Genomic DNA, 143,297 nt, shown 5'->3' on the forward strand with positions numbered 1-143,297 from the left:
TGGATTATTTGTTTTTCGGCTGTGGAGTTTGGTGAGTTCTTTATAGATTTTGGATACTAGCCCTTTATCTGATATGTCATTTGCAATTATCTTTTCCTCTACTACAAAGCTGTAATCATCAAGACGGCATGGTATTGTCACAAAAACAGACACATAGACCAGTGGAATAGAATAGAGACTCCAGAATTGGACCCACAAAAGTATGGCCAACTAATTTTTGACAAAGCAGGAAAGAATATCCAATGGAAAAAAAGACAGTCTCTTTAACAAATGGTGCTGGGAGAACTGGACAGTAACATGTAGAAGAATGAAACTAGACCACTTTCTTACACCATTCACAAAAATAAACTCAAAACAGATAAAGGACCTGAATGTGAGACAGGAAACCATCAAAACCCTAGAAGAGAAAGCAAGGAAAAACCTCTCTGACCTCAGCCACAGCAATTTCTTACTTGACACATCTCCAAAGGCAAGGGAATTAAAAGCAACAATGAACTATTGGGACCTAATGAAGATAAAAAGCTTCTGCACTGCAAAGGAAACAATCAACAAAACTAAAAGACAACCGACGGAATGGGAAAAGATATTTGCAAATGACATATTAATATTTTTTAATGTTTATTTCTGAGACACAGAGAGAGACAAAGCGTGAGCTGGGAGGGGCAGAGAGAGAGACAGAGACATAGAATCCGAAGCAGGCTCCAGGCTCTGAGCTGTCAGCACAGAGCCCGAAGCGGGGTCTGAACTCATGAACCAAGAGATCATGACCTGAGCTGGAGTCGGATTCTTAACGGACTGAGCCACCCAGGCGCCCCAGATCTTTTTAAATAGTTCCACAGGTCCTTGAGGTTCTTTTTTTTTCTTTTCCCTGTCTATTGTTGAAATTGAGTAATTTCTATTGTTTTATCTTCAAATGTATTGATATGTCCCTCTCTCCTCTCCATTGTTCTATTAAGCCCATTCATTAATTATGTTTTTGGGGTTTTTTTGAATATTGTATTTTCCAAGTCTCAAGTTTCCATTTGGCTCTTCTTTATGTTTCTTATTCTTTGCTGAGCTTATTTTTTTTTAATTTGGTTTACACATGGCAAAAGTTGCTCACTGAAGTATTTTTACTTATAATGGCTTATTTAAACTTCTGATCAGATAATTTTAAAATCAATATCATCAGAGTGTTGCTGTCTGTTGATTATTTTCTTATTCAAATCGGAATGTTCCTGGTTGTTGGTATGATGGATAATTTTTTAATGAAACGTGGATATTTTGAATATTATCATATAAGATTCTCGATCTCATTTAATGTTTTAGCAAGTCTCCTATGATACTGTACTTGCAAGGAAAGAGGCTCATCAGATGGAAGTTGAAATCCAAGTTCTCCACATAGCCCCCAAGTGGGGCATTGTTAAATCTGCATCATTCAGGCTGGGTCGGTGTGAGGGTTCAGGCTCCCCATGGGGCCTCTCATGACACCTATCTGATGGAGGGGTAGAAGTGCCTCCTATGGCTCCCCACTCCACCTCCACTGACATTGCACAAGGTTGCTTCATTGGTGCTTGATGGTTGTGAAAGCCCTGATCTCCTGTGACACCACCCTAGAAGGAACCAGTGGTGTCTCCATATCGTCCAGTGGGGGTGGAAGTTCACGCTTTCCACATGGTTTCCACTGGCGTAGCCAGGGCAGAAGATACATCCCTATGTGGCAGGGGTGAAAGTCCCAGCCCTTTCTCTCACACCGTCTTGTGTGTGGCAAAGGTACCTCACATATCCAGATGGAGTCTGAAGGGCAGACTCATTTGGCATTTGCTAGTGAGGTTAGAGTCAAGGATGCAGTTTTATTCTTTAGTGTTTGACTGGAGTATTGATCAGTTATTGTCTATGAGTTTTCTCTCTTGCTTCACTGCCCTTTTCCTGGTCTTTCATTTAGAGAAAGCAGGCATATCTTGGATTTTTCTTTTGTCTGCACCCGTTGGCCTTCTGGGTTGCAGGTTCTCCCAGTCCAGGACATATGGGTCAAAATGAAAACCCAAGGAATTCACAATTCCTGTTCCCTAGATCCCTGAAGTCTCTAGCAAGTCTGCCTTGTTCTCTCCACATCAGAGATTCTTATGTTTGCTTTCAATATGGCGACAAAAATTCTACTGTTTAGAGGAAGGAAGAGGGACAAGTGTGTGTACTCCATCTTTCTCTAAGTTAAGTCTTATATATATTATTTTATATAGTCCAGAGACTCTTTTTTAGACAGTAAATATATTATTACATAGTGTAATTAATTTCTTTATTTAATACAGATTGGCTTGCTGAGTGGTTATGGCATTAATATGAATCTTCTTTCTCTTAATTTTTAATTTTCTTTTCTCTTAATTTTCAATTTTCTTTTAATTTTTTTTATTCCTCTCCTTCACCTGATTTTAGTTGGCTATGTTTTTGTTCTTAAATCCTCTGTTCCAGAATTTTAAGTTCCAGCATTTACCTTTATACTTTTAAGCATACTTATTGAGTTGTCATATTTAAGTAATACACTTTGACACAGATCCATCCCTCCTATTCTACAACTTTTCATGAAGAAATAAGGTCAGTATACTTATCCCCCTTCATCTTCTCTTTCCTTCCAGTTTATTCCTGTTTTGCTTAACTATCAAAATTGCTATACTGTTAAATATTTATATAGTTATCTTATGTCAAGTGACCATAATTCCCACACTTGTTTTAAACTTAGCCTTAATAAAAATAGATTTAATACTCACTATTAGTCTTTTTAACAGAGATCCTTCATTTATTACTTGGTTGCTCAAATTTATCTTCTACAGTTTCTTCAAAAATATTTTATTGTGACCATATCCCCAACAACTTGTTATTACTAAAAATAGTTGTTCATTTTCAGTCATGCTATCCTTGAATAAAGTTTAACCATGTATAAAATATTTGAGTCATATTTTTTCCCAAGAACTTCACAGGCATTGATTACCCACATGCTAGCAATGGTTGTGATTATTGCCGTGAGGCATGAGGCCAGACTGATTTTTCCCCCTCTCTTCATATGAGATCTCACTTTTTTTCTTATGTCCCCAATGGAGATTCCCCTTGCTTCTGATCAACCTTAAGTCGAGTTTCCAAGGATAGAATGTGTTCAATCTGTAGCAGTGGATCTTTTTTTCATTTCAGGGGAAAAAAATCTTGAATATTATACTTGAATATTTTCTTTTGCACTTATATATATTTCTCCCTCTTTTCCCCATTTCATTGTTTTCACTTTTCTCAAGCATATTCTCCATGTACCTGGCTGTCACATAAGCGAATTCAATCCTCCTATTACCTGTGTTCAATATGGTCTTCATTTCTATGATGTGAGGTTTAATTTTCATTTATACGTCTTTCAGAGCTCTGCCAGCTTACTTTTTCATTTCCCTTTGTTGTCTTTTCATTTATTCCATGAACCCTTGTATCTCTGCGTTGCACTCACGATTTGTAGAGAAAGCTTTTTCATTATGTCCTTCAAATTCTTGGAAGAAATTCTGCTTAATATTTCCATGTGCTTCGTAGCAAAACTTCTGTGCTCGATGTCCATCTGCTTTTTGTTTTCTTATTCCTTTTCTCCTTTACCCTTCTTATAGAATTTTCACTGAAAAAGTAACCAAAGCTTTGAATGGTTTCATATATTGCTTCCAAAAGGGGAGGAGGGTGTTTTTTTTTTTTTTAATGCATCAAGTTTTTGTTTTTGCTTTTAATTTCTTGTATCTGGTTAGTTTTGTGTGCACTAGCTATTTAGGGGAGGTGAGTATGGATCTGGGGCTAGAAAAATCATTTCAGCCAGTTGGAAGCCTCCTGGGCCCAGAGTAAAATTCCATATGACACAAAGTTGTGGTGTGTGTGTGTGTGTGTGTGTGTGTGTGTGTGTGTGTGTGTAGGCTTAGCTCCCCTTAGCTGCAAGGCTGCTTATCACCCATAGATCCCCTCTATCCTAGGGCAGACTTGAAAAGATGCTAGGTCTGTGCACTTCCTGGTTTCATTCCAATTTCCTGCAACTCTGTGATGCACAGTGAGGTTAAAGGAAGCTCCTACAGCATGCTCATGCAGCCAACCCTAGTTTTTTTTAACAAAGGGTCATTGGTTTTGCCCCTCTGTGTATGCCATAGAGAAGTGGCTCTCTGCATATCATTTCACTGAACTTGAGAGTTCTTCTGTTATGACTATTATTGTGATAATAATAATATGATTTAGGACAAGAAGGTTTTGTAGTTTAAAACAATTTTTTTAACTTTTATTTATTTTTGAGAGACAGAGAGAGATCATGAGCAGGGGAGGGGCAGAGAGAGGGGGGGACACAGACTCCAAAGCAGGCTCCAGGCTGTGAGCTGTCAGCACAGAGCCTGACGCAGGGCTCCAACCCACAAGCCGTGACATCATGACCTGAACTGAAGTCGGACACTAAGTCGCCCAGGCGCCCCAAGAAAGTTTTATAGCTTTAAACAAAGACCATATTTTCCTTTTTGTCTCTCAGTTTTCTTCCAGCTTTCAATGGGCTTCTGAAAGTTGGAGAAAATATAAAACTTTTCAGTTCTTATAATTAGACATCCCCAACACACAATTTGGGGTGGTTTTGCAAAAGTTAGCCAAAGTTATTTCAAAATTTGCTCCTCGTCAAGAGTTTGCATCAATAATTCTTTGTTTTTGTTTTCAATTTTTTTTTACCCTTCGGTAGGCTATTTGCTATACAGTTCAACAAGAGTGTGTACTTTCATATTATTAAAGCCGTATTTAAGAAGAAAGTGTTATAAACAATGCCCACTGAATTATATTCCTTGGCACCACATCTGCTTTCATAGTGTAGCTTAGTTAGTGCCTGGACGGACAAGGTGACCCTGCAGCCATTGTTACCTTGCTGACACCTGGCTCTCATTTTGCCAGGTGGACATTGGCACCTTCCAGTCACTGGGTCACACTGTCCTGAGCCACAAGAACACGGTTGGACACAGTTCCGCCCGTGGTGATCCTCAGGACAAGCTGCAGGAAGGAGCAAAACAAAACCAGATTTTTCTTATTAAAACGTTTTGCCAGTCAAGACTTTAAAAAACCTTGTAAATACACGACCCTTTCTTTTAATCAAATGGGCTTCCTTGTCTTGCCTTCGGTTTGGTTTTCAACTTAAAAGGTTACTTTGAAAGAAATAAAACAAAAAAAGGCACTGTTCAAGTGGTTGCTTACTTAGTGCAATTTTGGTTGACATCAGGAATTCCAACCAAATATCTAGTGTCAAACACTTACATATATGATATAAATGACTCTTACAAACTCAGCCTTGCTTTACCACATGGCTGCCTTAGCAAGTGTGTATGTGCGTGTGTGCGCGCGCGCACACACGCACATGCACACATATGCATGCATGCGCCCAATAATCTTGAGTGTTTCCCCTTAATGTCTCCTCTGAATTTTAGTTTACACTTCTATGCATTGACATAGGATCCATCATGTTCACATCTCCAAATATCATTATGTATTTCTAAGTGTATTGTTTACTTGTTAAAATCAACAAATTTGTTAAATTATCTTTTTAAATTAATGATGTTAATTAATATACGTTAAAGTTTAATCTATTAATAAATTAACACATTTATTATTTCATTTTGCTTCAACTTTATGCCACAGATTCACTGAGATGCTTACCAAAATAAAGATAAAATAAGTATCTGTAAGAATCAAGCGAAGGAAAAAATACAGCAACGATATAGACATAAATGAGTATCATAGTTCCCCAGACTGGTAAGAGGTGGACAGCAAATTGGCTCTGACCTACTTAGCTGTCAAAGCAAAGAAGGAAAAGTACTCAGGTACAAGTTCACAGCTTCTGAAGACAAAAAACTACCAATATTCAGGGGAATCAAAACTCTTGAAGATGCATTGGCCTGAGGAAATTAAGAAATTTCCCTCAATGATTTTCTTTGAGGAACAAAGGGGCCAGTCAGAGCCTTCCTTAGGAGATGTTTATGGGTTGGCTTTAACTCAAAGATAACTTGGCTGGTTAGGCCTCCAAGGCAGTATCCACTAGGTTTCAATTTTCCACTACACGGAGCCAGGACTTTGTCTCATTTGTCTCTTATCCTCAGAACATCAGGATTCTGAGGCAGGGTAATTAAAATTACCCTCATACAAAGAAGACAGAGCAACTACCTGTCTGGGGAAGACAAGCATTTTGGGTATCTTTACCACATAACAACTTAATACCCTGCCTGATCACGAAATTTCATTATCATTCTTCCCAGTGACGGAATCTCACGGTTGCAACTACAGCACTTCTATCTTTAATGAAAGATCTACTGATGCTGATTTTACTCTTTGAATTCTGAAGTATAAAATACAGACGAGTGCACAAAAACATAAATGTACAGCTCTGTGAAGCATCCCAAAGTGAACTTCCTCAACAGCACATAGGTTGAAGGACACAAAATTGCCAGAACCACCTCTCTGTCACGCTCTCTCCCACGCATTGCCTCCTCTATCCTCCCTGAAGATCATAAGGATCTTGAAAACTGTCAAAATATATAGGAAATGGCAAATCTGATAAGATCAAAATGTATTTGTTAATAATATCCCTGTAGTGTCTAAGATAGTGCATTTTTAAGAGATCTTTAATTTACATCTGGTCCCTTCAACTTTATGTCAATAGTTGTCTTTGTGATAGGTAGTTAGGTCTTTAAATTTTAGGGAACTGGTTACTTTTGGTAAGTAGGGCAACTGCTTACTTTTGAGCCGGAAATCGCTGAGGATAAATGAAATGGTGGTACTTTAGACAATGGGTTTGACATTATGTACACAGGCATCCCCAGTCTGCTCTTCTCTTATGGAACAGATTTTCTAATCCTGACTGGAATCTAGCTAGCATTTCTGGGATATGAGAGGTTATGACCAAAGGGCTCTCTTTGGCTGCCTTCACTGCTTCAGCTCTCAATCAAACTCCTGACGTAAGCACTCCTCAACCTAGAATGTAGGTCAGTTGGCGTTTGCCATTGCTACAGTAAATTATTAAGTAATGATTGCAACATTTACTCTCTAAGGGCAGGTCTTAAAATTCTACTTTAGCATCTCCACGTCTTAACTGGTAGGCTGACTTACTTTGACTGCAGTCGGCCCCAATGAAGCCAGGAGGGCAATGATAGGTGCCAATCACGGTATCACAGCTGCCGCCATTAAGGTACTTATGCATCCTTGGGCAATTTAGATCATAAGTGCCTTCTGGGCATCCTGTTGAAGGAGAACAAAACCATATGTGATACTGTAACTCAAAGCAATCAGGGTTGAAATTCATGCCCATAGACATGTGGTTAACTCAACATTCCAAATACCGTTCTTGGGTGTTTTCAATCACCTTCAAGCTAATGATTCAAGCCATGTACTTATCTGAGATGAGATGGGAAAGATAGATACCTTAGAAATACAGGTGGGGGCATAAATTTCCTGATGCTGCTCATTAATAAGTTACAGGAAAGTTAACTCTGAGTCTCCTTGGAAATCTGCCCACTCTTAGTGCTCAGAATAGGTGACAATTCACCAAACAGGGCTATTTTGTTCCACTCTAGGCAAATTCATTATTTTATTTAATATTTAAATGTCATAGTTTGTCTTATCTGGAATGATATAGGTTTCACACAAGTATAAATTCAGATTGGCACAAAGCATGGAGAAAGCATTTTCATTTTCTGTTGGTTTCTCACCTTTCTACTTTCACATCCATGGATGTGTGGTCTACTATGATGATACCTGTGTAACAGAAAAATGGCCAGAATTCAAGATAAAGGGAGAGCAAACAGAACAAAGAGTGAGCTGAAGACCACATTATCTGTGCAATGATCGAAAGAGTGGGGATGTTTATTCAGGAGAAAATAGAGCTAAGAAGACAGGAATGTTTTCAAACATGAAAAGGCAGCCTTGTAAGAAAAGAAGAAAGGCAGATTTTATCTCAATAAGGAAATACTTTCTGAAAGAGCTGTCCAAGATTGGAATAAGCTTTTTTCAGGAGGCATGATTACTCATCTCTGTAGGAGTTCAAACAGAGACAGGATAAGTATACAGTAGAGAAAATATAGAGGGTATTCAAGTACTTGATTAACTTTGAAGCACTTCCATCTGTGATATTCTCCTGCCCTATGAAATGTCTGGTACTTTCAAGTCTTCAAATCATAAAAGTTTGAGTTTCAAGAGACCTCATGTCCATCTGGTTCAACTTTAATGTTAAGATGACGAAGCTAAGTCCTATAGAGTAAAGTGACTTAGAATACACATCGCACAAAATTCTGTCACCTGTTAAAGATAACCATCTTTATTCTTGCCACATATTTAAATATGAGGCTGCAGGAAATTCTGAATAGACTGTGATTTGAAACCTATATATTTCACTTACTGACGTTGTGGCTTTAACTCCTTTCTTTGAGCTTCTGGTTCTTTATTCCCAAGGGGGATAATAACAAAATCACAGACCTGCTGTGGTGGCTAGAGTGAACAAGTACAAACTCGGCGCCCATGTCAATGGTGGCCATTATTTTCCTTAATGGTGGCAGTACCATTGGTAGGCATGTAGTAGAACCCTTTCCCTACTGGCTTGACCTGACTCAGAGTGTTTGGTATTTGCCTTAGGTCCTTCCTCTTGAAAAATCTTTTCATTTGGAAGAATATCTCTAAAAGTGACCAAACTAGACTGGATGATACTTGTTTCCTTCATTTAATCTTTTATGTAAGAATCCAACAGGAAGGAACATTTTTTTTAAGTATGTCACATGTAGCATGTTTTAGAGGTAGCAGCAAAGAATGGATTTCATTGAGATTGAGATTGTTTATAATCCCCATATAAGTCCTGTCTTAAAACCCAGGGTCCTCACCTTGAGTCTCAAACCCAAAAAGTGGCTGCTTCTTTCTTCCTTTTTTTCCCCCAGTTTTAAAATAAAATTTTCCATAATGGAGAGGGAAAGAAAAACATGACAATTATTCATACCAAAGGTTATTTCTGTCTTGTAGCTATTGTATTTCTTTATTCCTCCCTATGAAAAGTGATGGCTTCACTCCACAGTCTCTTCTGTCATTCTCTCCTCCCAAAGAATGTCCATTCCCATAGTTAATTGCTCCTTCTTTGGTATACAACGTTCATTAGTTCTCCTAGGAACGTCTTTTCTCCCTCACCAAAAATGTAACAGAGCATATCTAAAAACAAAACTTGTGATTAAAAAAGACCGCACCTCCTCCTCTTCTCCTATTCACCAAGATATATAATACTTCATGCCCATTTGGGTCAGACTTTTAGAATGCAATTTTTTGTAGTATTTTTTATCATTACTATTTGCTAGGCTTAAAAGGAATGATTGCTTGATATTAGAGAACATACACAAAAAGCAAGCTGAAAGCATGGAGTCCGAAACAATGAAGTCTTATGTGTACTGCTGGGATGTTCCTTCCAAAAAGGAGGTTAAATTATAACGAGTGGATTGGTACAGAAAATTCTGCAGTCACATTGCTATGAAGTGAAAGCTGACATGGGTTTCTGTGCAAAGAAGGAAAAGAGAAACACCTGCTAATGTGAAACTCATGTACTTATTAATGGGGAAAATGTCAAGGTATGGATATAGTCATGGATATAAAAAATTAGCATTTCAGTTTAAACGGAAAATCATATGTGTAATTATTTGAAAATATGAATAACTGATATGTGTGTGTGTGTGTGTGTGTGTGTGTGTGTGTGTGTGTGTGCCTATCTTTTGAACTCATTTTCATGTAAGTTGAAGTTATTTGGGAGACATAATTTCCCTATGACATATACTCATCTCGCAAACTATCTTTTTTTATATATTTTTAAATGCTTATTTATTTTTGAGAGAGACAGAGTGCAAGTGGGGGAAAGGCAGAGAGAGGGAGAGGGAGAGGGAGAGAGAGAGAGAGAGAGAGAAAGAGAGAGAAAGAGAGAGAAAGAGTCAGACAGAATCTAAAGAGGCTCCAGGCTCCAAGCTGTCAGCACAGAGCCCAACATGGGGCTCGAACTCACAAACTGTGAGATCATGACCTGAGCTGAAGTCGTCTGCTTAACCAACTGAGTCACCCAGGCGCCCTCATTTTGCAGACTATCTTAATGGTGGTTTCGTGTTTGATAGAACCATCCTCATATTGGTCCTTCTTTGCACACAGAATACAAAAATCACCTGACTGTTAGCCTTCAAGTTAATTATCCTTTGAAATTGGGACACCAAACTTGACGAAATTTACCTACTGAGTATGCCATCTGTTGAAAGACAGTGTATGTATAACCTCTTAGCCTCAAAACTCATTAAATTTATATCAAGAGTACAGTATGCATTTACAAAAGTGCCCATAACGTTTTCCCCAAGAATAAGTTATTTACTGGCAATTCCACTTCCTGTTTGAATTCTGTAGCTATGTGAAAGACTGACTTCTGGAATCAGGGACATCCTTTGCTCAAATGTTCACTAAATTTAACAAGGGAACACATGCATAGGACATAATGATTTCATTTGGCTTAAGTGAAATTTGGTTTCTTCTCCCTCATTTCGTAAAGTTCCATTTTGACCATTAATTGGCGTTTGCCCCATCCGTTACAATTATTTCTCCCAGGAAACTTTGTTTTTCTGGCAAGGGATATTTAGATATTTCCCATTGGGAGACGACTATTTTTTTTCCCATTTTTGCACTATTCCCTCTTGTTGAAGGAGACTTATTGGATGAAGCTGGGCTATGAACACAGACTTCTGATTTAAGTACTAGAGGCTACTGTATACTATAATGACATAAACAACATTTGGTAGTTTCATTAGAAACTTGGAACAAGCAAGGTAGTGACTGTATCCTGAGACACTTAGCTCCCCAAAAATGAAAAGCATGAATTTGTTTTTCAGCCTTTTCTTAGTGTTTGACCAGGTTATTCACACATACACTGTCACACAGTTTTGTTTTATTCTTAAAAAGAGATGCTGGGGCGCCTGGGTGGCTCAGTCGGTTAAGCGTCCGACTTTGGCTCAGGTCACGATCTCGCGGTCCGGGAATTCGAGCCCCGCGTTGGGCTCTGTGCTGACTGCTCAGAGCCTGGAGCCTGCTTCAGATTCTGTGTCTCCCTCTCTCTCTCTGACCCTCCCCCGTTCATGCTCTGTCTCTCTCTGTCTCAAAAATAAATAAATGTTAGGGGCGCCTGGGTGGCGCAGTCGGTTAAGCGTCCGACTTCAGCCAGGTCACGATCTCGCGGTCCGTGAGTTCGAGCCCTGCGTCGGGCTCTGGGCTGATGGCTCAGAGCCTGGAGCCTGTTTCCGATTCCGTGTCTCCCCCTCTCTCTGCCCCTCCCCCGTTCATGCTCTGTCTCTCTCTGTCCCAAAAATAAATAAACGTTAAAAAAAAAATTAAAAAAAAAATAAATGTTAAAAAAAATTAAAAAAAAAAAGATGCTAAAATTTGGTCTGTCTGAATTTGTATTGCTATGAGCAAGAGCGTTAAAAGCAAGCTCCTACTAATGTTTTGATATCTTCCTCCTGGCACAGGTGGGCTCTTCTATGGCCCATGCTTCTCAAAGCATTCTATACCAAGGGTGTTTTTATGAAAACTGTCAAAAGAAATGCCCATGGTTTTAGAGGACCCCAATGCCTTAAATGCTCTCAGAGAATATTATAAATAGTGGGTATCACAGTTTGGAGAAATAAAAGATTTCCAGGGTATGGGGTTACTTTGTAATTTCTCTTTGGTCATAAAATACACAGCATGATAAATTGATATCTATCGAGCAGCTGGTTTGTTTTTTCCCACATGCTATCCACAGACTGAGACCAACCTGCCCATTATAAACCATGGACAAGTGGTGAGATCCTACTACAATTTGTCTGCTTCCTCTGACCTCTGCCGAGAGAAAATTTGGATTCTCCACTCCAAACTCGAGAACATGAAAGCCCAGTTGTTTTTGGCCGCTGAAACTTTTGCTTTTGGGCCAGCTGCACCTTTTATGGATATTTTCTTGAACCCTTTTTCGTAGTTCTGTAATTATAGTGGATGTTGCCAAGGAAACTTTGCAGCAACTCCCAACCACGTGTTGCCTGGCGCTAAGCCAATCTGACTAGTCAGGGAGCGGCATCCCGACTCAGCCTTGATTTTACAAGGTGGAGGTCCCCTCCTTCAACCCAAGGTAGCTTGCCCTCCGACATGGAAGTACTATCAGCCCTATGTAACACTTTATTTTGTTAATATAAAACATTCTTGATATCAAGAAGAAATTCTTCCTGAGAAATGTGACAGAATTAAAAGTGAGGAAATAACGTTCTTCAGTTACCAGGGTGTTTGAAATCTGCCATAACCAAACTAGAATTGAAATTTTACTGATTTTATATTTTAATTCCTCAGTTTGAGTTTGTATAACCACAGTGGTTATGGGTTCCAAACAAAATGCTAACTGAAACCATTTTCACACAGGCTTAACTTGTGTTTGTAGCTGATAATATTTAAAATCAGGACAACGGTGAGAAGTGACATTCAAAAGGTACATTCTATGGCTTGTAGAAAATTAAAATCAATAGCTTGACCATAAATCTGTGTTTTATAGGTGGCATTTTGGGGGGGAGAATCCAAAAATTGTCCATATGTTTGCAGAATTAAGAAAGGAAAGTGGAAGGAATCTGCTACGGGAGCAACTAGGGAGAGAAGAGAACCAGTGGCCAAGTTGGGGGAAAAAATGAAACTGAGGCCAAATCATTTTACTTTTAAACCTATAAAAAGTACATTATAAATAATTACAAGCTTAAAAATTAAGTAGCTGACTGAACATTTTAACATGCTCCTTGGGACATTTTATCGTGCGTTCCCCTAGAACCATTTTAGATGTTAAAATGCCCTAACAAATCAATATAAGGTGTTTGGTCTAGGGACCATCCTGTTTTTACTACACAGCAGTGAGCCAACTGGCATTTTGTCCTTCAAGCAAGTTACGATTTTCATTCCAGAATAACAATTTGTTTAATTTGATTGTTCCTAAGCAGATCCCGGAGCTAACTTACTTTACAAATCACTTTAAATATGTTCCCATCTGCTGTCTATTGATTGATAACAGCCAGTTCCTATTATCTCCATTCTTTCTTTCTCTCTTTTTTTTGGGGGGGGGGACATTTGGAACCCAAAAGGCAACCTAGGAGATTGGGTTGCACAAGAAAGTGCATGATTTCAACCACTTCAATAAACATTCTCACAGGACTTGCTATAAATTAGAAGCTTGAATTAACATTTGCCCTTTGGCATTCTGACTGATGACCCACCCTACTGGTGTCTCTTGGACAAATTACAACAAAAGTGCAAAACACACTTACTGAGATGACAGCGGTTTCCATGGTAGCCAGGAAGACAGGTATATCTCCCTGCGACTGGGTGACACTTTTCATTCTCGGCTGAACACTGACATACCTGTTTACAGTCCTTCCCATATGTGCCTGGTGGACAAACTGAGGGAAAGAGGAAATGTAAACCCAATGAATTAAATTTGTCTGTGTAAATATAGCTCTAAAAGTGAAAGCAGGGAAAAATTTATTAAATAAGACCATTGCCTACAGAAGTGCGCTGCCCTTTGGGATTTAGGTTTCATTAAATTTACTTGGGGATTACTTCACTGTTTGATTTTGTTTTGTTCAGTCAATTTGTGACCGACTGTCAAGGGCCAGCTGCAATTTTCTTGTCACTGAAGAAAATCATAGGGTGATGTCAGGTAAAATCAACTAAAATAATAGTATAATTCATGAGGGACCACATATCTGGATAAAGATATTTTTTCTGGTGCAGCCGGTTTAAATTCTCAAGGTTGTTCCTCTCTGCACATTAGCATGTACTGTATTTGTGTCACTTGTCAGCTACTCTGCTGGGTTGTGCTGTTTTCTTTTTAAGGCCGAGCAGTAAAAGCTTTCCCTCCAACTTCTAAATAATATCAAGCCATTTTGTTAAGAAAATAAAAAAGGTTTCTGGGTGTTTTTCAGCTTATAAAATGGAGTCAAATAGACGCTTGAAGTTTCATGGTTGTGTCTAATGACAATTTAAACAAATTCAGTTAAAAAAAAAAGTCAAACAATTTGGTTATAATATGTCCTGTGAACCTAAAATTGAATAATAATTTCTGGATACACCTTTTAAAAATGTATTGATTTATTCTGAGAGAGACAGAGAGACAGGGAAGGGGAGAGAGAGAGAGAGAGAGAGAGAGAGAGAGAGAGAGAGAGAATCCCAAGCAGGTTCCTCACTGTCAGCACAGAGCCTGATGTGGGGCGTGAACTCAGGAACTGTGAGATCATGACCTGAGCTGAAACCAAGAGTTGGACGCTTAACCAACTAAGCCACCCAGGCGTCCCCCTGGATCAACCTTTCTATTTATCATCTAAAAGATTTGGCATCATGAAAGAATGAACCTGTTTTAATAGAGTCTTCTCACATTGGAGACATTATTGACTATTTTGTTCATGCTGTCCCTGTTTCTTGTTGGCTGTCCTGTGTGCCTATGGTGTCATTTGTTCTCTTAGCACACACTATCTTTAAGAATATTTCATCTTCCATTTCTTTAAGTAAAAATGACAGCAATAGTAGAAATACTAACTTTAAAGGCCTTTGGTTGCTTGCTTAGTATTAAAAATAAAGACTAATGGTGGCTAAATAAAGCCCGGGTGGCTCAGTTGGTTAAGTCTCTGATTCTTATTTTGGCTCAGGTCAGTTCGTGGTTTGTTGGCAGTTTGCGGGTTCGAGTTCCACACAGGGCTCTGCGCTGACAGCGCAGAGCCTGCGTGGTATTATCTCTCCGTCTCTCCCTCTCTCAAACTAATCAATAAACATTAAAAAAAAAAAGACTAATGAAACACAGGCTAATTAATCAAAAAAGAGGATTTTTCCCCCTCCCTTTCTTAACTGGGATGTACACAAACAAGAGAGGTGGAATCGGATTCAGCATCCGAACAGCCATTTAAGCAGTTTGTTGTTGCTCTGTTGTTGTTCTTTTATCTAAGAATCACTGATCAAACACACACCAATAAAGCATTTACCTGGTATGCCAGAAAGCACATCTGGCTTTACTGCCTGAAAAGTTTACTAACTTTGCTTGTTAATAAGTGGCCAAGCAAGACGAACTGATCACGGCATTTCAGACATGGCTGAGAGTGTGGATGTTTATACTCTCACTTCCTTCACCCTGTTCGTCAGTACACACGTGAGGGCGTCACTTACATTCCACCGTGACGTGATGAAAGGAACTCCCTAATGGAAGTTTTCGAATGTGTAAAGGCTAACAAATCATCAGAAAAATCAAAATATGTTTCATTGGAGGCTTCTAATCATTTGAGAACCAAGAGATGCAGTGATTACAAAATCTTCCCATCGCTGAGATGACCTGTTTTGCCACAGGGTCACGTGAGCATAAAGCTTGGTCTCCCTGCGCAAAACCCTATGCTCTGTGGAGACTGATAATACCGCGAAGTCCAAGTGGCTGTGCTGAACACAACAGGATTTGTGTGGTAAGTTCTAGTACCCCAATGTATTTAGCCATTTTCCATCTTGAGGTTTGGGGCCTACTGGCCTAGGGTTCTGAGGAAAGTGACATTCAGACTGGTCTGCTCTGAGAGAGAGCCATTAGGAATATTGTGCTGATCTGCAAGCATCCATCAAAGGTTGGGTGGTCTAGAGGAAATGGCATGAACTTTGAGTCAGGTAGGACCAGCACTGCCAGTGACCTTATCTGTGGCTTTAAACAAGTTGTTAAAACTCAAAGAAGCTTGATTCCCTCTTTTATATGATGGGGTTAACAAAACCTACCTCACAGAGTGTTATGAGTAGTAGTCTAGCGGACATAGTAACACATGGGAATCTCATAGCGCTTCAGTAAAATTTGTTTGGTTTCCATTGAAAACCTTGTACTTAAAATCAGGTTCAACTGTTCAACAGAAGTGCTGTATTTGGGCAAACACTGGATAGATACATTCAGAATAATTATGAAAAAGTTGCCTACTATTTAAAAATCATCTTTACTTGTATCTTTCAGGAAAAATTATTTCTAAAAGGAAAAAAAATAAAAAAATTAGAATTGCATGACATAAACTTTCTGAAAAACATATACGTAAAATTTATCCATAGTCTCACTATTTGTTCAACGTTTTGAGGGTTCATGAAACCATTCACAAATGTGAATCACTTCTCTACCTGAAGAGCTCAGACACATCCTTAACTTTGATTCTTGAACTTCAGAGGAATCAAAATTGCAGAAGATATAAATTATCTACTCATGAGAAACTGACCTCCTGAAGTTCTTAAAGTCAGTCGCAAATGGACGTTTAAATGTCACTGAAGGAATTTACAATTTGTATTGCAAAGCAATAAAATGAAGATGGAAATAAAAGCAAGAAAAAGGATCCTGAATGTTACCCAAAAGATTTTTTTTTTAAAAATATTGCATTTCTTAGATTGCACATGCATAGTGAAAAATATCTATCAGTTGTCACCTGGTGAAAGAATGACTTTGACTAAGACTTCAGAGGAAATCAAAGTTCATGTAAAGCCTGCCTCATATCCTCTGAAAGAGAATGTGGTGTGTTCGTTTATTGCCTTGTGATGCCAGATGGACTGGATTATGGGGCATGCTTTTCACCCATCTTACAAGACAGGCAAAATTCTGGAATATTCTCATTCAGCAAGAAATATTTTCTGGATATCTGCTATGTGTCAGGTTCACAACAGTGAGCAAAACTAAACAGGATCCTTGTACCCAACAAGCTTGCAATAGTGGGGAGATAAATACAATAAAATAACCATCCAAATAACCATATGATTCAAAAATATTATATGAGCTCAGGGTGCTAAGAGAAAGCATAACATCAGGGACTCCACTTTGACTGACAGGCATGGGGGGGGGGGGATAGTGTTTACTTCCAGATATTCTCTTTGAAGAGATCACTAACTGAGACCTGAAACCCTACAGAATATATGTAGTGGGAGAGGGAAGGGGAATGAAGAAAGACTATGGAGGAGAAAAATTTCCAGAGGGAAAGTCCCAGGTACATATGAGTTACTGATACTATTCCTAAATATGATGTTGGCAATGGTATGCATATATGTTAGACATGCGTGTACGTTAGACAATATTAGGCTATGTTATTTTAAGCAATTCTGTATCAGTTCCTTATGGCTGCTGTAACAAATTATCACAAGTTAAGTGGTTCAAAACAATATAAATTTATCATCTCACAGTTCTGGAGGTCAGAAGTCTAAAATCAAGGTGATGACAGGGCTGTGTTCCTTCTGGAGACTTGGGGGGGGGGATCTATTTCCTTTTCCGGCTTCTAGGAGCCACCTCCATTCCTTGTGGCCTCTTTCTCCATCTTCCTAGCCAGCAACTTAGCTTCTTCTTCTTTTTCCTCTGATTTCCTGCCTCCTTCTTAAGAGAACCTTTGTGATTACATTGAACACACCCACGTAATCCATCTCAAAATCCTTAATCATGTCTTCAAAGTCCAATTTGCGATGTAAGATAACATATTCGCAGATTCTAGGAATTAGAACATGGACATTTAAAAAAAATTTTTTTAATGTTTATTTTTGAAAGAGAGAGAGAGAGAAAGCATGAGTGGGAAAGTGGCAGAGGGACAGAGAGAGGGAGAGACAGAATCTGAAACAGGATCCAGGCTCTGAGCTGTCAGCACAGAGCCTGACACAGGGCTTGAACTTGGGAACAGTGACATCATGACCTGAGCTGAAGTCGGATGCTGAACCGACTGAGTCACCCAGGCACCCTGAACATGGACATCTTTGAGGGGTCATTATTCAACCTACCACAATCTCTATATTTCCAAATATTTTAGGTATCTTCTGACTTATTCCTTAGAGACCATGGTATCACAGAAGGTCATGTTTTTAACAATAGCCTAATGCACAACTCTTTATAGAAATTAAATTATCATATTTTAAAAGCAATGTACCATTTATATGGGAAAACTATCACCAATTATTAAATATATATATATATATGTATATATGTGTATATATATATATATATATATATATATATATATATATATAATCACAGTCTCTCCACTGTGACAGTTACAAACTCCAAGGCCATCTATGCCAGCACAGCACTCCTGATAAGCTAAATAAGCACAAGCAGAAAAGTGTTTTATATCGTCGAAACAAGTATCCACCATCCCACTAGTTGAAAAAGAAAGAAAAGCCGATGGCTCTTATGATGGGGAAAGAGGTGTATTCAAATTTCATCGAATACTTCGTTTCTCAAAAATTGGGATTGACCTTCGATGGCTTCTGACAGCATATTTTGCTCAGGTCTTTTATCACATACAGCTTTTAATACAATGTCACATTGAAAGTGACTTGGGATTTTTTGAAGATCAGGACCCAGAAGTAACCTTGGGTGCCAGAGACATCTACAGGGAAACAGAAAGCAGAGACTTCTCAAGGGCTAAAACTCAGAGAAATGATGGACTAACTATAGAATACAGAAGTTTCTAGACCATGAACTGCTTGCTTTTCTTGTGCTTTGTATAAGAACATTGTTTCTCTGCTTAAAAATAAGCCACTTTAGGGGTCTCCCCCACTCATCTAAGGAACAGTATTTGTTTTTATGCTTTTACATATAAATGCTCCTGTAAGCAGATGCTATTATGCCCATAATAAGATAAATAGACATAAGATCATTTTGCCAAATGACATGGCTAATAAGTGGCAAAACCAGGAACAAAACCATGGTGTCCTTAGGATGAGTTCTAAGGTATTTCCTACTCTCTCAGAGCTTCTTCTTAGGAGGTGAAGGCCATGAGGGAAGGAAAGGGGGGGGGGGGAATTACAGAGGGGGTGAGGCAAACCGCAAGAGACTTTGGATACTGAGAGCAAACTGAGGGTTGATGGGGGAGTGGGGTAGAGGAGAAAGTGGGTGATGGGCACTGAGGAGGGCGCTTGTTGGGATGAGCACTGGGTGTTGTAAGGAAACCAATTTGTCAATAAATTATATTAAAAAAAAAAGAGAGAGAGAGAGAGAGGGACCTCAGTACTACACAACACCGAAGAGGTTGCAAAGCTGCTCAACAGGCAAAGTTGTGGTTTAACTTACTAGGTGGGAAAATCAGCCTGGAAAATTTTATGTTGCAAATTTCTTGTTTACCTTATTTACTAATTAGCCATCCAGAACACTGGATGAACTGGTCAAACCAGTCAGAAGTATTTTAGTTCTTCCTAGCTGAAATTATTCTGGGCAATCAAATGACCACAAAACTCTCTGGGGTGATTTTTATGTAGATTTAAGCTGATTCCCATATTAAAGCTACACTCTACTGTTTAAATTAACCAGGAATATACTCAAGAATAAGAATGAATCAACAGTGACTATTTTTTAGTTAGGTGGAATTTATATTACTTTGATCATGAAGATGTAAGCTGAATATAAGATTCTGGAAGGGGAAAAATCATATTTTTGATTTGTTGTATTCCCAAACACTTGATTGATTTTTATTAAAAATTGAGTAGTCAGCTTTGCTAAGATTCTAGTTGAGCAAAGTCAATTACAGAGACAAGTTGGTTAACTCTGACCACCTCATAAACACTACACCTCACATAATTTTACTACACGGTAAACTTTCTAATAGTACTTTTTGCTTCTAAGAAATAACAACTTCTTGGGGCGACTGAGTGGCTCAGTTGGTTAAGCATCCAATTCGGCTCAGGTCACGATCTCACAGTTGGTGGGTTCGAGCCCCATGCTGGGCTGTGTGCTGACCCCTCAGAGCCTGGAGCCTGCTTCAGATTCTGTGTCTCCCTCTCTCTCTGCCCCTCCCCGGGTTGTGCTCTGTCTCTTTCTCAAAAATAAATAAACATTAAAAAACCTTTTTTTTGAAAAGAAATAAGAACTTCTTCAAGGTGACTTCTGAAAGGTGATTCCTATCTTTACTTTTCCCACTAAATTTAAAGATAAATGAGATATCAACTAGAGAATTTAATGAGTTTGTCTTCATTTCATTATCCCATCTACGACCTGATATAAGAACAATGTGTCTGGCTGGCAAACAGTTTATGAGGTGGCATATAAAATTCAAGCATACATATAAGCAAATGCAATGAACTGACTTTTTGTTGGGAAGTTCATGACTGCCTTAGCGTTTGGCATGATGCAGAGTAACTTCTTGTGGGAAGACCCTGCCTAGCCTGGCAAATAGATACGTTGTGCAGTCGCAAGATCACAGTCTCTCCACCGTGAGAGTTACAAACGCCAAGGTCATCTATGCCAGCACAGTGTCCCCGACAAGTTACATAAGCATAAGCAGAAAAGTGTTTTATATCGTCGAAACAAATATCCACCATCCCGCTAGTTGAAAAAGAAAGAACAGCCGACGGCTCTCATGATGGGGAAAGAAGTGTCTTCAAATTTCATCTAATACTTCATTTCTCACAAATTGGGACTGACCTTCAATGGCTTATGACAGCATATTTTGCTCAGGTCTTTATCAAAGGCCTGGTGATAGATCAGCTGTCATGTACCCGTTCCTCAGGATGTCTTTGTATTAAACTAATGGTCCAGCAGAGCAGCCAGTCTGACAGGCAGGTTATTTATTTGCAATCCGGTAAAAGAACTGACAACTTCATTGTTTTAATTGTTCATTTTTCATGGGCTGATGCATTAGCTCACCCGAACCTTTGTGCCTTAGTCAGAGAATAAACATATGGGAGTAAGGGCATCAGAATGACTGGGTCCATCTTAAAGTTCAAGAAGCCAGGGAGAGTCTTGGTGATGGCTGTGATTACCAGGGTCCCACAAGCATTTGGGGATTTTTTTTTTTTTTTGGTCTTATCTCTGTCCTGCATCTCTTTCCTCTCTTTCAGGAAGACCTATGATGTCAGCTACTGATCTGATTGTTTCTTGAAACAATGTTCCTTGTTCTCACAGACTTGTGAGAGGAGAAAGACTGGAGTGGGCCTAGAGTCTCCTGTCTCAGACTGGGGACTGCCAGACAGAGGGCCTCAGACTTCAGCTTATCAAGATATTGAGAGGAGACACAGCTCAGGTCAGAGGCTCTCAGAATCACCAGGAAGGTTTCTGCTAAATAAACATAGACTGGCCTCATTCTGTGAGGTTTGATTCTAGTTCAGTGACTGTTTGGTGAGGACTAGGTATGTATATTTCTAAAATTCTAGGATCCTGGCAAAGAGCCATTGAAGGAGAATTTAGAGCCACACCCTCAATTTACAGATAAGGTATCTAATACATTGAATCATTTGCCCAAGGTCATAGCTGTTTGGCGGCAGGACTAAAACCAGAACTGAGAGGTCCCGACCCTCAGATCAATGCTCTTTTCATTTTCTACATCACGTATCATTCCCCAGGAGCTATTTGAGAGACACTTGGAGGAAGTACCAATAGCTTCTGCACATGCTAATGTGTCAGGGCACAATATGGAGGTGATCATTTTTACTGAAGGCTCATCTCAAATGCTGGTCTTCAGAGAGCAGAGGACATTTCCAGAGCCCAATTACAAGCATGAAGGGGATTCCTATTAAGGTACTTGGTCCCAAATTATATTATTACTTTGCTATTTTTCCTTCACACTAAATTGAGAGTGCCTCTAGGGCGGAGGCAATGTTTTATTATTTTCAATGTGCCTCACATCTCACATAAACCAAGAACCTAGAAGGTACTCAATAAATCCTTGATGAATAAAAGAAAGAAGGAGGAAAGGAAGGAAGGAAGGAAGGAAGGAAGGAAGGAAGGAAGGCAGGCTTCTCTAGCCCAATATATGTAACTGTGTAAAAGGCTGAGCCTACCCAAAAGGAGAACACTGGATCCCCATGTGGCATGTTTATATATTCATTGGCTTATTAAAAAAATATTCAACATTTACAATTATTTACAGGGCCCTGTGCTTGGTAATGATGATATAAAATTAAATAAGACTAGTATCTATTTTCAAGAACCCAACAGACTAATTTAGGAAGATGTGAAAAATTGATACAGAATAATATGGCAAGTGCTCCAAACATGTTTAAAAAAAGCCTAAAGCATCTGAAAGAAAATAGCTTAACCCTATCATGAGGGAATCAGTGTGTCCTCAGAGAGGTGGCGTTAGAATTGGGCCTAAAAGAATGAATAGAAATTTCTTAGAAGAGAATGAATGAATAAAGTCTTTTATTAAAAGTGATTGGTACCTTTGCTTCATGGCTAGAGGGCAGGGTTTAGGAACAAGTATGATGTCAAAGATTTGTGTTGGCCCTTAAAAGTGTTTTTTTTTAATATCACATTGAAGGCTCAATCTGGTGCTCATAGATGACCACAGAAACATCATGATTAGACTGTTGACAGTGTGCATATTGGATTAGAGAATGGGAGCCCAATTGGGGGCCATTGAAGGCATCCTGAGAGCAAGAATATGAGTTAGAGGGGTGCCTGGGTGGCACAGTTGTTTGAATGGCTGACCTCGGCTCACGACATGATCTCACGGTTCATGGGTTTGTGGGTTTGAGCCCCATATCAGGCTTTGCACTGACATTGCAGAGCCTGCTTTGGACTCTCTGTCTCCCTCTCTTGCCCTGCCCCTCCCACCTTTCTCGTGCTCTCTCTCTCTCAAAAATAAATAAAATTAAAAAAAAAAAAAGAATCTGAATTAGAGATCTGAAAAAAGAATGGAGATGAGGGGGAAAAAAGATTTTATTTATTTATTTATTTATTTATTTGAGGAGGAGAGTACTGGATGACAGATTGTTTAAGAGACCAGAGAGAAGGCTCTGTTTGTAAACATTTCTTTTATTGTTTGTTGTTTGTTTGTTTTTGCCATATGGTGTCTCTCTTCCAGAATGGCCTAACATTCTCACATTCCAATTACAAATGGGTTAAAAAATATGAAGACATTGGCTTGAGAAGGCCACAGCAGATAAGCAAATCCGAACCAGCATGCAGCCATTCTTACACCTTTGATAACAGGCCTTTTCAGCTTACCTTGGCAATCACAGTACTGGCTGGAGAGGGCAGGCTGCCAGGGCAGTGGCATTGCAAGAGCTGTAGACTGGATACACCAGGGGCTCCAGACTGGAAAGCAGCATGAGCATGTGGATCAGAAGAGAGAGATGATCGTAAGACAATGGGACTGGGATAGGTCCTGGAAGCAAGTTCCACCCGGTTCATTTCTTTTAGGCTTGCTTTCTGAGTATATGCTCATATGGAGCACACTCCCTAAGGAAACATTCAGAGTATTTCAGTTTGAAGTCAAAGTGATGATGTTCCTTGTTGGAATGGACACCTTATATACCACTGGCAACATGGTATCCCACTAGGGCATTGATGGTGGTTGCCACCCTTTCATGGAACTTGGTGGTTGCCATCTACCAGATGTGTGGATCATATTAATTAATAGCTAGCAACAACATTTCGTCTTCATCAGTGCTCCAGATAAAAGCCAAACAATAAATCACAATTCTAGAACTTCAACATTTCAATTCAATGCTGGTGGATTATGTTAAGACCCACAGAAGAAATAAATCAATTCCAAAAACCATGAGTTAATTTTTTCACGCCTGGTTTTCAATGTTCTCATGTGTTTTCTTCAGCTACTAAAAGGTGAAAATAGGGGCGCCTGGGTGGCGCAGTCGGTAAGCGTCCGACTTCAGCCAGGTCACAATCTCGCGGTCCGGGAGTTCGAGCCCCGCGTCGGGCTCTGGGCTGATGGCTCAGAGCCTGGAGCCTGTTTCCGATTCTGTGTCTCCCTCTCTCTCTGCCCCTCCCCCATTCATGCTCTGTCTCTCTCTGTCCCAAGAATAAATAAACGTTGAAAAAAAAAATTTAAAAAAAAAAAAGGTGAAAATAAATAGCACAGTTACAATTGTGGATTGTTGTTCGGAGACTCTAACCTCCAGTGGAGGTTCGGAATGCAGAAACTCAAGCTGAAAAAGAGAAAGAAGTTTGTAGAAATAGGAGAAGGTAAGAATCACCAGATAGCAAGTATGAGAAATGAGTGTCGTGGAGGGCTGAGGAAAGGGTCATGTTTTTTTTTGTTGTTGTTGTTGTTTTTGTTTTTTTAAAATTTTTTTAATATATGAAATTTATTGTCAAATTGGTTTCCATACAACACCCAGTGCTCATCCCAAAAGGTGCCCTCCTCAATACCCATCACCCACCCTCCCCTCCCTCCCACCCCCCATCAAGCCTCAGTTTGTTCTCAGTTTTTAAGAGTCTCTTATGCTTTGGCTCTCTCCCTCTCTAACCTCTTTTTTTTTTCCTTCCCCTCCCCCATGGGTTTCTGTTAAGTTTCTTAGGATCCACATAAGAGTGAAACCATATGGTATCTGTCTTTCTCTGTATGGCTTATTTCACTTAGCATCACACTCTCCAGTTCCATCCATGTTGCTACAAAAGGCCATATTTCATTCTTTCTCATTGCCACATAGTACTCCATTGTGTATATAAACCACAATTTCTTTATCAATTCATCAGTTGATGGACATTTAGGCTCTTTCCATAATTTGGCTATTGTTGAGAGTGCTGCTATAAACATTGGGGTACAAGTGCCCCTATGCATCAGTAGAAAGGGTCATGTTTAAAGAGCTGACATTTTCTGAGTACCTAAAACGTGCCAGACCTGCTCTAAGCCCTCCACCTGTATCATCTCCTTTAATGACTGAAACAATGTGAGGAAACAACTATTGTTATTTTCATTTTGTCGAGAAAACTAAGGAAGCTAAGGTGAAGTCATTTACTCAAAGCTTGCACAGCTCGAGTCAGCATTGATAATTCAGTATCATTCTCTTAAACATGACATTATTCTTCTTCCCAGGAGTTACTGCATTAACAGGGTAATATGAACATGTACTACCAGTTTATGGGTTCTTACAGAAGGTCCTACAGAAGGACCTCATTTCACAGAATCAGGATAGTATAGTGAGAAAAGTCTGGACTGAGCACTGGGAGTTACCAATTCCTACCCATGTGGCTCTGAGAAAGTCACCTCCTCTCTGAAGTTCATATTGTCTTTTGTCACTTCCATAGCTCTATTCAGTTTTAAATTTCAAGTAATTGTTATTATTAAAGTGGTCAGTAAAACATCTCAAATGATGGAAATCGAGTACATTCTATTTTAGCATGCAGGTATATAAACTGGCTATGCTATATTCAAAACCACAGTAACTTACAAGAAAGATCAGATCCTATAATTTTCTGTTCCTCTGTGAAACAATTAGATATTAAGTTTGAGATGCGATGTCACCAATCATGACTCTTCTCAAGATCCGTGGTATGCATGTCCAATTTACGGAGTTAGTGGATTGTAACAATTATACATGATGTAAGTATTTCCCTTTGTAACTGTAAGGAAAGGTGTTAGTATTAGCCACTTAGAACTCAGTGGATGATGAGCACTATGGTGATTGGACAAAGAGGGGGCACTGACATAGTAAGCAGGAAACCCTGGAATCCAAAATACTTGAGTGTTCATGCTTCCACTCACGTGTGTTAATACCCCCTTAAGTGCATATACAAGAGAAAGTTTGTAGAATCCAGGGGCAGCATAATTAATAGTAATTATTTCCTTTTTTTTTTTTTTCAGATTTGCTACCAGAAGAGAGACAATTCCTTTTTGACTATTATCTTAGAGGGTTAATTTTGGGAATCCGTGTAAAATGAATCCCCAGTGAAAATTCTCTCCATATCATAATTAAGGCCAATGAACAAAAACAAATGATACTCAAATATAGTAATGAAGCTTCTGCATCAGTGATCAGCTCAAACCCTGACCTGACAAACAGACGTCTACGTGGCTTTCCCGAATATTAGTCCCCTTTTATCACTATAGAAAAAATAAATCTTCAAAAACAGAAACATAAGGGAAGCAGTTAATGCTACTTTGGATGATAAAATAAAATGAAATAACTGTAGTAGAGTAACTACATTCTTGTCAGTTCAAATCATAAAATCATTGCTTTTAGGTCATGGCTCGTGAAAACAAATTCCTTTTCTTAACACCAGTATTTTACAGACAGATACCAATAGTCACTCATAAATTTCTACTAACATTTTCATGCACCCAATTTGCAGTATTAATTCAATGCTTACTATGTGGCAGCCACTTAGCTTACTTAGAAAAAACTCAAAGTTGATCAGATCTCAGAGTTTTCTTTATTTCAAAGACATCATTTTGTCTGAATTCCTGATGAATAAGAACAACAAGACGTTTGAAGAAAATTGGCCCCTAACTTTTGTGAATTTTCATCTCAACTTCAACTATGTTAACTGCCAACTCTCCAAAACAAACTCCAATTCAATTAGTAATAAAATATTGCAACTCTCTGTGAAGCTCTTTCTCTTCCTAATGGCAGTTTATTTGATCCAAAGTAAAGGACTGAAATGAACTACTTCCTTGTATCACTCTGTCCTTACATATTGTCCTGAATAAGCCACATTCCTTCTTAATAATTTGAAAGCATTTTCATTCGTGCCCTGGGAATGACTAGAAGAGCTTTTAATATTATTAAGTCTAGATCAAATCAATCCAGTCTAAATAGGGCATGGGACTAATGCTTCTTTAACCACTCCTCCTTCTGACCAATTATTCACAACTATATTGGTGGCCTTGTTAGAAAATCCTTGACATCTATGACCAGAGGTTCCAGGCACAGGCCACTTTCATACATTTTCCTGACAACCTTTGAACCGAGCTGCCAAGCGAAAGCTTACCATAGTCTTAAAATCCAAATGGTGATTCATTGTTTGCAAACAGAGAGACAGATTACCATTGTTAACTTGACCTTAGCCTCTAACTCCAAGTCAAAACTGTTTGAAAACATGGGCATCTTAACTAGAGCAAGACATAAATCAAATTACCCTCAACACCACAAAGAAATAAATGGTTGGCATCTTAGGAACTGTAAAGTGCCGTCGGTTTTCCTTGGAAGGTGAAGTTGGGACCGATGACAAAATACCCCATTACTTAATTGAGTTTAATAAAATATGGAGGAACAAACTTTGCCATGGTTTCAAGTAGTTTGATGGATAAGTAGGGTAATTCCGAGAGCTTGCTAACTGCACGGTTCCTGGGAATGAAGTTTTTCTAAGGTTATGATTGAGACCACAAACGGGGACTATCCAGTAACATGGATAATGTTGTCTTAATTTCCTTGCTGCAGCCAAATCAAATTAATGGATGATATGGTTTTAATGGGTTCACTTGTAGGATTTAGTGCAAGGCAGGAGTAGAGAGAGGGAGTGAAAAGGCTGCCACAGGGAGACAAGGGGGAAAGAATTTGTTCCCGAAAAGACAATTTTGGTAAGTGAAGGAGGTGTAGTGAGGTGAGGCAAGAGCTAAGGCCAGGCCAAACATGACCATCAAGTAAGAATTTTATGAGCATGGTAAATCTCATCATGTCACAAGTCAGACTGCAATTTTAGTAAATGTTGGTCGAACTGAGTTGAGGCAGTGTGTGTCCACAACTGAGGAAAAGGAAGACTTGGAAGTTCAAATAATAACAGATCATTATTGTTTTTGGTATATGACACTAACTCTGCTTTTTCCAGTGAGTTTTAACTAGAAACTAGAGGTCACAAATAACATGAATATATAATTTTTAATGCTTATAGTACCCAGTTTTTAAAGCCAAGCTAAATTAAAACTAAATGTTGAAGATGTCTAATATTAATGAGATAGCGCCAATCCTAATATTTTAGAAGTTCATCTTTATCATTTACTTTCTGCTTTGGATCTGGGAGGGGAGAGAACTCTGTATAACAGTCTAGAAATGTGTGACAATTCAATTGCTTTTGATATCTCTATAAAGGTACCTATTTTGCAAAACAAAATCTTTTCAAAAACTGTTCTAGAAAAAAAAAGCACTTTTCTACACAAACAGCACATAAGTTCTTCAGAGGATTCTACCCAGAATGCTCGGTGATTCAGTGTTGCCAACAAAAGATGATACATCCCAGAAGCGCTAGAGATATTTTTCCTTTTAATAGTTTGCCAAAGTGTAAGCTCTTGTGAAATCTGAAGGTTTTCAACATTGGCACAAGCAGTTATTTAGAAACATATAAGCATATCTTTGGGTCTCTGGAGAATGCAACTTAATAGAAAGTGGCATACATGTGCACCTGTGGATGCTAACAGCATGGGTACGAAGCTAAAATACTGGCAGGACACATACTCACCCAAGGATACAAAATTCCTGTACCTCTTCCTGTCACCTAATCAACCTGCTGTCAAAAGGGCTGGTTGAAACGTGAAACATTCAATAACTCACCTGGTTATTTTGCCTACACTAACTGGTCTGATTTTTTTCCTCTTGAATTAATTGAGTTCATCACCTGTGTTTGTGTTTGGGAATTGAGGTATACCATCTTCAAGGACTGGAAATGTACAACTTCTTTTCCACAATAACAATTTAATGTTTTGAAAGGAGCTACTTTCACGACTCAACACTAAAGTATAAGAAACACATTTGGGTATATGTTCATTAACTAGAATTTTATTCATTTTATTTTTTTATTTTTATTTATTTTTTTTTAAATTTTTTTTTTCAACGTTTATTTATTTTTGGGACAGAGAGAGACAGAGCATGAACGGGGGAGGGGCAGAGAGAGAGGGAGACACAGAATCAGAAACAGGCTCCAGGCTCCGAGCCATCAGCCCAGAGCCCGACGCGGGGCTCGAACTCACGGACCGCGAGATCGTGACCTGGCTGAAGTCTGACGCTTAACCGACTGCGCCACCCAGGCGCCCCTTTTATTTTTATTTTTTAAGTTTACTTATTTATTTTGAGAAAGAGAAAGAGAGAGTGCAAGTAGGGGATGGGCAGAAGAGAAGGAGAGAGAGAATCCCAAGCAGGCTTCATGCTGCCAGCCCCCATGTGGGGCTTGAACCCACAAAACTGCCAGATCATGACCTGAACCAAAACCAAGAATCAGAAGCTTAACTGACTGAGCTAGCCAGGCGCCCAGAATTTTATTCATTTTAAATGGTTGGAATCTATTTGACAAAAAAGAAAAGAAAATAGAAAAAAAAAAAAAAAAGAAAGGTTAAAAGGTCCAAGTGTGATGCTCTAAGGGGTATGGCGTATTTGGTAGAATTGCTCTGTCTACTTCCATAGTTTCCTTTGGCTCCATCCAATCAAAGAGGCATCAGGAGGTCCCTGAGATAGACTGATGTGTAACACATGAGGTGACAATGCAACCCTAAAATGTCCATGTGGACAAGCTGAAAATGACCAATAACAAATCAACTTTACTCTCTCTCTTCTTTCCTTCCCTTCCTTCCTTCCTTCCTTCCTTCCTTCCTTCCTTCCTTCCTTCCTTCCTTCCTTCCTCCCATCCTTCCATCCTTCCTTCCTCTTTCTCTCTACCTCTCTCTCTCACTTTTTATTTTTCTTTCTCTCTTTCCCACATAGCTTCTGTTTCTCTGTACTGCTCCAGTGCCTGGTAAATGAACCAACACTGTTTCTAGGCATCTGGACATAAACTTTTCAACCACTAGAAAACGTCTTCATATTTTAAAAATAGTTTCCCCAATTATATTGAACAGTGTTTGACCCTCTGTCAAATTATTTCTTACCTGTCTAATACAGAGCATGGGAAATTTTATGCACAATGTCTGTTATGGAGAATATACAACAATTTCAAAATATTCATGTCAAAGGTTATTATACACAACTGATAAGAAATTACTACACACCTGGAATTTTATAATCCAAAATCACATTTTCAACACAGAAAGTTACAGCAGAAGGCAGAAATAAATTCAAGTTTATGTATATAATTCCCTTTCCTTTCTGGTTTGTATAAATGTGTTTTTATTAAATTATTATTTCTTAAAATAACATTAACACTCCCATATATTTATGGGAATTCATCCCATATATTTAACTCGTTTCTCTCACACACACAAAGCCATATCCATGCACATAACTAATTCATTTTTCCTGATTCATATGTATTTTTCTTTTCTAACAACACAGTATTTTTTCAAGTTTATAAATTGGCAGCTAACAAAAACAATTCTGCTCCATTTCACCAACTTTATTTCAAATATATTAGTTAATAACTAAAAATGGAATACATAAGACTGTAAAAATTTAGAGACGTCAAAATAAGAAATTATAGAGATACTTAAGTCATCTGATTCTTCTTGGTTGGAGTAGGAAACAGAAGGAGGGAGCTGTTTCCTCAATTAGTACCAGCCAGAGTCCAACAAAATCCCATCCCCAGTAAAGCTGAAATTTGGGTTTAAAAACATTCTATTCTAAAGCTTGAAGACTGGCTAACCAAAACTAAACCAAACCTCATGCATGCGCGCGCGCGCGCACACACACACACACACACACACACACACACACACACACAGAAATAGAGCAAACCACTAAATCCAAAGAAATAGCGATACTCCTAGTGCACCTAATGGTTCCTTGCCATTTTTTTTTCTACATCTGAAATTTCATATTTACACAGAGCCAAAGATGCTCCATATAAGTAGGCCCAGAAACCATGTATAAAGTGTTCTATGCTTGAAAATACATCTCCCGCCCACTATTCCCTAAATTATCCCTTTGAGAGAAACTCTCCTTTGAGTCTCTGAATGTTCTCTATTTATATGCACCCTCCACACCCTGGAAGACATATTCAACTAACATTGAAGTTCAGAATCTCTCCCTTCCTGTGTAGATTACTGGGACAAAGCTAAACACAGCTAGGTGGAGGGTGGAAGACTGAAAGTACTCAGATGGGGAAAATATGGCAGGGGGAGGGGAAGGGAAGTAGACAAGCCTTGCCTGCTTTGCAATTTTCCAAGGTGGGCTTGTCCCTGGAGGGGATATTTTTGGGTCATGGAAGATATATATGGCTATCACCAAAAGAACCAGTTTTCTGTCGGTGGAAAATGAACAAAACTGGTACAACAAACTGGCCAACTTTTGTTGCAATTATTTTCAATCTGATACTTGGGTGTATATTTAACCTAGTAATAAAAATATTTTGTTAGGGCAAAAATACTTGACATTTCAATTCTGGGCATTTTTGTTCTTTGCTAAAAAACAAGAGGAAAGGGAGGTGTTGCAGTTTAAAATGAAAAGAATGGGCAAATTTTGCTAGATAGTCTCTAAGGAACAGGGAGAGAAACAAGCTGAGAAACTTCAAGATTTCTCGCCGAAGTTCTTTAACCTGGAGATCATAACAGTGATAAAGCAGAAAGAACACTGTTCACGAATTCATTCCTATGTATTCATCTCTCCTCTATTCCTTCTCATCTCTCATGCCTGCCTACTTTATTTTACAGAATTTTCTTTGTATTTATTTCCTTAATGTTTATTTATTTATTTTTGAGAGAGAGACAGAGACAGAGACAGAAACAGAGAGAGACAGAGCACAAGCAGGGGAGGGGCAGAGAGAGAGGGAGACACAGAATCCGAAACAGGCTCCAGGCTCCGAGCTGTCAGCACAGAGCCTGACGCAGGGCTCGAACCCACGGACTGTGAGATCATGACCTGAGCCCAAGTCGGACGCTTAACCAACTGAGCCACCCAGGTGCCCCAAATTTTACAGAATTTTCTAACAAGATTTTTCCAAATGATATTGAAGTATTGTGGAAAATGCGAAATATTTATTTAGATACAACAGTAGTGTTATTATCACCAGTTTCTGGTTTATGGAAACCATTTTTTTCTGTAACTGTTAACAACTGGTCATTCTGCTGTCATCTTCCGATAAAAATCTGTGTAACAATTTCCACAGATTTTTTTTTTCAATTGTCAATTTAATTCACTGGTTGAAGTTATCATAAACCTAAACATTTTTAAAACTACTGTCAAGATACTACTTTTCCTTTGACAGACTGGCAAAGGTTATAAGGTTTGACATACCCACCGTTTGCCAGTGGTAGGGCCAAAAGCCATCTTCATACACAGGGTGAATATAAATCAGTGACAGTTTTGTTGTGGTGGTTGTCGGTTTTGGAGATAGACACCACTTGCAACATCTATTAAGGTTTTAACTAAATAATTGGGACGGCTGGGTGGCTCAGTAGGTTAAGCGTCCGACTTGGGCTCAGGTCATGATCTCACAGTTCGTGGGTTCGAGCCCCACGTCAGGCTCAGTGCTGACAGCTCAGAGCTGGAGCCTACTTTGGATTTTGTGTTTCCCTCTCTCTCTGCCTTCCCTGCTCATGTTCTCTCTCTCTCTCTCTCTCTCTCTCTCTCTCTCTCTCTCTCTCTCAAAATAAACACTAAAAGAAATTTTTTAAAAAGGTTTTAAGTAAATAAACCCTGCAATTATGCAGCTAGGAGGTTTAGCTTACAGAGGAACTCCCAGATCTGTGGGTAAAAAAAATAAAAGTAAAAAATAAAAATGCAAGAATGCTCACCACAGCATTTTTTTAAATAGAAAAAAAAAATGAAAACAATCTGAATGTCCATTTTTATGGGATTTAGTAAACAAATCATTTTAGAGGTTTACAAAGGAATATTCTGAAGCCATAGGGAAGAAAAGTCAGATATGTGTCAACTGGTAAGAAAAGATGCCTAAAATATCTAGTTTAATAAATAAACAAGTAAGCAAGACACAAAAATAATGTTTGTCACAAATATACTTGTGTAAAAACAACAACAACAATAACAAAGAAAAAAAAACCCTGAGGGGTGAGTTCAGTGAAGCTTTTCAAACTCTACACACTTCTGCACTGTTATTTAAAAAAATACTTTTAATTTTCATATATTTATCATATACATGATATATAAAACAATGAATTTGAGAGAAAAATAATAACACTGTAACATTCACCTTTTTTTTTTTTCTTTTGAGCCCTGGCCCAAACCCCACACAGGAAAGAGGGAGCCAAGGCCCTCTAGTGGAGAATTGCAACAATGCATCTCTCTTAATCCCATTCTAAAGAAATCTCAACGTCGTAATTCATTTATGGGTAGACTCAACTAAAATTTTGTATCAGGTATTATCACAAAACACATAAAATTCAATACCCTTGAATTCAACTCTCACTTTAGCAATTCTGGAAACATCCTCTGATAAAATTTTAATTTATGATGCATTTTCTGTGTGCAACAGAAACCTGCCTACTTAGTGGCATGTCATGGGAAAAGTCTGAGCGTGTCCGTCTGCTGATAAAATATATTTGCTAGCATAGATGCCTCAGTTACAGGAAAGGCTGACTTCTAATTAACTGCAAAAGCTTGTTACTAATTAAAAACCAATCATTGCGTATGCCAATCTCTAAAGTGGGATCTATGTAGGCAGCTGTCACCTCAAAACTGAATCACGTATGTGAATAATAAAGGGGCTTATTTTCATGGGCTAATCTAAAACATTTCTAACAAGAGGAACTATTTCCAAACTATAGATGGCTGTGTCAACCGCCAAATTCCCTCGGTCCTGTGGAAGGCATGCGGAGTTTCCTGTCAACTTGAGCTCTGAAGCAGAAAAGTCTCCAACCCAACCACTGGGCTTGCTCCGTATTAAGCATTGGCTACCTTGGAAATGTACCGTCTCTCAGTGTAAAACTCCCCAAAGGGCAATTCAAATCACATTTAGAATTTCCTATTTACATTGCAACAGCCATGGCAGAAGTCTGAATGTCACAGTACAAATCTGGCACCGAAGGCAGAGTGTGCTCAGCGGATTCGGTTTCAAAATTCACTTCACATGAGCATGTTTTCATCAAGCAAAGGGGGGAGGGGGTGTCATGGGATAATTTCGTGTTAGGAACTCTGGTCTTAACTCTTTATCATCTTGAACGAGTAAACTAGTGTTTTGCCCTTGCAAGGAAAGCATTTACCAGACTCCTTTGCATAGTAACCTTGTCTTTTAAATGCGTATATGGGGGCGCCTGGGTGGCGCAGTTGGTTAAGCGTCCGACTTCAGCCAGGTCACGATCTCGCGGTCCGGGAGTTCGAGCCCCGCGTCAGGCTCTGGGCTGATGGCTCGGAGCCTGGAGCCTGTTTCCGATTCTGTGTCTCCCTCTCTCTCTGCCCCTCCCCCGTTCATGCTCTGTCTCTCTCTGTCCCAAAAATAAATAAACGTGGAAAAAAAATAAAAAAAAAATGCGTATATGGAAATGCTGTCAAGGGAAGACAGGCCACTATTATTTCCAGTTAAATTTCCTATGTGACAAAGGGAAATTTAGTGAGAACAACCTAGCAAACAGAGGCAACTCCTGAAGAGGCAAATTTTTTTCTTCATTTACTTCTTTTACTTCATTTACTTCATTACTTTATGCAATGAATTTTCAGTCTCTAGGAAGATTTATCCTCGTTCTCTAGACAAGTGCAGTTTCAGTCAAATATGCTAATCCGATATGCTAACATATTATTGAAACCCAGAGCAAGTGACTGGTTCAAAGTGTTCTAACAGATTTAAAATTTTGAAAGAGAAAAAATGTCTACCCCAGTGGACTGTGAATCACAAATTTTCCTCTACCTGAGTGAGAGGAAAAGAAGGAAAAGAAGAAAAGAAGAAGAAAAGAGGAAAAGAAGTAAGAAGTAATGAAGGTCACTATTTTTTTTTTTTTTTCCTCAAGCTGTGTCCATGCCGTGGGGAAATGTACTGGGACACCATTTTTATCTTCTGGTTTCTTTTTTTTTTTTTTTAGTATATGGATTTCTAGGAGTAGATTTTTCAAAATGAACATTCAAATGCAATTTTTAAATTTATTTTGAGAGAGAGAGAGAACGAACAAGTGGGGTAGGGACAGAGAGAGAGGAATAGAGAATCCTAAGCAGGCTCTGCACTGTCAGCACAGAGCCTGATGTGGAGCTCAAACTCACAAACTGTGAGACTGTGACCTGAGCCGAAATCAAGAGCCGGACGTTCAAGTTGAACCGACTGAGCCACCTAGGCACCCCTAATCAAATCTAATTTTATTTAAAAAAAATTTTTTTTTTCAACGTTTATTTATTTTTGGGACAGAGAGAGACAAAGCATGAACGGGGGAGGGGCAGAGAGAGAGGCAGACACAGAATCGGAAACAGGCTCCAGGCTCCGAGCCATCAGCCCAGAGCCTGACGCGGGGCTCGAACTCCCGGACCGCGAGATCGTGACCTGGCTGAAGTCGGACGTTTAACCGACTGTGCCACCCAGGCGCCCCATCAAATCTAATTTTAAACAAACGTTGTTTTGTATACTTTGTTTTGCCTTTTTTTTTTTTTTTGGTTGTTATAGTGATCTATCTGCAAGGAGAAAATGTTTATTTCAACAGAACACCGTCACACGCGTGCATACCGTCTTCGTCTCCAGATTCCAAATCCATCCAGCTGAGGTGAACTTGAAAGAGTTCCTCCAGACAGAGCTGGAAGGTGAACCTGGCGGTGAGTAGTATCACTTCCCATCACCATTTAGCGATGGGGCAGTTGAGTTCACATCCACAAGGTTCCCTAGTTCAGACGTGAACATTTATTTGCAGTAAATGATGATATGCCTAGCAACTTATTACAATCGAACACTGAAATAATTTATTCTGTCCTGTCTATCTTGAAGTTAGTTTAAAAAAATAAAGTGTACTTAAAGGCAACATGCATTACCATAGACTTCTAGGCTCAGAGGAAGAAAAAAAAAGACTCACTATTTGGTCTTTACATAGTTATGTAAAAAATAACATAAGCATCCCTTGGCTAAGGCTGCCTTTGAAAATTCCTGAATTGGAGACATAAGTGCTGCTTTAATTTGCAAACGGATAGAACTCATTTGGGGCTGGGACTGTGTGTGTTACCAGCACATGAAGCACAAGAATTGACAAATATACTTGAAGACAATAGACCCATCACCCTACAGAGTGTTCTCACTCAGGTAGAGGAAAATTTGTGATTCACAGTCCACTGGGGTAGACATTTTTTCTCTTTCAAAATTTTAAATCTGTTAGAACACTTTGAACCAGTCACTTGCTCTGGGTTTCAATAATATGTTAGCATATCGGATTAGCATATTTGACTGAAACTACACTTGTCTAGAGAACGAGGATAAATCTTCCTAGAGACTGAAAATTCATTGCATAAATTGTTTCTTTTCAAGGGCCAAAACGAACAGGAAAAGAGAAAAAAAAACCCAGCTCTTGTTATATGTCAGCTTCAAAGATAGAAGCTGAATACTTCCGAAGTTATGTACATTAGAATAATTTTTTAAATTTTTTTAACATTTATTTATTTTTGAGAGAGAGAGAGACAGTGAGCGGGGGAGGGACAGAGAGAGAGACAGAATCCGAAGCAGGTCCCAGGTTCCGAGCTCTCAGCACAGAGCCTGATGTGGGTCTCAAACTCACGAACTGTGAGATCGTGACCTGAGCCAAAGTCAGACACTTAACTGACTGAGCCATTCGGTGCCCCGGCATTAAAATAATTTTTAAAATCTTATCATGGCTAGGAGCACCTGGGTGGTTCAGTCAGTAAGCGTCTGGCTCTTGATTTCGACTCAGGTCATGATCTCACAGTTCATGAGATCGAGCCACTTTGGGGCTCGGCGCTGACAGTGCAGAGCCTGCTTGCGATTCTCTCTCTCCGTCTCTCTTTGTCCCTTCCTTGCTTGCTCTGTGTCTCTCTCAAAATCAGTAAACTTAAATAAAAAAAAAAATCTTAACGTGGTTTTATGTACTATTCAGTGCCATCTTGTTTTAATCCTCATTGCCATCTATTTAAGAGAAATTCTCCAGCCCTACCGCACATGGTGGACCCAATAGTATCATAAAGCAATTGGGGACTTTCAGTTGGACAGATTTAATTCTATTTTAGCTTCCCCAAATGACGATGACAATACTTTCCACACGTTGTGGTGTCAGGGATTAGAGATAACATTTAAACAACAGCTGGCCCAGGGCCTGGCATAGAGCGGGCAACAGTAGCAATGAGCAGTGGCATTGGGTAAGCTACAGTGGCATTGGGTTACCCACAGTGGCAAGTGGGTAAGCTAAGGGACAGAAGTCAAAGGCAACAGCCCAGGCCTTCCAGAGGAAACATGTAAAACTCATGAAACGCACCCTGCTTATCTGAGTCCCTAAACCTTAGCTGTTCATTTAAGCACAAGAGCAATCCATTTCAACATTTCCCAGTCTTAGCTGATCTATAATCAGAATGTTCCCACAGGAAGGGGAGATTTAGCCAAGTTGCTCTTTATGTAGAAACTATATATAGTATGTTAAGCATTTGAGAATTTATTGTGAATGGTTCCTTTATGACAAGGCTGATCACATCACACTCCTCGGTGCAAAGTCCTTCAGTGGATCCCTGTTTCATTCAGCTAAAAGCCAGGGCTTTACAACGGCTCAGGAGGCCCTGGGTAACAACCCTCTGCTTTTCTGCTTTCAACTCTGTAGCTCTTCCCTTCTGTCTCTTTGCTCCTGACCCACTAGCCTCTCACTGTTCCTGAACTCTCACTTTGATTCAGATCTTGCCTTCTCCAGGAGGTCTACCTTGACCACTCTTTACTGCGATCAACTGTTTTGCCTATCCTGCACTCCTGATTCCATTAACTTTACCTGTTCCACTTTTTTTCCCCCCAAAGCGCTTATCACATATCATGCTACAGAATATACGTGTTTTTCTGCTTATTGTTTATTACCAGTTTTCCTTGAATGTAAGCTCTAACGGAGCAGTGCTCTTGGTTTTGTTCAAGAGTATATCCCAGGGGCCTCAATCAGTGCTTGGCCCACAGAAAGATGGGCATAGGGCATTAATCAGCAATTCATGGAAGAATACACTTGAGGAGACAATGTGTTACAAAAATGCAAAACCTCACTAGTAACCAGAAGGTGCAAATCAAAATAGCATTTCCTTTGCAAGTCTGACACAAGTTGCACAACAAAGTAATACTACAAATCTCACATGATTGGCATACCTACTTTGGATAGCAATTTGGATTCCTAAACAAAGCTTAAGATGCAATATCCTAAGACCCAGCAAATGCACACCCAGCACGAACCCTAAATAAACCCTATCACACGTGCACAAGGAGACAGGCACGGAGATGTCTGTTGAAACACTGCTCGTAATGCTAAACAATTGAAAACAACCTCTGTGGCTCTTTTTAGGAGCGTGGAGAACAAAGGTGTGGCACTTTCACACAACAGTGGGCTTTTAAGCACTCAAAAGTAAAGGAATCTGTCAACATGTATCAACACAAACTAACTTCCAAAACAAGAGTTGAGGAAAAAATCAAGTTACAAGTTGGGAAGCACAGTATGATGTGATTTGTTAATCAAAGGCTAAAAGTTTACAAAGTGTTACTACACGTTGTTAGCTGATACAGGATTAACTCCTTCACTGTGTACAATGCTCTCTCTGCACTTTAGGAAGCACTGTCCTCCCTCGGTGTGGAAGGTTCCCTCTCACCTTATTTCTGACTCTGCTCCAAGTTTGGATAAAGTTCAGTGACTCTGCCCCAAGTACAAAGAATAGCAGGTTGTGTCTCTGAACTCTTTCTACGTTTGGTGTCACATAAACAGGCTTACTTTAGTTGACGATAGGGAGGGCTGCCCTAAATCTCCAAAATTGCACACAATGTTCGCATTAAATAATCTAGGTCATTAGAGTTCAGCCATGACTTTTCTAAAGGGCTGTTTTCATAGACTTTATCTTGTTCCATGTGACATATCTCCAGCAATAGACCGTTTTAGTTGTTATTTGCAGATATGGCTCTCAATTTTAGAGGAAATAGAGCCGTACTGTGGTTCCCAAATGTTACATTATCAGAAAGAGAACAAGATTTTTAGATACGATCTAAATATATGAAGCTTTAAGTATAAAAACAGTTAACTCATACACTTTCTAGAATTCCAACAACTTCTTTTGTCATTTGAAACAGGGCAAAACAACATATCAGTTTTTAAATGCTCATTAGATACCTTTTTTACGCCCCCTCGAAACATTTCAATTTTTTTGTTAAATGCTTTACTTAGGATGGAATGACCAAGAAGCTTCCTGGTTCCCAGCATAAATCTTCTCTTTTAAATGTTGAACATGTCCGTTTTATAAAATGAAATTAGGTTGGGTTGTAGACAAAACAGGAAGAAAGAGTTTGTCTCTATTCTTCAACTTCATCCAAATACCTTTCCTCTCTATAACTCCTGGTAACAATGATTCTCATCTGACTTTCTCTGAATTAGTTGTTGGCTGTGGTTTCAGGAGTTTATAAATATGCATCCATGAGTTAATAGTTCATCTCAGGGGTTTCATGATCTCTCTGGAGTTATCAGTAAAAATGAATGTGTTTTTGTAGGGGGAATTTCCATAGCTTTTGATAGATCCTCTAAGATGTTGAGCACCCCCAAAAGTTAAAGAATAATGTTTTAAGAATTGAGCATTGTTTCCAGCTGTGGTTTTCAGGAGTGCAGAAGATGACGACTCATTGGCTAAGTCTCTGAGAGGATCTGATCCAACAGATCTGTGGTAGGATTCAGGAATCTGCAGTTTTTAGAAGTACTTCAATAGATCTTGATGCAAGTGGATCCTGATTCAAAAGATGACACTAGTCCTCCGAATAAAATTTAGAATAGTGTTGCTTTCATGGTATTTGTCACTAAATAATCTTTCTAGTCTTATCTCATTTCTTCCACTATTTACACTGCCCTACAAAACATAAATCATTCTTCCACTCACTTATTCTTGCATTCAAAGGAGAGCTATTAGATTCATTATAGGGTCCCTGTGTTGCACTTCAAAGATGCAGTTGTTGACAAATACTCTAGTCACAAGAAACGACCAGCTTTTCCTTACACCTTGTCTCCTCCTCCTTCACCAGGTAAGTGCCTATTAATCCTGCGAGATCCAGTTCAAATACTAACGACTTGTGCAACCATTTTAGATTCTTTGAGACAGATTTCTTGTTTGTTTGTTTGTTTGTTTCTCAGTGTATCCCCAGCATTTTTTCAAACATTAATTATACTTTCATGCAATTATTTTTTCTGGTTCCTCGTTTCTGTGCTTCTCCTGGTCAGGAACCATGCAGAAGTCTGACACGTATCCATCTGGCTCTGTTCTGTTCCAATGCCGAAGTCCCAATAATGTTTCTGAGTATATAAGAAAAATATCATGTTTTCTTCCCTACCAAGAGTATATACATTGTAGTGAAATACTCTTGAAACCCAAAAACTCATTAGAAGAAAAAGTAAAGAATTCCTGTGGTCAGAATCCTAAACACAATGGTATGTTTTGGGGCAAGATACTTTGGTTAGGGACTCTTCATTAAATCTGACACTACATCTGAAAATCTAGCCTCCCCCTGCCAACCACAAGAATAGTCTCCTATTTTACAGAAGCGGGGGGAGGATATATCTAGGCATTGGCCCCTGTGACTAAAATGGTCTTCGGCTCAGAATGAACATTGTCATCCACCCCAGACCTAGTTTTACTGTCAGATAATCTCAAAGGTATTGTCACCAGGGGAGACGCTGGAATTTTATTAGATTTGGAAAGAAACCATAAGGAAAAGCCAAGAGTTGGTTTTACCCTTAATGTCTTTGAAGAAAATCTGTAAGTTGCAGGGAAATGAGGCAACATTTTCTAAATCTTGGATGCAGTGACAACAGTGAGGACGAAGCAAGGGAGAGCATGCCTGGTAAAGACGTCACGTGGGTGACGTCTAAAACAATATTTATTCCTCTATTAATACAGCACCTATCTTTAAACACTCCTTTCAGAGCCGGGGATTTAAAAATATATATATATATGTGATTAAAACATGATTTGGGCTCCAAATTCATGCCTAAACATATTTGTGAGCTTGATATTTTTGAAGTATTTTATTTGTTCCTAAGAAAAAGCCACAGGCAAGTAATTTGTATATCCTCAGTACTTTTATTCTATGTATGTTGTGAAATTTGTAAGATTTTGAAATGTTGTGAAAGCATACTTCACATTAGTAAAAATATCTTATGTTCTTAAAGCACGGCATTTTGGTGATGTACTTTTTGAATTTAGGCAACTTTTAAATCCTTGACCTTTATTCGGTTTGAAGCACTTCATTGCTGAGTAGAGTATTCCCCTCATGTGTTGAGATACTGGATTTCCATACTTTGAATATGTGCATTTATGCATAGAGAGATGAAAACACACGGACACAAATTACTTAAGTACAAGACATGTGCGTGGTCATAAATATGTGCTGAGGTTGCCATCAACAATTTTCCTTAACAGGTAGATAGGTTTTCATCTTTTTAAATTAAACATACACTTAAAATGGAACCCCTGCTTAAAAGTTGGAATATTTCATATAAAAACATCTGACTTCTGGCTTTTCTTAAAACTCAGAAATCCTGGCAGCCTGGGGTCAACTTTCTTGCATGGCCACTGTCAGAGGAGTTGGGAAGCACCTTAGTGGCTGACCCCTGGGACAGGGCAGGGAATCTTCATATCATTCCCAGTATTCCTTAGTATTTTTAGACCCTGGAGGACTTCCACATTTTTAGCTTCTTCTCTTAAAACTGTATTTTGAATGTCAGAAAAAGTGGCCTTATATATAATATCTGCTCATATTAGACTGCTGTTCTAGTATGCTCCAGTAATCCCAAAAGGCGGAAAGATTTATTCTTGGTTGACTATAGCATTTCCTTCAGGTGGAGTTAAAGAAAAAGGCATTGACCCAGCAGTTGATGTGGATGGGAACCTTCAGAGTTGTTCTGCTTCTTCCTTCCCAGGGGCCACTTCAGGGTGCTGAGCGACCATATTCATAGGGAGTCCTGGGACCTTTCTCTTGGATCCTTCTTTGGAACTATTTTCAGGGGCTGGGAGCAGCCCCTGAAATTTAGCTCTATTAGGAAAATGTGTTAATGTACCTCAAGACAGGTGTGATCATCTGCAGCAGTGTTTCTCAGGCTTTAGCAAGCATCAAAATCACCTGGAGGGCTTATCAAAACACAGAATTGCGGGCCCCAGAGTTTCCCGCATGTAGCATGTAGCATGCAGAATTTGCATTTCTAACAAGTTCCCCAGGGACGTTGATGCTACTGGTCTGGGGACCCCAGTTTGAGATCCACTTGCCTATAGATACCTACAGGGAATTTTTCAGATTCCTCTGAACACTGTAAATGCCAGATTTATGCAGAATAGGACAGTGAAGGTAGCATCTCCTAGCAAACATTTTGATGACATTCACTAGGTGGAAGCTGCATCCTTCATGAATTATGCAGCGTTATTAGAATCATATCTGTACAACCTACCACCTCTATGTTGTTACCCCCCTGCCCTACCACCTACGGTAATCCATAGACTAGCTGTGGCATAGTAACGGGACAGATGAATGAGAGAAAAACAGAGACAATGCTTAGATTGTTACCATTTTCCTTTTTTAAGAGACTATTTCTTTGGATATATATGTATTTTTTTAATTGAGAGGGATCTTTAAAACCACACGGTGGCAGTGTAATCACATGAGTGACACTTGTCACGGTGCCGGAGCTAGGTTTCTGAACCCATTACACATGAAGAGATAATTCTGAGAGCTAAGCATCTGCGGTTTTGGCTTAACAATTATTGGCCCGTAAAGTGTAAATGACAAGTCGTAGTCAGATACCTCTACAAAAAGCCTCCGTCGGTGCTTTCAATATTGTTACAATGCCTCAGACAGAATACATTTTTCCTCTCTGTCGTTTCATAGTGTGAAAACAACTTCACAAGCACAAGCAACAGATCATTTCATGCATGAGCTATGTAACAAATTCAATCCAAAATAACTCCTGCTTCAGTTTAGCAAATTACTGTGTGATAGCAAATTCGCTTCTAGACTTTAATCATTTTTGAAAAGTGAATTTGTCTTTTCTCTAGCATTGCTTAATTTTAGATATTTGCATGTCTGTATGCTTCTTACAACCAAGTAAAATTGAACTTCCCTGAATTTGTTTACTGAAGTATCTACCCAGACCTTTTCTTTCCATAGTGAGATTTTAAAATAACAGTAAGTCTTTGGTGTATTTTAATTTGGCCTGTTAGCTATTAATCTGTACTTTATAATCTGCATAACCCCAATATAATATAAGGAGTACTGGATTCTTAGAAGAATGGGGTCCTGACAAAGTGAAGGACATTTTCCTTTAGTCTGCTCTCGGTCCTAAAACAAAATATTCTGTACTCAGGAGAAATGGCAGATTCCTGGTGGTGATTGAGGCTGGGGGTGGATTTGACTTAATATTAAATATCAAAAATGCTTCTTATTTGTGTCTTGGTCTGGGGCTTCTGGTCATGTGGGCAATGGAAACAGTCAAGAAAGAGCATTGCAAATGCTGATAGATATAGGTGTCAGCAGAAGGGAACAAAGAACCTAGAAACTGCCCATACAACATGGGGTACAGTTCTAGTTTGCTGACAAAATATGGCTTTGCCAACAGTGACCTAATATCAACAGCGAGCAGACCAAAGTGGGAGAGAAAGAAACATTACTTTTCCTACAAACCATCCTTATCCATCATCCTGACCATGTTCAGACTTCTCACACCACAGATATCCTGATTCTGGCTTTAACTGCTGACATTACATTTTGGATCAAAGAATACCCTCTGGGCATTCTGAATCAGACAAAATACTTTCTGGGAAGTACACTGTGACCGAATGTCCCAAATGCAAGGATCTGAAGGGAAAGGTATATTCACCCAGAGAAAGACAAGATTCAAGATTTAAAACGATCTTCCCAAATGCAGACTAGAGGAGTCATTAAAATGTTATTTTGAGGATGTAACTATTGCTCTAATGTGGGTAACGTGTGCTGCACTTTATTGCCATGTGTGTTAGGTGGAATGGGAGCCCAGAGAGCCCGCTAGCACTGCTGAGCTTCACAGGACAGCAACAGCATCTACAGTTTCAGAGGTTACAACTCCCCGGGTCCTCATTGCAATTGATGGGCTGCACATAGTGTTCAGAATTTCGTACTTGCCCCACATCATTTGAGTTTTTAACCTGCTCTCCTAGTTGAGCTACTCCATATTCAGCCAGCTTCTTTCAGAGAGGTGTCCAAGTTTTAGTGTATTCCAGAATCTGACGATTGAGTTTTTAAAGGACAGATTTTAGTGGGCACGTAGGTGGCTCAGTCGGTTAAGTGTGTGACTCTTGATTTTGGCTCAGGTCATGATCTCAAGGTTTGTGAGTTTGAGCCCCACATGGGGCTCTGCTCTGACGGTGCCGAGAGGGACAGGCTTGGGATTCTCAATCTCTCTCTCTCTCTCTCCCTTCCCTCCCTTCTCTCTCTCAAAATAAATAAATTAAAAAAAAAATAAAGGCCAGATTTTAAGATTTAGAAAAATACAGTATGCAAAAGTCTCATGCATACATTCAACCATATATGGAGCCATGCCTGGATGTATGAGGTAGGTATTATTATAACCACTCTGGATACAAAGAAATTGAAGCCTAAAAGAGGTCAAGTAACTTGTTCACGGATTACAGTCACTAAGTGGTAGTGCTGGGATTCCTACACAGGCTGGTTTGGTAACTCTAAAACCTATGCTCTAAATCATTAACAAGGTTGGAAGGATTCCATGATTATACTTCCTACCTTCAGAACAGTTATTTCTTCTCCCCTACATGTTCCTCCCATACGAGGACTACAAAGGAACCAAGAATCTATTGTTTTGGTCTGAGTATAGATTATAGGCAGTTTATAAAAAGTAGATTCTTTCTCAATGCAAATGCTGCTTATTTTTTAACACTGACACATATGTTAACATTTAAAGAATATTCCATGTAATATTTATATGCATAATATGCATTAGCAATATGATGTTGGACAGTTATAATTTTATCAAAGTGCAATTACGAGGATGACTATATGAGCTATAATTCTTTTTGACAATTCAATCAGGCTTCAAAATTTCAAAAGAAGTTTAACTTGCCTCATTGATTGATTTATTCATTATTTATACCCTGACTATTTAAAAAAAAAGATTTGAAATAACTTACAAAAAGAGAGAGCCATCAAATGGAATCATTAAAGCAAGGATGAAAGAATAATAAGCATGCAAGAAGAGGGACAAGACAGTTGTGCCCAAAACCTTGGATCAAAGAAAATAGCTGTAATCAGACATGCTTTATTCATGAGTTTCCAGATAGCTAAAGCAAACACAATTGAACAATTAAAAATATAGTTCTATAATAAAAATAATAGTAAAACTTTGGTGTATTTTAATTTCGCTTGTTAGCTATTAATCTGTACTTTATAATCTACATAACCCTAATATAATATAAGGAGTACTGGATTCTTAGGAGAACCTGGTCCTGTCAGAGTCAAGGACGTATTCCTATAGTTTGCTCCATGTCCTAAAACAAAATGTTCTGAACTCAGGAGACAAATACTATATTTAAAAAAAAAAAAAGACACTTATCATTGTACTATTAAAGTGTTTTGACTTGTGTGTGTGGTGTGAGGTAGGAGTAAAGCTTCTTTTTTCTTCCCATATGAATATGCAGGAGACCCAGTGCCATTTATTGAAAAGATCACTGCATGTTCACTATGTGGTAGGGTGACTGTTGTCATAAATCAATTGACTGTGTATGAGAGGATCATTTTTCTTAACTTTTACTATGCTCCATTGCACTATTCATCTATATTGAACCAATGCTATATGATCTTAATTACTGCAGTTTTTATCTAGTAATGAAAGTTCTCCAGCTCTATTCTTATTCTTCAAGATTGTCTTGGCCCTTCTTAGATCTTTTTTTTTTTATTTTTTTACTTATTTTTTTATTTTTTATTTTTTTTCAATATATGAAATTCATTGTCAAATTGGTTTCCATACAACACCCAGTGCTCATCCCAAAAGGTGCCCTCCTCAATACCCATCACCCACCCTCCCCTCCCGGCCCTTCTTAGATCTTTACTTCTCCAAATGTATTTTACAGTCAGCTTGCCAATTCAAAAAAAAAAAAAAAGGTGTAGAAATTTTACAACTGATTGTGTTAGTATTGAAAATCTGGCAACCCATGGCCATGGTATATGCTTTCCTTATTTAGCTTTTCAAATTTCTCACAATAATAATTTGTAGTCTTTTTTTATGTTTACTTATTTATTTTTGAGGTGGGGGAGGGGGCAGAAAGCGAGGGAGATAGAAAATCCCAAGCAGGCTCTGCACTGACAGTGCAAAGCCCCACTCAGGGCTTGATCTCATGAATCATGAGATCATGACCTGAGCCAAAATTAAGAGTCGGACTCTTAACTGACTGAGCCAATATTCTGTAGTTTTAAGTTAGGGGCATTATAACTCTTACATATAAATTTTTTTTTTTTTTTGATATTTGACATTCTGTAATGCAATTACACATGGTATCCTTTTAAAGATTTATGTTTGTTTCTGGTATATAGAAATGCAATTAGTCTGTTCATTGATATAATATCCAGTGACCTTGCTAACATTACCTATTTGCTCTAATAGTAGGTAAATTCTTTCATGTTTCCTACACATAATCCAGTCATCTAGGAACAATGGCAGTTTTATATGTTTCCAGTAAGTCTTTTTCTTGACTTGTTACACTGGCTAGGACTTCAACTGCGATATTGTAAAGAAGTGGTGATAGCAGCATCCTTGTCTTGTTTTCTTAATCTCAAGGGGGTAGTTTCAGCATTTTACTACACAATATGTTTGCTGTATTCATTTTCACATATTTTTTAAATCAGATTTAGGTATTTCTTTTCCTCATTTGCTAAGAGTTTATGTGTGTATGTGTATACACATGTATGTGTGTTTTATTATAATCAATGTTGAATTAATTATGTACTTTTCTGCATATATTAACATGATCATATGATTTTGTCCTATTTTCTCCTAGTACTATAATACACTACACTGATTTTCTTTAAGTAGACTTTATGCCCAGCACAGAGCCCAATGTGCAGCTTGAACTCACAACCCTGAGATCAAGGCCCTGAGGTCAAGATCTGAGCTGAGATCAAGGGTTGGATGCTTAACCAAGCAGCCATGCAGGTGCCCTACTGATTTATTTTTAACTGCAAATTTACTTTTGAATTCTTGTTACAAACCTTCTTAAGCAAGATATATTATGCCATATATATATATATATATATATATATATATATATATATTGCTAAACAGATTATAGATTGAAGTGTGTGGATAAGATAATAAAGCTTTCAGGAATAAACAAGCAAATACATACATGAGCTTGAATGAGCAAAGACTTACTAAACAGGGCTCAGAAAAAAAAAAGAATGACAAATTAAATCATATTAAAGTTAAGAACCATGCTCATTGAAAAACATTGTTAAAGGAGTGCAACCGTGTGCCACTATGTGGGAGAAAATATTTATACTACATATAGCCTACCAAGGACCACATCCAGATATAGAAAGAATTTCTATAGACCAATAATAAAAGGCAGGCAACCCACTTAAAAATTGGGCACAAGAGTAAAATAGTGATTCACAAAAGAGAAAATCTAAATGACAGTAAGTATATGAAAAAGGAGAATAAATATCATTAATGATCAGTGGAGCACAAATTAAAATCACGGTAAGATACTATTATAAACAGGCCTGGAATGATGAAAATGGAATACACAGTATCAGGTATTTCAAGGACAGAGTGACTAGAGTATTGCTTACAGAAGTATAAATTATTATAATCACTTTGTAAAACTCTTTGGCACTCTCTTACTAAAGGTAAACGTCTGTATAACGTAAGATGCAAGAATTACACCACTAGGTATTGCCTAACAGAAATGCATAGTACCTTTACAAAATATATAAAGGAATGTTCAAAACACCAGTATTCATATTAGCCACAAATTGGCAACTACTCCAGAAGCGACTAAGGTAGCCAGCCTGTGAGATGGCCTGCTATGATCCCTGTCTCCTGATATTTGTGCCCTCTTGTTGTCTCTTCTCACATTGTATCAGGGCTAGTCTGTGTGACCAATAGAGTATAGCAGAAGTGATGGCTTGTGGCTTCTGAGATTCCTTATGAAAGACTGTATCTTCTCTCTTAGGCTCTTTCCTCCCCTTCTTTCCCCTCCTCTCACCTATTCCTCCTCTCCTTCTTCCTCCCCTCTCCTTCTCTCTTCCCTTGCCTTCTCCCACCCTCCCGTCCTCTCCTTTTGCCCCTTTCACCTTTTTCTCATCACTGTCTGGGGAAGCCAGCTGTCATATCAAGAGAAACACTACGAAGAGAGGTGTGGTGACGAACCGAAGTCTTCTGCCAACAGACACGTAAGTGAACTTGGAAGCAGATTGTCTCAGTCAAATCATCAGAGATTGAGCCCAGCTGGCAGCTTAAACACACTCTCATGAGAATCTCTGAGCCAGAGTCCCCCAGTGAAGTTGCTCCTAGGTTCCTGAACCTTGGAAACTGTGTGAAATAATGTTTGTTCTTTGAAGGTGAAAATTGTTGCAAATTTAGGATAATTTGTTATTCAGCAATAGTTAACTAATACATCCATCAACAAGAGAATGGGAAATTGTGGAGTAATCATAAAATACAATAGTAAACAGCAATGGGAATGAACAAACTACAACCATATGCATCATTATAGATGAATCCCACAAACGTGTAGTAAAAGAAGCCAGATACTAAAAAGTATATACATTATAATGCCATTTGCATAAAGATCAAAAACTGACACAAAACAAATCTACAGTGATAGAAGCCAAGAGAGTGGTTATTCTTCCATGAGGCACAAAGGGGCTTCTGGGGATATCAATAATATTCCAGTTCTTGGTCTGAGTATTATTGACGTGGGTGTGTTCAATTTGAAAAGCCATCCTTCTAGACAATTAAGATCCCTTTACTTTTGTAAATGTATGTTATAATTAACCAGTTTAGTCAGATTAAAAGGGAATGTATTGTGATTTCAGTATGATGGTCTCTGAATAATATAATGAACTATTTTTTGATGATAGTTTCTTAAAAGTACAGAATCACTTTACACGTTGTCATTTCTGATACTTATTCTTGATAAAAACCAAGTACAAAGTAGAGAATCACAGTACCATGAAGATGATTCTCTAGGGAATTAAATTAATGCGGTCCCAGTATATAGTTTTCTAATAATCAAATTTAATTTTAAGATAAGCTTAGCAGTGTTTCTCAAACTTTAACATGCATTAAAAAAAAACCCAGGGGATTGACTTAAAATGGAAATGCACTCTGCCTCTATTCCCAAAGTCTGATTCAGTAGGACTGACAAAGGGCCATGAATTTGTATCTTTAACAGATATTCTCATGAAACACTTTGCAAAATACTGAGGTAAAATTGTACAGGTATTTTTTGCAAACCTTGGTATGTACTTGGATTTCTGAATTCCAAATATAAACCACAGTTTAACTGCAAATACACCTGGTATTTGATACCTTAAAGAAAATTCCTCAAAATTGGGGTAGACAAAAATTAAAGCCTGAATATAGGAGCTCATATTTTAAATGCCTTTGGACAATCAAAATGATGTGAAATAAAAAGAATCACATATATTTTATTGATTCTAATATATAACTTCTGTTGCATGAGAAGGGTGATATCTATAAAAGATATGCAGATATGCACCCGTTGTACAATAAATGTCACTCTAACATGAACACCCCCCTAAACAAAACACGCGCGCGCACACACACACACACACGCACACACACACACACACACACTTAAGTGTTACTCCAAATAGTAACTCCAAATAGTTACTCCAAATAGTAAAATCGTACTGCTTTCTTAGAAGTTTGTATGTCTCTATGTTATGTCCCTCACTATAGTCTGAAAGTCTTCACTTGGCTGTGGAAATGACTCTGGCATGGAAAGCATGTGACTCTGACTTGGGAGGAAGAATAAGCCATAGCTCTCAAAGGACAGAAATCCAAATAACTGGTTTTCATGCAAATATGCTCATAACAAACAAAGCAAGGCGAAAGGAATCCTGAAGACATAAGATGTGTAGGCAGAATTATTTATAAACTGTATTATTCTGAAACTGCCCAAGAGGCATCAGCAAGTCTTTAAAGGTCCCTTATGATCACTGTTATAAGTACTGCTGGAAATAACATACAGCAGTAATAAACCATGGGTAGCTACAGAAGCAGGCATACCATTTACTTTACCAAATGGGGTTTATTTTTCCTCTGTAGTCTCCTCTTAATAATATGAGCCCCAAAGTGAGGTCTGTGTCTGGATTTATGAAGTCAGTGAAAATGGGGAGGTCCCAGGTCCTTGTGTATGCCAGCAACTCTGTAATCATGCAACAGCTTGCTGGGCAGGGGATGTGGTTACCTCCATGTTCCGCACATTCGCTAGGCCTGTTGGTGCTCACTAAATCCTTAATGGGGATGACACCACGACAACCAATGGAGGGTTATAAATGCTGCTACCTCAGGTGCAAAATTAGGGGCCAGACTTTGAGGCCCCTATTGCTGAGCCTATGGATTTTTCTATTAGAACTACCACATGAAGGGATATAGAAGCATGCTTATTAACATCTTCACCCTCTATAGAGTAACTATTTGACTGCAGTGAGGCAGGTAACATCTCCTCCTCTGTTCAGTAACCTTTAGAATAAACAGTAATCAAGTGCCTCAGAGTAAAGGATAACAAGGATGCTAGCATGATGGCAGGAGCAGAATAGGAAATATGTGTGTACATATACATACCTACATATATATATGCATATGCACATGCATATCCATATTTACACACGCACACACACAGATGAAAAAGAAAAAGAAAAACCTGAAGAAACACTTTCAGAACAGGCTATTTTAAAAATCAAGACTCCATTAAATAGAGAAATTAGGTCTATATAACCGATGTAGAAATGTATTAACTAGTGCAAGATAACAACATGGAACAATCTAGTTATTTTTCTCAAATGCTAACTTCGGTGAGGGCTAGAGAGAATTCAAAACCTGACCTCTCTTTTTTGGCCTATGGAGTGCACCATGTCAAAGAGTTGGTCTAGGTCAGTATGAGGGGCTATTAATATTGTTCCTCATAATCTGAGAAAGCAATTGCGATTAATTGTAAAGCTGTCCCCAGTGCTCTTTCCAGCTCTGTACCCCTGCCCTTTGCAATGTGACACTCAGTTCCTCTCTTCAAGTAGTAGAGTTCATTTCTCCACCCCTTGCATCTTGTCTGGCCTTATGACTTGCTTCGGCCAGTAGACTGGAGCAGAAGTGATGGTGTGCCCGCTCTGAGGCAAGTCCTAAGAGGCCACCTTGGACCAGCCAGCCATAGCTGACCTGACAATTGACCACAGATACATGAGAGAGTCCAGCTAAGTCTGGCCCAGACTAGGACAACTGCCCAGTCTACCCATGGACTCATGACAGATAATAGTTATTGTTTTATGACCTTAAATTGTAAGGCAATGTGCCTACACACCAATAGCTACACAATCCTGGCTGATATTACGATGAACAAGTTACTTCTCTAAATAAAAGGTAGTTTTTACATTCCTTTTTGGACATAGATTACAGCCATTATTATCAATTTTGCTATCTCATGTGAGATGCATTTCTCAGTACTTCATACAACTACTACAATTAATACTTGAAAAACCCAGATTTTTGGTATGGTGCGTTCCCTAGATGGGAAATCTGAGTCTAGGCACAGCGACAGTAGTTTCTTGTCATCGCCCCTCCACATTAGAAAGGTGGTTCAAAGGAACAGCTTCGTTACAGGAAAGTCGTGGGAGGATTAAAAGTGATCCAGGCAGGGGGCGGTGGGATCCAGATGGAAAGTGAGGTACATTATGAATAGGCAAACTCCCTAGTAACCTTTTCATCCTCAATTGGCACTCTGAACCAAAATCAACCTTAAAAGCTCAAGATGAAATGCATTCCAAAAAATGGCTAGTATCTTTAAATTATCATGAACAGGTACCAACTGGGACATTGGTCCCGGGATGCTCTTTTGTAAGTGAGCAAAGCCAAACATCCTAATATTCTTTCTACCTAAAAACCAAAATCTAATTGCTGAGCAGACTCCTCCTGGGCAAAGAAATCTGAAAATAACCAAGTATTCAATCTATTCCATTGTTTGAATTCAAATGACGAAAGAAACCATATACTTTTAAACACGGGCTCTCTAAAAACACTGGTGATCACAACATATTGACGATCATAACAAAGTCTACAACTTGGAAGATACTGTAAAATACCAAGGCAAAAAAAAATTCTGTTCCCTTGAGCCCTACAGATTTACTGTTTTGGCCCAGGGGTAGCTTGAAACTGAAGCTCTCCTTGTGGAGACAGAGGCAATAGTGGGAGAAGTCACAGTTATTACTACTTTTAACCACAGTCACATGTGTTTCTATGGCCTTGTCCGCAAATACCAGCATCACTAGTAGCAAAGAAACACAAAATTTAAATCAGAGTGAATTTCACACTTGAGGCAACAGGCAGCTTTACATTTGGATATGACATTCAGAGCTATGTAAAAATACTACTTTGCATACAGATTATTGAATGCTTTGTCTTGGAAACCAATTCATGTTCCGTATGCCAGGACCCAGGGAAAACTGGCGATGCTGACTGGCAGACTCCTTCATTTAAGTTACAGAATTCCAAGAAGAAATATAATTTTCCTCAAGCATTTTTTACAAAGAAAGGAAACCGGTAACCCTTCGGGGATTGAGTTATAACACTTAGAATGAGAGAAATATATCTTTTGAAAGACACAGAAACTATAATTTTCCCCAAATTGGTAGTGAAAATAACTACAGGAATTTGCACATTCATCCTAAATAATAAAGCACAGGTCACCAGATTATCTTTTTTTAAAACTTAACGTTCTTGGAAAGTGATGTCTGAATATTTAAAAAATTAATTGTCGTAATAAGAGTTACTAATTATTGAGGATCTATCATGTGAAAACCTGTGTAGCTGTTTAAATATGGTAAGCTCACAACAATCTATCAACATAGATATTATTGTTATTCCAACTTGAAAGATAAGGAAAGTGATGTATAATTTGCCAGAAGCCCCATTAGAAACACACTAATGATTTAAATAAACAGCTTTGAATTAAACCATTTTAATGCTGTTTTTTTGTTTCCTTCCACATTTATCATTCATATTTTGCTGCTCTTTGAACACATTGAAATCAGAATCATGTAAGAACCAGACTCCTCTAGACCTTTCTTCTATTTCCTTTCTCTCTTTTCTATGACCTCACAGTTCTCCAAATTCTTCTATCCTCCATTTAGAAAATAATTTTTTTTAATTTATCTTCTTATTTCCAAGCTCTTGCTGAGCTAAATTTCATGGTTACACCCCAGGAAAGCAACATACCAATTTTGGACAGTAAAGACTTCATCATGACTGACATGCCTCTGATTGGTCCTCCGGGTGGTAAACTATGTTACCCAAGATTCAGGAGGTAACCTGCCTTCTTTGAGGACATCTGTCTGTACTAACTTTTTTTTTTACCAACATACATGTTGGCATCTCATTAACGTTTATGTGTATGTGTTTTCATAAATAAGAATTTAAGGTTGGTGAAGACAGCAGTGGGTCTTACACTATGTGTTCTTTTCATAGCAGATACATTTTAATTCAGATAACTAAAAACCACTCAAACACTTTGACCTCAAAGCTGACATGTAATTAATCTTTAATGAGTTATTAACATTCTTTGCAAAGTTTTATAAGGCCTTGCTAGGGATTAATAAAATTATTAAAATTTGAAAAATTAGCCTTGAACAGATGAGTGGGATATTTTACTATCTTGTCAGGTGGATAACATACATGAATACTAAGTGTGTGGGAATGTACCACTTGACAAAGGGTGGCTTTTACAAACATTTGCATGGCACTCTTAAACTATTCATCATCTGATGCATGGTCTTTTCATATGTTTCCAACCAGAATTGTCTTACTTTTCATTCTAAAAATCTAAAACACAATAGAAAAAAAGTATGTGAAATCCAAGAGAGTATAATATTGAGACTGTGCATTAACTATCATAAAGAACACATAATTCAAGATTGATGGCAGTAAAAGTTTAAGAGACTAAATATAATTTGAGTTGGCTTCTTTACCATGTCAACAATACTGTGATATTGAAGTGGGTATTATAGTTTCCTTTTGGAGAATTTTCCAAGTTTGAGTAAGATAATAGATGTGAAAAATGTCTTGTAAAGCATAAAACATTAAGCTGTTTTTATCATGATATGATTATTAGAGATGTAAATCACACTGCTTGATCACATAGTTTAAATTATAGACATTCTCTCTAGAAATGTAAACTTCTAAGGCTACCAGATATTGACGGGTTGGCACTACCATTTTGCATTCTCTCAAATTTAAATCAGAATTTAGCAACATACAGTGAAATCTACAATGGAAATACTTCAGATTCTATAGTATAATGAAACATAATTCCCTGCTAATAGCTAACACACATCATCCTTGTGAGAATACATAGGGAATTTCAATGATACTACAGAACTGCTTCCTTAAGATTTGAAAAGTTTCAGATTCAACTTCCAGAACACATTAATTATGCGGAGATGCTCACTAAGGTAGACATCCAGGAAGTCTGAGCTCTTGGCTGTTGTGCTAAAGTGAGGCACATTAAGTGGTGTGCAGGCTCCCTTCTCTTTCTTCTCTATATTCAGACAATTGATTAATGATGGCACAAGAACACAGTAAGATCGACTGTATCTTAAAATAGCAGAAGGATTTATTCCTCCAGTTTCTTGGACCTGTCATTTTTATTATAGAAAAAAGCACATACAGATATCTCAGACTGAGCATCACCATTGTCTCTGAGGCCAGCAGGCAGTTATGTATTCTTGGAAATAACTATTATGATCAATCAGGCATTTAAAATTGAGCCACTTTAAACTCTTTGAAAATTGATTAATACATGTATTTCATCTGATTTTCCTTTCATATTCTATCTCCTTTTGGGCCCAAGAGATAGAAATTATTCCTAATATAGTCACAGACACTCCTTGACTGTGGTCCGAGAAAATAAACTATATTAGATAGTTACAAATGCAGCTAAGTATTGTTTTTTTTATCAGTTGTAAGACCCTCCCTAATTTTAGAGATGTTAAAATATAAAAAGAATTGTGACTTAGAATACATGATATAAATATGGCATATGTATGCATATGTGTGTGAGAGAAGGAAGGAAAAGATAAATTAAAACTTGGCAATAGAAAAATTCAATGATTTCGAAAAGTTACTTCTCAAAGTATCTATCAGAACATTTAAATATACTGTTTGCAAATTTCATGTGAAAGCAACTTTCCAGGTATGTTTTTTATTTCATTTCAACATTAATAACTCTCATGGATTCTGCATCCTTTTTTATCATTATTACATTGGACCTGACCTTCTAGGGTGAGAGGGATTGAGACTGAATAAGATTCATCAACAGGGATAATGTATCTTGGAGAGGCAAAAAAGTTTTTAAGCATTCTGTTGATAGGGCAAAAAAAAAGAACAAAAAACATTAACCAAAAATGGTTAACAATTTTGTTGCCTTCACTCTCAAGTTTTCTGTAAGGCAGTCTAAAGGCACTGTGTTCATTTTCTCACTTCCATTCATTCTTTAATCCTGATCTGCAGGGTCATCTTCTTTCCTCTCAATGTGTGTGCATGTGTGTGCGCTCATGCACCTGAGTACATGTTTTAATTACCAAATCTCAAGTCACAAATCCTACATTCTTCTTTCCAACAAGAACTCCTTTGAGTTCTTAGGATCTGATTTTCCAACAAATGATTATTCATGGATGTCCTGCTCAGCATGTCTCAAACTGTACATACCAATCCTTCTTTCTTTTCTTTTCTTTTCTTTCTTTCTTTCTTTCTTTCTTTCTTTCTTTCTTTCTTTTTCATTTTTCTTTGCTTTTTTTTTTTTTTTCTTTTTAAGCAGCACATGAGACAGCAACAGTCTTTTCTTGTTGGAAGTCCTCCTTTTCTGGAATTATATCTCTAAGTCCTTCTATTTCTTTATCACCTTTTTCTACCTTTCTAAAGCAGGAGTAACAAACACAGGTCCCTGAGGCCCAGGCAGGAAACAGCAGTAAGAGAATGGAGTCTCAGCAGGTGAACACCAGGGAGTGGTAGGGACCAAGACTAACTGGAAAGTGCCTGCCCCACCCAGAGAGGTACTAACCGCCCTGCCCCACCCAGAGAGCTAACTAAATGTAGCCATTTGTTCCCACACAGGAATATGGTCCTAGTGTTCCCAAATCATCCGATTTTTTAAAAAATATTGAATCGCTTATTTTAAAAGGAATTGCCTTCCATTCAAAATACATCTGCAAGTCAAATTTAGCTCTAAGGCTGCCAGTTTGTAACATCTGCTCTAAGTAAATCTTGATATCATTCACTGGTTTCCCATTCTGTATTTCCCCCTAAATGTAGGGTATTTATTGATTTCTGCTCATGGTCTCCATAGCTTTTGTCTTTACTGTCTTCCTCTTAGTCCTTTCATCCAACCTGTCTCTATGTTGATGGTTCTCACATCTACACTCCTAGTTCTGATCCTTCCTTTGAGTTCTTAGGATCTGAGTTTCCAACAAATGATTATTCATGCATGTCCTGCTCAGCACGTCTCAACCTGTACATACCAAATCATCGTCAAACTCGGTCATCTTTCATTTTCCACATCTGTTTACTGAAACTTGTGATATACAATATATATTTAAAATTTTTTATTACTTTATATTATTTTATATATATTGAAAGCTAGCATCACATAGTGGTTAAGATCAGTCATTGGAGTCAAACCACTTAGGTTCTAATCCTACCTCCCTCATTACTATGTGGCCTTGGACAAATTATTTTACCTATCTGTACCCCACTTTCTCCATCTGGACGTGGGGGTAATAAAAGTACCTACCCCATAGGGTTATAGTGATAATTAAAAAAAAATACTGACTAGGTAACAAGATACAACATGGGTTTTTTTTTTTTTTATTGTCCCAGATTTGCAGAATCTGGGCAATTTACTCAGGTTTCACTAATGGAGTCTTAATGTAGTTTTATGATTCTTAGCTTTTCAGTTACATTGAGGGTATAAAATACGTGCTGTGGATTACTTTCTAAAGATGGGTAGTTTTTTTCTTTAAAGGAAGAGGTTTTGTTAGCCTATTCTCTGAGTTTAACTATGTGCTAAATGCCCTCCCAAAGATGTAATGTGTATTAGTCTATTCAATACTCTGAAGAATCTTATAAGTTTCCTATTAGTCCCATTCTGCAGATGAGGATACTAAGGTAACCAAGTACTTACCTAATGGAACAGAGAGCCTAAGTGGAGAAGCATAGACAGTCAGGCAGTCTGGCCCTGGCTTGCCGTAATTCATTACAGCACTAGACAGCATCTTTGGAGTTGTCAAGGGACTGTTGCCTTCCTTGTCCCCTCTCCATGGGGATGCTTTCCCTTCACCTGAAGCCCAGTGTAGAGGTTTCAGAGAAAACAGTTTGAGAGCTTGATATGTGCCTTCTGGAAAGTGGGAGATTCTTGAGCTGGTGTCAGACCCACATTTGAAGATAAGAGACTGGAATGTGACATGGCCACCAACGGCAAATTGTGGGAGCACCTTTACCACGGGGCAGCTGCTGGTGCCATAGAGGGCATCTTGAAGAATAATACTCCAAGAAGAAGGTAGAGAACAAGAGCAAGGTAAGGAGGGAGTGAAGGGCCCCACCCCTTCTCTCCTGCCCACTTCTGAGCTTGAGTTAGGCCTGGGCTAGCAAGGGAACAAGTTTAAATTGGATTAGGAATTGAAGTTTTGATAAGAGAACTATACTTTTAATTGGGTTATGGGACCTCATCCAAGAGCAAGGAAAAATGAAACAACAGAGAGGCTGAGCAGAGCAGGGCTGCAATGATGTTCTGCACCTCATGGCTAAGATCAAGTTCATTTACTCCTCTAAAACCTTTAGAACTCTCCTCATTACTTCCGCAAGAGGGACTGAATCCTCTAATATGTCATCTGGTGCTTTTCAACATCTAACCCAATTCTATTCCTTTTACCTTTATCTCCCGTCACATCCAAACCTAAATCTAGTCATGCTCCAATGATACACGTGGCACGCAAGCCCATCATTCCACACCATTAGGTGGCTGTTCTGCACGTCACTCTGCCTGGCATAAACTTTGCGCCAGACTTTTGCTCATCCTTTAAGATTTGGCCAATATCTTACCTCTTTAATGAAACCTCAAGGATTTCCCCAATGGAATTAATCACAGCTACTTCTCTCACATCTATTATCTCATCCTCTCTTAAAATAGAATTAAAATTAGTGCTTTATACACCTTTCTCATCTACTACATTTTAAATGAATTCCATGAGGACAGGAAGACATCTTAGCTTTTTTTTTTGTATCCTATAAAACACTCAGCAAATGGGGTATGTACACAGAATGCACAATAAACAATAACACAATTACAGCTTAATGAGTATTATAACCTGAGATCTTTCTCACTTTCAGAGCACTTGTAAAATTCTCAGGAAAGTCTATGTTATATGGACTTTTGTAGGATTTTTGTTTGAAAAGGAAACAATGATGTCTGGACACATTGGTATCAAAAAAAAATTAGAAAAGAAATTGTTCCACATGTCAGTTGGTCCTTATATTTATATATTAAGCAACTACAGTACTAGAATGAATACATGTCAAATAAGTCAAAACGATATTTGATGGTAAGTAGATAAAAATTTCAAAACACAGTGAACCTTGAGCTCAATTAACAATGCACAAAGAGTCCACGTATATATGAAAGCAGTATGTGTTGGAAGGTAGAACGTCTGGATGACTCCGTAGAAATAAGAATTTATTTTGTACTTTGCCAGATATTCAATTCAGGGCTTGGGAAGCAAGCAGCAAATGCAATCATAGATTACTGTAGGCAGCTAGCCAGCTATATTTACCAACACACAAAAAGAATTTTAAACAGTTAGATTGGACAGTCCTATAAAAGCAAAAAGAACTGAGGCTGCTCAGCATCTGCAGAATGCAAAGGAAATTCCTCAGGTCATTATTTATGCTAGATGATGAACAGGACTTACTATAGGCAGCTTCTGATTTACAGCACTGGTCATGAGGCTCAGTCCAGTTGGACAGGCAGGTACACTGGCTAGTATCAAGGTCCTGCTGAGAACTATCATTACTGATGTGGTGCAGCAGGAGGCTTAGGCTGTAGAAATAGGTCGGACAAGCTGCATACAAACAAATAAAAGCATTCTCCCTCCCTCAATTCAGTAATTGAGCACAGGCTGGTACGGCATTTGACATTGAACAATGCTTTTGGCTATGGCAGGCACTCTTTTTGCAACCTACAGATGTGGGGCCAAAAAGAGAACAACGCTAATCAAACTTCGTGACCTGTTAGAAATGTAGCTGGCTTGGAAATTAAATATTGGATACAATATTTAATATCAATAACTATTGTCTCATTTTATAGACATGTACTGTTGGTATGGACTTGACTGATACTCCAGTCCTCAATTACTAATTACATGACCTCAGACAGGTGACTCAATTTTTCTAGATTCAGCTTTCTCCTTCATAAAAAGGGTAAGCAATAGTACCAATCTCAGTTAGTTGTTCAGAGGATTAAATGAGTGAATCGATGAAAAACACAGCACAGTGAACATAGAGTAGGCACTCAGTATGAGCTCTGAGTAACATATTTGCACTATATTGCATATGCCTGTATTTACCACATAGTGTTGTTATTTACTTCACATTGACTTACATATTATTACACACATATAATTATATACTATTGTTTAGTTGAACCTCTTCTTTCTATATTCAGACACTAAGAGCCAGAGCCATTTATTTACTTTCTTAAAGTGGCTTGGCTATATTTAAAAGATCACATATGTCTTTTTTTTTTTAGAAAACTTTTTTTTTTACTGTTTATTTTTGAGATAGAGAGTGCACGTGCTAGCAAATCTTTGATGAGTATTACTTATATATCAAGAGTTAGGGAATACAAAAATTGAATGAATGATAGTTTTAATAATGGGCAAAAGAAAAATTCTAATACAATATGATGGGTGACACTCTGGAAGGGATTTAGTATTTTTGTTTGTTTTTATTTACACATACAAGAAAATGAAAAAAATCTCTGAAAAATTACAACAGGCAATAAAAGTGGAGGGAGAGAAAAATTCATTAGTGGGAAGAGCAATGATAAATGACACTGCATTTTAAAAGCACATGATGCTTAGGGTACATGGGTGGCTCAGTCGGTTAAGTGTCCAACGTTAGCTCTGGTCATGATCTCATGGCTCCTGGGTTCAAGCCCATGTTGCTGAAGTGACAGCTCAGAGCCTGGAGTCTGCTTTGGATTCTGTGTCTCCCTTTCTCTCTCCCCCTGCTCTCTCTGTCTCTCTCGAAAATGAATAAATGTTAAAAAATTTTTTTTTAATATTTAAAAGCACATGATGGTTGGGGGAATGAGTAAAGTATGGAGAATGAGTGTGATAATTGTCAATATGCTAGGAGCTAGGGACAGGTTGATGATGGTCATTTAGTGCCCGAAGCTCTTTAAGGGATTTCCGTTTCATCACAGAAGGCATCAGCAGGTCATTGAGGGTTATAATGTAATAACAAGATTAACTTTAAAGATCTGAGATACTGTAGAAGATGATAAGAATAGGGGAAAAAACAGCTCTTGGGGGCCCTTCAATGGATATGTACTAAAAAATGACAGCCAATTTGAATATTAACTCTTTGAAAACAGAGGAAGCTAAATCTCCTGAAGACCAGATATGCCACTCCTCAACTTAATGCCTTTATATCACTGCACCTCAACTCTCTTCCACTCCCACAGACAATGGGGAGATGAACGCATTGGTAATGACATAGGCATCAGTCCTCAGCCACGTCCCTATCTTAAAACTGAATTTGCACAATAGCTTTTTGAAAGGCCTGTCACTGCTTCAGTGTAGACTCTTTGTTGCACTTCTCTGTGGGAGCTGACATTTTGCTGATACTTCATCAGGCTGGACTGCCTGCTGAGAACAAGATTGGTAAGGGATATGCATCTCACTGCTGGAAAGGATGGGGGGATGCATTATTTAAATACAATTTATTTTACAGCAACTTAAAAATCAGATTTAAGATCGCTTTCAGAGACGTTAGAAGCATATTACTGCATCTCACCTCTTCATGTCTGGGGATGGTTAATACTTCTAATTGTTGGAATAGTTTTTTTGTTTTGTTTTGTTTTATGTGGGTTTTTTTGTTTTGTTTTTGGTGTTTTTTTTTTTTTGTTTTTTTTTTTTTTTTTGTTTTTTTGGCTTAGATAACTGTCTTCTTGTTCACAATAGTGCGTCATAAAGGAAACACCAGGCCTGATTTATGGTAGGTGTGTTACTGGAAGTTGGAAAATAGCTTAGAGGTTCTGTATGGGAACAAAATAGTTCCCCTAGATCTGAGTTAATACTCCAACTACATAAATTCTAGAGAAAAAAAAATAAGGAGGCTGTGTCCGCATAAAACAATGCAACAGTTTTTTTTTTAAATCTTCAATCAGCAAAAGCAAATAATTTTTGCTCTAAAAATAAATTAGACTTGGGTAACTAGTAAATTTTTTGTTGGTTGGAACTATTTGTTGGTTAATTTAATTTGACCAAAAAGGCCAAACTAGTGATCTGTTTAGAAACAGCAAAGTAAAATGGACATTTGAGAAGTAATCATTTCTTAGTATCAAGAAAGTAAGTAAAGGTTAAGAAGTTACTCAGTGTGTTCAGAATTAAACTATTTGTCAGCTAGTGGTATGCTGGAGTTGTTACTACCAGCTTGGGGAGACCAACTGTTAAATTTTCTGGAATTTTGCAAGCCAGTTGACATCCCATTGGTTGCTTGACCAATCACCATGCTGACAGACTTAACACTGTAGAGAATAGCCAGAATATCAGCCAAGATCTTTACATTTCAGAGGACCAGTTGTAAAACATTTACCAGATTACCTCTCCAGAAGGTTCCCACCTGTATTCAATATGGTTTTCATGATGTTTAATGATGTTTAATTATCATCATTTCATGATGATTAATCATGACATGATGTTTGATGATATGATGTTTAAAGCATAAGTTCTATTTGGAGTTAGTATCCTCTTTCTAGTGTCTTCTCCCCCATTCTCTCTAATTCTCTCTCCTTTAGTAGTGAAGGAGCCAATTGTGTAACATGGCAGAATTCAGAGAAGTTGTAACAAAACAACTGAGGGATAGAAAACGGGATTTCTGAAGACAGGGAAACGAAGAGTTATAAAGAAACATTACTTTCTTCTTTTCTTTTTCTTAAAAGAGAGTTTTAGTGGTGCTGTCAAGCTATGCTCAATATGCATGTCATGTGAAATAGGAGAAAACAGTCTTAAATCAAAAGAGCAGCAAGGGGCTCCTGGTTAGCTCAGGCGGTTAAGCAGCCGACTTCAGCTCAGGTCATGATCTCACGGTTCATGAGTTCAAGCCCCGCGTCGGGCTCTGCACTGACAGTGAAGTGCCTACTTGGATTCTCTCTCTCTCCTCTCTCTCTGCCCCTCCCCCACTTGTTCTCTCTCTTTCTCTCTCTCAGAAATAAACATGAAAAAAAAACCAACAAGTTTAATTAAACTGAAGGAAAAACATCTCCACTGTTATGGATACAGTGAAGGCCACCACAAGACAACACTTAAAGAACAGGCAACCATCTTACTTAGGTACTTAGTCAGTGATTGGTCTGAAGATGATATGTTTTCCCTGTGATAGTAAAGGGGGAAACAGGTGAAGTAGTAAATATGGGTAAGACAAAATGTAGAAAGGAGGAAAATAGTCACTCACAGTGTCACCGTCTAGAGATGGCCACTGGTAACAACTGTTTTCCTTTCTACCGTATTTGTCCATAGACATATATAAGTATATGTCCTTATAAATTTGGGTCACTCTCTGTGCACATCATTTAATGTCACTTTAACGTCAACTCTCTCAACATTACACATTCTTCTAAAATATGAATCTTAATGGCCTCAGAATAGGCCACTCATGCATTATGGAATTTGTTCAATCATTCTCCTTTTGGTGGGTATTTAGGTTGTTTCCATTGTGTACTTTTAGTATTATAAATAATGCTGGGATAAAGAAGAAACTGGGACTCCTTCTCAGATTATTTGGTAAAAGGCCTGATACATAAGGCTAATCTTCACAGATTATCAAGGTTGTGACAGGATCTATCAAACCATAGCTGTCACCGCTCCCCTCCCCCAACACTGTTTAGGATGTACAAAAAAAACCCACACAATTTACTGTAATGCAGAGAGTTTTCTAACACAGTGAAATAAACCCTTTAAAAAAAAAAGAATTATTTCCCCCCAAGTATTTGTATTTATAACTACCAAAAATTGGAATTTATACAAAGCCAATATCTTTAGAAATAGCTTTTGGTCTCTCCCGCCTTGAAAACATATTACCTTGTATAGCTTATAAGTATTTTTACAGTTCATTATGCAAAGTAACTAGGTTTTAAAATTCTGTAAGCACCATAACAGGATATTTAGAAAAATGTTGTATGCATTTTTTCAAACACAAGCCCCTTTTTTAAATGCCACACACAGTTCTTTGTGGAGTAAGCATGAAGCATTTTTAATGAGTCCTATCTTTTGGTTCTACTCATTTTCCAAAATATCTTATTATGATGATTATATAATTTGTGTTTGTGTCCGCCTGTGTAAAATCAGATAATACCATATAACACTAAAATTGAACTGGACTAGGAGTTGGTGAATATTTTTGCCTATTCAATTCAATACATTATCTCATTTATCAGGTTGCCAATAGAATTACAACGGTATTACTAATCACCAAAAATTTCTCTGAACTATCATGATGTATTCTCAGGGAGCTTGATATCCTAGAATGGAAGAGTTGTAATATAGCTATTAAAATTAATATTTTCAAGAATGAACTGTTTATCTTTCTCTTCACTTGTTTTCAAATAGGCTATTTATATCACCTGACAATTGGAACAGTGTAAACTCTATCACTAACGGCTTAATAATTATTCCATTAAAGTTGAGTTAGACAAGAGAAAATGTCACTTCACTGTGGAAATAGCTAGTAACTGCCTTCTGAATATGGAAATTCTTACCTTTAAGCTTTTTTTTTTTTTAGCAAAAAAGTAAGTTAGGGATGGCCAGCTGCTGTTCCAGCAAAGTTTTATACTGCTTGAAACGCTTGTCAACGTTGTCAGAACGACAGTCCTAAAATAAAAACTATACGCTTACAGCCAGAAAAATCGTCAGGCAAAGACCTTAGCCTATCACTTTTGCTTGAGAGTTATCCTTAGGGGCAGTATTGCATGTCCCCCGAATGATCCGATGAGTAGCTAAATGATGAATTCTATCCTCATGTTCCATTTTATGTTAACATTTACGTTTCTGGTTTTATTTGCTTGTTGGTTTACAGAAAGTCCTCAGCACTGAAAATTAATTCAGATCGTTGTTCACACCTTATAAAATCACAGATAATCACAAGCAACAGACTCTTGCTACCTTATCAGATGCATTTGGAGTAATAATGTAAAAAATATCGGTGCTATCATCCAGCCCGCAGCTTCCCTCAAGTTCTCAAACTCTGTTTCAGTGTAGTGGAGTGGAGAAGGTAACACAGGCAGGGTGACAGAGGTTATGTAAGAACCACACACAGAAAGGAAGATAACAGGATAGTTGTTCTACTAGCTCTTTGAAGTGGGTTCGGCGCAACTAAGCGCTTTTTATGAGTCTATAATCGGATGAGGATGATAGATCCAGGCTAGTGGATTCTCAAAACGCCTTGCAGTCTAACTTTAGTAGACTATGGCAGGTTGGTTCCAAGGATGGCCGCAACCACATCTCCCACCTTGCAGGTCTTTTGCAGTGAGATTTTGCTACTTCACTCATCAGAAGGTAGAATTCTTCTCCTCTTCCTGGATCTGGCTGGCCTTATCACTCGCATAACCCATAGAATTTGGCAGAAGTAATAACGTGTGGATTCTGAAGCTGGGTTTTTTTTGACATGTTATGGCTTCTCTTTAACACTTTTAGGATGCTGCTGCTTGGATTGTTTTCTCGAGATTGCTATGCTTTGAGAAAGTCGAAGCTAACTTTATGAAAATGCCATATATAGGAAAGATGGGGTTCCCGGGTTGAGAAGCCCAGTCAGGCCTAGTTCCCAGCCAGTCTACTAGCTGAAAGGGAGAGAATCATCTTATCAACCCACAGGATCAAAAGAAAGAATAAATCATTGTTTTAAGCCACAAAGTACTGGGATGGTTCGTTACACCACAAAAGATACTTGAAATACACCCTAGCATAATATCTCATAGAGCAGTTAGGAAAAAAGAGCATTTATAAAGCTAAGAACTTTCCTGACTTTGTTGGTTATCCTGTCTAGGTCACTGACTCACATGTGGTACACGCTTTTCCTGCGTAACCAGGACAGTCACAGTTTTCAGGGTTTTTTTGTTGTTGTTGCACTGACTTCCATTCTCACAGGGTCCACAGGAGAACTGGCACTCTGGTCCCCAGAGGCCAGCAGAGTAGGCTTGTAGAATAAAAATAAAGAAAAAAGAAGGAGTAAAGTCTTATAAGGAATCTCAACATGCTCCCCGATTTCTTCTGTTGCCTAAGTGAGTTAGAAAAGTGTTCATGCGTGTGTATGCGTCTGTATGTGTTGTGTGTGTGAATGTATCTATGTATCACTGAGCTGCAAAGAAAGGAACATTCGAGTAGCCTCCAAGGATTTATAGCACTTCCAAAGACATTCCCTGAAGAAATCAACATGATGCCAAAACTTGTCACTTTGGAAACACAGATACAGAGGTGCCTTTTTTTTTTGCTGAAAATGTGGTTTTTCAGACAGTAACAATGGAAGCAATTTTGATATATATCTTTGGGGGCAGTTGCACAGAACAAAACCTGAAAATGAGATGTAATTTGTAAAGGAAGCTTAGGAGTTGCCGTGCTTGGGAAACTGTCCCCAAATGGTTGCCTGAATCCTGTCCCAGTCTTTGCTTCTTTTGTAAGCCAGAAAAATCACCCAAGAGCTTTATAATTTGTGTACTTTATAAAAGTGTGCAATGCATAAAGTGGGCAAAGAGGAACATGTTGCTGCTTTGTTGAGCGCCCTTTGAACCGGAAAAGGATGGCTGATGCCACAGGGCCTGGTGAAGGCTCAGTGAGAGGGTCCAGCGTTTGTCCTACCATGGACTACTGGAATTAGAAGCCTCGTGGGAAGCATTCTTTTAACACAGGGAAAACCTGGGAACTTTCCTAAACATGACAATTGTGGAAAGTGGCATCCATCCAAGTTGGGCTGTGAAGTATCTTCTCATCCTGGGAAGAATCTCTGAATAACAGAATTGTGACATTTTCTGGGATGTGCATACCATTCCTGGCTATTATGTATCGATCATTACTCAGTGCCAAGCACTTTACATAAATTAGCTCACATTTCCATAAATATCTACACGTGATGTAAGCAATTTTACCTCCTTTTTACATAAGAAACTGAAACTCCAGGAGGTAAAAAGTGACTTACTTTGAGTCACACAGCTAATAAGTAGCAAAATAGGATTTGAACCCAGATCTTCTGGCCTTTTGAGACTGAAATTCAGCCACCATGCCTAACCTGTGCTACAATATGAGCACCTCTCAAGTCAACTGACTTGCTTTTAGACACCCATCAGAGCTCAAAGTTCAAAATCCGTCCAGCATGGAACTATGGTAACAAACATCTGTCCTTCTTTGGGCTGTCGAGGCCTCCTTTGATGGACTCAGTGGGTTCTCTGGACCAGAGTGCTCCACATTTAGAGATCTGCCTGCAGTTGGGATCCAAAGTACCACAGGCTACAAACTAATCAAAATAAGGCAAAGACACTGTCATTTTCCCCTCCACCCGCCCTCTTTTTCACTATTTCACAGATTCACATAGAAACCAGCTCTTCCGCTCTTAGAAGTCATTGCTGATGGGCTAAATAAAGCCTGGTGCTGATTGTAGAGAGCACTGTTCATTAGTGCCATTGAAACGATCTGCAGTCTTTAATTAACTATTCATCGGCAATCTAGATACAGGTCTAGAGTTAAGATTTTTCAAGCTATGTCTGGCTCTAGGAGCACTTGGGCTACTTCACTTTTTTAAAAAAGAAAAAGAAACACAACAGGCCTGATTTTCATCATGCACAACTCTTTGAGAGCTCTTCTTGCCTTGATTTCAACTGCCAATCATGGCGATCCCATTCACCCGCTCCAGTCTGATTCATAATTTCATTTTGTGGTTAGACAAAAATATCAGAATTGGACAAAGTTATCTGATTGAAAAATAATATGTTTTCCAGAGATTATGGTGACCTCTCTATTTTGCTAATTTACATATACTTTCAACTCATTTTCCTTCACAGTGGGAATCTCAGAAGCATTTTCCAATAAAGTATATTCAGCAGCTGCTTTAAGGAAATGTTATCAGAATAAATTAAATCTACCCAGATGTCTGTATATGGTGTTGTCTCCTCATGCGTTGACTTCCAGGGCATGACTTCTTTAGCGAGTTATTGAATAGGGGGGTGATTCTAGGTCTAAAAATCAGCTAAAGCAGGAGGAGGTTTAGAGATTGGCATGGGGCCTACTCTTAGATGATGTTAAACACACTTGTGTTATGTCAGGCTTGTGTTTCCCTAAGTTCTTTTCTCCTTAGCCTAGAAAGTCACCATGCAGCTACAGAAACAGTCCTTTCTCCACAAAATCTAGATGGACACTGCTGCTCACATACTCCAGCTTCATAGCCATAGGACAACCTGGAAGCCCTCATTCCCGGTTCAGTCAGCTCCAGAAAATCCCTGCAGACCATCTTAAGTTGACAATGCAAGGAGAAATGTGTAATACTTGAAGGCAAAAGACAACCTTCAATTTCAAGGCTTACCTCTGTAAGTGAATCCAACAGTATGATGGCTTCCTTTCAACCTAGTCACCCCTCCTGATCTTTTTTTAAGTCTATTTATTTATTTTTGAGAGAGAGAGTGTGTGTGTGAGTGGGGGGAGGGGCAGAGAGAGAAGGAGAGAAAGAGAATCCCAAGCAAGCTCAGTGTTGTCAGCGCACAGCCCGACGTGGGGCTTGAACTCACAAACCGTGAGATCATGACCTAAGCAAAACCAAGAGTTGGAGGCTTAACCAGCTGAGGTACCCAGGCGCCCCACTATTCCTCCTGATTTTTAAAAAGATCGCTCTTTGGGGGCACCTGGATGGGCTCAGTTGGTTAAGTCTTCCACTCTTGGTCTCAGCTCAGGTCATGATCTCACGGTTCCTGAATTCAAGTCTCACACTGGGCTCTCTGCTTAGCACAGAATCTGCTTTGAATCCTCCGTCCTCACCCCCTCTCTATGCCCCTTCTCCTCCTTCTCAAAAATAAATAAACATTTAAAAATTAAAAAAAAAAGATTGCCCTTTGGATCACTTCAAAAGCAAAAAGTTCACTTGACCATTTAGTTCTGATAATTGTATAATTATATTTGTTATATATTCAGTCTTTCTATGTATGAAAGAAAAAAATGCTGTAAGAATTTCCTCTGAATAAACAGTAACAAGTGCTTAATTCAGAATACATCATAATAATATAAGAAAAAATTTATAAAGAATAAAAATTGAACCATGAACATTTATGTATTCATTTAAGAAAATACTTATTGAGCAACTCCAAAATGTTAGCATTATTCTAGGAGTTTGGGAATACTTTGGTGAACAAAGCAAACAGATAGCCTTCCCCCTGTGGGGATTAACTTCTAGCAGGAAGGACAGGGAATAAATATTAGACATAATAATAATTGGAGTATGTTCTAATAATAAAAAGACTAGTATGTTATAAATACTATATATATACTAGTATACAATAAAAAATGGGATGTTAGAAGATGATACATACTTTGGAAAAAATTTTAAAAGTTCAAGGAGTTTTGCAAGTTGTTAATTTTAAGTAAGGCGGGACTGAAAAGATTCAGTGAAAAAATGACATGAAACTTTGTGAAATAGTGAGAGAGCCAGGTAGATACCTGGGGAGAAGCTTGCCATGAGTCCACAAACCAGAGAAGCTATTACTAACATCTTGATCTCGGAATACGTTTTCCCAAATCGTACATGCGCATGCACATTCACACATCTACATATGTTACTTATAATTGGAATTATGTTGTATGTAAACTTTTATATTTATGGATTTCTTAAAAATATTTATGTAATATTTAGACATTTGAAAAAAAGATGATACTGATACCCCTATTTAAATTTTCGAAAACTTCTCTATGGTCAGAATCTTTGACTTGTGTTTATTTGAGTGATCTATCTTCAGGTATAAAGGAAACAATTCTTTAACTCTGGAAGCTAGTACCCTTGGTTGATTACTTCAGCTCAAAGAAGCGATTGGTCAGCTTTAATCTTAAGATAAGATTCTCTGCAATGCGATCTTTCTTCTGCTCAGGCTAGCAAGGAGACAGCTAAGAGCAGAGGCTGAGAAGACAAAGTAAAATAACTTCATTGCCATGTGTCTCAGTTTCCTCACCTGCAAATAGGGGATTAATACCCATCTCCTGAGAACACTGGTGGATTAACCAATTAATGATCATATGGTGCCGAACAAAGGAGGAGCATTGTTATTAGAGAAGAAAGAAAATGTATCATCAGATTGTACCTTTCTGGCATCTGTTGCCTTGGTAACCAGATTTGCAGGTGCAACTGCCATTTTTGGCACTGCATTCCAGGGTGTTCTCCTCCACATACTGACATTCTGAAGAGCAGCCAGCTCCATAGACCCCCTTGGGACAGTCTGCAAGCAGATTGAGGCAAACCGGTCACCTGAAAACCATGCTTTGTTTCTTTTACATTGTCAGTGTACAGGCATGTAGTTCTGCGGGGCCCGATTATGGGGAAAACAAGGGGATCATCCTGACTGCCAAAAAAAGAAACAGAAAAACAAATGTCTTTCAAATCAGGCAATTCATTTGCTTTTTGGCAACTGGATGTGAACAGTGAAGCCTGAACTACTTAAAAGGCTTTGGTGCTTCTGGGAGAGAAATTGCTTCTCAGTGTGCTCCATTGGTGCCTATAGTTAATATTCTCCAAGGACTGTTAAGATCTGCCAGGCCCTATATTCATCGGGTCGCAGCAAGGGGATGATGGACAAGCACTGATGTAAAGGCTCGCCATTGTTTCCGTTCCCTTTCAATATATGGTAATCGGAAGTAATTTTACATCACGTAGATTACACAAAACTTTCATCGTGACAGCCGCATTTTCTTGGCCACATTCTTTTGGCAAATGGTGTTTGCCTTTCCTTCATTATTTTCCCCATGCCGTTGAATTTTAGGGATGGTAGTCAGCACAGGAATTCTAATTTGAAGTCCCACCTTTGCATTTAGGAAAACATAGCCTTAGTTCTGTCTTTGAGGAGTTATTTACAGTAATTCAATTCCCTTTCCAAAACCTCTGACATGTTTTTTCCTCCTCCATTACAAATGTCCAAGGGACTCATCAAGATCCTTCAAGTAACCTCCAAGCTCCAGGTAACTGCATTGTATGCCTACAGAGGCTTTGTTCTCAAAAGCTGAGTGGAGAAAACAAAATAAGCCACTTGACTTTCTGCTAGATGGAAATTATTAGTATCTGCTAATATCTGCTATTATTAGAAGAGGTAATTTAAAGTAGTGGTTATAGTGCCACCATGCGGGGTAATCCTTGTCCTTGTTGCCAGGAACAGATTTACCCCTGGAAGCAGAACAGATTTATTAACAGGACTCCTTTTCACTGTTAATATTGTCCCATTTGGATGATAAATTACGTGATCCCTCTCTCATCCTTCCTGTGGCTTAGACCAACTAAATTGCAGGCCTCTTTCTCAGAGCTTTTGTCCTCCTTGATAGGACTCTTGTGAATTCCAGAGCACTCACTTCCATGCCTTACTCTTCCTGGTTCAGCATGGAGAACAGTGGTTCAGGGAACAGCTCAGGCATGATGGAATGCTTAAATATGACAACTGGACATATTAAGAAGCTATAACTGGAAATGTGCTTAGGGAAAAAGGAAAAGTGGAGTAACATCTTTGGCAATCCAGTATCTACTCAGGGTGCGTTATGCATTAAAATGTGTCCTTCATAATTCTTATGTTGAAGCCCTTACACTCAGTACTTCAGAATGTGTACTTACTTGGAAATTATGTTGTTGCCAATGCAATTAGTTAAGATGAGGTCATAATGGAGTGGGATGGGTCTCTAACCTGATATGACTGGTGTCCTTATAGGTAGGTAAAATGCGTGCACAGAGACACTCACACAGGGAGAATGCCATGTGAAGACTGGAGTTAAAATGGTCACTAGCCAAGGAACTATGGGAAGCTTAGAGAGGTCTGGAACTGATCCTTCCCTAGCACTTTCAAAGAGATCATGGCCTGCCAACACCCTGATGCCAGACTGCTAGCTCCAGAACTGTGAGGCAATAAATTTCTGTTGTTTAGAGCACTTAGTTTGTGGTAATTTATCATGATAGATTTAGAAAACTAATAGAGGGTTGCACAATGAAGGTTCTGAGGGTCAGGTAAGTGACATTAATAAATGAAGCCTTGAATCTAAGCAATAAGGATCCTGAAGAACTAGAATGTGTATGTTCTTCCTAAAGGTGGTCACTTTCAAGATGGTAACCACCATCACTACCACCACCATCTGCTCTTTGACTTTTTGACCAGATGGATTATGATTGAAATGTTTTTGCCTAAACATGTGATATTACCTTATAAAATATTCAAGTTATTACTAAAAATGGGGTGTGTCCTGTTACCCTAGAGGAACAAAAATAGAAGTGATGCTATCTTTGTTTCTAGATGGGTCTCCTTCTCCTGGTGTGTTCTAGGAGGTATGTCATGTTCTAGACCATACCATCCACACCTGCATTGTTCACATGTACCCATGCCTTTTCCCCTTTCCTTCTGTTTTGCTTGTCCAAGTCTAACCTTTCCTCATGACCCAGGTTCAGTTTTCTATGGTGACTTCTCTGGCTCTTATTAGAATATTCACAATTTACTCTCTGTCTTCAATGGGCATACCTTTCATAAAGTAGGTAAGATCCATGAACATTCAACTAAAAATATAATGTAAGACCCCAAAAGGTCTCTGTTATTAAAAAAAACAGGTCACAGTATTACTGAGGTCCACTGAGGAAGGATTTCCAGAGAAGGGCGTGTGAAATGGGCAGAAGAAGAGGGTAGAGACTGCTGTGGGCTCACAAGTGTTTGCACACCGTTTCAAGATGGGGTGGTGGGCAACCAGTGCTGACCCACTGGGAGAAACTCTAAAAGTTACTGATGGCTGGCTGAAGTATTTACTGGTGATTGTGTTTTCTTGCAGCTTTTGCAAAACATGGTTGATGGCCAAAATGCAAAATGAATAGCCTGTTTTAGAAATTTTATGGAATAATCATTGCTTTGTATTAGAACACAGAAATAAAAGAAACTAGCACTGGGCCTTTGATATTCAATCCCCAGAAAGTGTCAAATGTCCATTTAATTAAAAAAAAAACTTTTTGTTAATATTTATTTATTTTTGAGAGAGAGAGTGTGTGTGTGTGAGCAGGGGAGGGGCAGAGGGAGAGGGGGACACAGAATCTGAAGCAGACTCCAGGCTCCAAGCTGTCAGCACAGAGCCTGATGTGGGGCTAGAACTCACGGACTGTGAGAGCATGACCTGAGCTGAAGTCAGATGCTTCACCAACTGAGCCACCCAGATGTTCCTCAAATGTTCATTTAAATGAACTAGTTAAATCCTCTCAGGGTAAGCACTAACTAGAAAAAAAAGTGTAAATAATTCACAAATATTTTTCTTTCATTCATCAAAATCTAGATTCTATAATGTCAGGAGGCTAAATAAAGACTAGAACATAAACCATCATATATATGATATGACTATATAAAATGTTATGTTTTTTACTCTCTTTCTCTAACATATTGTTGGTACTTTTTTGAGCCTTTTTGCTTCATGTGGAGTACAAATTATTGCCCATGACTTACTCAGATGAAAAAAACCTCCCATAGGGCCCTGGCTCACACATAAGGCACCATACACCCTGTGGCAATGGTCATTGTTGGCACAGTTATATTTCTTTTTGTAGTTCTTCCCAAAGGATCATTTTTGGGCATCCTGGAGGGTTGGAAGGACAAACAAAGCGAACACTACCCACATGCAAAACTCGCAATGCTGCTGTTACGTGAAATAAGGGGATTGTAGAAAGGAAGATGTTTGCACTGTAATTGGACTGAAGCTAGAGAGATTTTTCATAAACTCCAAATATGATTCCAAATCCTCTGTCTAAAATTTGGGGTGCCTGCGTGGCTCCGTCAGTTAAGCATCCGACCCTTGATTTCAGCTCACGGTTTTGTGAGTTTGAGCCCTGTGTCTGCGGGGCCAGTGGGGAGCCTGCTTGGGATTTGCTGTCTCCCTCGCTCTCTGTCCCTCCCCGACTCATGCTATCTCCGTCTCTCTCAAAATAAATAAATGAACTTTAAACAATTTTTTTAATTAAAAAATAAAATAAAATTCTACAGTGACTTGCCATTGCTGTCAGATTAAGAACTCCAAACTTAATGAGACCTATGAGCCCAGGCACCAGCTGACTTCCTGTTGCATTAATGTCTCCCTAGTTGTAGTTTGCTCCACCAGCTGACCTTTTTGGGCTCCTCTGGTGAACCTCATTCATTCCCACTTCAGAGTCTGGCAGCAGGAGATGCCGTCAGTGTGGAATGCTCTTCCTTCACTCTTTGTCCTGTTTCATGTCTGCTTGCTTTTCTGCCTTCAGCTTCAGTGTTACTTCTCCCTGGCCCACACAGTCTGCATTGTCCTCCCGGTCTGACCGCCAAGCACACGTTAATATTTAATTGGCAATACCTACCAATATTTGTAACTTATGTCTGCTCTGAATACGACTGTAAGTTCCACATGGAGCGACCAGAGTTTTTTTTTAGTTTTTATATATTTTTTATTACCATATCACAATGCCTGGCAGATTGCCCTGCTACCATTTCACGTATACCTTTTGAGTAAGTGAATAAACATTGCTCAGGGGGTGCAAATAACTGGGACGCCAACAGGGGTCTTCCTACGTTTCTCAGAGGGGGAAGTAAACTTGGTTTCCGTGGCTCCAGTTCTGTGATCTGTGAGCATCTAATAAACTCCCCAGGATTTCTGGCAGTCCCCAACGACTTATATCTTCATCAACTCTCTGCATTCGGCTCTTGGGCTTGTACAAGTAGTTTCCTTTTTGTCTTTTATCTGCTTATGCTGAAAATGTGGCCTCTTCACTGGTTTCCATGTAAAATCCACACACAGGTATTTTGTGAGTTCTTCATCCATCATTTCTCCTCTTTTTGTCCTCACACCCTCCTTTCCTTTTCTTCTCTGATTTTCATCTCTCTTCCTCCCTGGTTTGCCCAAAGAGCTCCACTTCTTTTTCTTCATTTTCTTATGCAGAGCAAATAAATTCCCCCTAGCTCCTAGGTCCAAACCTACACACACAAACTCAACTTTTTGCTCAGGAGAACAAGAAGGTTTTCTCTGTATCAAGATTTATCCTGCTTAGATATACATGGCATCATTCAAAGCAACTGTACTCTTATATATGTAGATACAGCTTTTTTTTCTTCTTCAGAAAAGACCACCTTGAAAAATACAGATGTGATTTTCATTTAGCTCATTTCCTATTAGAAACCTCAAGAACTTAAGGAGTGGTGTCATGTGACCAGCACCAGTCATTCCTTCCATTTTCCCAGGCTTTCCCAGGAGCTCCTGGGGGGCACCAGCACTGCCCAGTCAGAGGATCACAAGTGTCTCCATTCTGACAATCACAGATGCTGCCACATGCTTTCCCATGGGTCTTTGGGGAACCAAATATGAAGACAGTTGGAGAAGGTGAATAAGCAGTGTAATATACTCATGACAGAGTGGAGGAAAAAACAAACAAACAAAAACAAACCTGTCTTTCTATTAGAATGGATACCAGGTAATTAAAATCTCTGGTTTACAGACCAAGAAAGAGTCACTGGCATGCTTCTAGGTTGGATGGCATAATCACTCCTGAGAGGGATTACTGATGAAGCTAGTTAGAGTCAGGGTCACTGAAGAACTGATAACAAGGTTCACATGCAAAATTTACCTTATTCCTTCAACTCTCACACTCACATTTTCCCAGCTACCTAGACATCTGTGTGTATAACTGTCACCAACCCTAATGAGAAATACATGGAAACTTCCAGTTTGAAAACTGGGAAGAAAATGTAGGGGAAAAAAAATGGCATGTATTTTTAGTAGGAATGAATGCAACTAAGACGGTCTTGAAGGTGCCAAGGTATTTTGCATGGTCAAAGACTGATGAAGCCAAGCAAACAACTGTTTTCTTTGGCTTGTTTGTTTTTTGGGAAGAGTTTAGTATTCCATTAAAAAATAAATTGGGAAAAATGCGACTAGAAGTTTAACTTGACTAAATACAGCTGTTGAGATGATTCCAGTAACCATTTTTCATTGGCATTTTATCATAGCTGGCTAAATATTATAAAATTACATTTATATCACCTCTATTTGTCCACCTACACAATTCCAGATGTCAATATGGAAACTTGGCTTCTTATTCATTTTTTCTCTCCTTTTCAGCTTGAAGATATTATGCAAAGGAGAAGGAAAGGGAAGAGAAGAACAAAAGGGATAGGAAATAAAGAAAATGGCAACATTGGTTAAAACTGACATTGTAGTAAGTTTTTTTTTTTAATTCTTACAGCAACTATAGAGGAGTCATTTTTAAAAAATAAACCTGGAAAATGAAGCTAAGGAAGTTTATTTTATTTTATTTTTGAGAGAGACAGAGGGAGACAGAGAGTGAGCAAGAGAGGGGCAGAGGGAGAGTGAGAGAGAATCTTAAGCAGGCTCCACTCAGCATGGATCCAGATGTGGGGCTTGATCCCATAACCCTGGAATCATGACCTGAACCGAAATGAAGAGTCGTATAGTCAGCAGACTGAGCCACCCCCACACCCTGAAGCTAGTGAAGTTTAAATAGCTTGCGCAGTATATGGATTATAGAAATTCGTCAACACTGGCAAACCAACACCATAAACTTACATTCCCCCATGAAGTAGAATATGATATTACATAGTACAAGGATTTGCTAAATACTTCATAAGCATCAAACAGAGCAATTATCCTGGAAAAGAAAATTGTAAAACAAACGTCCCACACCATAGCTGGATGATTTGGAAGAAGTCATGAATCCTCTCTTCCATATATAGTCCACTCATTTGTCATATGGAAATCTTCCTACCCTCCCTTTCGAGTGGATGGAGTCTCACAATAACAAATGAGTCAACTTGAAATCTCTTCAAAAGAAATGGAGTTTTAATATGTGCTATTAAAATTAATATCTGATGATCTTTAAATTGTTTCACTATAATTACTTGGAGGAATTTCTAAGACCTCAAAGTAAATATTTTCATTATAGACCAATAGATATTGGGCTAGAAAATCTACTCATTGGGAACACTAACCTTGCAGATCTCTGCAGAATGTTCTATTTTAATGTTCATTGCTACATCTGAAGAGCTGGTAATTTAAAAATATGGGTAATGAATGTTTAGTCCCTTCTATTTATTGAGGTTTATAGGGATGTTTTTTAAAAAAAGAATTTAATGTTTATTTATTTTTGAGAGAGAGAGAGAGAGACAGAGTGCGCATGGGAGAGGGGCAGAGAGAGAGAGGGAGACACAGAATCCAAAGCACGTTCCAGCCCTCTGCGGGGCTCAAAGCCTCAAGCCCTGAGATGGACACTCAACCAACTGAGCCACTTAGGTGCCCAACGTTTATAGGGAATTTTAGGAAAATGTTTTTACTCCTCCCTTTTGTTAAACAATTAGTGAATTAGTGGGCACTTACTTTTTTTTTTTTTTTCGATTGTTCTGTTTTTGTAAAAAAGAAAAACAAAAGAAACGCAAAGATTTTATAAGCTTCTGCTTCAGGAAGAGACTCCCCTTTGCAGGACCATGCAAACACTTAAGAGATCCTCAGAGTTTTCCAAAGCTAAAGAAGAGATCATCTTCTCTTCATTTCATCAACAAGCTCACTTTTAACATTTCTCTATTAATTTTGTATCAGAGATGTTTTATTCTGAAGTATTTGCGATAGATTTTTAGTTTCATTTCTCATGCTGCCATGTTAGGGATGAAGGGTTTGGAAGATACGCATTTACCAATGAAACTTATGTAAGGGAAGTATTTACTTCCTAATAGTCATACAACATTTATTTGATCCCAATTGTATACAGTTGAGTCTGTCAAGTTGCAGGTCAATATAGTGGGGTCTCTCAACACCAAGTCGTAGTCATTTGTCCATTCATGCACTGAGTGCCTTTACTTTGGAGAAACATGAATAGGACCTGATTGATGAGCTCTCAGTCTAGTAAGGGAGACAGAACAGAAGATGGCTACCTCTAATTCAGAGAGACAGAATGACTTGAAATCCATCAAAGACGTAAATAGTTGTGGCTCGACTGGAGCCATCAAATAAAGCTTCGTGCAATAAGCAGCAAGAGCCAAAGACGGCAGTTCAGCAAAAGGCACAAAGCTGATAAAAGCAGTAAGTAGCAAGTGGTTTAGTTTGCTGGAAATGATAAGCTGAGCAAAAAGCTGTGATTAGGATAAAAAGAAAAAAAGGATTTATGAGGGTCTGATTGTAGATGGTTGTCAGTACTAGATCAGAAGCGTGTGCCTACGTATCAGGAAATGGATGCCCTTAAAGTTTTTCTGAGCAGCAGAGAAACACGATCAGAGGCACACTTAAGGAAGATCCTCAACGCTGTAACTAGTAATTTTGGGTAAACTACTTCCTATGTTCTGACTCGAGTTTTGCATCTGTCTCACAACCAATATTAGTCATTTTTCTTCCCATATGCAAGGGGCTCAAAAGAAAATATGCTGATATCATTTTCCAAGCTAATCACAAAAACTAAGAAAACCCTTTCATTAAATATTTATAAGGTAAATTTAAAAAGAGGAAGAGGAAACAGTCAATATATTTTGGTTTTAGTACTGGGCAGTTTTCTCTCCTGCAAGCATACCTCCATTTAAAATGTAAAAGAAAAGATTTGTTAGCGGTATCGTTTTTTCCAATCTTTGATATTTTCTCATGAGACACATAAAAAAAGTGTTATTGGCTATATTTACATCTTATGTAAAGAAAGAAAAGAAAAACAAATAAACAAAAAGAAGAAGCCATAAAGCAGTTCCATTAATTGCACTTTGTAACATGAATTCTTTCTTCCTTCACTGGGAATAGCTTGCCGGGGCCTAATGATTTATTTAAATGGAGGGATTTTTATAGGCCTAGAATATTAGGATCCTTTATTAACTTTTATGTTCTGGGGATAAACAAGAGACAGCACATCAAGTTTCCCAGGTAACACAAAATCTCCCCACCTAATCACATGTTCAGTGCAAAACCTCAGCATTTCTTTATGCACAGCAAATAAATTGGTTTGTCACCATACCAATTGTTTACTTTGTTAAAACGTTTTAGGGAGAACACATGTAAAAGAGAACTCATCACAGTAATTTACCAGCAGTAAAGGACAACTCATTACCCTTCTACCAGTACTCCGGGGTATGACTTACTGTCATTGCAAAGCGTGTCTCCCCAGCCAGCTGGGCAAGAGCACTCACTCCTCCCTTCTGGGCATCTGCCTCCATTCAGACAGTCCTCACAGCTCACAGGGCAATTGTGTCTGAAGGTGGGATCTAGGCTGATAGAACTATGACCCCATCTCAGCTGGCCCATACTGTCTACATCACTGAAAATGGAAATGAAACCCTTCATTTCTCAAAGAAAGAAAGAAAGAAAGAAAGAAAGAAAGAAAGAAAAGAAAAAGAAAAAGAAAAAATGAAAAGAAAAGATCTTCGAGCATGTTTCCTAAACAGTCTCAGGAAAAGACAATAGCAATAAAACCTTTTAAAAGAGAACTTTAAATATAGACCCTAAAGACTATTGAGAATGTTTAAGAAAGCAAAAAAGTAAAAAGAAATTGCCATTGATTCCTGAACATGAAAATTATGTTTCTGGCACTTTGGTGTTACTCCTTCTAGGTTGTTTTAATACAAAATTGTTGTTTTTTCTTCCGGTAATATTTTTGAAATTTTTTACTGAGATTTAATATACATGCAGAGAAGTCCATAAAACTCAAGTTCATACTCGAGTTCATACTTTTTTCTCCACAATGTAAATAAATAACCCCTTGTAATTGGCACCCAGTTCAAGATACAGATAACTACCAGTACCACAAAAACTCGAAGGTAATTTGATGATTTCTTAATCATTAGCCTCACAAATTGAGCATTATTCTGATCTATCACCACAGATTATTTTTTCTTATTTTAGAACTTCATATAAATGAATTTTACAAAAAGTATGTATTCTTTGGTATCAAGCTTCTTTCCCTCAGAATGTTTGTGAAACACCCATATTGTGTGCACTCTAGTTTGTTTGTTTTGTTTTTTTTTTTCATTTCTTTTTTTAGATTTTTTTAAGTTAATTTATTTATTTTTGAGAAAGACAGAGACAGTGTGAGCAGGGGAGGGGCAGAGAGAGAGAGAGAGGGAGAGAGAGAATCCCAAATAGTCTTTACGCTGTCAGTACAGAGCCTGATGTGGGGCTCAAACTCCCGAAACCATGAGATCATGACCTGAGCTGAAACCAAGAATTAGATGCTTAACCCACTGAGCCACTCAGGTGCCCTGCTAGTTTATTTCTTAATGGCTGTGTAGGTTCCTATTGTGTAAATGTAACATAATGTGATTTTTCCATTCTACTCCTCGGGGAAATTATCTTAATTTGAATAAGAATGGAGAGACTCGATTTCAGTTGTTTTCAGGACTATTCCATTTCGAATTTTGCTCCTGTTTCTAGGTGGGGTCTTTCAGACTTTCTAGTTGAAAGTCTGTCAGGTTTAGTAAGGTCTCTATTCTATCTCTTCTGACTTTGAGAAGCCAAAGTATCAGGAGTTTATGTAAGAAATATCAAAGCATTTCCATTTTTATGCAGACACATTTATAGATATTATTATTATGACTGACCATATCATAAATGTGTCTCTGCCATTTCAACCAACTCTTTCTACAGCAATCTCCAAGCTTTGATAGTATTAAAATACCACGAATAGGATGAGAACAAAAAGAGCAGTTCTGTTTTACAAAGAAAAGAAAAAAAAAGAGGCAGCAGACTGGCTGCAAACTGTTACTCTTGAAAGAGGGTATGCTAATTTATTTTGATCAGAAGTGATTTGATGCTTCAGTTCTGTTGCGTGGATGTATAAGAGAAACTGCTCACATTTTAAAAGATATTTTTCTTGGTCCACTTGAGCATAATGAACAATTGTTTTTTGGCATTTTAAAATGTAGAAAGAATCTAGATTTTAAGGCTATTTGAGGTAAATTTCAACTATGTAATAGTGACTTCTAGTGGAGCTGTAATAGTTACAAGAACCAGAAGGTCCCAGTACAACCCTTCTCCCCGTTAGGCTAATATAAAGATAGTTTTCAGCTCCATTTCACTGTCTTGCACTTCAACATCCCCCCCACACCCTGTACTTCCACTCCTACACACACCTACATAACAACCGTTATTGTGAAAAAGGAAGAAAGACAAAAGATGTAGAATTTGACAGGAAGCAGTGAAGATGTAATTTGGGCCCCACATTTCTTGCTACCATCATGTTAAAAGACTCAAAGGCATTAAATATCGACAATGAAATGACAAAGAAGAGAATTTACGTGAAATACCAAAAAACAAAGAGGTGAGTATAATTAAATTCTTTCACTCACCAATTTTATGCAGAGCAGTCAGTTCTCAAATATGCGTTTCCTGTCCTCCTCATCTTCATCTGCATAGGCGGTAGGCAGAGCGGTAGCAACATCAGGAAGCAGTTGAGGTGGACTCTTGAATAGAAGGCCTGGAAACCTTACAACTTCCAATTCCTCTTCTTCTTCCTCCGGCTTGTCAGCATCTAAAGCTAAGGCCACACAGAAAAATGCCTGGGTACAACATGCTGTTTAAAAGAAGGAAAAACTGAGCAATGGTTGATGAGAGAAATGACAGAGTTTGAATCAGACAGCCAGGGCAGGGGGTGACTGGAAGGTGCATCTCTTTGAGAAGGCCCTTTCAAAAAGCCTTTTGTAAATGCAGGTGAGAAGCAGCAAGCACGAAGTTGAAACCGCAGGGGACTGAACCGAAGGAAAAGGAAGAGCTCAGTCTGGGAAGAGGGAAAGGGGAGGGCAGGTTGAGTTAAGGGTCACGTGGTCTCTGTTTCTCTCCAAGAACAAGATGAGGGTGGAAGTATTTAGAAGAGAAACAATAAAATTCTTCACAGTGACTTACAGATGCAAGTTTTCCCATCACTTCCAATTCTGGAGCCTTCCACACGGGTATAGTTGTATGCTCCCACAGAGTTCATACACAGCTGGTCACAGACTCTACTGGCATCCAGACACTCATCCACACCTAGGAAAATTTAAACAATGTTGTTTTTAGGTGTTGAGAGATAAGATAGACATTATGAACTCATGGGCATCACTGTGTTCCCCTTGTGACCTTTATTAGTCAGTAACAAGGTTTGTCCATGTAGAAAGCATAACTCCCAAACTCTTCTCAAGTATACCGTGCCAATTATTTTTCTTCCACTCATTTCCAAGTTTACTGTAGTTCATCTACACAGACAAGTTCTTCCTGAAACCTTGATCACAAGATTTTGATGAAGAATATACAACTTAAAAGACATTCAATGGTCTCAGGCTGTGCGCCACTTCTGCAGAACGTTCATCATTCTCGAATTATTCAGTATCTATGGTGAAGAATTTATTCCACATGTAATTCTGTACAAGGCTTGTGGACAATTTTAGAGATGGAAGGCCTTGATCTCATGACTTACTAGTGGTGTATGTCCACATATGAGCCCAGACTTTGGTCAATGTGTTTATGATACTAAAAGTTCACTTATAAAGCTGAGTTTCTAAGTTTTGCTTCAGATTTTGGATACCTTTCCCATTTGGATGTGTGTACCCAAGTATGTACATTCACGCCATACAATCATCTCTTGGCTCACTCTACTTAAAAGCAGATGGTACGTGAAATTCAATTTTTTTTTTTGGCCTTGTTAATTGGATGGAATGTGGTAAATGGTAATATACTCTACTGTGTTTAGAATATAGATACAGTTTTATATTCTTTGCTGTTATCTACACTGCAAGCCTAAGGAGCTTGGCTACCCATATGAAGAAACATACCTATCATCCTCAAAAGAATGTAGGGGAAGTTGTTTAAGCAAAGAAACACTATTCTCTCTAAAACGTTAAAACCTTCTCACGTAATTGTACTGTTATTAAAATAGATATCCATCCTCTAATCTTTGCTTCTATTTAAAAATTATGGATCAAAATAATGGTAATAATGATCATAAATGAAAAAAGTTTATATATTTAAGATAAGCTTTAAGAAATAAATTACACCAATGACTTACAAGAGCCATTTTTAGTAGTATAAAGAGGTGAATTAATCCTACTCACTAAATTCGCACTTTCCTATGATATTTAAACATATATATCATAAAACTGTTTTTAACAAATAAATCGGAAGATTATAAAATGACTCATCTGAAAGCTTGCATTAGGTAGATTAATTTCGGTTATGTAAAGGAATGTGGTAAAAATCTGAACTGTGGCTCATGAACTGGCAATCCTTCTGCTTTGACTCTTAATTAAAATGACTTTGAGCAACCAACTTTAATTCCCATCAAGCTTGCCATGAGTGATTCTTATGGCAGTGTGCTATGGCCTCCCTGAATATCTCTCTTGCCTATGTATATTAAATTAGGGAAAAGGGATTATGGGCCAATGAATATTATACTAATAATAGCTACTTTTAGCAGAGTGATTTCTTGATGTCAATCACTGTACTAGGCACTTTACATTTATTACTTTACTTAATTTACCCACTAATCCTATTATTGTCTTCACTTTACTGATGAGGATCTGAGGCTCATAGCAGTTAGGGTCACCCAAGTTCATACAATAGTGAATGGTAGAAGCACATACAAATCCAAGTCCCTTTAGTGTCAAAACCTTCCCTTTCCTCCCCTAACCCTCAGCCTCAGATGTTAATCCTGCACTGATTGCCACATCACATAATGATTTCATGTTCGATCTCAGGAATTTACCATCACATCCACAACCATCAGAAGTGATTCGAAAGCCTTCCTGACAACTGAATTCATAGCTTCCTAAATAGTTGAGGCAGAGTTGGGCACAGCAGGCTTCTCAACTCTCACATTCATCGAGGTCTGAAGGAGAAAAAGACATTTATGTTATTTAAGAGACCGGAATTGAACCAACCCATAGAAGTCGGTTAACTTCCAAGTTACAACTGTTTTACTGATCATTTTCTGTTTCTCAAGCTACACAGTACAAACATCAAAGAAACTATAACACAAAAGGAATGAGGCCCACATTTGGGTTTGTTTCTTAAATGCTTCTCCTATGCTTGTAAAGCATGTAAATCATCTCCAAGTGCATTGATAAGCACAGGAAAAGAGATATCTGCTATTTTCCCAGTTTAAACAGCAATATGACTGAATAAACAGAGATCAGAGGACAACAACAACAACAACAACAACAACAACAGCCAGGCTTGAAAAGAGACAAAAAATTCCACTTCGTGAACATTTTGTAGCTACAAAGAGGAGGTAGTCTTAGCCTCCATAATGTGTTTGTTCTTCCAGAACTTCAGATGAAAGAACAATCCCAAGTAAATGGAATTCATGTGACTGGAAAGAGAAGTGGTAACTGCAATTGAGAGAGAGGGCAGAAAATCATTTTAAATATTATGTTTCTAAATGACAGAATATTTCAGGGCATTTGCTTGAACTATTTGATGATGCTTTGACTGGATGGATGAGTGGGATCTAGGGGGTTTTATCACCATTGGTGACACCATTACCTTGGCATGTCCTATCAGATAAACTGTTTTTAAAATAATTGTCTTTAAGTCTCCTTCAACACTATTATTCTAAAAGTTTACCATCTTGAATGTTGCTTCCTAAGACATAATTGCCTTGAGGAAAATAAACATGCACCAGAAGATGTCCAATCAAAAGCTTTCAGCTGCAAAATAATCTATTTGACCTGAGTTTTGAGGTGATCATTTCTAGCATAATTGGCTGAGGAGTGGTGACAGACTCTTCACCCACTATTTCCTTAGGCTACACAGCTGGGAATTGGGTGGTCAGGGTTTTTGGCTATCTGCCCTTGGTTCAGTTTGACCCCCTCTGTTTGTTCAGCTGTTAAGTTGGGTGGCCTTCAGTGCTGACTTTACTGAATTTCATTGTTCCATAACTCCATGAGCAGTCACAGATATAAAAGGTCAGTGTCTCAATTAACCTTGGAAAGGGTACCAATGTAAGAAATGTAGATAAGAAAAAAGAAAGAAAAAAAGTACAATCAATCAGCCAAGGTGAAGGGTCACCATAAAATATCTAAATGAGGGTCATTTGGACACAAAACGTTCTTCCTCTTGCAAAATGTCACAAGCAGTGCTGCTCACAAAGTTCCTCGTGATATTTTTGCCTTTTTTATATTAAACCTTCTTTTGCCCTTTGGATTAAAAAGCATGAATATAGGGGACCAAAACTTTTTTTATTGCTTTTTTAAAATGTTTACTTATTTATTTTGAGAGAGAGAGAGAGAGAGAGCAAGCAAGCATGACTGGGGGAAGGGTGTTGGGTAGGGGGGATCCCAAGCAAGCTTGGTGGTCTCAGCACAGAGCCCAGTGTGGAACTTGATCCCACGAACCATGAGATCATGACCTGAGACAAAACCACAAGTCAGACGTTTAACCGAATGAGCCACCCAGGTGCCACCCCCCCAATACTTTTTATAAAACTCAGTTTCATTTCATCAAAAACATTATACTTTAGGTTTTTCTTTTTTTTAATTTTAAGATTTTTTTTCTTTTTTTTTAAGTCTTCTCAGATACCACCAGAGCCTCTAAACATACAGGTCTCAGGATTCCCTGTTCTCAACTAGCACAGAGCACAATTGCATCACATAATTGGAAAATTAGTTCCTCCATCTGACTATCACTTTATGATCCATTTTGGATTTTTCTTCTATTATCATTCCTCTGGGTCTATTTCTAGCATGTCTCATCTGTAACATCCTCAGTCTGGAACTCACCTGAACATCCTTTCTGCCTCATAAGCCTTTCTTAAAATGCCCTGTCTCTTCAACTTTTGCGTCACCTGTTCCCCAAATTTCTATATATTTTTTTCTGATCTTATTTGGTGAGATTGTTGCTTGCTTGTTTTTCCCTTTTAATTTTCCTCATCTCTATTTTTTCTGACATAAGCCAATATGCCAAATGTTGCAGTGTTACAGAGAAATTCACCTGTATATAAAATTGTAGCCCTAATAATAATAATAATAATAATAATAATAATAATAATAAGAGTATCAACAAGACAAATGTAGCAAGGCAAAATAATTTAACATTTCAGCTCTAATTTCAAAAAAGCATCCAAAGTAAACCATAAGGGATGCCTGGGTGGCTCAGTTGGTTATCTGACTCTCAATCTCAACTCAGGTCTTGATACTAAGGTTATGAGTTTGAGCCCCATGTTGGACTCCATTCTGGGCATGTAGCCTACTTAAAAAAACAACAGAAAAAGTAAACCATAAAAGAACTTGAGCTTTTATATTTGTTCCCCATATATGACCACTGAATAAAGCTCCAAAGGCAGAAATAAAAAAAAAATATTTCCTAACAATTACCAATTGTTAAATTTAGTGAACTTACTGCCTGTCAGGTACTAATATTTTGGATAGCCACTTAACACGTCTCTAAGTTTTAGGCCCAATAAAATTTGCATTTGGGTAAGACTGAACATTTGCAGATTAGATGACTGATTTTCACATTTATTTGTATATTCAAATATATTTTGAAAAGCTAATCTTAAAATAAGCTAAAAAATTATTTAGTTTCCTTTATGCATGAATGTTCTTATAAAGCATCCATGGCTTTAATCTGTTCTCAGGCAAATAAGCAAGGTATGTGTATGTATACTCCAAACAAATCATTGCCTTTACTCAAGTGAATATTTGGACTTAAGGAATGAGTATTATTTATTGTTGGAAGATGAAATAAACTTGAGCCATAAACAGTACAACCTCATGCTGACTGCTGAAATATTATAAATATGTACTTTTTCCACATTTTGACCCTGGCAGATGTTATTTTTTTTTTCTAGCTGTAAATAAGAGCTTCACTGAATTGTACTTTTCAAAGAATAAGGAAAGACACCAGATTGTAAGTTGCAGAGGTTTAGCAAAATTCCAGTTTCTCTTATCCAACAGTCAAAAGAGAAAGACAGGTAGAAAGGAAGGAAGGGAGGAGGGAAGGAACAAGGAAAGGGAGGGAAGGAGGGAGGAAAGAAGAAAGTCTTTTATATTTTCCAGAGATAAAAATGTTAGCAAGGTAGAAAAATATAAGCGTATTGGCAAGGGAAGTAATTGGTTTCATTAAGTTAACCACTGTAGACTGGGAAAAATGCAGAAAGCCATGTTGGATCAAGAAATATGTGTAATGACATTGTTTTGGTTAAATAATTTATGAAACCCGAATACTTCAAAATCCCTTTAAGTTCACTCTGTCATGTTATAGTGCCAAAATAAAAGATCCCAAATACTTTGACCTCTGTAATTCACCTCTTCTTTTATGATACTTCAATTTGTCTCTAACCACATTGAGTAGTATGAAATGGTCAAAGATTTTTTTTCAGATTCACATTATAATTTTTAAGAAAGGTGATATAAAGTATTCCAAAAGAGAACAAGCAAATAGGGTATTACAATTCCTGAATAATGGCAAATTGCTTGAGGGGCTTAGAGGTTCTCTCAGAACCAAAGCACATAGTAATACAGTTTGATGCTCACTATTCCTATTTTTAGTAGATATTCTTTTTTCTCAGAAGCTTTGGATTAAACATTTCATATGGAACAAGGTTAAGGTAGAGTTTATTCTTATTTTCCCATATGATCAAAGTCTAATAATATGTTGGAAAAATTATTCACTAAGAATGGGCTTGAGGTGGGATTTCCAAAGAATAGTATCTTTTAAAGTTTTCTTTTGGAATATAGCTACTTGCAATACCAAAGTTGCACATGCACCCAAATCATCACCAAGCTGAAAATCAATGGTTTAGTTTCTGCTTGAGGTGAAGCAGGGTGTATATGTTGTTTGAATCATAAATTACATTAAATGGTTAGATAGGCCCTGCAAGATTTTCTTGACATAAAACTATTAAGTCGATATATTTTGTTAAAATGTTTTAAATCTTTAATTTCAAAATAAATACCTAAATATAATGATGTCTTCTGCCAAGAAATCTTTCTTTTACATTTATCCAGTAGCCAGAGATACTATTCAATTCACTTCTCCTTGCATACTACAGCCACAAATATGTATTAGAGATGAAAGGGCTAGATGAATCCAGGGCAAATTCTGAAGATGGCATTTACCATACATTACCTATGCATGTTTTCTCATCTGAATCAAGCTGGTGTCCATGGTTACAGGAACAATGGGGGGCCCCCCCAAGTACATGCTCTCAGTGATGGGAACAACCACCATTGTTCTCTTTACAGCTATTGACAATTTCCAGTGCAATCCCTTTCCAAAACAAGCAAAAGAGAGTTATTAGCATAACAACAGGGAAACCTGAATATATGTTAATAATGGGTACACTCTGTTAGGAGGATGACAAACTTTATTGGAAATTTATCAACACTCTACACATATAAAACTGAGGGCTATTAGGCATTGTAAATGTCTATACCTTATCAAAAATAAACCTATAAATAATGTTAAACTGATGAAGTGATACAGAAAAGTAATGAGTCCACCAGTGGTTATTAAACACTCTTCTTAAAAGACAGTTACCTCTGGGAATTTTCAGTATTTTCAGGATATAAAAAATACGCACATTGAATCGATGATCAGAATGCAAGTAGGTTGTTTGCCAGTTGACGCATCTGTTCTCAAGCTAATGGTATGTTATTATCTGTCCTTTTTTAGAGGCTGTAAGTACATAAAAATAATGTTAAAAATAGCCTTACAAAAGTATGATCACAAAACCAATGAATGAGCTGATCATACGTAGTAACTAGTATCGCGTTGATGTGCTAATTAGTTTTGATATATATGAGCATCACTTATTACATAAACATACTATGACTTTGAAAAACAATTTGCTGATCCTGGTACATGCAACTAACTATAGGCATTTAGGGGGACACTGGCCTCAGCATATGGATACCAATTGTCCTAAGCACACAGGCATAGTAATCAATCATTTTCTAAGTGAGGAAATGAGAAATAAAGAATGCTTTGAATCATTGTTAAAAATACAGAATCTGGGTATTCTGCTATTTTCACCACTGGCCACTATAGTTCTTCATTTGTGTTGCCTGGGCCCACCTCTTCTTAATAAGAGTGTTTATATTGGTTCATTTCCTTCCATTCTTAACTACTGAAGAAGAGAGACAGGAAAGAAGAGGAAAAGGGTATTAGGGATTCAGTACCCTCGAAGGCCTGTATCAGCATTCAAACGGTCTTGATCCCTGCTGCAGAGCCTGTATGGTAATAGCTCCCGGGCCCCCAGCCTCAGTCTCTGGTAGGAGCCGCCCTACGTGCTCCTCTGCAGAGCACTCAGCGCTCATCCTGTCATTGGGCTCATCCCTCTGTGCCATCATCATCCTGCATTACCCAGCTCATCGCAGATGTTCAAAAATAGGTTTCGAATGATTGAATAGACAAAAGGATTATGCTAATCAATTTGTTATTGAAAATAAGGACCCCTTTGGGTTTAGAAACAACTACTTTAGCACTGAGGGAAATTCGAAAGCTAAAGGAAAGATCAAAATAATGAAGAGGACTGATATTTTTATAACATGTTAACATATACTCTTTAAGGAGACATACTTTAAATCATGGCTCCTATTCTGGTTATTTTATGTGGACAATGCAGTTGTAAGACTGCTGGTGGTAATTTAATTTAAATATAAATTACATTGTTGTAACCTTTATTAAAGAATACATGAAACTAAAACAAGTGCATACTTAGATCTATTATAACTTCCCACTAGACGTAAGCTGAGATTTTGCGTTCTTGATACTGGTGTTAAATAATTCTCAACCATCTTACTTTAAAAAAAAAACTTTAAAAAATGATCCTTGTAGTTTGTCACAGAGAGCAAATAACCATTATTTATTCAACATCTTAAGTGTACACTAAATTGCTTGGTAATCTGGGGAAGTCTTATTTAACCACGCTGGATCTGGAATTTTCCAATTTATTTATTTACTTTTTTAAAGTAGGCTCCACGTTCAGCATGGAGCCCAATGTGGGGCTAGAACTCAGGACCCTAAGATCAAGACCTGAGCTGAGATTAAGAGCCAGATGATGAACTGACTGAGCCACCTAGGCACCCCAGGAATTTTCCAATTTCTAATCATGAGTCAGTGATAGTGTATTTATACCACTCCATAAAGATTTCATGTTTATGCTATACAGTGTTTTGAGAGCCTCTGAGGAGAAATTAGACAAACACAAAACATTGTTTTCCTAGGAAAAAACTAAAACAATATTTTCCTAAAATATACTTGTTATCCGAAGGACATATAATTCATCCTTAAACATTACCGTGTTCTGAAAACACTTCCTCCACCTACAGGTTTTGAAGCCACCCAAAACATCAGTTTTCACCAAGAAAGTTTTGTGTGTCAGTAAATATTGAGGCCTAGTGAGACCTGCATAAAGAACTTAGCCAAATATTCTCATAAGGGAAAAAAATGTAAAAATACACTTCTACCAAACGTATTCAACTCTAGGGCAAATTGCCCTACCAAGTAAATTCTACCGAAAGCCTGTACCTCATAAGTCATTAGCAATAATGGCCCCCTCTTTCATGACAACTAAAAATGCACCAGTCGGACTGCAAGAGATTTTATTTCAGACATTTGTAAAGTATACTCATTTCCTAAACCTCCTAAACCTCTGGCCGCATTAAAAAGTCAAAATATTAATAAGAAAGAAAAACTCATCCACATTTCTCTCTGCTTGAAAGGACTCCTCAGGGCACTGAGAGAAAGACTCACTTCAGAAGTTGTATCGTAATTAGCAGTTAATTCTTCTCTCCTGTCCTATTAGTTTGCTCTTGAAAAGACAAATACCACCATAGCAAAACTGCCTTGTCTTTAAGCAATAGAAATATACCATCAGAACTCACGGCTACACTGGCAACCCAAGCATTAAAGAAACAAAGAATTTTGTGCAGTGGAGATGAATTCTTTAAATTCTTTAGTGACCCTAAAAATGTCTCTTCATGAGACAGCGTAGGGAAGAACACAAATTTGTTTATTCTATTTATCACTATCATTCCTCCTTGATTAAATTAATAAGTAGGCACACAATGTATACAAATGCATGAGAAAGTTGAAAGGACAGTATATTTGGAGACTAAAGACCCCAGTTCAAGTCCCAGTGCTGTCACTTACCAATTTTGTGTCATTGAGTTTTTGGCTCCAACATTGAATTGATAGTTTTCTAAGGTATGGAGAACAGGGAACAGCATATTTGGAACTGAGACTGGAAATCAGCAGTTCTGTTTTGTAATGCCTATCAGTCAAGCAAGTGGAGACAAGGAGTACACAGTTTGATATATTCACATACAGTGAACGGAAGAAGAGAAATGAAATATAAATTGGACATTTAGAGAGGGGAAAGAGATGGAAAGGAAAGCAGGAAAATGTGAAAACATGAAAGAGAAGGAGAATGTTTTGAGAAGAAGAAGGTTGGGGGCACCTGGGTGGCTGAGTTGGCTAAGAGTCCAACTTGATTTCAATTTAAAATGAAGAAAAGTGAGACATAGAAAGGTTTAACTTCTGGCACCTAGGTGACTCAGTCCATTCAACATCTGGCTCTTGATTTTGGCTTAGATCATGATCTCATGGTTCATGAGATTGAGCCCTGTGTAAGGCTCTGCACTGACAGTGTGGAGCCTGTCTGGGATTCTCTCTCTCCCTCTCTCTCTCTGCCTCTCCCCTACACACGTGTGCGTGCTCTCTCTCTCTCTCCAAAATAAATAAATAAACATTTAAAAAAAGAATAAGAACAGGGGTTAGTCAAGTGTGTTGAATGCTGCTGACAGGTCAAGTTGGATAAAACCAGAGATGCTAACAAGCAGCCTGGCAGCATGGAAGCTATGGATGACTATGAGTGGGTAGAGATGAGATGTAATTAGTCTTGGACAATGGGAGAGTGCAAGATGAGGAGAAAACATTGGCTAAGTGATAAAAAAAGTTTGATGAAGGGGATCAGACTGAAGCTATAGTGGGGCATGGGCTCATAGGAGGGTACTTTAAAGACAGGAGATACTGGACTATGTTGATAGGCTGATGAGAGTGTTCCATTAGATAACTGCAATAGCAAAGATACTGAGATAATGAGAGAGAATGGAATCTGAAGTATAGTAGAGAAAGCGGCCTTTGATAGTACTAGGACCACTTCCTTTATATTAACAGGGGTGAAGTCTTTTTCATGAGATCCTATGGGGTATTTTGGGTCAATTGCTAACTTGACTGGTAGTTTGCATTCTCTTCCCTGATGACGTAAGAAACAAGGCAAGAATAAAGGCAAAAACAGGGGTAATATAAAAATTTGAAGCACAAAGAGAAGGTGTTCGAATTCCTTTTGATGAGGATAGAAATAGACATATTCTGATGGTATAGATTGTTCCAGTCATGCTGCATAATCATTGGAGATTTATGGTCTTGAATTCAAAGTAAAACTAATTAACATGGTTGTGTTCGGAACACAACACAATTTACCTGGTAGAGAAAGAAGGGAGGAAGTCAGTGACAGAAAGGCAGAGTCTAAAGATGAAAGAAAATGCATTGTTGATATACCCTGATTACATAAGAAGAAGCAGAGGTGGATAAATCAGCCAAAGAAATAAGAAAAAAAAAAAACTTCTGTCATTTATTTTTATTTTTATTTAAAAAAAAATTTTTTTTTAACCTTTATTTATTTTTGAGACAGAGAGAGATAGAGCATGAACGGGGGAGGGGCAGAGAGAGAGGGAGACACAGAATCGGAAACAGGCTCCAGGCTCTGAGCTGTCAGCACAGAGCCCGACGCGGGGCTCGAACCCATGAACAGTGAGATCGTGACCTGAGCTGAAGTCAGACGCTCAGCCGACTGAGCCACCCAGGCGCCCCAAAACTTCTGTCATTTAAAAGAAGAGGGAAGAAGTGGAGGAAGAGTGAGTTAGAGAAATATTGAAGCAGAGAACATGGAATTTGAGGGAATTTGTATCAGATAATTTTAAGCTTAGTAAAGCAGAAAGTGCATTATTCATCTATAGGTTGAGTAGTGGACCAATGGAGAAGACACGAAACAAAATAGACATAATAGCTATTAATAGCAGTTAATAATTCCACATATTAACATTTTAATATATTCACAATAAGAGCTCTATTAAATTGTATAATGGAGCCTAGGTGAGGAAAGGCTAAAGTTAGATGACATGGACCATCTTTTTTTGAGTAAGAAGAAGAAGAAAAGGGGTACACAGATGAGCCAGTGAAAGAGAATGCAGTCAGAAGAAGCTGCTTAAAGCTCTTCATGCCTCTTTAAAGGCATGATGGAAAGGGGCCCCTGGGGGGGCTCAGTCAGTTAAGCGTCCGACTTCGGCTCTGGTCACGATCTCACAGTCTGTGAGTTCAAGCCCCGTGTCGGGCTCTGTGCTGACAGCTCAGAGCCTGGAGCGTGCTTCGGATTCTGTGTCTCTCTCTCTCTCTCTGCTTCTCCCCCACTTGTGCTCTGTCTCTCTCTCTCTCTCTCAAAAACAAATAAAATGTAAAAAAAAAAAAAAAGGCATGATGGAAATGAACAGAAATGGGAAAGGGAGAAGAGCTGATGTGAAAAATACACATTAGAGCATCCGATGTGCCAGGAACGCTATTTCAATCACGAGCTGCTCATGTACGTCACCACCACTAGCTACTTTTCCTGGTATTTTACATTGGAGTTATTAGTGTTCAATAAATACTGCATGGCAGAGGTGATGAAGGTGGGCAGACTCCTCACGAAGGAGAGCTGTGGGTCCAAAAGAGCCCTGGATCACAAGCCTTGAGACAGCCCTTACTGTGTACACTGTGGTCATTATGCCAACCATTTTCTGTGGAGTCTGGGCCCCTGTTTCCTCAAACCACAATGAGGGTGTTGGACTTCTAAGATCCCACTCTTACCACGCCCCAGGGGAAAACATTTCCAGAAGCTTCTGCTTTGGCAAGTTATGCAGTACAGTTCTTTTGTTTATTACTCTTGTTTAATATTTGTAAAATGCAACACATTTCCTGGGCTTCTATTGCTGCCACTTACCGTAACACTGTTTTCCATCAGCTCCCAGCTCGAAGCCGGGGTGTCAGGCACATGTGAAAGGTCCCATTGTGTTCATGCAGTGACGGCTGCAGTGAGCCAGCCCTTCAGCACACTCATTTATATCTGCAGAAAGAGATACACAGCAGCTATGTTTTCAGGGCTCAAATCAACATTTATTTGTAAACTATAAACACGAGCTAAAGCGTCTCCTTCCTCTCAACCCCAGACATGAAGCATACAGTAAAATACCACACAGGCACCACATTTGCAAATAAACCAACTGCTAATTGTATTTTCTCAAGTGCTGGTCTAATGCTCTCAAATACTTCTATCAGAATCTACTAATATTTATTAATTGGGAGAACGAGGAAAGGAAATAACTAAAAATTATACCTTATCTGTTCCCTAATAATATAGGGAGAAGTCATCCTAATTTTCCTTTAGGAATATATATCACATTCTTAACCAAAAATGGTATCTCCCTCATTTAAGGTAGACAGGACATGTGGACCAGGCAGATGTGGGGCCTTCATGTGTAGCAACCCATGGTCTATGCTCTACCTGATTGCCACAGGGCAGTGCCATTTAAACAAGGATGCTCCCTCCTTGTCCTGACACTGAGAGCCTGTTCCATTCAGTGTAACTTCATTCTGTGGTCCAGATAGTCCCTGTTGTTTCCCTTCAAGTCGATAGGTCTCAACATCATTTTCCCAAGGAGTACTTATTCTTGTACTGTCCTGCGTGTCATCTGCAAGGGCATTCATGAGAGATACTCATTCCTCTGAGATATTTGTAAAACTCTAAGTGGACAGTAATTTGGGGAAAGACTTTCTGGGAATAATGAATCAGACACTAAAATAAAATTTTGAAAGAGATTGTATCTAGATACATATAGATAGCTGTATATATCTATACACATATGTATTTGTCGAGTTTCCACAAATATTTAATAAGGCCCTAGTCTGTGCCGGGTGCTAAGTTAGGTAAATGCTGTGTAAACAGAAGACCAAGGCAGAAATGGTCTCTGTCAGAAAAGTATATTAGCACCATCAACAGAAAATTGTATCTTAGTTTTGACTTAAAGAAGAAAAAAAATAACTATGCAGTAACTTTTAGACCTAATTCTTTTTCCGTTTCTCAATGTGTTTACCCATCCCATAAGTCAGGAAATATTTTAGTATTTTCATAATTAATCCAAATAAACTGTTTCTCATTTCATGAAAATGTCATGATAAAAATGAAGGATTCTGTGATTTCTCTGAAGTTATTAAAACAAAGACTGTCCCACAGGAATGATTTCATTTATTAGTTCTGGTTATGGAATAATTTGTCACTTTCATCTTTGAATTGAAGCATGTCTGTTTTGCTATTTCTAGGAAACAGAAATATGTAACCTTGTATTTATAGTTTCTTTCTTTTTGGTTTTAATTATTTCTAACTTCTGAGAACACTCATTTGCACGTACTTGTGTTTCAAAGGTTATCCCCCACTTTCTGTAGCCTGTAATGAAAAGCACCCTGTGTAGTTATGGAAGGTTTTGAATATTAATTCTGGAATTCACTTCATAATGAGAAACAGAAAACAAAAGCATTAATTCTGAAACTACACCAGACCGTTTCTTTTGTAACTAAAATTTCACTGAGTTGTTATAATTTTACAAAAATACCTTTCAGAATGATCAAATGTGATTATAGGTGTTCTTTTTAAAGCATAAATGAAAACACCTTTCTCCCAGCAGTTCTGACTATTCAAAACTGAATTACAACAAGATTTCAAACAATTACACAATTAAGCCATCAGCTTCAACCTTCTACCTCCACGGAAATTTGTGTCTTCAGACAGCTGATACCCCGGGCAAACAGACACACCTGGCCACACCATTCTCATCTGACAGATGTGAGGACATCCATTCCCACCCGTGCAGTGGTCCATCTCTGAAAGCAATTGAGCGGTGGTAGTTTATAATTCACTAACTTCATAAAGATATACAAGGTGGACGGGTGGAGAGAGGTAAAGAGGGAACTGGGCCCATGGGGTTTCTCATCTAAAGATGGTAAGGACTCTGGAGAGTCTTTTCCCACTTCCAGAAAGAACTAATCCCATAAAAAGTTTCCCATTTTGTGATCTGAACTCTGAAATCTCAACAGATTTAAATATGGACTCGAGCCAGAGAAGAATTACCTTAATTTCACTCGTTCCAGAATATGCCTTCTGCCCTCTGGTACCAAAAGTTCAACAGAGTCAGCATGAACACTACCATATACTCTTTCATTTTCTCCTTCTCTGCCAACCATTTTACTCCTTTGGGCATCAGAATCATCTTTTATCTCCTCTGGGTCACCTTTGCCTTCGGATAAACAACCATGGTGTGAGAAGAAGGGAGGCTGAAGCAACAGAGGAGAGTCTTAGCCATAGCTCCCATAGCTGGGGGAGACGGAATATAGTTCAGATCCCACTGTAATTAAGTCATGTGGCCTCCCTCTCACCCTTGCTTGCTCCTGTCTTAATCAGTCTTAGTCAAATTCTCTGGAAGTCTGGAATATTGTGAAGTCATATATCCTATCAGGAGTACCTCAATATAAAGCTTATTTGTTGATTTTGACAAGCTGCTGGGGTAGAACTGCAGAATTTCTGCTCCTGTCCTCATACCTTTTTCCCCTATAATACACAGAGTATATAAATCAAAACAATATATAGAGCCACTCTGTTCCCACATTGGCCTAGTTTTAACCCAGCCACTACCACCACATGTAAATGCTTTCATTAGTTTTTTGTTTTTTTGTGTGTGTGTGTGAATCATTTCAGACTTTGTTTTCAAAAATGTAATACATATACGCACAGCCATATATATATATATATATATATATATATATATATATATATATATATATTTACCTTTCACAGTTACAGTACATAGTATTATACTTTTTGCTTTTATGATATAGAGAAATTAAGTTGAAATTGTAGACTAATTTGGGGGAGTATTGTCATTTCAACAATATTAAAGCATCTGATCCATGAACATGAGATGTCTTTCCATTTATTTTAGGTATTTAATTTGTTTCAAAATGTTTTATAGTTGTTAATATATGTTTTGTTCTTTTTTGTTAAATTTATTCTTAAATATTTTACCCCTTTTGATGCTGTTGCAAATAGAATTGTTTAATTTCACTTCTAGATTATTCATTGCTAGTATATATAAAAACCAATTGACTTTCATGTGTTCATTTTATATCCTTCAACTTTGCTGAATTTCTTCATTAGCTCTACTAGGTTTTGTAAGTGAATTCCTTAGGGTTTTCTAAACACAAATCGTGTCATCTACAAATGGAGAGATTCCATTTCCTCCTTTACAATCTTGATGCTTTTCCTCTTCTCTTGCCTTATTTTTCTGGTTAGAACCTATAGTATAATGTTGAATAGAAGTGGCATGAACAGACATCCTTGTCTTATTCCTGATCTTAGGGGGAAGGTTTTAGTATTCACTATTAAGTGTAATGCTATCTGTAGGTTTTTCATAGGTTCCCTTTCTCAGGTTGAGAAAGTTCTCTTGTGTTTTAAGTTTGTTGAATTATCATGAAAGGATGTTGGATTTTGTCAAGTGTTTTGTTTTGTTTTGATTTCTCTTCTTGAATCTATTGGGATGAGATGATAATGTGGTTTTTTGTATTTTAGTCTATTTATATGGTGTATAGCATTAATTGATTTTGAGATGTGGAACCAACCTTGTTTTTCTGAGATAAATCTTACTTGATCATAGTGTATAATCCCTTCTAAATGTTGTTGGATTTGGTTTCCTAATATTTTGTTTAGGATTTTATATCTACATTCATAAATATATTTGTTTGTTGTTTTCTTTCTAGTGTTATCCTTGTCTGGTATTGCTATGAGGGTAATTCTGACTTCATGGAATGAATTGGAAGTGTTCTCTTCTCTTTCATATTTTTAAATAATTTGTAAAAATTTGTACTAATTCTTCTTAAGCATTTGGTATAATTCACCATTGAACCCATCTGGACCGGAGCTTTTCTTTTTGGGAAGTTTCAAAATTACTAATTCTATCTTTTTACTTATTATATATCTAACTCAGTGTGCTCCTGAATTTCACAAAAAATAAAATTCGGTGGAATTTTTGGTTTTGTTTTCTTTACTGCATCTGTATTTTTGTCACAGGTTAAGAGACCTACACAGCTACGTTTATGCCAGAAACTTAATTTACTTAATCTATATCCCCTGCTACCAACTCTTCAGACAGTGGGATAGGTAACGTCTCCTCTGAACTTGGGAAAGTGAGGGGTCATTTCTGCCAGATGTAAAATTATGAAGTAGATTGCAATTATGTTTGATATGTTCTTCTGATTGACCACTGTCTCTGGGAACACCTTTTCTAGATTCACTTTAATCGTCTATTGCCCTAACGCCTTCTTGATGTCCAGGTCTCAATAGAAGGGGTTACCCTCCCAGAAAGTGGCTATATATAGTCCTATAGGAAGCCCTACTACTGTCAGAGGTCCTTTTTGTTTGGGGGACTGGTTTTTAACTGTGGACTTAACTCATTTGAATTAGGCATGAAAGAACTGTAAAATAAAACTTCTACAATGCAGCATTTGGTAAAACTTTTATTTTCAGCTGCAGAACATAGAAGGATATTTAAGGGTAGCATGTGGGACACAAGTTATATTTTCAGTCAAGTTCCTAATGCTTCTTTTGTATAGAGATAAAGGGCAGTACTCTTTATATAGTGGAACTTAAATAGGACCTGTTCAAGCTTGGCTTGTGATTCTGAAAGACTAACCATGAATGGCCTTACTTCTACCATAAACAATTAGAAAACTGGAGTAAAATATATGAAACGACCGTTTGTAGATATTGGACCTCAAAGAGCACAGGAGTGGAAACCTTGAGTGAAGAGAAACAAAGTAAGCTAAATTACTGCTTTGGGTTTTGCTGGAGACCATTTCTGGGTTACAGCACAAGAAAGAGAAACCAAAAGAGAGCTCAGTGATCCTGCTAAATTAAGGAGACAAATCAGAGTTTATGATTATCAAGGAAACTATAATTTGTGGACTGTTAGAAGGGGCAGGGTGAGGTGGGAAAGACAGTGCTGCACAGAGTGGGGAGAAGAACCCTCCAGAAATCTATATACTGATCCTTTTGAATTTTTCACTAAGTATTAATCCATATATACATAGGGTAAATCTCCATGAGGCCAGGCAAAGAACAAAGAATTAGGGAAGCTGTAAGTCAAACAATTCCCAAAGCACACTGAGAGCCAAGTATCAGTTAGTTCTTATCAGCCAGACTGGGGAAATACTGTTGAACACATGGGGCTTTCAATAGAGATCTCACAAGGGCCATGACTCAGCAGTAGGACTAATCTAACCCCAGAGTAAAGTCAATTCTAGATTAAATTTAACAAAGCTTAAAAACAGCACTTGATAGGATCAAACTGATTTGCAAGTAACCTAGCTTGGCACCCAGAAAAAAAGCACAATACTTTTAAAGAACAAAAGCTAGCCTTCAACAGTATGAAATGATAATGTCCAGCATCCCATAAAAGGTTAACAAACATGTGACAGTGCAAGCAAATGTGACCATATCCAGGAGAAAATTCATTTAATAAAAACAGACTTACAAATAACAGATGATGAAATCAGTAGATAAGTACATTAAAACAGAATTATAAATAAACCTAATATGCCCAATGATTTAACGAAAAATGTGCATTTAATGAGTAGAGAAAGAGAAGATACATAAAAAAAAAACCTACCAAAGGGAACTTTTAAAGCAGAGGAAGATAAGATTTGAAATGGAAAGTTCACTAAATGGTATTATCAGCACATTACATAATTAGAAAATTATTGAACTAAAAACTTAGCAGTATAAATTATCCAAAATGAAGAACAGAGAGAACAAAAAAGACTAAGCAATTTAAATACACAAAGTCTGGTAACTAGCAGAGCAATATTAAGCAGACAATATCACATTTTAAAAGGAGCTTCTCTAGTCAAACGATCCGAAATAGACAGCCTAATAAGAGAGAAGACTTTCAGAAAATGACTGCCTTGCTATAGCCAGACACCATAGAAAAAAAAATGTGACCCAACCCCCACCTAAAACACCAAAGCCTACACTTTCCCCTCAACAGGATGTAAAGGATGTAAAGCTATTTGGGGACAGTAAAAAGACACACCTATACCTCCTAGCCAAGTGGTACCGAAAGAAAGTCAGCATTCCCATCCAGCGCAGAAGTAATGAGGCATACGTTTTTTATGAGAATTAAAAGCCAGGTGATGGTAAACTTGGACTTCTACTCCCACTGAGTAGTAAAAAGTGGTACTCTCCCCATTCTATTTCCCCCTTCCAGAGTAGTGTCAAAGGAAACCATTTAAAATATAAGGGGTACATAAGATCCAGAGTCTAATAATATGCAAAATGTCCAGTTTTCAGGAGAAAATTCCTCATTATGCCAAGAACTAGGAAGATATCAAGATTGAAAAAGTGAACCAATAAATGCCAACACCAAGATTTTGGAGATCTTAATATTATATAGCAAAGATTTTAAACCATCCATCATAAAATTGCTTTAATAAGCAATTACAAATATTCTTGAAACAAATGAAAATGGAAATTTGAGAACTGAAGAACACAACAACCAAAAATCTCAATGGATTGGCTAAAAGGTAGGAGGGAGAGGACAGAGGAAAGAATCAGTGAATTGGAAGATAGAACAACAGAAATTACCCAAATGAACAACAGAGATAAAAGATTGGAAACAAAACAAAACAAAATTAAAAAAAAGAGAGAAAAGAAAAGAATGGAACTTTAGAGAACCATGGAAATATAACAAAGATATAACATTGTATAAACATCAATATCTTAGGAGATAGAAGAAATAGGGTGGGGCTGAAAATGTGTTCAAAGAAATAAAGCTGAAAATTTCCCAAATTTGGCAAAAGACGTAAATCTATAGATCCAAGAAGTTGAATAAAGCCCAAGCAAATTACACCCAATGAAATACATACCAAGACACATCATAGTCAAACTTCTGAAAAGTAAAGACAAAAGAAAAAAATCTTTAAAGCAATGACAGACTTCATCTGTAAAAAAAACAAAAAGGGAAATAATAGATTTTTCAGCAGAAATCATAGAGCCTTGGAGAAAGTGACATTTTTCAACCACTAAAAGAAAACAATTCAGAATCTTCTATGCAGCAAAATTGCTCTTCAGAAATGGAAGGGAAACTAAGACATCCTTGGATAAGGGAAAACTAAGGGAATTTATTAACTCTAAGACAATATATAAAGGAAGTTTTCTACATAGAAAGGAAATGATTAAGAAAAAACAATTATAAAACATCAGGAAGAAAGAGCAAAATAAGGAAAAAATATCCAATAAACTTTCCTTCCCCTCCTGAGACTTCTGAATCATAATGGCTAAAGCAAAAATTATATTATATGATATGGTTCTAAATGAACATAGAAAAAAAAATTTAAACAATTATATATGTGGAGAAAATTAAACAGAAAGGAAGTTAAGTGTTCTACACCTCACTTAAATTGGTAAAAGTATATGACCGGTAGGTAATTTAGTTATACAGAAAATAATACAGGGAGGAATGAGTAATCAATAAAGAGCTATATAAAGAGATACAGTCCAAACTGCTATAAATAAAACAAAACAGAAATCTAAAAATCGTTAAAGTAACTACAGTAGGACAGGAAAAAAAGATACAGCAAAAATAAAAACCAAAAACAATAAAGTGAAAAAAGAAATGGTAGACAAGCTGTAACATATCAATAACTACGTTAGTGTAAATGGCTTAGTATACCAATTAAAAAGCTCAGATTCGAAGAGTGGATTAAAAAATATCACCCAACTATATACTCTTACACGAAACTCACTTCAAATATAAACATATAGGCAGATCAAAACTAAAAGAATGGAGAAAATATATATCATGCAAAAACTGATTACAGGACAGTAGGAGTGGCCATATTGTCAGATAAAGTCTATCTCGTTCAAAGAAAATTTCCCAAATCAGAGACATTATGAAATAATAAAGAATAATAAAATGGTCAATCCACCAATAAGACATAATACTAAATGTATACACACCAAAAAACTGAATTGCAAAATATGTGATAGAAATGAAGGAGAAATAAGAGGAGGAGCCAAGATGGCAGAAGAGCATGGAAATGTTTTGTGTGTCTTGAGTCCATGAAATATAGCCAGACCAACACTAAACCATCCTACACACCTAGAAAACTGATTGGAGGAAAAACACAACAATGTGTACAACCTGAACTACAGAATTCAGCAGGTACATGGCCTGGAGAGGTGAATTTGGGGAGCGAGAAGCTGCGGAGGGCAGGGAACCGCTTTTGCGGGTGGAGAGAGGATGGAGACTGGGGAGGCGGGGAGAATACGGGAAAAGCACCCTTCCCCAAAAGCAGCTGGAGAGAAAGTGGAAAATTGGAAACTGCTGCAGGGACTAGACTAAAAAGGGAGAAAGGAGAAAGGAGAAGGTTTAAATTCCATTAAGACTGCAAACAAGCGGAGTGCAAAGGCTGTAACGCCACAGCTCCATACCTGGTGGTGCTCTGGTGGGAAGGGCGAATCCCCAGGAATAGAGTGGGGTCCAGGAGGTTCTTGGGCCACACGGGGAAAAGTGGTTCCACTGCTGGAAGGACATTTGGTAGAGACTGTTGAAGCCCCCTGGGTCCCAGCAGACCCCAATAAATGGCCACATTCACTGGTGCTAGAACAAGGTCGTTAAGGGTGAAGGCTGGTGCCAGATGTGTGTTGTGATTTTCCATTACCCTCAAATGCTGCTGCTACACTATCTCGCGAACTTTTTCTGGGGCGGGCTGGCACCTGGCCACAGTCTCAGGGCACCGGCAGCAGCAGGGTCCAGCAAGCGTGCCTAAGTGCAGCTGACATTTGGCCATTGCTCAGTGAGACCCTCACACAGAGGGGCGGAAGGAGTCAAAGCCGCAGTCCTTCAGAAGTAAGGGGCCATGGAAAACAGTCACACCTGAGACAAAACTCAGGCGAGAGGTACTACCTGGGGCTTGGTCACAGACAGTGAAAAATGCACGGAGTGGATGAAAGCTGAAGACAGAGGACAGGTGCACGATTGCTGATCCAGGAGAACAGCGTTCCGATACTACAGACGGGTAGCTGGGTGACGCCATTTTCATCACTCCCGCGCATGCACATACGCACCTAAGAGCGGCACATCAATCCACTCCAGTAGGCTAGCAGCGCCATCTAGTGGACAGCAAAGCTGTTACACTGAGCCCCACCCAACTGGGCCAACTTCGGTCTTCAAGAACACAAATCTCACTGCCGGCTTAGTTTATGGACTATAAAGCGCTACATAGACTGACATTTAGGGGAAAACGAAGTAATTTCAGTCCTACTTCAATCTGTTAGCAGGTTCATCTATTCAATTTTCTTTTTTTTTCTTTTTTCCTTTTCTCTTTTACACTTCTTTTCTTTTTCTTGAATACAGAAAGAGAAAAAAATTCATTTTTATTTTCAATTGTTATTAAAAATATTTTTCTTTAATTTTTATTACTATACTTTTTACTTTTGTGTAAATTTTTTCAAATTCGATTTACTTCCATCATTTTATTTTAGTCTACTTCAGTGTATTCACCTTTTCAAGTTTTCAAACAATTTCCCTTTTTTCCTTTGTTTTTCTTTTTTCTCTTTCATTTCTTTTCTTTTTCTTGAATGCAGAAAGAGAAAAACTTCATTTTTACTTTCAATTTCTAGTAAAATATTTTTATTTAATTTTTTTACTATATTTTTTGCTTTTATGTAAATTTTTTCAACTTATATTTTACTTCCATCATTATTACTTTAGTCTACTACAGTGTAGTCACTTTTTCAAGTTTTCAAACAATTTCCTTTTTTTCTTTCTCTTTTTATCTTTTTTCTCTTTTTCATTCCTTTTCTTTTTTCTTAAATACAGAAAAAGAGAAAAATTCATATTTATTTTTAATTTTTATTACAAATACTTTTCTTTAAATTTTTCCTACTATATTCTTTACTTTTTTCTATATTTTTTCAAATTCTATTTTACCCCCATCATCTCAATTTAGTCTACTTCAGTGTATTCATTTTTTCAAATTCTCAAATGATTTCCTTTTTTTCTCCCTCCCCCCTTTTTTTTTCTCTAGTCTGTCAAACCACTTTCAACACCCGGACCAAAACACACTTAGGATCTAGCATCATCTATTTGATTTGTGTGTGTGTGTTTAATTTTTAATTTTAATTTTTTTTAATTTCAATTTTTCTACTCATTAATTCCTTTACTCCCTTCAAAATGACAAAATGAAGGAATTCACCCCAAAAGAAAGGGATTTAACCAACACAGATACAAGCAAGATGTCTGAAGCAGAATTTAGAATCACGATGATAAGAATACTAGCTAGAATCGAAAGTAGATTAGAATCCCTTTCTGCAGAGATAAAAGAAGTAAAAAAGAGCCAGAATGAAATTAAAAATGCTATAACTGAGTTGCAATCACGGATGGATGCAGCGGCAGCAAGGATGGATGAGGCACAACAGAGAATCAGCGATTCGGAGGACAAATTTATAGAGAATAATGAAGCAGAAAAAAAGAGAGAGACTACGGCAAAGGAGCATGATTTAAGAATTAGAGAAATCAGTGACTCATTAAAAAGGAACAACATCAGAATCATAGGGGTCCCAGAAGAGGAAGAGAGAAAAATAGGGGTAGAAATGTTATGTGTGCTCACATAGCAACTCTACAAGCATCATACTGGCAATAAAGTCATATCTTTCAGTACTCACTCTAAACGTCAATGGACTCAATGCTCCAATCAAAAGACATAGGGTAATAGAATGGATAAGAAAACAAGATACATCTATATGCTGTTTACAAGAGACCCACTTTAGACCCAAAGTCACCTTCAGATTGAAAATAAGGGGATGGAGAACCGTCTATCATGCTAATGGTCAACAAAAGAAAGCTGGAGTAGCCATATTTATATCAGACAATCTAGACTTTAAAATAAAGACTGTATCAGGAGATGCAGAAAGGCATTATATCATAGTCAAGGGGCCTATCCACCAAGAAGACCTAACAAGTGTAAACATTTATGCGCCACATGTAAAGCACCCAAATATATAAATCAATTAATCACAAACATAAAGAAAGTCATCGATAGTAATACCATGATAGGAGGAGACTTCAACACCCAACTCATAGCAATGGACAGATCATCTTATCAAAAAACCAACAAGGAAACAATGGCTTTGAATGACACACTGGACCAGATGGACTTAACAGATATATTCAGAACATTTCATCCTAAAGCATCAGAATATACATTCTTCTCCAGTGCACATGGAACGTTCTCCAGAATAGACCACATACTGGGACACAAATCAGCCCTAAGTAAGTACAAAAAGATCAAATCATACCATGCATATTTTCAGACCACAATGCTATTAAACTTGAAATCAACCACAAGAAAAAAATGGAAAGGTAACAAATACTTGGAGACTGAAGAACATCCTACTAAAGAATGTTAGTTAAACATGTCTTCCTAAAGACGGAAGAAAGATCTCAGATACCCAATCTAAACTTATGCCTTAAGGAGCTGGGAAAAGAACAGCAAATAAAACCCCAAACCAGCAGAAGACAGGAAATAATAAAGATTAGAGCAGAAATTAATGCTATCAAAACCAAAAAAAACACAGTAGTACAGATCAATGAAACCAGAAGCTGGTTCTTTGAAAGAATTAACAAAATTGATAAACCACTAGGCAGTTTGATCAAAAAGAAAAAGGAAAGGACCCAAATAAATGAAATCAAGAATGAAAGAGGAGAGATCACAACCAACACAATAGAAATAAAAACAATAATAAGAGAATATTATGAGCAATTATATGCCAATAAAATGGGTAATCTGGAAGAAATGGACAAATTTCTAGAAACTTATACACTACCAAAACTGAAACAGGAAGAAATAGAAAATTTGAACAGACTCTTAACCAGTAAGGAAATCAAATTAGTAATCAAAAATCTGCCAAAAAACAAGAGTCCAGGGCCAGATGGCTTTCCAGGGGAATTCTACCAAACATTTAAGGAAGAGTTAACACTTATTCTCTTGAAACCATTCCAAAAAATAGAAATGGAAGGAAAACTTCCAAACTCTTTCTATGAAGCCAGAATTACCTTGATTCCAAAACCAGAGACAACACTAAAAAGGAGAACTATAGACCAATTCCCCTGATGAACGTGGATGCAAAAATCCTCAACAAGATATTAACCAACTGTATCCAACAATACATTAAAAAAATTATTCACCACGACTAAGCAGGATTTATACTTGGGATGCAGGGCTGGTTCAATATCTGCAAAACAATTAACATGATTCATCACATCAGTAAAAGAAAGGACAAGAACTATATGATCCTCTCAATAGATGCAGAGAAAGCATTTGGCAAAATACAGCATCCTTTCTTGATAAAAACCCTCAAGAAAGTAGGGATAGAAGAAGCATACCTCGAGATCATAAAAGCCATATATGAACGACCCAACGCTAATATCATCCTCAATGGGGAAAAACTGACAGCTTTCCCCCTAAGGTCAGGAACAAGACAGGGATGTCCACTCTCACCACTGTTATTCAACATAGTATTGGAAGTCTTAGCCTCTGCAATCAGACAACACAAAGAAATAAAAGGCATCCAAATCGGCCAGGAGGAGGTCAAACTTTCACTCTTCGCAGATGACATGATACTCTATATGGAAAACCCAAAAGATTCCACCAAAAACTGCTAGAACTGATTCATGAATTCAGCAAAGTTGCAGGATATAAAATCAATGCACAGAAATCGGTTGCATTCCTATACACCAACAATGAAGCGATAGAAAGAGAAATCAAGGAATCGATCCCATTTACAGTTGCACAAAAAAACATAAAATACCTAGGAATAAATCTAACCAGAGGAGAAAAATCTATACACTGAAAACTACAGAAAGCTTATGAAAGAAATTGAAGAAGACGCAAAACAATGGAAAAAGATTCCATGCTCCTGGATAGGAAGAATAAATATTGTTAAAATGTCGATACTACCCAAAGCAATTTACATATTCAATGCAATCCCTATCAAAGTAACACCAGCATTCTTCACAGAGCTAGAACAAATAATCCTAAAATTTGTATGGAACCAGAAAAGACCCCAGATAGCCAAAGTGGTCTTGAAAAAGAAAACCAAAGTAGGAGGTATCACAATCCCAGACTTCAAGCTATACTACAAAGCAGTAATCATCAAGACAGTATGGTACTGGCACAAGAACAGACACTCAGATCAATGGAACAGAACAGAGAACACAGAAATGGACCCACAAACATATGGCCAACTAATCTTTGAAAAAGTAGGAAAGAATATCCAATGGAATAAAGACAGTCTCTTTAGAAAGTGGTGCTGGGAAAACTGTACAGTGACATGCAGAAGAATGAACCTGGACCACTTTCTTACACCATAAACAAAAATAAACTCAAAATGGATGAAAGACCTCAATGTAGGATAGGAAGCCATTAAAATCCTCAAGGAGAAAGTAGACAAAAACCTCTTTGATCTTTCCCGCAGGAACTTCTTACTCAACACGTCTCCAGAGACAAGAGAAACAAAAGCACAAATGAACTACTGGGAGCTCATCAAAATAAAAACCTCTGCAGAGTGAAGGAAACAATCAGCAAAACTAAAAGGCAACCGACAGAATGGGAGAAGGTATTTGCAAATGACGTATCAGATAAAGGGTTAGTATCCAAAATCTACAAAGAACTTACCAAACTCAACACCCAAAAAACAAATAATCCAGTGAAGAAATGGGCAAAAGACATGAATAGACATTTCTCCAAAGAAGACATCCAGATGACCAACCGATACATGAAAAAATGCTCAACATCACTCATCATCAGGGAAATACAAATCAAAACCACAATGAGATACCACCTTATACCTGTCAGAATGGCTAACATGAACAACTCAGGAAACAACAGATGTTGGTGAGGATGGGGAGAAAGAGGATCTCTTTTGCATTGTTGGTGGGAATCCAAGCTGGTGCAGCCACTCTGGAAAACAGTATGGAGGCTCTTCAAAAAACTAAAAGCAGAACTACCCTATGACCCAGCAATGGCACTACTAGGTATTTATCCATGGGATACAGGTGTGCTGTTTCGAAGGGACACATGCACCCCCATGTTTATAGCAACACTATCAACAATATCCAAAGTATGGAAAGAGCCTAAATGTCCATCAATGGATGAATGGATAAAGAAGATGTGGTGTATATATACAATGGAGTATTACTTGGCAATCAAAAAGAATGAAATCTTGCCATTTGCAACTACATGGATGGAACTGGAGGGTATTATGCTAAGTGAAATTAGTCAGTCAGAGAAAGACAAAAATCATATGACTTCACTCATATGAGGACGTTAAGAGACAGATGAACATAAGGGAAGGGAAGCAAAAAAGAATATAAAAACAGGGAGGGGGACAAAACAGAAGAGACTCATAAATATGGAGAACAAACTGAGGGTTACTGGAGGGATTGTGGCAGGGGGGAGGCGCTAAATGGGTAAGGGGCACTAAGGAATCTACTCCTGAAATCACTGTTGCACTATATGCTAACTAATTTGGATGTAAATTTAAAAAAAATAAAAAATTAAATTAAAAAAAGAAATGAAGGAGAATAGACAAATGCACAGTTACAGTTGGAGATGTCATCACTCTTTCACCAACAAACAACAGAACAACTAGACAGGAAGCCATCAAAGACATAGAAGAACTCAACAACACCATCAACCCAGAATATCTAGTTGACAATATAACGCTCCACTCAACATCAGAATACACATTCTCATCAAGTGCCCAAAAAACATAGGCCAACATAGATTACATCTTGGGCTATAAAACAAACCTCAAAAATTTCAAAGAATTGAAATCAAACATGTTCTCTGGCCACAAAGGAGTCAACTGACAAATCAATAACAGAGATTATAGGAAAATCTCTAAACCCATGGAAACTAAACAAGACACTTCTCTATGTAATTTATGGGTCAAAGAGAAAGTACCAAGGAAAAATAAAAATAATTAAACTGAATAAAAATAAAAATTCAACATCCAAAATTTGGGGACACAGATAAACAGTGCTCAGAGACAGATTTATAGCACAAAATACATTAGAAAAGATAAAAGATAATCTAAGATCATCTAAAAGATAGTCTAAGCTCCCACACCAAGAATTTAGAATAACAAGAGCAAAATAAACCCAAATTAGGTAGAATGAGGAAAATAATAAGGATAAGAGCAGAAAACAATGAAATTGTAAACAGAAAACAAAGAAAATATTATTAAACTAAAGAACTGATTCTTAGTATAGACCAATAAAGTTGACAACAAAAGACTGACAAATAAGAGAAAAGACAAGATTACCAATATCAGAAATGAAATAGGATGTTACTATACATCCTGATGACATCCAAAATATAGTAAGGAACAACTGCCAACAACTCTGCATAACATAAATTTGGTAGCTTAGACAAAATGGGCTAATTTTTTTTTTTTTTTTTTTTTTTTTTAGTTTTTTAAATGTTTATTTATTTTGAGAGAGAGAAAGAGAGAAAGCATGTCTGCATGTGCGGGAGGGACAGAGAGAGAAAAGGGAGAGAATCCCAAGCAGGCTCCACTCTGTCAGTGCAGAGCCTCATGTGGGGCTTGACCTCAGGAACCACAAGATCATAACCTGAGCAGAAATCAAGAATCGGTCACTTAACTGAGCCACCCAGTTGCCCAAATTTCTTTCTCAAAAGAAATACAAACAACCAGAAGCCATTCATATGAAATAGAAAATGTGTATAGCCCTATAACTAAGAAAAAATATATATAATTTAACCTCTCTGCAAAGAGAAATCTCTATGCTCAGTTGGTTTCACTGAATAATTCTACCAAATATTTAAGGAAGAATTAACACTAATTCTATAATTTCTTCCAGAAAATAGAAAAAGGGATACTTTCAAATGTATTTTATGAAGATGATATTATCCTGATACCAAAGCCAGGTAAAACAGTACAGAACAAAAAACAGAAAGAAAAAGAATACTACAGACTAATATCACTTAGCAATAAATATGCAAAAATCCTTTACAAAATAATAGCAAATCGAATCCAGCAATGTAAATAAAACAATTATGTAACATGACCAAGTAGGGTTTATTGCAGCATTCAAGGTTGATTCAACATTACACAAAAAAATCAATTGACATAATTCTCCAGATTTAGAAAATAAAGAAGAAAATTTCTGGGGCACCAGGTTGGCTCATTTGAGTGAGCATCTAACTCATGATTTCAGCTCAGGTCATGATCTCATAGTTTGTGGGATCGAGTCCCATTTCAGGCTCCACGCTGACAGCCTAGAGCCTGCTTGGGATTCTCTCTTCCTTTCCAACTGCTCCTCCCCTGCTCTATCTCTCTCTCTCAAAATAAATAAATAAATAAACATTATAAAAAGAATAATTGAGGTTGTTTGGTACTAGTTGAAAGATACATGTATAAATCAGTGGGGAAAAAAATGAAGAACCCAGAAACAGACCCATACAAATATGCCCACCTGATTTTTGAGACAAAAAAGCAATTCAACGAATAAGGATAGCCTTTCAACAAATGATAGGCAATCAAATGGATCTTGACATAAATCTCATATCTTATGCAAAAATTAACTAAAACTTGATCACAGACTTAAATGTAAAACATAAAACTATCTTTAAAAAACTTTTAGAAAATAGCACCTTAAAACTGTAATCAATTCAGATGGAAATGTTTAAATAAACTGGTATATCCATATCATGGAATAGTATGAACTACTGCTACATGCAAGAACTTGGGTGAATCTCTGGAGAACGATATTGAGTGAAGAAAGCCCATCCATAATGGTATATATACTCTTTGATTTCTTATGTAACCTTCTTGAAATGACAAAATGATAGAAATGGAGAACATATTAGTGTTGCCTGGGGTTAAGGAGGGGGTAGGCATGGAAGGAAAGTGTGGTTATTAATAGGGAACATTAGGGATCCTTGTGGTGATGAAAATGTTCTATATCTTGACTCCATCAATACCAATATTCTGGTTGTGATATTGTACTATAATTTTCCAAGATGTTGCCATTATGGGAAACTAGGTACAGATACATGTGATCTTTCTATGTTATTTTTAAAATTGCATGTGAATCCAAAATTATCTAAAAAGAAAAAAAGGACCAAAAGGTAAAAAACAAAACAAAACAAAAACAAAACCAACAAAAAAAATCTATTAAGTAAATAAATATGTTTGTTGAACTGCAATGTAAGTTACCTCATTAAAAAAAAAAACAGAACTGACTTTATTCATTCAACTTTCATTTAATAAACATTATTTAGGGGAAAAAAGAGAGAAAGAGAGACATCTGGGATCCTTGATTGTTGGAGAAGCCCTGGACCCCATCAGGCAGCAAATCTAAATGGGGATTGATAGTCACCAGTTTAAAGCTGCCACGTTAAAGTGATTTTTGGATGTGGACTCTCTCCACTCTGGAGGGTATGCAGGTGATTTTGGAATGGGCTGCACTCCAAAGGCCTGGAGGGCCTAGTTGCCCAAGGCATGGAACAGAGCAATTGTGAGGAAAGGCTAGGTCACACACACACACGTACACACACACACACACACAATTTAATGAAAGAAAGCAAAGCAATATTAACAAAGTGAACAGTTTCAGTAACCAAAGGGAAAATATTGAAAAGAAAATACAATATAACTGGAATCTCAGAAGAAAAGAATGAATAGAAAAAAGAACAAAACTGAAAAAAATAGTGACAAAACATTTTCAAAATTTGATGTAAACTAGACCCACATATCCAGAAGACTTAATGAACCTAAGCAGGATAAACACAAAGAAAACTGAACCATAACATATCATGATAAAAATGATGAAAATCAATGATAAAAATAAAATCTTAACAGAATCCAAAGGACAAAGAAAAGTGTATTACATATAAAAGAAAATATAAAAAAAAACTGTATATATCTTGTTAAAAACCATGCAAGACAGAAGACAAGGAAACATTTTAAAAATACTGAGGGAAAATAAAAACAAACCAAAAAAAAAAAAAAAATAGAAGCACATACCTGAAATGGATATGACATAAATGGAGAAGACATAAAGACATTAAAAAAAAGTAAGCTGAAAGTATTCATCACTACAGATCTAACCTACAAGAAATAGTAAGGGAAGTCATTCAGGTATCAGGTAAATGACAGCGAATGAAAATGTGAACCTACACAATGGAATAGACTGCAAGTCATTGTACATATGTGATAAAAATATAGTTCCTGCCGTTTAAAAAATAACTAATATATATCCATATAGGTTAAAATGAACACAATAGAAATGTATTTGGTATTTTTTTACATGTGACAATTGTACGAAGCAACAGAACAAAATGAAATACAAGTATATTGTTGTAAGGGCCTAACATTATACATCAAGCGGTAAATAATTTTTGAAAGTAGACTGTGATAAAATAATAATAAATATTGTAAATCCTGGAATAACAATTATTTTTAAGGAAGTATAACTAGTAAAGCAATTTCAGAGACAAAATGAAATATAAAAATTTTTAATTAACCAAGGAGAAGTCTGAAAAGAGGAAAAGGGAATAAAGAATAAATGACATGAACAGAAAACAGCATTCTCATAGATTAAAAACCATAAGGCAAATTACATTAAATATAAATTCTCTAAATATTCATATTAAAAGATAAGAATTCTCAGACTTGCAAAAAAGCAAGACACAACTATGTGCTATCTACAATAAACATACTTTAACTACAAAGAGCAAGATATATGTTTTTTAAAAGAATAAAAATATATACTAGGATAGCACTAACCAAAAACCTTTGAATGGCTATATTAATTTTACACAAAGTAGATTTCAGACAAAGTAGACTAGTATAATAAGGTGATCAATTACTATAATAAAATACAATAATAAGGTGATAAATTTTTCAAGAAAACACAAAACCATTTTAACTGTATATGCACCTAATAACAAAGCTTCAAAATACATGAAGCATAAATTGATATAACTGAAAGGAGAAATAGACACACCAATACATATAGTTGGAGATTTCAATACTCCTCTACCAATAATTGATAAGATAGGTGACAGAATAGTAATAGGTGACTAGAGACAAGGCTTAACAACTATCAAATAATTTAAAATGACATTTCTAACAACTTCAGTCAATAATTGAAGAATATACATTTTTTCAAGTGTACATAGAACATTTAACAAGACAAAATATTCTGAGCCCAAACCAAGGCTTGGTAAATGTAAAATGATTGCAGATATACAGAGTATATTTTCTAATCAAAATGGAATTAATTTAGAATACAAAATGACACCTGGAATTTACTCATTTAGAAATTTAACAATGCAATTCTATTATCCTTGAGTCAAAGGAATTAGAAAATATTTTTAAGTGAATGTAAACATTAATATGTGTAGGGGAAAACAAAGCAGTGCTTATAAAAAGTATAACTTTAAGTACTTACATGAGAAAAGTGGTAGGTCTAAAGTTTAATGGAACACAATAGTAAACTCAGAAATGGACCCACAAATGTATGGCCAACTAGTCTTTGACAAAGCAGGAAAGAATATCCAATGGAAAAAGGACAGTATCTTCAGCAAAAGGCACTGGGAAAACTGGACAGGTGACATGCAGAAGAATGAACCTGGACCACTTTCTTCTGATATACACAAAAATAATCTCAAAATGGATGAAAGACCTCAGTATAAGACAGGAAACCATCAAAATTCTAGAGGAGAAAACAGGTAACAACCACTTTGACCTTGGCCACAGCAATTTCTTACTAAACATGTCTCTGGAGGCAAGGAAAACAAAAGCAAAAATGAACTATTGGGACATCATCAAGATAAAAATCTTCTGCACAGTGAAGGAAACAATGAACAAAACTAAAAGGCAACCAAGGAATGGGAGAAAATATTTGCAAATGACATATTAGATAAAGGGTTAGTTTTCAACATCTGCAAGGAACTTAAACTCAACACCCAAAAAACAAATACTCCAGTGAAGAAATGGGCAAAAAACATGAACAGATACTTTTACAAAGAAGACATCCAGATGGCTAACAGACACATGAAAAGATGCCCAACATCACTGATCATCAGGGAAATACAAATCAAAACTGCAATGAGATACCATCAGAATGACTTATATTAACAATTCAGGAAAAAACAGATGTTGGTGAGGATGCAGAGAAAGGGGAACCCTCTTGCACTGCTGGTGGGAATGCAAACTGGTGCATCCAATCTGAAAAACAGTATGGAGGTTCCTCAAAAAATTAAAAATAGAGCTACTTATGACCCAGCAATTGTACTACTAGGCATTTATCCAAAAGATACAAAAATGTTGATTTGAAGGGGCACATGCACCCCAATGTTTATAGCAGTGCGAACAACAATAGCCAAATTATGGAAAGAGGCCAAATGTCCATCAACTGATGAATGGATAAAAAAGATGTGGTGTGTGTGTGTTTACACACACACACACACACACACACACACACACACACACACAATGGAATACTATTCTGTGATTAAAAAGAATGAAATCTTGCCACCTGCAATGATGTGGATGGAACTAGAATGTATTATGCCAAGTGAAATAAGTCAGTCAGAGAAAGATAAATGTCATATGATCTTAGTCATATGTGGAATTTAAGAAACAAAACATATGAACATAGGGGAAGGGAAGGAAAAATGGGATAAAAACAGAGAGGGAGGAAAACCATAAGAGATTCTTAAATACAGAGAACAAACTGAGGGTTGCTGGAGGGAAAGTGGGTGGAGGGATGGACTAAATGGGTGATGGGCATTAAGGAGCGCGCTTGTTGGGATGAGCACTGGGTATTATATGTAAGTGATGAATCACTAAATTCTACTCCTGAAACCATTATTACACTATATGTTAACTAACATGGATTTGAATAAAATAAAAAAATAACTAAATAAATAAGAAACTTAAAAAAAGAAGAGCAAGTTGACCTGAAGTAGAGGAAAAAGTAATAGACTGAAATCAGTGAAATAAACAATAAACAATAGAGACAATCTATAAAATGAAAAGTTGATTTTTAAAAGGTCAATAAAATTAACCTCTAGTTAAACTGAGCAAGAATATAGCTTTGACACAAATTAATAAGGGGATATTATGATTAATTTTTCAAATATAGTTGATAGTTTATGAAATAGGAAGACACCCTGGATGGCACAATATATTATAATATATCAAAACTGAATCAAGAAGTGATGAAAACTTAAATAGCTTTATATCAATTTAAAAAATTATATTAATAAATAAAAACTTTCCTCAAAGAAAATTCTAGGCTAAGATGGTTTCACTGGTGAATTACCTTCAACATTTAAATAATTCTAAACAAACTTTTTTTATTTATTAAAAAAAAAATTTAATGCTTGATTTATTTTTGAGAGAGAGAGAGACAGAGTACACGTGGGAGAGTAGCAGAGACAGAGGGACACACAGAATCATAGCAGGTTCCAGGCTCTGAGCTGTCAGCACAGAGACTGAAGCAGGGCTCAAACTCATGAACCATGAGGTCAATGACCTGAGCCAAAGTTGGATGCTTAACCAACTGAGCCACCCAGGTGCCCCTACACAAACTCTTCAAGAAAGTAGACAGGAGGGAATGTTTCTTAACTCACTTTATTAAGCCAAAGTTACTCTGCCCTAGACGAATACTACCAAAAATAAAACTATAGAAAAATAACCCTAATTTAAAATAGATTCAGAAATCCGACATAACCCCTTGACTGACAATTCCAAATTTTAACAAGAGGGCAGAACACCTTGAACCCTCATGTGTGGGAATATAAAGCTGCATAACTCTGGAAGACAATTTGCCAATATTTTATAAGGTTAAATATGCACTTACTATATGCCCCAACAATTCTACTCTTAGGTATCTGCTTTGTAGTAAACTACTATTCAGTAATAAAAATGAATGTACTGCTAATTTACAGAAAGACATAGATGGATTTCAAAATCATTAAGCTGAGCTTTAAATGAATACAGATGTAAATAATTACATACTGAATTATTCATTTTATACAACACTCTAGAGAACACATATCTAATCTATACTGACAGAGAGCAGATCATTGGTTGTTAAGATTAAATATTTGAGTGATTGTAAGAGTAGAGCAATTGGGAAAGGAAATTTGGAGGAGACAGAAAGAGTCACATCTTTATTGTGATAGTAGTTACATGGCATATCCATTTAAGTGTGTAATATTAAAGTTGCTGCATTTCATTCAGGGTACATTATACTTAAAATGTTGAGTTAAAAAAAGATAAGTAACAATAACAAAAAAAGAGTAATATTTTCGTTTGATTGGTTGTAATTTATATTAAAGACAATGAATTGACATAACTTTGTATATCAATCTTTGTATATGTCCCAATGGACTTTTGAGCCCCATTCATAGCAAGTACCAGATCTTATTTATTCATCTATTCTAAGCCATCCAAATATATTTACTTAACAAATGAATGTTAATGTTTTAAAGAAACATAAGAAAGTACTGGTTACAACCTCACTTACATCCTGCTCTCCTTGTGATACTCATTGTGCTGATCACCTGATTGGCTAAGACTTTTTCTTTTTCTAAGACTCAGTCCTAGGTACTACCTCCTCTAAGAAATCTTTCCCAATGATCTCGGTGACAGCTTTCATTATTGAAAGCAGACAGTGTTTCTCAAATTGGGGTCCTTACTAGAGTAGTTTTGGGGATGATAGTAAATGTTACATAATAAAAATTTCCAACATCAAAAAAGCATGTGAATGCTTGCTCAGCAAATCTGTTGTCCATTGAATCTCTCAGAGCTTTCAATATGCTATAATGGATTATGGTCTTCAAAAGATGATAGGTTATTTAAGTTTGTCATAATTTTTTATTTATTGCTTTTTTTAAAAAAAAAAATTGACCATGGCATTATTTTTATTGTAAATAAGTTCAATAATTTAATATTTCATAGAACAAATATGGGAAATGATGGATGATGTCATACACGTAGTTCTTATAATATCCTACCTTAAACCTTAAGAGATCAGTAACAGGGCACATTTTATTTTTTCAAATAATTTATAATGAATGCAGGGACCTGATTCATATAACTTGATATCACGATCTGTCTATAATCTCCATAGAAGGTGATTCATAAACTGTGTTTTGATGGAAAGAGGATATAGCTATTAGAAATTTGGTTTCAAGAATTGGTCTGTCAGTTGCTAGTAAATCAAATGTTACCTTGAATGACAATAGATACATGGTTGTAGGCTGGCGATGCATAACAGTGAATAGACTATGTTCCTGCCCTAACAGAACATTCATTCCAGTAGACGAGATAGACAGCTTATGAGTAAACTAATTTAAAAAAATCACAGATTTCGGTGAGTTCCATAAAGGAAATAAACAAGATGATGTAAGAAACAGTAGCTAAGGAGGAGAGCTGGAAAGGAGAATTTGGGGCAGAGGTCTTGAGACACTGAGATAGAAAAGGCATAGTATATTCAAAGAACAATAGGGAAAGCTCTTTGCACATGTAAGACACTGGCTCATGGTAAGGATTTTGGAATGTAAGTTTAATAGTAGCACACTGAAGATTTTAAGTGGATAAATGGTAGGGTCAAAAGTAAAATCCTCAGGTCTCCTCACTTTTGGTTTAATAATCCTTTCCTCTTTATTAAAGATTATTAAAATATGTGCATTTTATTAAAAGAATGCTTCAGAATGGTAGCCCTAAAGCCACATAGGATAAAATCTTTCACTGACTTTGCAATCTTAAATCCCTCAGTATCTTGTATGGTTATATACAGTTAAGGCATTTCAAATTCAAAATAAATTGCTGTTTCTTTTTCACTTCCTATGTAACTTGGAGAACACAAATAAGGTAATTTAGATGGCTGAGTTGGCACAAATTTCACTAAATACATTAGTTTAGCAGCATTTTAAAATAATACATTGTAGTTTATCTTGAACTGCTCAAACTATGGCTGAAAATCATTTTAAGGACTTGATGATTAGTCACAATTTTGGGAGATGCTTAAGTGGGAAAAACACAACTTAAAAGCTTATTTAGATTTTTAACAAATATGAGACAAAAATATGATTTAACAACTCAGAACTTGGTTAATTATAATATTTACCTTTAGTGAGATTTTGTCATATACTTCTATTTTCCAAAAGATGCATTGAATAAATAGCCAGAGATACATTCTTGACTTATTCATAAAATTAAACTTATAACTACCTTCAACCTATACGAGCTAATTTATACCTCTGAATTCAAGAAAAGCCTCTTTTCAAATCGGTACAAATGTATACTGAGACTGCTAAACGTTATTTTATTAGAACCAGTGACACAAATTTCAAGCTTAAGCCCAGAATTTTTTCTCCCTTAGACATGCTATATTACACTTCCTCAAGTTTCCAGCAACCAGTCTTTTGATGGTTAAAGACAGATCAAAGATGCCATGGAAGACATATGACTGGTTTTGTTCTTAGCATGACTACCTCCCAAAACAGTCATGTAATACTTTCTCAAGATCATTTTCTCAAAAATATATATTGGTAACCTCCACGTATCTCCTCATTGGCCCCTAGAGCATTTGCAAAAAGTATTCATTAGTTACAGTCCCTTGATTTCACCTCTTCCTGGATTCTCACTTCTTGATTTTTGAAGACACTTGAAAGCCAGTGATTCTACTTGGAAGGTTGATATATCCATGTTTAACAAAACACCCATGTGGTTAAACAAGGCACATCTTTATATATGAGGTTACGGTGGCATTTTACCAGGAAACATGTTCTGATCCAAGAAATATGTCCCTAATGAAAAATTACTTGCATATATGGTAATAAAAATATCCACTATAAAATCCCCATAGCTTCCTTAATTGTTGATATTTCAAATATAATAGACTAACTGTGCACTAATCCTACAATGTAGAAGATACCTGGGACCTTGGTCCTTCCCTTCTCTGGACTCATTCCTACTCTTTCAAAATTTAACTTAGGTGTTATCTCCTCTTAAAAGCTTTCTCTGAACCTGTTTAGGCTGGCTTATGTGGGGTTATTCACTGGGGTTTCTGTAATATATAATGCTTACTTTTACCACTGTGCTGCTATACTCTTTATTTATGCATTTGTTTCCTCCCACTAAATCATGAGCTTATTGAGGGCAGGGAACTGTTTTAGCATCAAAGAACTCTTAGTTTCTAACCCCAGTGCCTGGCATATAATAGGAACCTACAAAATACCCCTTGCATGATAGAAATGAATGACAAAGCAACTTCTGAAAGAAAGATAAGCAGATTTCCCATCCGGTGAAATACCAAATGACTATCTCAAGCCTGAAAGAAATAAATCCTCAAAGCAAAAATGAGATAAAACAATCATTTGGTACATGATCTTTAAAAAGAGACTGAAAATCCCCCCAAACCTTTAGATTTTCTTTTCAAGTTTTGCTCATTACTAATGTTATTCATTTCATATACTCACTATACTGTTCAAGTCCCTCAGCAAGTCAAGACTTATTCCTAGCACAGCATTATGGAGCCCTTTCATCTAAGTCCTATGATAAAATTCAAGAAATCTATTTAGTTCATGGAGAGAAGAAGTGTGGCGGCTGTTAGAGTTTCTACATACTTAATAAACTGCATGTTCACTTGAAAGCTTAATCCAAACCAACTAGAGTTAGGGTCATTATGAGACTTGCAAGGGCACTCAGACATGAAATGCCCACTAAGAATCTAACTGAGATTCATAATTGAGAGCAACTCGGTTTATGGGACAGTTAAGACTGTATTCATCAAAGTACAATATAAGACTTTGTATTGACCAGATGAAGAAACTGGCCATATCTTCCTGTGCTGCTATAGTTTAGTCTGGCTGTCAACTTGGCAGGTCCCGGGCTGTGAATTGTGGACACTATTGCTTAACATTCATGTCTGGTTCGCTTCCCAGCAGTGGCAGGTTCACCATCTACAATCATGTTTCCTAACTGCAGTCCAGCCCAGCTGGAGACCCAATTTTCAGCACAACTACAGCCAGCTCTGACAAGAGGTCTGGTAGTCAAATGCCACCTTCCCTGAGGTACTTGGAGGCTATCTGGTCTGTGAAGTATTAATAGATGCAATGAGAATACCAAAGGGATGAGAAACTAAACATTTTCTTAAAGTTAAGTATGTTCTTGAAAAATTCTGTGTCTTAGAATTGCCGTAATAATTACTGTCTAGAATATTCATGTTGACATTTAATACATTAAACTTAAAAATGGCATAAAGAAAAGATCAAAGAGATGTGAATTTGTAACCTGACACCGCCAAAGCCACTAGTTCTGTGATCTTGGAATAATTACTTGACTTCTAGGAGCCTTAAATCCCTTAGCTATAAAACAAGCATAGTAACAACTATTTCATGGGATTGTGGCAAATACTAAGTGGAATAGTGTGTATAAAGCAACTAATACAGTATCTGGAATACCATAGGCACTTAATAAATGTTAGGCATTATTAGTAGGAAAATAGTAAGAAAGAGAAATTGAAATGGATAAGAGAACAATAAGGTAAACATCAGAAGGAGACATTTTAGAATTTAAAATACTTGAAGTAAAACAATGGTGAGTGGTATGAAAATCTAGTGTATTCAGGCTTGTGTGTAGCTAAACCTGACAGGAATTGAGAAAATAAAGAAAATCCTTATGTAGGAGTTAAAATAATCAAGACAGATACTAAAGTCAGCAAAGATTTACTAAGTTGCTTCTAAGTGTAAGATACTAGGACAGAGATACATAAGGTATTCCCACTGCCCTCAAGGGGCTTACTCCATGTGGGGAGGTGAACAAGTATATACATTATGGGAAAAGATGTAGAAAGTGAGATCATGTGTCAGAAAAAGAACCAGAACCAGGAAAGAATAGGGTCTCAAAATCCAAGGAAGAGAATTTCTAGAAGAAAGTCAAGGGCAAACTGAGTCAATTTCTGAAGAGTTTGAGAATCAACATAAAGAGCTGGGTTGTTTTGTTTTGTTTTGCTTTGTTTTGTTTTTGAGTCCTTCCCTTGTGCTAAGCATGGTTTCAGGCAATTCTCAAATATTTATTCAATACACGGGGCGCCTGGGTGGCGCAGTCGGTTAAGCGTCCGACTTCAGCCAGGTCACGATCTCGCGGTCCGTGAGTTCGAGCCCCGCGTCAGGCTCTGGGCTGATGGCTCAGAGCCTGGAGCCTGTTTCCGGTTCTGTGTCTCCCTCTCTCTCTGCCCCTCCCCCGTTCATGCTCTGTCTCTCTCTGCCCCAAAAATAAATAAAAACGTTGAAAAAAAATTAAAAAAAATATTTATTCAATACACCATTCAAATAAGATGAGGAGAAGTATGGGATGGAAGCAAGGAACAAGGAGATGAATTTGGAAGAGATAACTCTGAGCTACATTTTCAAATTGTTAACAAATGATAGTAATAATTAAAATTGAGGTTAAATAATGATTAAAATAACAGATAATATTTACATAGTGCTTAGTATGTTCCTGGCACTGTTGTTAAGTGCTTTACATGCATTCATGAATTTAATCTTCACAACAAGAAGTAGGTACAATTTAAATACCCATTTTATAGATGAGAAAACTGAGGCACAAAGTGTATTTAAAGTCCCAAATTAAAATGTGTGACAGAACTGAGATTTGTGGAAAAAGAGGGTTTGAAACCTAGGGGGTTGGATTCAGAATGTGTTTCTTAACTCCTACACTATATTGAAGTGTAGGAGAAGTCTGGGCTCTCTCATGATAGCTATAGAGATGGGATGCTTACCAAGTTAGGTTATAAAGGATGAGGAGGCCTTCAGAAGATAAGTGATAAAGAGGCAGTTGAAGTCAGACAACAATGATGCATAAAAAGGACAGAAGACTAAAGGGAAATGGGACTTTTGTTCCTGGAAGATGGGAAAAATGGCATTGAGGAAAAATTTGAGGGTGAATAGGAATTGATTTCTAAAACTCAGTAAGCAAGCACTGAGAATCAGCAAGGTGAGGTCCAGGAAAGTCACCCTGGATGGAGGATTTGCAGTTTGAGCAGTTTGAGTATTTGGTGTCACGGATAACTCTGAACTCCAGTCCTGACAAGGTCAAGAAATAGCTTTGTAACCCTGCAGCTCAAAATGTATCTGTCCCTGCTTTAGGGTTCTAGCAATTTTTTTGTGAGGCAGGCAACTTACTAAGCTCTTTACATGCATTACTTTTTAAATCTTTATTTACAACCTTATGACATATATGTACAATTACGTCCAAATCATAGATGAAGAATACCAGTGAATTTAATAACTGTTCACCATCACAGTAAATGAGGAAGCTGGGACTCCAAACCAAACCTGTCTAACCCCGTAGTCCTTTATACTACTGGGTTTTATTGCTTCCGTAATAACCTGGAATTACTTATGATAAGAAATAGGTTTGAAAATTTTGAACTCAATCCACAATTACAGGGCATAAATATAGGAAGGCAGGAGGTCAAGAACAATGGCAGCAGCAGCAGCTGGGGATCAGTTATTTGAAACTGAGTATGTGTGTAGCACCAACCCAAACAACTCAGTGCAATGCTTGCTGGGGAAAATTCATTCCCAGTGTTGTGAACAACTTTTTAAACGAAGGCACTTGTTGGATGGGTGGTGGAGGTGAGGGATGAGCAGGAGTCATTTGGAGGGATTTCAACAGCATTGGATCATATCAAAAGTGAGAAAAACAATGAAAATGGATCTTCACTGCTAACTGTGGAAATTATTTCACAAGAGCTTTCCTTTCAATGGCGCAGGAGGAATGTTGGCATACTGGTTTATAACTAGGGATACTAAATTTTTCAAGGGAAGTCAAATTTTCAAGTACATATACACATGCCAGACTTTTTATCCTAATTTTTGGTTTGGAAAAAGTTAAAACACAAAAATGTCAAACTGTTTCCAAAGTGCTACTGTAGCTTAATATCTGTCATCAATAATTTCCATGTATAAACACATTTCCAGAAATACCAATATTGAAAACAGGCACACTTGGAAATTCTATTAAAGCAATGGTAGATATAATTCCTTGATGTATTTGTAAAAGGTAAATAGGTCAACAAAGACCATTTGACCTTAACCTCCCAATATGTCATTTATTCAGCTTCTAATGATCTCTGTAATTATCAACAACTCAAGCAAACAGTTCCTTAAGTCAAATGTCACAAAAATAAGAAAACACAGGACATTTTCCCAACATTTTCTGGCCTAGTCAGTCATCAAGCCATTACTGAGTGATCATTATCTTTGGAAGGCAACTGCATCTTCAAGATTTTGTCAAATCTAAATTCTTTTAGAATTCGTCTTTTTGACTTCTAAAATATTTCATAACATTAAGGTAGGAACAGATTGTTAGGCTTGTTTCCCGCAAGATACACAGTGGTGATATGATTTGTTAAAAACCCAAAGGATTTGAATTTAGTGTTTTATTGCTTCCAATTTTTAGTCTTATGTCTGTGAGGCTGGGCTGCCTTAAGATTTAAGTTTGCATAAAAATTTGATGCCATAAATTGTGCAAGTAACCCTTGGACTTGAACAGTTTTAATCAGTGAAATTTACTTAAGGAAATTACCATGCATGGGAGCAAAGATTTATCTGTAAGAATATTTAGTATAATTTTCTTCAAATAGTTAAAAAATGCAAATCTAAGTATCCAACATCAGTAAATTGGAATAGTGCAATTATGAAAAAACAATGGCATGCTATGCATTATATAATCAGCTTGAAAAACTTGGGTTCCAGAGTTCCAGTCCCTGGGTTCAAATCCTATCTCTGCTACTTCCATGCTGTGAAACCTTGAGCCAATTACCCAACCTGTACGGTGCTCCATTTCCTCATTTGTAAAATAGGGATGGTAACAGTGTCTACTTTATATGGTTGCTGTGAATTTCAATGAGAAAATGCACATAAATTTACTTTCCAAAGGTAACTAACACAAAGATAATTCTAAATAAACTATTATTATAGTGCACTCATTAAACATAATATAGTAGAAAATTAGATTACATTAAATAATGTTTTAAAATATTTAATAAAGTAAATTGTATAATAGAAGGCATAGTGTAATCCTATTTCATAAAAGCATTTTCCTTTATGCAAATAAAACACTTGAAAAGATTTATGCCAATATGTTAACAATTGTTACTTCTCTATGGCAGTATGGGTGGTTTCTACTGTTTTTGTTCTTTGTTATTTTATGATTCATTTTTTTTCCAAATTTTGCTCAATGAACATGCACTGCTTTTATGATAGAAAGTGTAAAGTCATAACAATAAAATAAATTGCATGGCATATATTGATCCACAGCAAAGTTAAAAGGACACCTGTAGAAGTTGCTGCTATCAGTATGTCAATAGTTCCTGAGGCAAGAGATGCTAATGACACCAAAAAGACCACAGGAAGAGGAGAAGTGTGGAGGGGGGACTCGGTGTAGCCAATAAAGGGTAATAGAATTTGAGGTTGATGACAAGAGGACCAAAAAGTCAATGTCTGCTGAAAACACAAAAGGCACAATTTCAACATTAAGATCACTACCATTAAGAAGTGGGACATAATTGTTTCTAATGATACAGAATAGAGTGATTTTGCCTTGAGTAATATTTCAGTCCCTGATTAAATTACTTACCTTCTTTATGATTTCTTTGGAATTGTTTTTATCTTTAGTTCAAGTTTAGATGTCATTTCAGGGTCTGGGCAGGTTCACTACCATGGTGAAAGGCAGTGTACACAATACTGGAAGGATGCCTGAGCTAAGACATGGCCCATCCAGAGCCTGTTGCTTCCTAAGCCACCTCATTTGGCATTTCTATACCAGTCTGTGTGGTGGTTATGATCAATGTCTGTCTCTTCCCCGTGACTCTTTGGTCTTATTCACTGTTGTACTGCAGTGCCCATGTCAGTTCCTAGCCCAAAGCAGGTGCTCACTAAATATTCACTGAATGAATGAACAAATGGATGAGTGTAAACAAGTTATTTAGTCTCTCTGAGGCTCAATTTTTTTTCATTTGTAAATTTAGGATTACTAGTTTCAAATATTTTAAGGCTACCATTTTAAATAAAATCCTTATATACTAAATGATTAAAAATTAGAGTTCCTCTGTAATAGATGAAAATCCTGGAAGAGCTCCACACCCATATTCTCCCGTGCATGTACACACACACACACACACACACACACACACACACACACACACACAGTACCATCCTTGAGTTACCTTCTTCAAACTCTAACTTCTTAAATTCAAGTTCCTGGGAGCATTTAATTTGGAAACTACTGAACTAGGCAATCTCTAAGATTCTTTCTATGATTCTAGGCCTTTCAATAAAAGCTGTCCAGCTATTCTTTTTACTCTCCCACCTCTCAACAAATTAGCACAGACTTACATTCTAAGTTTTTGGAAAATTCAGCTCATTAGCCCATTAAAACTTTGGATTATAATGCCAGAAATGCAAGCATGATATTTTTTATGATCTCTTAGGCACATCATGGGGATATTCCTTAGCTCTCACCCAATTTAACTTGCAGTGGGTTTGCCAAATGGATATTCCCTCCACCTCCCCCCTGCCCCATCATCATAAACTCAGCAGTCCAATAACCTCCCTGTCATCATGCTATTACTATCATTTCTGACAAGTAGGAAAACCTGAAATGATCTTCTCTTTTTGTTTAATCTCTCATCACATTCTCTAGTTCCTTTGTCAAATCAACTATAATTCCTCCTGCTCCTTCATTGCTAAAACTTATTTAATCATACCTGAGTTGTTACAACAGATTTCTTAATCATCGAGTGATTTTCCTAAAATATCAACTTGATTGTATCATTTCCAAGCTGATAACAGATATAGACTCCCTTGCTCTTTTTCCCTACATCAATTCTAAACTCAACTTGACTCCTAAGCTTTCCTAAAATTTGGTTACTACATTCTCCCTATCAAAACTTTACATTAATAATTAGAATTTGATAAAATTATTTTTGTTCTCATTTTTCAAAAAGTTTATTTAGATAGAGGGAGACAGAATCCCAAGCAGGCTCCACACTGTCAGCAAAGAGCCCGACACAGGGCTTGATCTCACCAACTGTCAGATCATGACCTGAGCCAAAATCAAGAGTCAGACACATAACTGACTGAGCTTCCCAGGCGCCCCTTGATAAAATTATTTTTGTCTATTCACATGCAAAATAAACAAGACAGACAATATCCTGTGTTGGTGGATAGAAAATAACTGATCCTCTTATATGTTGATGGAAATATAAACTGGTTCCCTTTTCTTGAAGATAGATTTGTAAATTCTATCAAAAGCCTAGAGAACTATATATATATTTTTTAAAATTTTTTTTTCAACGTTTATTTATTTTTGGGACAGAGAGAGACAGAGCATGAACGAGGGAGGGGCAGAGAGAGAGGGAGACACAGAATCGGAAACAGGCTCCAGGCTCTGAGCCATCAGCCCAGAGCCTGACGCGGGGCTCGAACTCACGGACCGCAAGATCGTGACCTGGCTGAAGTCGGACGCTTAACCGACTGCGCCACCCAGGCGCCCCAAGAACTATATATATTTTACACTCTATTCCACATTTAGAAATGTATCCTAAGGAAATAATATAAATGTCTATAGATTCTGTGCCAGGACATAAATTGGTTTCAATTTATCAGGGACTAGTCAAAAAAAACTATGGTAATTGTGATATTAACAGGAAATATATATTTGGTCTTCAACCTCTGGCTCCTGGAACAAGAACTTTTAAAATCCTTATAATTTTCTGAGTGATAGAGATGAGAGAAACAGCTTTTGTTATTCATAATAATCCCCTTTCAATCATACCTGAGTTTATGCTAATGAGGATAGTATTGGTGGGTCCCTAGATAGCTTCAGGATGGGAGCTGGTTGCCAGAGGAACCAACCATGTGATTAGAGGGTTGGAACTTTTCCTCCCTCAATATCCTCACTCCTGTACTTGAAGCAGGGGAGGAGAGAAGAGGAGCTGAAGACTGAGTTAACCATCAATGGCCAAGAATCTAAATTATGCTTACATAATAGAACCTTCATTAAAATCCCCTAGAATGGTAGGGTTTGGAAAGATTCAGTTGGTGAACAAACTGAAGATGCTGGGGGGATGGCATTCCCATAGAGTACCTGCAAATTCTGTGTCCCTTATCCCCAATACTTTGCCCTAAACATTTCTTCTATTTGGCTGTTACAGAGTTGTACCCTCTATACTGAATGAATGTAGTAGTAAGTAAAATGTCTTCCTCATTTTATAGGCCATTCAAGCAATTATTGAACCCGAGGAGAGGATTATAAGAAATCTAAATTTAGAGCTAGTTGATCAAAAGTATGGGAGGCCTGGGAGTTGCAACTGGCATCAGAAGTGGAAGCAGTCTTGTGGGACTATGTCCTTATTTCTGTGGGGTCTGTGCTAATGCCAGGTAGTTAATGTTACAATTGAATCGACTTGTGGGACACTCAATTGATCTCTGAAGAGAATTAGGGAGTTGCTTGGTGTGGAAAACCCACATATTTGGTGTCAGAAGTGTTGTGTGTAAAAATAGTTCATAGTAATCCATACAGTGAAACACTATATATACATAAAATATTGGGAGAAATTATACTTTTATCTTCCAGAAGTAGAGGTTTCACATATTTGAAATTTATTATTAAATTCATATTTTAAAATTCATATTTTGTTGAACATGAAATATTTCAGAGTAAAATTCTATTTGGGGGCAAAACAAAGAAAACCATATTCCACAAAAGAATATTTCAAAATAGCAAGAACTTCCACAAACTATGTAAAAAATCAAATAATATAGTGGAAAAATATTAGAATATATATTCACTTTAAGGGGTTTATTAATATCTACAATAAATAACAAACTCCTATATATCAAAAACAAAGTACATGCCCCTAGAACAATGGCAAATGGCATAAAGAAGCAATATAAAATAAAAAGTATTCAAAAGGCCAAGGAATACACAAACAAATTTCAGTGTCATGTATAAAAACGTTAACAGGTAAACAGAAACAATTATCAGATACTGTTGGACCCACCAAATGGTGAGGTTGAGAATAAACGGTACTGTGAAATTCCTAGGAGAATGAAATACAGCTTCATGATTCTAGTTTGGCTATGTATCAATGCCTTATAACTGCCTGCATAATTACATTTTCAAGAATTGAGCCTAAGAAAATAATTGAAGATGTTTGTAAAAACAGAAGAGCATTCACTGCAGCATTATTTTCCAAAAATAAGAGTAAAAATTCTTATTTGATAGTAGGAAAATGCGTAGAGATACTTTGCTATATTCACTGAATGGGATATTATGTAATTATTGGAAACTATGTAGTAGAATTATCTTAACTGACACAGAACAAATATGTTTATAATATATTAAGTAATTTAAATAAAGAAAAAAGAAATAGGTTAGGTTAAAAAACCACCCAATCGATATGATACCAGAACTGATAAAAGCCAAACAAAACAAACAAACAAACAAAAAGTTCTGGAAGAACTATATATATATATATATTTTTTTTTTTTTTGTTGTTGTTGTTGTTGTTGTTGTTGATTGGAATTTTTTTTATAGATTGGCATTTTCTAATTCATCTTCAGTAAGTATTTATCATTTGCGTAATAAAGAAAAAGGAAAATGCAAAACAACGGTAGGAACATGAGAGGAAGTTGGAAATATCTCAACAGTCGAATGAAAGGATGCATGTGTAGAAGTTATTTAAAGAGTGTTGTAGGGAGGTTCGTGTGTTTGCAAAGTTTGTGTCTGGGAAAGGGGAAGTAAGGGCCCTGTAGGATCCTGTGGCTGACGCTGTTGTTGCAATCTTTCTTGTTCTTGTGCTCTGGTGGCCCTGTGTCAGCCCCAGGGAAATGCATGCCTATCGTGCCAACCCTGTTTCATTCTAGCTCTTCTTAGCCATCTTTCTTTCTGCTTGGAGATCTTTGCAGTTTCTCGTTTTTGGTTAACGGAGAAAATTTTAGGACAAGTTGATAAGGAGAAACTGAGGCACAACAAAGGGTGAAGTCAATAACAGATAACACAGAAAACATCTGAGATCTAGGGAAAAGAGAAGCCCACTTCCTGCTTCCCTTCCTATGCTGTATTCTGTCTTCAGTAATGAAGAGAAAAAATGGCCAATTCATAAAACGCTGGAGCTGCCTTGCTAGTGAAGCACTCAAGCCTTATACACACCCCTTTAAAGCCAGTGCTTTTGTGTCTGGATTGGTGGCCAGTTTTGGGGCCCTTTACTCTCAAGTCTTTCACTCTGTTACCAGGTGGTGGTGTTAAGCCTTTAAAGTTGGTTTTCTTTCTGTATCTTTCACCATGATTTTTTTTTTCTGTACACATTTTGTAAGGCCAAACTGTTTGGCAAAAAGCACTTCTGGTCTCTAAGATTTATTATTATTATTATATTATTATTATTATTATTATTATTATTATTATTTTATCACATCCTGTTGCTTTCTCTCTACTGTCTTGGACAGTGACACATTGTCAGCAAAATCACAGCCCTGCGTCTATGAGCACTGCAAATGCATTTCTGACTGACACATGATGTTTTGAGGGCGGTTCTGGATAAAAATGCAGGTAAACCACAAATAGCCCCATAGGGCTTAACATGAAAGGCAACTCCTTTACACGTGCACAACTGCATGATTGTGGACTTCCATTATACATAGGACAAATCAGTGTGATTAAAGCAATGACACCTTAACCATCTGACTTCATCATGGGAAACAAAAGTAAATATGATCTAAATAATCCCAATAGCTTTTGGCAGAAAAGCATGTGTAACAGCAAACTCCCAAATATGAACTTGAAATAAAGTCATTAAACCATGCTGAGATAGTCTAAGTCAGATGCTGGACTTAGACTATCCCTAAGATAGTCCCTTGGACGTCCCTTCGATGTCCCTGCCCTGTCTTATTCACCATTCCATGATCTACTTCTAGGAAAAGAGGAGCTGCTATCAAACTTCATTTTATAGGTGAACTAGTCTTTCAACTACATTTATAATGAATGCCTTCCAGGGGCAGAAACATCACTCTCGTGAACAGTGCCAAACAAAAAGGAGATGATCCATTAATGTTTGTTGAACAAATGAAGAAAAGTCTTCCCATCTTTCGTGGGATTAGGATTAGACGGCTGTACACAGAGATTCTGTTTTTGTCAATACAGAATTTAATTAAGCAGAGTAATTGCTAATATCAATAGTTGCTGGTAGGCAGCTTTTCTTTGGGACTACTGGAAGTTTTTACTAAATGGACCATGATATCAGAGGAAAACAACTCTGTCCCTCATTTCATCCCAAGTGTAGCAAAACCACGCTTTGGGGAAATTTGTTAACAGTATAGAATACATCATCTTAGTTCATCCACGTAATTCTAAAAGGAAGAAACTTTAATATGTTAATTTTCTTCCTCTTCTTTCTAAAATTCCAGTTGTTACTAATCCATTGCGGGCAAACTGTAGACCTTACAGGTGATGGACATTAACTACCACGAGAGCATGAACTTGCACACGTCGGTTCAGGCCCACCTTCACTGGTGCCCAGCAAAGTGGCATCTGCTGCTCTTCATTGATTATGCTGAACGACTTCCAGAGAATAACCCACAACTCAAATCATGTATAGTTGCTCAGAGGAAACATGCACAATTTCGCTTGCAAAGGACACTGTTCTTACTTAATCGTGTTAAACTGGCTAGGGTATTTCTTTCTTTTGGTATGTAACAGGGGTCTCTGCCTTGCCCCACCACCTTGCAGTGTTAAATTTAATCCCAATTGCCCACTAGTCTTTTGCTCAAGAAAGTAAATTCTAGGGTGCATGAAATGTGGTCATTCATTTGCATAACTTCAAGTAGCCTAAGGAATCTCGCTAATCCAGGAACCCCTAGTATATGAAGGGGATTCATATCTTTGACAGAGATGGCTTGGGGATGTAGCTGTGATACAGTACTAAAACCCCAAGGGAGGTTCATAAGGAGAGCTTTGTTGCCAGAGTGGAGATATAGTGACGAGGAAACTAGAAAGGAAAAAAAAAAATTGGGGAAGTTAGAAAAAGAAAAAAAAATAACGGAAAGAGTTAACTTGGGAAAAAAACCCTATAACCAACTGGGGAATAAGCAGTTGTGGTCCCGGAATTTCTATACAGAAGACTCTGGAAAAAACCCTTTATTTGGAAAAGAATGCAGTCTTGCTGCATTTTCACAGAAGCAAGTACATACACTGTTTGTATGTAGACTGGTGTTAGCAGTTAATAAGAATATCAAAATTTTAAAGAGCTAGTTTTATTTACATTTTACTTAGCCCTGAGAAAAAATGTGTTGCATGAATTAAAGAAGATACTTCTCCTTTGGGGAGTACAATTAGGGTATAGGTGAAAATTATGGGAGCCTCCCCTTGACTCATTCAGCCTCCCCTGCTGAATGAGTTGAGGTGGGCACGCCAAGTCTTTCGGAGAATTTTAATTAATTAAATAAACATAAGTGAGGGAATATGTGCTTTTTATCAAAAAATAAAAAACTACTATGAATACATGTAGTTTTTTTTTTCTATTGAGTCTATAGAGACTGTTTCTTGTTGAAGCACAGTAACAAAATGCACAGGGAGAATGAAAGTCTTCACCCTTCTTGCTTTGTTTGTGCATTTAAGCATTTTCCAGAAATCTTTGTTTGGAATTTCTTATAAACTCAATGGGACACTTAACATCACTTTCAATTCTTGAATCCTGTCACAGCTCATCACCATGAATCATATTGCTGTTGCTGTCTGCCCTCCCTTAAAAGAGAGTGAATAGGAACCCAGAGCCCCAAATGGTTCCTGAGACACAAAAGGCAACAGCTGTTTATGGAAAGGAACATGTGAAGTCGATTATAGGCATAAAAAAATGATTGTTTCAAACACACAATCTCGCAAAATGGTACATAGTGCTGGAAAAAGTTTTATTGCTCTCAACACGCTGTTCCTTTGCAGCAGGTAATACGTGTTCACCGTGACTTCCTCTCACAGTGTTTGCTGTCTCATTTCAGCTGGTGGTGTGGAAGACACCGGGGCTTATAGTGTTCATCAGTGATCTGAACACACTTCAGCTCATAGCCCCCATTGTTAACAGAGCAAGAGCTGACAGCTTGAATACTGGAAGAGGCAAGAAACAAAATAAAACAGATGTCAAAAAATCCAGTGCTTGTTTGAACATAACTAGCATGCTGAGGAATCAATTGCTAAAGGAAATCTATTTCTGCCTATTTCTTACCTACCCCTGCGGCTCTTTGGCTAATATATTTTGATATTATCCTCTTCCCCCAAAGAAAATGAGCACATATATATTAGTCCCAAAATCAAGACAAACCACGCAGTCATTATCTACAAGAGTCTTATTCTAATAAGATACATTTCCTCCTTCGTGACAGTGCTCCTTGCATTTGGAGGACAATATCCTTTCGGGGAGTCAGATTAATGAGAAGAAAATTTCCAGCGGCTGTTATAAATCAGAGTACATACATGCTCGCCATAGATATGAAAATACCCTCTGCAAAGGACCTTTATACTGCTTTATTGGGAATGATCTTTTAACGATAAAAATAAGCCACTAATCTTATCTTTACCCGGGTGATAGTAGGGTGTTCTGCACACAGTAGTCATTTAACAAATTCTGCTAAATGATTATCCAAGGCTGTAGCAGTTGAAAAACTATGTTGGGAATTGGGGACAAGTGTAAAGCGGTCAAATTTCTACAACCAATCCTGAATTACAGAAGATAATGGAGCACTATTCAAGGAAATGAATTGGCACTTTTCAGCTCTCATCTACACTGACCCTGTGAGCTTCGCCAGGGAAGTAACCATGGCTGCCAGTGTCCTCCCCCCTGTCACACTGCTGCCCTGCACAGTGTGTGGGGTGGGTTCCGGCACAAGCCAGCTTTGAGGACCTTAAACCCACGCAGTTGCAAAATGGCTCCACACTCGGTGGAATGCTTCGGTATCACCATCTTGAAATTCTTAATATTTTCTGAACCGCAGACCCTATCTTTTCATTTTTGTACTCATTCCTGCAAATTACAGAGCCAGTCCCTCACTCAGTGATATGTATAGGATGAATAGAAACACATAAACAGAAGCAATGAGTAGCTTTTTCATTCTATGGGTTCCAAAATTTTCCACCAAGTTTAGAGGTCTCCCAATTTATAACTTCCCTGAAAGTAAATCTAGCCTAAACACTTAAAGCCTTATCAATGACATCTCTTTAGGAAAAAGTAATAAAAGGACAGAAAAGTGAATATGTGTCACTTCAGTGTATTTTAATCTACATTTTCCCCATGTTTTCCTACCTCATCGTGAGGTATTCTAGACATAGTTTGTGATGTAGAGAAATCAAGAGCCAAGAAGTTGACACAGAAAGGAAGTGATGATCTTATTCTTTCAAACCTCAATAAATATTTATTTATATTGTTGAAGCCTGAAATAGAAAATATAAGGAATTTAAAAAGAAACATGCAGCTCAGGGGTGGTTTTTAAAAATTGACTGTAACAAAAAGAAGAGGAAAAAAAGACAAGAGTGTGACACTTTCAAACTGTGTTTAAACGTATGTCAAGTGGTAAAATGCATAGAACGATGATCAGAAGTAAAGACATACAGATGCGTTCATATACGAAAAAGAGGCATAGGGGCACTTGGTAGCTCAGTCAGTTAAGTGTCTGACCTCAGCTCAGGTTATGATCTCACAGTTCATGAGTTTGAGCCCCACATTGAGCTCTGTGTTGGTAGTGCAGACACTGCTTGGGATTCTCTCTCTCTCCTCTCTCTCTGCCCCTCGTCCTCTAGCACTTTTTTTCTCTCTCTCAAAAGGAAATAAATAAATGTAAAAAAATAAACAAGAAGATGTATAAAAAATTTAGGTATATAAGATAACCATGATCACCTACCCTTGTATCAATAATCTGTTCATTCTGATGGGTGAGCTCAACTAAGTAATAAGCCATACTATAAAACTATAATAATTTAGGCAATTTTTTTGATGTAAGTATGAGCAGGTTAACTGATGAAAAGAATATCATATAGACAGAACCTGGTATATAAAATAACTTAATAATTACATAGAAATCTTAAATTCAGTGAAGATGAGAAGTATCACGCAAAAATGGTGCTGGGATAATTGTTGAATTATCTGGAAAACATACATAATTTAAGTGTATACCACACACCAAAATAAATTCCAAGTAAACTGAATATTTAAATCTAACAAAATAAAATTACTAGATCTGATTATCAGGTAATTCTCTGTAAGCTTGATAGAGGACTCTTAAAACTCATCTGGAAGAAAGAAACGCAAAAGAAAAAGATAAATACATTGTTCTATATAAAATTTAAATATGGATATATTGAAAACCAAAAATTGAAAAAATGGAAGTATTTTCAACATGTGACAGAAAAAAACTCAAATCAATGAAATGTTATCTACATAGAAAAATAGAAGAAAGAGGGTCACCTGGGTGGCTCAGTCGGTTAAGCTTCCAACTTCAGCTCAGGTCATGATCTTGTAGTCCATGAGTTCGAGACCCGTGTCAGGCTCTGTGCGGACAGCTCAGAGCCTGAAGCCTGCTTCAGAATCTGTGTCTCCCTCTCTGTCTGCCCCTCCACTGCTCACACTCTGCCTCTCTTTCTCTCAAAAATAAACATTATTTTTTTTAAATAGAAGAAAGTAATATGTAATTCCAAAAGAAAGAATTCATATAGTTAACAGACATATCAAATAATACAAATTACAGTAATCATGAAATGCCATTTAAACTGCTGTAATGAGTACCATCGCTTGGTGCCCAGATTCCATTTGGGGACTGAAATAATCATTCCTTCAGCTCCTGGGGGTGTTAGCAACTGGCAGATTTCAGCTGAGTCCCTCTCTAGAAGTGTCATTAACTGAAGAGACCCACTTTGCCCAAGGCCACATCCCCTACTCTAGAGAAGCCTGCGTCCGTAGATTGGTCTGGTATAAGAAAAAAGTCTTGCTGACTTGTGCAAAGACAGGGCCAATCTGAAAAGCTATTCCAGCTCTGATGTTCCCATAGACTTGGCCGGGGCAACTGTATCTCAGTTCAGCTGCATCTCAATTCAACTCATCCATCTGCCCAATTCCTTCCTTCACCTCTCACCTGTGTTGTTCCCAAGGGCACTCTTCAAGAAATGTCCTCTATGCACATCCCAGAGACCCCTACCTATGACAGTTGGTAATGGAATTAGACTAAAAGAAATCTAGGGTTGTAATGAGAAGATGCGGAGTCTCAGTTCAGCCTCAAGACCAACTGCAGTGACAAGGACTGTAGTTCATTTCATTAGCCTTACCCTTGCAAATTTTCCTGGGAACAAAATAATCAGAATCCCGGAGGAGATTTCCTACTAATTATTATACAAAGCAAGCAGATCTGAGTGGGACAAGTCATGGACTGCAGTAGCAGCTCTGGAAGTACCGCCCAATTATCCCCTTCAGAACTACACTAACTCCTCAACTGCCAGCCATGGTCACTGTTTATGGCCAAGTTGTTCTCCATAACAGTTGCCCTTAGCTGAAGAGAACCTTCTCATCCAAGGTCAGGCCCCATCCAGGGAAGCCTGAAGATTGTTATAAGCATATCAAGTCCCAGACCACTTGCCTTAAGCCTGGACAATCTTGAAGGAACATCCCAGCTCTCGAGTCCTCTGTAAAGACTGGTAAACCCTTGCTGAAATTGCATTGCACTTCGATTTCCTTCTGTCTTATCCTGTTTCCCTAACCTCTCACTTGAGTTATTCTTAAACGCCTAAAACGTGTTTTTTTGGGAACCCAACCTATGACACTTATTGTATTGGGAAGAATGATACAATAAAAGATAATTTATACATTTTATCTGGGCATGAAGAAAAAGGACAGGTTTTTCTAAAATACTGGTGACAGAAATTTAAATTGATACTTTCTGGGGATAGGTTGACAATAAACATAATTTTAGATGCAGTTATTCTATGCATGTTCATTTATTCTAAGGAAGTAATTCTGAATATATTCATAGATTTGACTATAAATGTGCTCGTCAGTGATTGTGTTCACTACAGCAAAAGACAGAAAACACAAAAATGGCCATTAGCAGGTAAATCACTAAAGAAATTATTTATCATAAAACTGAATATCAGTCATTAAAATGATTTTGTTAAATATATAATGGCATGGAAGAGAATATATATTAAAATTTAAGAAGAGCTCTAAAAATCATACAAAATTTGATTTAATTTCTTTTAATTTTTTTGAACGTTTATTTATTGAGAGACAGAGAGAGACAGAGCATGAGTGTGGGAGGGGCAGAGAGAGGAGGAGACACAGAATCCGAAGTAGGCTCCAGGCTCTGAGCTGTAAGCACAGAGCCAGCCGCGGGGCTCGGACTCATAAATCGTGAGATGACCTGAGCCGAAGTTGGATGCTTACCCAACTGAGCCACCCAGGCGCCCCAATTTAATTTCTTTTAGAAAAGAAAAAGAACTCACAGCCAAGCCTCTTTGACTTTGTCCTTTTTCCTCCTTGTGGGAAAAAGATGGGATGAGCAGACAGAGAATACTGTCTCCCTCCTCAAACTTGTGTGCCTCTCTTAAGCAATTACTTTCTTGTCTATAGTAAAGATAGGGAATTCTGCATCATCTTACTGGTCCTTTTAGAAGGTTGAGAATCATGCTTTCCTAATCGTTCTCTTCAGAATGTCCTCTTTAATATCAGTGCTTTAGGGGACTTCTAAAAATCTGTACGGTTCTACATGATACCTTGGAAATAATTATCCACTACTGTCCCAAAGTTTAAAAATACATTAAAAAATAATTTTTATTTATTCTTGAGAGACAGAGACAGAGCATGGGCAGGGGAGGAGCAGAGAGAGGGAGACACAGAATCCGAAGCAGGCTCCAGGCTCTAAGCTGTCTGCACAGAGCCCAATGCAGGGCTCAAACTCACAAACCATGAGACCCTGACTTGAGTTGAAATCAGATGCCTAACAGACTGAGCCATCCAGGCGCCCCAAAAATATACTGAATTAATATTGCCATAGGCCTTTAATTTGCTGCAACAATATACGATCAGACATTTTTCTCTGTTTAAACAGTTGCTTGGATGTCCCTGCTTAGAAAACCTCTGTGGTTAATAGCTGCTGTGAGAAGAATTTCTTCTACACTAGCTCTGGGGTCTAGGAAGAATCTCACTGTCAGGTACCAGCTATGTGAGGGCCAGAGAAACATGGCATTATTAGGATTAGGAAATACAAAGTGCTGGAACTCTTTGGTGAATATTTTCCTTGGAGTCCCCTGCTGCCCATTTCATTCGATTCAAAGAACTGAGGTACAGTCTCATTTGCTAAGAAAGGGTGGGCAGGGAGTCCTACTTCAAAAGCTCTTAAAACCATATGGATGATTGATTCATAATGGATAGGTAGACAGCAAAAGTGCTGGAGGTACACAGGCTTTCTACTACATCTGTCTCTAGTTCTGGTCAAGGATCTGGCCAGGCCTCAGGACCCAAATTCGCACCTAGTACAATGAAAATATTAAAACTCATTAACTCTGGGTGGTAATGGTGATGACTTTTTTACATTTTCCTCTTATTTTTTAATATATATATTCTAAATTTTTTGTTTTTTATTTTTTTAACGTTTTTATTTATTTTTGAGACATAGAGAGACAGAGCATGAACAGGGGAGGGGCAGAGAGAGAGGGAGACACAGAATCTGAAACAGTCTCCAGGCTCTGAGCAGTCAGCACAGAGCCCGACGCGGGGCTCGAACTCACGGACCGCGAGATCATGACCTGAGCTGAAGTCAGACGCTTAACCGACGGAGCCACCCAGGTGCCCCAATATATATATTCTAAATTGTGATATATACACTTTTATACCAAAAAAATTACAACATATTTGTAATAAGGATGACAGATATCATGCTATGCTTGCTTTATAAAGTAATATATATATTTTAAAAGATGAAATTCACAATCTATTTATTATTATTATTATTATTATTATTATTATTATTATTTGTAAATTTATCTTTAGAGAGAGAGAGAGAGTGAAAGTGGGGGATAGGGGCAGAGGGAGAGAGAGAGAATGTCAAGCAGGTTCCACGCTCAGTGCAGAGCCCTATGTGGGGCTCAATCTCACAACCCTGGGATCATGACCTGAGCCAAAATCAAGAGTCAGATGCTCAACCGACTGAGCCATCCAGGCGCCCCTGAAATTCACAATTTAAAAAAGCCAAGTACCTTAACAGGAAACTCATAAAAGGAAATACAACTGACACATTTTTTTTTAAGAATCTGAAGTTAATGAAAGAAGTAAAACAATGTACATGGTTTTACTTATTAAATTAGTAAACACTGAAAAAGGCAATAAAATTTTGTGCTAGAAAGGAGGTTTTATATTGGAGCTGTTAAGTTGTAACAGATTAACAAATGGTCTTAAAATCTGGAAAATATTTTGACAATAGGTATCAAGAATTTTTAAAAAGATGTACTTTTCAAAAGCTTCTTTTGAATCTTGTGCTTGAATCTCACCTAGAAAACAATAAAATATCTAGGTAATATATGCAAATAAATACTAATATTAGCATTATTTAGAAGAGAAAAAAGTTCCACTATATATATATATTTTTTTTTCTTTACATACATCAAAAGGTATTTGCCCCAATTAAAGTGCATTTTACCAATAGTTTTAGATTAATACATATTGATATGTAGGGTGTGTATGTGTGATATGTGTGCTGCTCTATGAATATATCACAAAAAGTAGCATGGTCTCAGTTATGAAGAGAAAAAAACATAGAAATAAAATACTGAAATGAAAGAAACCTAAATGTTAGCAGTGGTCGCTTCTGAGTTGTGGTTTTTTGTCGTGTATTCTTTCCTTATTTATACTTTTTTATATTTCCACTTTTTTTTAACCCCAAGGATGTAATCCTTAGGAAACCAGGGAGAAAAAAAAGTAAAAGAACAATCATCAATAAAAAAAAAAAATCTGAGCTTTCCACACAACCTTTCATTAAGTGTGTATTATAAAACTAAGTAAGGTGGGGCACCTGGGTGGCTCAATCGGTTGAGCATCCGACTTCAGCTCGGGTCATGATCTCGCGGTCCATGGGTTCGAGCCCCGTGCCAGGCTCTGTGCTGACAGCTCAGAGCTTGGAGCCTGCTTTGGATTCTGTGTCTCCCTCTCTCTCTGACCCTCCCCCGTTCATGCTCTGTCTCTCTCGGTCTCAAAAACAAAATAAACGTTAAAAGAAATAAAAAAAAAAACCTAAGTAAGGTATTATATGGTAATTAGCTCAATAGAATATTATTCAAAATATCTGGATTTTAATCCTTGCTCTGACAATTTCTAGCAGCATGACTTTAGTCTCTCCTATTTACTGATTATTTGATAGTAGAGATTTATTTAATTCCTCCAAACCTCAGATTTCACATCTCTAAAAAGATTATAATGAATATTTCATACGATTGTTGGAGGGATTAAGTAACATTAAAAGGGTAAGCAGCAAGCAATGTTCCTGGCACCCTCTAGGGGTTCCATTAATGTTTGTTGAAGGTAAAACAGCTGGGTGGTTCCATCATTGAAAATCACATTTTTTTTTTAAAGTGTAGAAACAGCCTTACTTCACAGTTCTGGGTCACAATCTCCCACCCAGACAAAAGAATATCCTAAAAATATCTGAGCCTCTGGAAACTAATCAACTCAACAGAGCCATGGTGGTAGGAATATCAGTCCTGGCTTCGAATCCTTTTTCTATTTTTATTTTCTCTTATTCTTTATCTTCTTTAAACTTTTGTTGTTGTTGTTTGCTTCCTTGATTTGGAGAATTATTCAGCCTGAATTATCTCCCCAGGATTTGTCTTATTTTTTATGTATGAATTAATGGTGAGCTCTCATTCATTCTGCTTATGCAGTGGTGTCATTCTATATTACATTCATCTGAGAAATTTCTTTCTTCAAAAAGGAGGAACAAGGAAATAAAAAAGGAGGGATATCTGTATTCATTTCTGGACATGTTAGACATGGTAGTTGCAAAGGACTGCGAAGCAGAAATTAATCCCACTGCCTGTGGAGTTCTGAGGACAAGCAGGGCAGCGCTCTCATTTAGAATCCTCCTTTGCCATCTATTAAGAAGTGAGCATGGTAGAGCTGGCCATGGGGGAGGCTTTTTGATTCTCAATTCCTCTGAACATTGTCAGTGTTTAATCAATAGCTAGTCCGGGCATCATTAAACATGTGCTCTCAGTTCAAGGTCCTCTGATCGGAATGGCTGAGGGAATTGCTCAGTTTTGCTATAAAGTGCAAAAAAAGGGTGCCTACATTCAGGTTAGCCTACTTAAAAGAGATACAATTTTAAACCATATTGCATTAAATGAAACCTGTTTTAATGGGTCACGTGGACTATCAATTATTCTTGATCTCGTAATTTGTGCTTCCAAGGCAGGATATATCCTACTGAATTTGAGACTCTGCACTTATTAACTTACGCTTTCTACAAGGAGAGGGTTAGCAAATGTGTCAGTCACTGGGATGCAGGAAGCCTATTCTTCCGCATCTTAAATTTTGTATTTTGATGATTCCATACAAGTTAAATAACTGTGTAACAAAGCAACAGTCTATTTCAACACTCAGAGTGAGGTTGAAGAGGCCTAATATATAATGTTTTCTTTCTAGTTTTAATCCATTATTCTGATGTGTATGGGATATGGCACTTAGAGAAGCCATCACTAGTCTCATGGAAATACAAGAGATGAAATAGTGTAGTTCTTATACCACAGGGTCCCATAAAAGGTATAATGAGAAATAAGGAAGCTTATGAAATCTTTTTTGTTGCTGTTGTCGAAATAAGGCCAGGTTGAGACTAGACTGCTTTTGAATTTGAAGAATCTTTTTTTAAAAATGTGAGTTGTAGGAATCAGGGCATTCTCCCCAGACAAAAGAGGACTAATTAATCGGCTCAACAGAAAAACAAATTTGCATTTTTCCCCCCTGAATCCAAGAGAAATATTGAAATCTTGAACATGTTTTTCCCAACATACAATATAGAAAACACTAGAGGCAGATAATCAATCAAACCATTCCATTGCAATTATTAAAATTTTGAGTCCTCTACTATACCCACTTCTAAAGTAATGCCACTGGGGTCGTGGCAGAGCAGAACAGGCAGAGGGGCTCTGTGCTATTGGTTTATACTCTATGACTCATTTGGGAGGGACTGACATGACGAAAGCTTCCTAGCAAATATGAAACCAGACAATACGAAACCTTCAAATCAAATTCTAAACAATGTCAAACAAGAATAAGTCTTGGAAATCCTTTCTTTTTTACTTTATGACACGTCATCAGGTTGTTATTAAATAACCCAGCCAAATTTTAGAATTTGATGCAGACACTCATGCGCTTGGAGTGTATATTCAAACGATTATATTGACTTTTACATAATAACTAATTTGCAAACCGTAAAATATCAAACTACAAAATTTTGTATGTTCTATATGGTATTATTTTTCATAAAATAAAATTCATATGGCTGAGTACACATGGAAAAAGGATTCCACGTTCCTGGCATTTAGTCTCTTAACCATCATAACCCAAAGTGACAGAGTCTCTCACCGGTCCAGCCATAAGGCAATAATCTCTCTCTCTCTCTCTCTCTCTCTCTTTTTTAATATTTATTGATTTTTGAGAGAGGGGAGGGGAAGAGGAAGGGAGGACAGAGGATCTGAAGCAGGCTCTGTGCTGACAGTAGAGAGCCTGGTGGCTTGAATTGATGAACCCGGAGATCATGAGCTGAGCTGAAATTGGAAGCTTAACCGACTGAGCCACCCAGGCGCCCCAAGGCAATATCTCTTGATGGGTTCTCTCTGATTTTATGTATGCCTAACCCATTTCCCATGCAACTGTGCTGTGAACCCTTTAAATTTTAACTGGCATCTTTTCCTTCCTTAAAAAGCTTTAACAATAAAATCCAAATGCTTTGCTTTTGAATAGACATGTTTGTTTATTTTAACACAGCTGGATTTCATTGATCAGCTATGCCCAAAGGGCATATCATGGATTTATCCATTCTGTAAGTGGAGTGACCTTCCTCAAGTTGCTTAGACTTCCTATGTTTCATTTCTTTCCGCATCGCTAAAATAGCCATACTAGCAACCCACCTCACAGGATTTTATGAGGTTTAAATGAAACAGTGAATAGAGAGTACTTAACACCGTGTCCTCATAGGTAACAAGCACTCCATCAATATGAGCCGTTGTTATCATTTAACAACGTGCCCTCGTTCACGCTGATAGCGGGTGCAAAGCTGGGATTCTAACTTAGAGATTTTAGGTGCCAAAGCTTATGATCTTCTGCTGTGCACTCTGTATATCAGATGTCTTAAGGGAGATTTGGATGAATGTTGGCTCCCATTCAGTTCACGGTCAGATCCTCCAACACAGGCCTGTAGTGCAGAATTTCTATATTGTCAACTGAAGTGAGAGCCATAAGATTTAGATACCAGACACTGAGGAGGCAAAGTTGACATTCTGTTGTGAAAGCTTAAGAGTCTGACTTGCATTCCTGCCCAGACAGAAGGCCAACGCACCATCGCCCAAAACAACCAGTGTGGGTACCTACGGAATGAGCCAACTTTTCAGTTTCTAAGAGAGAATACAGAGAATCTCTCTCAGTTCCCAAACTTAGGATGACATAAGACTCTAAATCACCCTATCGTATAGCCTGGAAAAGAGAAGTTTAGCAGAGTTTACCTGGCAGATGTGCTGAACTGACTACTTGTCTCCTTCTTCCCCTTCAACAGGTAAAAAGCAGCCTCAGTATGCTTCCCCATCACGTGTACTCATTTCCGAGAAGGAATCTGCAGGGCCATAAACCCTGCCTGAGATTCCAAAGCTGTAATATTAACCTTTGAATCCCAGTTTCAGTGTCTTTAAAATGACAGTATCAGTATCTCCCTCTTAAGGTGGCTGTGGGTGTTAGATATAATGTGATAAAGATCACAGTAACTATTATTATTAATGGTCACAGTCAAAATTAAACTACAACTCTCTAGATTCTAGAATTAGAATGTTTGGATTAATTAATGCGTCTGAAGACAGAGTACTTAAACTATGCTTGTTCAGCCTCATCATGACGTCAACACAGAGGGCCAAGCCCTGAGGAGACCTGGCTTTCTCTGTGAATGGTCCAATCCAGCAGTCTCGATTTTTTCTTAGAGGCCAAAGCCATGCATTTATGTTTAATTCGTCTTGTCTATAAAGAGAAGCAGATCATAAAAAACCAAAATGCTCCTACTTCTAAACAAAGCATAATATATTGCAAGGATCTTTGTATTTTAAGCACTGAATGAATGTAGAGTCATTTAAGAAAGTTAAACACTTTATTTCAGTCACATGCGAGGTATTGAGAATACAAAAGAGATGAAAGCCTAGTGGGGGAGGTAGTCAAGAAGAGCTATCTTTAGGGGCGCCTGGGTGGCGCAGTCGGTTAAGCGTCCGACTTCAGCCAGGTCATGATCTCGCGGTCCGTGAGTTCGAGCCCCGCGTCAGGCTCTGGGCTGATGGCTCGGAGCCTGGAGCCTGTTTCTGATTCTGTGT

At 37.5% G+C, this 143,297-nt stretch overlaps 1 protein-coding gene and 1 long non-coding RNA gene across 2 annotated transcripts; one reads left to right on the forward strand and one right to left on the reverse strand.

The window, feature by feature from the left end:
• Positions 1–4,382: 4,382 nt before the first annotated feature.
• LOC109499785 (multiple epidermal growth factor-like domains protein 6) lies at positions 4,383–80,776 on the reverse strand. The gene is made up of 6 exons (XM_023260418.2): positions 80,770–80,776; positions 69,568–69,702; positions 22,970–23,059; positions 13,326–13,457; positions 7,108–7,236; positions 4,383–5,001 (listed from the first exon to the last, which is right to left on the reverse strand). Exons 3-6 carry the CDS (start codon positions 23,019–23,021, stop codon positions 4,736–4,738), a joined length of 579 nt encoding a protein of 192 aa, XP_023116186.1. The 5' UTR covers positions 23,022–23,059; positions 69,568–69,702; positions 80,770–80,776; the 3' UTR covers positions 4,383–4,735.
• On the forward strand, positions 71,183–75,652 carry LOC109491400. The gene is made up of 2 exons (XR_002144713.2): positions 71,183–71,358; positions 75,563–75,652. It is a non-coding gene; the product is annotated as an uncharacterized LOC109491400 (long non-coding RNA).
• Positions 80,777–143,297: the final 62,521 nt, after the last annotated feature.

Source organism: Felis catus, chromosome C2 (genome assembly GCF_018350175.1).
Source record: "Felis catus isolate Fca126 chromosome C2, F.catus_Fca126_mat1.0, whole genome shotgun sequence".
In the NCBI taxonomy this organism is placed as follows: Eukaryota; Metazoa; Chordata; class Mammalia; order Carnivora; family Felidae; genus Felis; species Felis catus.

What these genes read in the sequence shown, in the direction of transcription:
- LOC109499785 (XM_023260418.2), bottom strand. Translation starts at nt 23,021, where the DNA reads ATGCCACTGCCCTGGCAGCCTGCCCTCTCCAGCCAGTACTGTGATTGC. An exon ending in TGGAAACCGCTGTCATCTCA is followed by an intron (nt 7,237 to 13,325) that starts GTAAGTGTGTTT and finishes CTCCTTCAACAG; the next exon opens with GATGCCCAGAAGGCACTTAT. An exon ending in TGGGGCCGACTGCAGTCAAA is followed by an intron (nt 5,002 to 7,107) that starts GTAAGTCAGCCT and finishes TCCTTCCTGCAG; the next exon opens with CTTGTCCTGAGGATCACCAC.